Genomic DNA, 144179 nt, shown 5'->3' with positions numbered 1-144179 from the left:
CATACTGAAAAACATCAGGGGTTAGAGAGAAACACTGAGCAGGGTGTGGTGACAGGCCCCTGGAACCTCAGTCAGGGGAGGTGGACACAGGAGGTCAGCCTGGGCTGCATGAGACCCTGTCTGGAAAGAGAGGTGGAGGAAGAGAGAGGTGGGAGTGAGTTCCTGAGTCCCATGATTCCCTGTGGATTCCCTGGTGGTACTATCAGCCCTAGACAGGTACATCAGACATTCTGTATACTTGGGAATTGTTCATCATCTGAGGCTATGATATGCAATTTCATGAGCAAATTCTTTGTTTAATAATTGGTATGATTCCTATGGAAAAACTCAGATAAGGAAACATTTAATTTTCTCTAATGAGGCAAAAAGAGGAACATTTCATAGCAGAAGGTTTTGTTCCTTCCGAAGCTGAACGTAACACTGGTTAGGATGAACAAGCATTTCCAGCCTACTGGAGTAATTAGCTGGCACTTGGTAATAAAGTGTACAGATTTTATAGTGCTAGTTTCGGCTTTTTCTCCAGTTAATGTCCACAGGAAGATTTTAATTCCCAAAGAAATGAGTTTCTAGCAGTATGTTAACACATTGCTTAACATATAAAACTATGCAAAAGGCAAAGATTTAACTGTAGCCATATAAAGGCAGCCCTGGCTTGTGTGTAGCACATTTGTCAACATGTCCCTTGGGGAGGCTAAGAATGCCAATCTACTGCCATGGGCTTCTTGCTCCCAGGTCTGTGGAGCTTACTTCACTCAGGTGATAGAGATGAAAAGAAAAGCTGTGTGGGTCTTGTATCTAATACAGAAAAGCCAAAATCCCTGTGGAAATAAATTAAAAGGCATTACAATTCCAGGCCCTGCCATTGCCAGGAAAATGAAATCAAGATTTTTTCTTCCAAGCTGGCCTGCTAAATACAATAATAAACTCAGCCAGGCTGACCTTTCACATTGCAGCACTACACTGAGTTACAAAAGCAAATAAATTACACACACACACACACACACACACACACACACACACACACACACGCACACACATGAATCTCGTGATGTTTTAGGTAAGTTTACAAATTTGTGTTGGGCGACATTTGTAACTATCTTGAGCCACAGACTGGACACACCTGTAGACACTATACCTAGAAAAAACCTCAAGAGACCCAGAAAGGGAGAAAACAACAGACAATTTAGGGGACTTGAGATTCCAGGAGTGACACACTGGGATGTTTGGTTTGTGGTTATTGGCATGTATCTCCTCTGTGTGGGTTTTTCACCAAGGAAACCAATAATGCTGAAACACTAATGGGTGTCAATAAAAGTCTCCCCCAAATTTTGCTCTTGCCGATGGGCAACAAAATGGGAGGCTAGCACAATGTAAGACTTGTGGAAAAGAAGTATTCAGTTTCAACCACAAAACACAGATAAAGCTGTGGCCCCTTCCCGGTCTTCGGCCATGGTCCTAGCTCACCTTCCCAAGCTTTAACAAAGCTGGTACTGCTGGTGGTGGAAGATATAAAGGGTACCTGGGACTTGGCTCGGTACAGAATGGGAATAGGAGCCCCCCCCCCAATGAAAGACTAAAGGAAAATGGAAAAGCCTACCGTGTCCAGGCATATGAAGGGAGGCTGACTCAAATAAAGGTTAAGTGAAATTCAGAGTCTTCTCTGAACCCCAAAGGTTTAGCTCTCTATCAAAAATCATCATACTAAAAATCTGAGGATATTTCAATTTGATTATTCTAAAAAAGTTAAAAATGTCAGCACTATATTTGATATAGGTATCAGAAGTATCTGACAAAAGAGAACCCATGATTATGTTTCAATTATCAATTATTCTCTCTCTCTCTCTCTCTCTCTCTCTCTCTCTCTCTCTCTCTCTCTCTCTGTGTGTGTGTGTGTGTGTGTGTGTGTGTGTGTGTGAGAGAGAGAGAGAGAGAGAGAGAGAGAGAGAGAGAGAGAGAGAGAGAGAGAGAGAGAGAGAGAGAGAGAGAGAGAGAGAGAGAGAGAGAGAGAAAGAGAAGAGAGAGCCTCTATCTTTTTTTGAAAAGACAGTTAGATAGTGGTGATTTTAGCATAACTTCACAAGCTTCCTAAATCTACTGAATTCTGTTCTATAAAGGGAAATTTTATGGTATGTGACTTGTAACTCAAAGTTTAACACAAGGACACAAGAGTCATCATATTATATCAGCATGCTAGTTAGTGCTCTCATCAGAGACAGAATGCCTGACATAAGCAGTTTAGAAGAGTAAATATTTATGTAGCTGCTGATAGAAGGGTCCTGTCCATCATCCTTGGCCCTGGATTCTTGGCCAATGCTAAGGAAAAGAACATCATGGCAGCAGGGGCATATGGAAGAGGCTACTCGCTTTCCAACAGATGGGAAAGAGGAAAAGCAAGATACAGTAAGGGACAAGTGCAAGGCATAGCCCACAAGAGCTTACCCTTGTTGATCTACTTCCACCAACGAGGCCTCATATCCAGCTTTTACTACCTCACAATGACGTATTACAAATCCAACAAGAAATAAGTCATTGATAAACTTAGGATCCAATCATATCACCACACCCCAACCCAGCCTTAGTATGTGAGCTTATAGGGGACACTACAGATTCAGAACATCACCATGAGAGAACACAAACCAGCACAAGGGAGTTGGCAGACAGAGAGGTATGTGGCACAAGTCAATCTACCAAACTCTAGCACCCCTGAGCTGCCAAATGTGGGAAGCAAACACTGACAGAAATGAAAAGGGAAAAAGAGCAAATCCATAATCATTACTGAAGGTATCAAGAGCCTTACCAAAAAGCAGTGGAACTAGTTAGAAAATTAACCAGCATGTGGAAGAACACATGTGACAACACCCTCAGCAAACAGAATCTGATAAACATTTACAGGACATTCCACTCAACAACAGCAGAATATATCATCTTTCAAGAGCTCACAAAACATATATAAAATGGACCATGTCTTAGCCTCAGAATGAGCCCTTTGCTGATCAGGATATCAGACTATGTAACACACTCCAAACAAATTTAACATAATATAAGTTAAACAGAGCATGTTTTCAAGTCAGAAGGGAATCAGATAAAAAGTCAAGAACCAGAAAGGTGATGGGAAAATCATCAACACTTGGCTCTCTCTCTCTCTCTCTCTCTCTCTCTCTCTCTCTCTCTCTCTCTCTCTCTCCCTCTCTCTCCCTCCTTCTCTCCCTCTCTCCCTCCCTCCCTCTCTCTCTCCCTCTCTTATGGTTGAGGGTAAGGTCTTCATTGTAGACATGAAGGAGTGTATAGCCAGTGGTATCTGGAAGGGTCCAAAGCAGAGATAGAAAGTAGTGGACTAAAAAACATGGCCAGCAGAATGAAGCAGACCATGAGAGGAGAGAGAGAGGGAGAGAGGCAAAAGGGACCAGAAAACTAAGAGAGAGAGAACCAAGAGGGTAAAGAGAACCAAGGAAGAGCCAGAGTCTATTTCTTTTATTTTTAGTTTGTCATGATCTAACCCATGACTTTGCTTGTGCTAGGCAAACACCCCACATCAGAGTGGCACCCACCCATCTTTTTTTTTTCCAAAAAAAAATTACCAGATGATTTCATCTTGCAGCCCATTGAGAGTTTTTGCACTATCATCTGACTGCCTCATTAAAACTCTAGCTGCCCAGGTGCCTTTCATTAGCAACTTTCCTACAAAAAGATCCACCCTCTCCTCATCCAAGGCTCTGAGTAGATTCTGTTTCCTTGAGATTTTTTGTTTGAAATGGCTTTCTTTGCATTGGATAGAATCTCTGGACTGACTGACAGCCTGCAGATTAGGCTCAGCAACTTTCCCTTCAAGTGTCATAATCAGAATGAGCCCTTGATGCTACACGAGTCAGATACAGATTGTTGCAAACACAAAACTACCTGAAATTATTTGGGTTGTAGTCTTATAGTTGGGAGATTCAAGGTAGGGCTCTCTGACTATACCACAGTATGGCAGCCATGTGCAGAAGTGTGAGTGGACTTTTCTTTCTTGCCCACCTGTTCTCAAATAACTGACACAGAAACTCAATATTAATTATAAATGCTTGGCCAATAGCTCAGGCTTATTACTGACTAGCTCTTATAACTTAAATTAATCCATTTCTACGAATGTATGTGCTGCCCTAAGGCTCATGGCTTTTACCTTTCCTGCAAGTCCTGCTTTTCTTCTCCCTCTGACTATACTCTTCTTCTTCCATGTCCTTAGTCTTGTTCTCCTACCTAATCTTATTTTGTCCAACTATTGGCCAGTCAGTTTCATTATTAAACCAATCACAGTGACATATATTCACACAGTGTAAAGGAATATTCCACACAAGGGCCTTGTATATGAGGCACCTTGCCTTGAAATAGCCTCCTCTCAGAACCCACTGTGTGAGACCAGCATTAATCCCTTTCCATGGGTGTCCCAGTGATGTAATCCTCTTCACTGGAGCACATGTCTTAAAGTTCCTGTCACCTCTCCATATAAGCATACTAGAGACCAAGCCTCAGAACATGAACTTTGGTGGGAAAGAAATATCCAAACTACAGCAGACTCCTCAACCAACGAACCTATGGGAGATGTTGAGTTAGGGGGTCCTAGACTCTTTCCTGAAGTCAGCTTACTTCAGCAACAACTTACTCCAGTCATGAGTTTGTTGATGAGTAAGGAATTTAGAGATCAGAAAAGGAAAGAAAGATTTGTGTTTATTGAGATGACTTGGGAAGCTTTTCAGCTGGAATTGTTAATCAACTGAGCTCTTTAAGTCAGCAGAAGAAACTACAGAGCAGGGCACAAAGCATACAAAAGACAATTTTGCACAGCTCCTAAGGGGTGACTCAGATCGTTTTGTCTGGGAGGCCACGGCTGTTGTGACACATGGGCTAGTGCACCCATCAGAAACACTGTTGCACAGTGCTCTATGTGCATATCCCAGTGGGGCCTCCTCACCAAGCCTCCACTGTCCATTAGCTATTCATCAGCTCCTTAACTTCACATCATCTATGAACAGTGTGGACAAGGAAAACCTAGGGATTTGGAGGTAAATTATGCCAGACAAGCTACTGACTGTGACTGGTATTGCCATCTTTACATGCTATCTCGAAGCAACCTTTGATTAGCTTAGAGCCACCTGCTTAGAAGCTGCCAAGCATAGGCATCACACTGACACCCAATATACTGTTTCAACATTTTGGTAAGTAATTCTTAGAGAATGCTTCACTACATAAACAGCACTAAGAGCAAAAAAGAGTAACTATCAACCTTGTTCATGAAGGATAAGAGCATAAACTAAGACCAAGGACTCACCAAAAGATGCTTCAAGAACTGAATGGCACAGGACTGTGGCCCCCAGTACATAGTCTCAGGTCACAGTTTCCAACTAGACACAACCGGTGTTCTACCTGGTTAGACTTGCCTTCAAATTGCTCCACCCACACTCTCAAAAACCAGGAATAGTCTCACCAAATCCTACCTTCTCATGAGGGCTCATAATTGGTCAAGGTGTGTTCTCCTCTATTGCAGTAGCTGTAACTAATGAAATTAGCTGTCACAACCTAAAGACTACTCTGGGGACCTTCTAAGAGGTCAGTAGTTGATAATATCAATGTCAACATGGTTATCTCAGTTTTCTATTGCCAGTCAGATCTTGACCCACTGTCAATACAGAATAGCAAATTATCTTATTCAAACTCTCCTGGCAATAAAAATAAAATAGCATGAAATTAAAATCAAACTACTTAAGAAATTGTTAATTAAACCACCTCAATTAAAAATATACACTTTCTTTAAAAATAGATACTGAACTTGATTCACAGGTAGTGAAATGTCCAGAGTAGTCTCTGACCTTCTGTTTGGTTTTGGTTTGGGATATTTGTTTCCTATTTGAGTGTTTTTGTTTTTGTCTTTTAGACAGACTTGATGGAAACTCCTGTCTGCTTCTTGGTTGCTAGGGTTACAGGCAATACTACCACATCAATCAATATTTTGCTATTTCTTCTCTTTGGTTATGGGACCCTCACTGTCCTTCCTTACCATTCCATGGAAAGTAAGGTTGTCCAATTTATAAATCTTCTTCTTATACTGCCAAAAGTGTTTATGGATCCATCATTGTGAAGACAACATTGATTCTTATCTCAAAATGTTACACTGGCATGTCAAAGTTTAGAAGCTGTTCCAGTGTGCTTAGAATTAGTTTATGGAAAAGAAAACCAAGCCTCTGATCTCTGGCAAGTGTCAAAAGCAAATGCCACAGTGACCCCAGTCACTTACTTTATGTTGCTTAATTATAATAGCAAGGCCTGTGGGTGGGCTTCCCTGTTGTCATTGTTAGCTTATGAAAATTATTAGTGTATCAAAGCCTGACTCAGATACAGCCCCAGCATTTGGGAATGTGAAGTAGGGAAACTGACTTCTGGGTCAACATGGGCTATATAGTATGTACATTCTGTAAGAAACAGATGAAGGGAGGGATGGAGAGGGAGGGAGGGAGGGGAGAAAGAGGGAAAGTTGAAAGGATGGAGGGAGGAGGGAGAGAGGGAAGAAGATGAAACTATCGGTGTTTGTGTTACTCATGTCAAAATTTTAGTTAATGGTTGGGGTTTCCCACTTCAAAGATAACCATGCTTCTTTCAGACAGATGCCAGTTTATTCCTGAACTCTGACTTATCACCCCACCCCAGTTTTTTTCCTAACCTTATCTCTATCCTCAAGCCAAGTTGCAGCATTCAGGGGTAATGATGGAGAAAATATCTCTAATATGTAGGAAAACTATCCTTACATGCACTGTTTGTCTTCTAATGATGATTAATACCCGACTCTGAGTTTCAGTTGTATATATGAATTCTGAACTTTGGTTTTTACTTTAGCAGCCACATTGCCCACTACCATAGAAGCATTCCCGTGCAGTTATCATGGTGAAGAGGAGGGGAAGCCTTTACTTGTAGGTGACTACAAATCACCTGTAAATAAATAAATAATTTTAAATCTTAAAATGTATATAGGCAAATGGGAGCACGGCTATTTATCTCAAAGTGACTAATCTTGATTAAACAAGGATCTCACTCTTAGTACCATGTTTGACACTCCTAACACAATTTCCTCATCTTTTTAGTTAAAAATCACATCCTATGGCTCCTAATATAAACCCATCCAAGACCTTGGGACCCAGCCAAACTCTCTTAATAAAAATCAATCTATTCTATTCTCATATCTTAAGGCATTTTAGACCTTGCATTCTGATGAGTAATTAGTACCAGTGCCAACCTATTAATCACACATATGGCTGCCTTAATAAGTCACTTTTCTGTGGATATAGCTTAAAGATTATAATTGAAGCAAAATCACCCCTGCTTTATCAGCTTATTGGTATTCTTGATGAATTAATTCAGTTCTGTGTTTTCACATATTTGGGATCGGTTTCACAAAATAGATCATTCCATTTTTCATAAGTGTTCATATTCTGTATAGTATTGAATCAGTGTAGTCAAGCATGACTGTGTAAGATCTAGTGAAAATCTGATGTTGGTGCATAACAAAGTGAAGTATTTTAAACACATTAATCTTGATTTTCACATGTAAAAAAACAATCACTTGTCAATTTGCAAATATGCCACTAGATAGTTGTAACTTGAATTAATAAATGGTCTTTTAATAAAAACCTAGAGCCAGAAATTGGAGTGAATGCTGAAAGATCAGAGAGACAAAGGAACAAGCCACCTCGTACCTCTAGGACTCCTCAGCCTGAAAAACTTTCCTCAGCTGAGAGACTTTTCCTCACGTCTTATATACCTTTCTCTGCCCACCCATATAATTTCATGTCTCAACTTTCCTTGTGCTGGGATTAAAGGCATGTGACTCCCAAGTACTGGGATTAAAGGTGAGAGCCACCACTCTCTGGCTCTGTTTCTCTCCTACGCTGAGTCAATCTCATATAGTCCAAGGTGGCTTTGAACTCACAAAGGTCGGGGGGGGGGAGTGCTAGGATTAAAAATATGTGCCACCACTGCCTGGCTTCTGTGTTTAATCTAGTGGTTTGTTCTGTTCTCTGATCTTCAGGCAAACTTATTAGGGTCCACACTATATCACCACAGATAGTGTGTAACATAGACATTAACTGTGTATAGCTCCCTCCTCTATAGGAACTCCTGCCTGCCAACCTTTAGTATTCCTGGCTTCCCACTGAGAACCTTGACAGATAAGAAGAGAACCAAGTCCCAGCCTTGTTTCTTCCCATATCAGGAGGTTACATGTGAACATTCTCCTTTATTTTCTTCTCCATAAGCTATCAGTTTTCTGAAAACAAGTACACATCACAAGGCTTCTGAGTTGATTTCATATCTTGGTTATTGTGAATAGAGCTGCAATCAACATGGGACTGCAGATGTCTCTTATACAACAATAGAGAGCAATAGAGAGAGAGGCCAATAGATAGTACAGAAGTTCTTTATGTATTATTCTTTGGACATAACTCTGGCTGGGACTGAACTCACTCTACAGCCCAGGCTGACATTGGCCTCACAGTGACCTCACCTCTGCCTCAGGTGTTATGAGATGAAAGGCATAAGCCATCCATCCAGCTAGTATGTATTTTTTTCTTTAAGCAAACTCCATACTGTTTTCCAAAATGCCTATCCTAATTTATGATGTTTAATTCATTCTTTTTATAATTCAAAGTAGCAAATCTTAAGGAAAAAGATTAAAAATTAAACAGTATGTGAAATATACAAGAGCATCCTCCTTGGCACCAACCCTTTCCTCTCATCCACTACACAGAGGTCGCCCTCACTTACAGTCAAAGCTTTTAGAATATGGCTTTGAATTTATGTGTCTGTCTACATGTGCTTTGATTGCTGCAAAGAGTTGAGGAATGTACATCCATGACCTCCATACTCAGGGGGATGAGACAGGAGAACCCCATAAGTTCAAAGCCAGCCTGGGCTGCTCAGATAGAAAACATCTCCCCCAAAAAGTGGGATGAGAAAAATCTTAATATCTATTTTTAGGCTGTTAGTAAAGAGTGTTCCCAAACAATAAATTTCTCCATTGCTTTAAGACACAAATTGGGAAATCCTCATCCACAAACAAGGCACACTTTGGGAGTCACACTGAATGAATGAATTATGACGAAGAACCCATGTGCCGTTTTCACTTTAAAAATGCATGAAGAATCTCCACAAAGGTTCTTTTAACAAAAATATTTTTAAAAAATAATGGAAATAGTAAATAGCTCATCATGGAAAGCTCTCCTGAATGTTTTGTGTTTAAATTTACTTATTTAAAAACTAAAAGGGCAAAAGAGAAGGCACAGGGTAAAGGCACTTGCCACCCAGCCTGATGACCTGTATTTGATCTACACATGGTAGAAGGAGAGAATCAACTCTGTGTTCTCGGACCCTGATATGTACACTGTAACACCTGTGCCATGCAGATGTACACATGTATATGCACAGATAGATAGACGAATAAATGTAATTAAAGATTTAAATGTAACAAAATACTTCAAAAATAAGAAAACTTATTTTAATTTTAAAAACACTAGGGTATACTATATCTCTCTTCTTTCAGTGAGGTTTTACTTAGTAGATTGTTCTATTTGTTACTTCTGAATCAAATAACTATTTGCCTTATAACGTTTTCCTTTCTGTAAATAGGAAGCCAGTGGGTTCTTTTCCAAGACTGAATAGTATCCCAAAATAAATTAACAATTTAAAATTTAAAATCTGCTGTGAATGTACTAAGTCATGGGATTTAGAGGCATTAGAGTAAAATTTCATGACCTAATTTTATTAAGAGCTCTCTATTAACTATTAATTCCTCATATGATATACAAGTAGGCAACAAATACAAAATAATTAAAAAGGTTAACCATAGTAGTTATAAAACAGATGACAAGTAGAACAGGGAGAAAAATGCATTATTACAAAATAATAATGATTTTAATGGTGAGTGAGGAGACCAGTGCTCATCAGTAATGGTGTAGAAACAGGCTTAGGGTTGTTAGCGATGGTCAAAAACGTGAATCGGTGTATATTTTTCTTCCATAAACTTGGTGCCTGTGAATTACCCTTTACTAAGCAATTGAGCAAAGTGCAGTTTTCACTGTAGCATTTTTATGAAAGTAAAACATGGAAGAGAATTGAAATATCTAGCAGTATCCACTAGAGAAAGGTGATTGGTTAATTACTTGTTAAGGTGCATATGTATAATAAAGCACTAGGAACCATTCAAAACAAGGCATGGTTAGTTAGAATTATTTAAAGAAGAGGCTGGAGAGATAGCTGGGTGGTTAAGAGGGTTGACTGCTATTGCAAACAACTGGAGTTGTATTGCCAGAACCCAAATTGGGCAGCTCATAGCCACCTGTAATTCCCGATCTAGGGGATCCAGCAAGCCCTTCTGGCCCCTAAAGCACCCTGCACTTATATGCACATACCTCCACACAGGCACACACACACACACACACACATACACATAATTTAAAATAAAATAAAAAAAATTTAAAAGAATCATTAAAAGAAAGGATCAGGTTAAAAGGAACAGTGTAAATCGCGCTCTCACTTGGGAATAGTCCCTTGCTACACAAGCTGTCACTGGGATTTCACAGGGCAATGTCAACAAGAAAGTCTATGCTATCCAGGCTCCACCTGCATTTGACTTCAGATCAAATAGTAGCAGTGTGGAGAGTGAAAGGGATTGCCAGAAAATGGATGCGGCTCCATTCATCTCCTAACTTCAAATAGAAAATTCAAAATCTAATTAAACAGTGAATGTTACATCTTAACACTCGAGATGAAAGTTTACAAGATTAAGTGATTTTTCTGCTTTATTCCCTCTGTGTTCCAGAAAATTTTCTAAATCAAATTTTGGTGTTTTGTTTCACTTTAACAAAACAACTGATTTGAGTTGTGGTTCCCGCTTTGACATATTTTCAGGAAATAAAAATCTAAATCAAGATCAGCATGAATTATCTGACCATCATCAGACCCTTGCTAATTCAACAGAAAAGCATCAGAGAAAGAGAGGCACCCTTTTGCCCAGAATAAGCTTTGCAGGAACTGGGGATATAACTTGGTCAGCAAAGGGCTTGCCACCATGTAAAAGCCAGGCAGAGTGGTACATGCCTGCAAGCCTAGTACTCTGGAAAGATGGAAACAATAGAATCCTGAGAACTCACTACCATCCAGTCTGACCAAATTCCAGTGAGGCCCACACTAAGGGAGAGACCCTGTCTCAAAAAGTAAGGGGGGTGGGGGGGAAGACTGAGAAAAATACCAGAGAATGGCCTGTGGCCTACACACACACACACACACACACACACACACACACACACACACACACACACGATTGACAATCATTTGAATAATAAAGAAACATTCTAAGAAAGTGTTTTCTAACTGCCCTCAAACCATCTCACACAGCAATAAACAAAATTCATGGCATTCTTTATTTACTATATTAAAACAATAAATTCATGTGGGGGAAATCTGTAATAAAATAGGAAGTAAGATTATTTTTCTCATAACAACTATGTTTTTTAATCAGGTCACTGTGAATTCGATAAAAAACAATCTATTCTTGCTATGTCTGCCTTGTTCAGATCAATTCTTCAATGGTAAAGGCAATAAACAAAACAGATTTAAATGTCTGAATTAGAATCAATAGAATTTATTCCAGAATCTTCTTCCATTTCCTTGAAATGGTGTGCCTAAAGTCTTTAGAGAATCCCTGCATGTCCAGTGATGTGTCTGAGAACAGTTCTCGTAAGAGAAAGTGCGTGTGTGTGTGTGTGTGTGTGTGTGTGTGTGTGTGTGTAGGGGGGCGATATAAACCATGTGGCGTTTATTGAGTATCTGTAGTACGCAAAGTATGTTAAGAAGCAGCAGAAATACAAACAGCTGATGTGATTGTATAAGACATGAAATCTGTAACCCCCAAATCTGACACACCTAGTCTGTTGGATTGTTTGAAGAAGAGAAAAAACAACTATCATTTGGGGTCCTGGGGCAGATCAGTGTAATAATGACACCAAATAATCCTGTCCCTTGGGACTGTCTTCCACTATCATGGTTTTCATCATGAGTCATGAGGCCAAATCAATATAGTGTGAGGTGTGTGTGTGTGTGTGTGTGTGTGTGTGTGTGTGTGTGTGTGTGAAAAGACAACTGCAGCTGTCATTTTTTTCAGGTGTCCCTCAGTTTGTTCTTTTGAGACAGGGTCTCTTCCTGTCCTGGAACTTGGCAACTTCCAGTTCCAGTGCTATCTAGTTTAAAAGTTATTTGAGAAAATGCTTTAACATCAGGGGCAAGTAGGGATGTAGCTCAATGCTTGCCTAGCATGCATGAAGACCTAAGTTGTTCCCCAATACTGGATAACCAGATACTATAGCGCCCTCTTATCATCAATCACTTGAGTTGTGATGGCAGGAGATTCTCAAGTCTGGGGCCAGCCTGAGCTAAATGAGACCTTGTCAAAAAAAGAAAGGAAAGAAGGAAGGAAGGAAGGAAGGAAGGAAGGAAGGAAGGAAGGAAGGAAGGAAGGAGAGAGAGGAAAGAAAGAAAGAAAGAAAGAAAGAAAGAAAGAAAGAAAGAAAGAAAGAAAGAAAGAAAGAAAGAAGCCAGAGTCAGAGAGGAAACTGGGAAAAAAGGGACTATCAGGTCTGGAGATGAGGGATGCTAACAAGGAAGGAGGGAAACAGGATCCAAGCTAGTGATGTACATGCCTAAGTGTAACAGAGAGATTCCTCATTCTACCGATCAATGACAAGGAAGACAAACTTTAAAAATAAAAACAAATGAAAGTGAAACCTGCATCAGAGCAAGCTGTGGAAGGAATCTGCAGCCTGGAGCCACAACTGATGAGTAGGTGAACTGCTGAGAATGACTGCTTTCAGAGCCGCTCATGTTTTCCCTGGGTAACCCCTGATAATAGGGGGCGAGAACTTGAACTTGGGTTCTCTGTTTGGGAAATTAGAAAGCAGGCACTACAGGGGCTGTCAGTCCATTGAAGAAGCTGTCCCTGGTCAGAAGAAACAAAGCTTAGCCTCACAGTAGAAGCCTTTGCATAATGATTTCCTCAGGCTGGACAGCTGAGCCCTGGTTGATTTTTACAGCTCCTGGGGCGTTAAAACTAAACTCTTAAACTTCTCAGATTGAAAGTAATTGTAAATTGAATTTACTAAAACAGTGCCTTAAAGAGGCGCGGCTTGAGTGTTGTTGGCACAAATCAAATGATAAAGCAGAATTGAAAGAGCTACAGAGACAAGTGTCTTCCAGCACCTTTATCGATCTGCTCGAAGCAGCTACAGTGGACCCCTCTTGGCCCAGTGAGTGGAATTACACACTTCCAGATCATTGATTACTGTCGGAGAGCCAGACTGTAAGGCCTGGCTTCAGGTGGGTTGGTCATTCCTAAATCAATACTTGGACACATACTAAAGATAAGTAACCCTGTGGGAGGAGCGGAGAGAATGCCATCCACAGGGATTCCCAGCTGGGGCTGGCCCATCTTCATGAGAGGAAATGGGAGGAAGGCAACCAAAAAATGTCTGAATGAACTGTCAAGGATGCTGATGGCATTTGTGTGTGAGGGCCATGACTGCTGAGTTGTGCTGCCTAGTGGGCATCTTCAGTGGTATGTGCCTCACTCTTCTGGAGGCTGCAGTCCCCAGAAGGTGCAGACAGAGTGGATACCATCTGAGAGATTCAAGGAAAATTCCCCCCAACAGTGGCTCACTTAGTTCTTTGCCGTACCTGGCTTGGAGAAATAGCACTCTGGTGTCTTCCTTCATATCCATATTTATGTCTTCCTGTGTGTAGAGTTCCTTATTATAAACCATAGATCTCACAGCCCTCAGGCAGGAAGATTGGCACAATTTTAAAGCCAGCTGATGATACTAGGGAAATCAGGGTTATCTCCTGGGGTTCTTAGTGCCAATAATAGAAAAACATTTAAATGGACTCAAATGGAAGCTTAAGGACAGTTTTATTAGAGTTTAAAGAGAAAACTCCCCAGAAGAGGCGATCTGTATTACTGAGCAGCTAGCTCCCCAGAGGAGGACAATAGAGAAGGGGGGAAGCCATCCATTTTAGCTGGCAGGAGGTCAGCCACCTGGCAGCCAAGCAGCCACATGGCAGGGAGGAGAACTTTGGGGGAAAGGAACCCCAAAATGGTGGGAAAGCCCAATGTGTTAGGGAAAGCATGTTTAGAAAAGAAGTAGAAAGAAGGAAACAGAACATTGTACTTGTCTCACCCATTTAGACTCACAAAATTGCATGTCTGAGGCCCAGTGCTGCTGTGGGAATTCAAAGGAGTACAGTACCTCACTAAAGGGAAGGTCATCGGCTCCTTGTAGCTGAAGTTTTACTGTGTCCCATCCAGTCTGGAGACACTCAAACCCAAGTAAACACACAGAGGCTTATATTAATTGAAACTGCTCAGCCATTAGCTCTTGCCTACCACTGACTAGCTCTTACACTTAAACTAACCCATTTCTATTACTCTATATGTTGCCACATGTTCTGTGGCTTTACCTGTGTGCTATTACATGCTGCTCCCTGGACGGCAGGCTGCCATCTCCTCACTCAGCCCTCCTCTTCCCAGAATTTTTCTTGTCTGCTTATCCCACCTGTACTTCCTGCCTGGCTACTGGCCAAACACCATTTTATTACATCAATGCACAAAAGCATTATCCCATAGCAGCCTCTCTCTAGCATGGCTTAAGAGTAGCCTGCCTCCTAAAGGTGGCCTCTGGGCCAGGTTATTGACACTGCCCAATTGGAATGTTAGGTCTCCAATGAGGGCAAAGGGTCTATTCTTGGGATCAGATTTTCTTAATCGTACTTTATTGATAATTGATCTACATAGGGGTGGGGGTGGGAATTCATTGTAGTGATCAATTTTGTATGAAGAAGGGAAGTATGTGCATGTGGAGGCAAAAGGATGGCTTCATCTGTCGTTCCTCAAGTGTTAGCCTCTTCCATTTTTTTTTAAGATAAAGCCTCTCATTGGCCTGGAACTTGCTAAGTAAGCTAGACTGGCTAATCAGTAAGCCCCAAAGTTCTCTCCATCTCTACCTCCCCAAAACTGAAATCACAATTACAGGCCACCACACCTGGCTTTTAAAAAAAAAAATGAGTTCTGGGAGAATAACAAGGCAGGTACTTGGCTAACTGAACTGTTACCCTAACACTCTAATGACCTAATTATTAATTGTGTCAGTAAGGACTCTATTCTGACTCAAATAACATACTGAGACACTGTAGGATAAGACCTCAAGGTATGAGTGTAGATGGAAAAGAGTGGCGTACCTGGAGTGTGGGGAGTTGGTCAGGAAACTTTCAGTCTAGGACTTTGTATCACGTATCTTGGAGGGTTTCTTAAGGTATTTTTGACTGTGTTTCACCTCTGCAGGTTTTAATTTAATTGGTCTGGAGGTTGGGCCCAGAAGTGAGTGTTTTTAAGTAGCAGCTGAGGTGATTCTAAAAGTCAAGCCAGGATTGAGACTCATTACACAGTTCATTCACTAGAAAGTTTAACAATTGGGTCTGCTACCATTCAGAGGCAAACTCTAAAATACATCAGCTATTTTAAGGACCAGGGGGACATAGGATGGATCCACACTGGTCACCATTGCTAGGAGGACTAAACACAGTGTCTGGCCTGAACAGGTTGCCCCATAAATATTGATGAATCCACGAAAGAATGCATACATGAATAATTCAAGCCAACATGTATTCTTTGAATACAGAGTATGTGCTTAGCATTACATTGGGCATTAGAGAAGTGATTTTAGTAAATGAATAAGTGAGTAGATGTATGAATGAACTCATCCCCAGAATTCCCTTCCTACCTGCTAACACTAACTAGTAAAAGTTACAGTCAGATGTAACATTTTTGTCCCTTGACTTTGTCTTTGTTTTTAATCTTTGTTTTTGATTTTTGAAGCAAAATTTTACTGCATAGACTTAGCTTACCCAGAACTCTCTTTATTAAAATATATATATATATATATATATATATATATATATATATATATATATATATTATAGGGCTAGAGAGATGGCTCAGAAGTTAAGAGCACTAGCTGCTCTTTCAGAAGACTGGGTTCAGTTCCCCGCACCCACATATCAGTGCACCTCTGTCTGTATCTCCAGTTCCAGGGGATCTGACACCCTCACACAGACATACATGCAGGCAAAACACCAATGCACATAAAATAAAAATAATAAATAATTTTTAAAAATACTTCATTATTAGTGTGTGTTTGTGTGTAGGGGAGGCGCTTACTTACATGCTTGCCATTGTGCTTGTGTGAGGGCCAGAGAACAACTTTTGTGGAGTCAGGTCTTTCTCCCTGCCTTCACATTGGTTCCTGCATGGCACTCAGGTGACCATCATCACCACACATTGGCTTCTGTAGCCAATCCTGACCCCAGGTGACCCATCTTATCATAGGTGTTGATGCTCTACCTCTTCATCAGCTCTCAGGCTCTGCATCTCTGGACTCCTCAGCCTCTGCTGCGGCCTCTTTTACCCTTCGAAAGCCGTTCTGTAACCCACAAATACTCATACATAATTACTGTGAGATGTGTCATATGTGATTGAGAGTAAAGTAACTAAAACATCAGAATAAAAGAACTAGTGTTGAGCAATGCCCAGCCGCCAAGGGAAGTCAGGACACTTGGCAAATTGCAACCACCAAAACCAACATAGCTTATGAGTTTATTATTATGTAACAAATTCTTCTGTTGTGGAAATACACAAACAGGTGTCTGTTCTCTGGCATAGCATGCTCATGACTTATAGAAATCTAAGCACCTGAAGTGTGATTCTTTTCTCCAGGCTGTGGGGACCTACAGAAAGGTTGTGGCAGTTATGCTCAACATCAACAGAACAAGCCATGTCTAGGTCTAAGGTGATGGGGATGAGAATGTCAGCCATTCTGTCTTAGAAGTATGTGGGATGCCATCAGACCCTCACCTGAGATTCTAATCGCTTTGCTCCCCATGTGATCTTCTGGGTAGGAGTACTAAAATATATTGAAGGTAGAAGGTTAATTGGGGTTTAGGACTTTTTCCCATGTTGCATCTGCTCTTGAATCTACCATATCAGGGATGGTATAACTTCCTGCCAGCTAGGAAAGAGGACTTTTTAAAAAGACACGTGTATCCCTCCCTTTGGCCATTAGAATACTGAGACATTACATCCCCTAAAATTGGAATTTCCCTAAGATATTGCTCGGTAGGAAAATCCTGAAGCCTGAGGCTAGCCAGGAGAGGGGGCACTTGTCTCTCAGAAAGGCCACCTTGCTGGAATGCCTGGTGCTCAAACAATGGTGGATTGGCAATGGCCTGCACCACACCTTTACCAGGGCTACTTCGCTACTTGGACTTGGATCTTCCTGTCCTTCTCCCCAAGGCAGCCTCATTCAATAAATCCCCACTTCTACTTTTCACTGTGAATCCATCTCTTGTTAGAAGCAGGTGACTGCCCATTAGGGTTGTCAGGAGAATCTCAGACCCTGATAATCCAGGTAACAGTGGGACTGAAGTTTTAATTCTTTGGAGTCCACTGTTTCCAGAGTCTTACAGCAGAGGACATATGTGTCTCTCTAGAATGCATCTTCTCTCACCTGGGCTTCAGCACAGTTGCAGGAGTGAGAGCACAGAGCAAGCACAAGCCAAAGAGAGACAGTTAACATAAAAGCATCATCATAGTAATGCGATCAAGAAGTCCTTGACCACCAGAAGGAAGAAAGAGTGGAAGGGGGCAGCCAGAAACAGCCTGAAAGGCACTAACATTGGACAGTTCTGACTGGGGGTCAGAACCATGCTACTTTGTAAAGCTCACCATTTTTGTTAAACTCACACGACAACTTTTAAAACTAAAGTCTTTTGTTCTCAGAATTAAAGGAATCTGTTCTTCTAGACTCTTGCCCTCTCTGCCCTATTAATTGCTAGGAACACTAGCCAGGAGAGTTGGGAGATGTTTGTCCATCACCTAACATTCTTTCACCCATGAACAAACCCTAGCACAGAAAACTGCAGCCCAAACAGGACATTTGTCTGTTCCCATCTGCCCTCCCACTTCCCTGTCCAGTAAGAATGCCCACCTGCAAGTGAACCACAGGCTCTTTGGTTCTTGGACTAGAGATGCCCCCTCTTCAGGTCTGTTCCCAGATAAAGTCCATGCCACCATTGAGTGGCTCATCCCTTTATCTGTCTTTCCTTCCCACTGCCTTTAGACAGGTTAGCTAGATATGGATTTTTCAAAATATACTGATTCATTTAAAGCAAGGAAAAGAGTTGGGTAATGTTATGCAAAGTGGCCCTGGGGAAAGAGCCTCTGATTGTTGACTGTGGAGAACAGGAGAATTCCAGAATCATGAGCTTCCGTTTTCTACCACATTAATTTCATGGATCTTTGTATAAATTACCTTATTAGCTTATTAGATGGAATGCTTTTCAAAGTTCTCTTGTGCAGTCTTATAATGACATTTTGGGTAATGGTGAACCAGGCACACAGTGGTAGTCTCATAGGACTACAATGGAACTGGAATTTCCTATTGCCTGTGTCTCCATAGCCATGTAGCATCATGGCAGAATGCATCATTCTCATATTCAGGGTGATGCTGGTGTAAACAACTGTACTGTGCTGACGGTCTTATGAAGTACAGCAATGTAATTATGCACAATGCATAATGCTGGATAATGGTGACAAATGACTATGTTAGTGGTTTATGTGTTTCCTATACTATTCATTTGATAATTGTACTCTACTTATAAAAAGATCCTTACTGTAAAATAGTCTTTTTGCTACATTAGCAATGCCTCACACTCCTTGTGTTTACTGCTTTTATGATTATGTAGCGAAACAGCAGAGTTGGGGCAGAGGACATCAATATTAACATGTGAGGCACATGCCTTTAACACCAGCAATCAGAATAGACCTATGTGAGTTCAAGGCCAGCCTGGTCTACAGAACTAGTTCCAGGACATATAAGGCTACACAAAGAAACCCTGTGTGTAGCAAGGAGGCGGGGGGGGGGGGGGCTGTGCTAATATATGAAAAAAACAGATGATTGAGGAAAAGGACTAGACATGTCCTACCACCAAGGGCTATCTGGAAAAGAATGAATGTGTACCTTAAAAGCCCTGCATCTACAATGCAAAAGAAAGTGGGCCAGAGCTATGAAAATGACACAAAGCATCTTGACTGCCATGACCTATGGTTAGGTTCTCTCGCCCACTTTCATCCCTCAGAAAAGCTTTCTTAATATACTGTCTCTGTTTCTACAGCTATCCAAGTGTCCCTGATCCAATTCTGTGTTCTAGGACACAAAAACGTAGAAATCTCAAAAGGTACCCTGGGGACTCAAATCCATACCTACAACAATGCACCATTTTCTCTTGAGCTTGACCCTATCTTGTGTTATTTTGTTCATGGTGACCCAAAGAGCAATGGGCCAGTGTGTGTGTGTGTGTGTGTGTGTGTGTGTGTGTGTGTGTGTGTGTGTGTGTTATAGCCTGGATCATAGTATGATACACCATTTTGGTTTGCATTCCATGATGATCTAATGATGAAACTATTAAGTGATGCTAGGTGAAATATGATTGTGTTTCATTTAAAATGTGTTCACTGAAAAAAAAAATCCACCCAAACTAAGACATCAACCCATATTGGTCAAGCCATTTGATTTTTGATTTTTTTTTTTTACTTCTTTTATATTTGAGATTATAATACAATTATGAAATTTCTCTTCTTCCTTTCCTCCCTCTAAACCCTCACACATATCACCCCTCCTTGCTTTCTTTCAACTTCTTGGCCTCCTTTTTCATTCATTGTTATCTGATGTATATACATCATATACAAATGTAGGTTTATATCTACATATGTAAATACAGATGTATTTTTAAATATAAGATTATATTTATAAAGATATATATATATAATGTTACTTATTACAGTTTATATAATGTTAATTGTATATATGTTTCCAGGGCTGACCATTTGGTATTGGATAACTGTCTGGTGTGATCAATTAATCCAAAGTATAGTTTTCCAGTAAGGTCCTTTTATAAATAAATAAAGATTATGGAGCTTTACCAACTAGCATTGACATTGATTAACATGAAGCCACCCACAGGATTTGTGCATGACTTTGCCCTAAAAACAGCAAATACTTTTCAGTAAAGCTAACATGTAACCTTGAATCTCTGTTTCTGACCATTTTCTTTTTTGAGTGCCTTGAGGCTCTGTAAGTTCCAACTCAGATGAAATAACATTGCATCTAATTTAAAGAATCCAGTGGAATTTAGCCATAAATTATTCTGTTATATTCAAAGGCCAGGGGGTCTTTAAATTATCACACCAGCAGCACTTGCCTCTAATGGCATTATGTTTCTTGGTAAGATGTTCTAACATCGAATTTGGTAGATCATTGTTTCAAAGATAATTCCTTGGAATAAATCAAGCATCTGACATGGGACTTGAAAGGAACTGTCATATTTGAAATCAGTTACTAATGAATGTGTGACCAAATGAAATACCTCCTAGAATGTGTGACTGACAAATGTCACTGCAACTACGTGAATTTGAAAACTCTTAACTTAGGTTTTATTCTGTTTTTTTTTTTTTCAATAATATTGATGGGCTATCTGAAAATATTTTTATCATATTTTGGAAACTCCTTGGAACTAAATTAAATAGGATCTAACACATGTTCACATCTCCAGTACTTAGCCTATGTCCTGCATGACCAGTACATAGCAAGAACTCAAAAACTATTGACTGAAAATATAAATATCATTAATGACTTTTTCCTAGATATAAAAACCTATGCAAAATGTTTTGTGTGAGACAAGTGTGGTTATAGAATCCCAGCATTTGGGCAGTGTTGGCAGGAGGGTTAAGAGCTCAGAGTCATCTTTAGCTATATAGTAAATCAGCCTAAGTAATATGAGACCCAATCATAGAAAGAAAAATAAAGTTCGATGTGCATTTTCCCATTTGTTGCTCATAATAATGCTGTAAGTCACTGTGGTTGCTAATTTTGATGATCAGAAATGGAATCTAAGGAAGTTCCCCCAGCTGATAAAACCCTAGGTGAATGCATACAGACATTCTAAGTAACTAGTGAGGACACAACTTGTATAGTGTAACTGCAGTGTCAACACAACAGTGGGACACACACAGTCCTCAACCCCAAGGCTAGGGTGAGATGCTCTTAGCAGGTGAAGCATAACTGCATGAGAAGAAGTTTGGGGGAGGGGCAAGATGGCTCAGAGGAGAGAGGTGCCTGTTACTCTGCCTGATCACCTGAGTTTGATCCCAGAACCCATGTTGTTAGAGAAATCAACAGCTTTGGAGGCCACTGAGGAACCTACCCTGTTATAGTCACTTTGGACCCCAGTCCCCATTTCTGTGGGACAGAAAAGTAGATATCAGCTTTGCCACACACAAAATAAATATGGGAGGGGGGAGTTGCAGGGGAATCTGGGGGTGGCAGAAAAGAGGAAAGGGGTTGGTGCATAAAACAAACGGAAAATTTCTCAGTAATAATTTAAAAAGAAGTACAAATGGAAAAAATTTAAAGAATACATTTTTAAAATCTTTGGCCTGGAAATCCCAGCACTCGGGTGGCAGAGGCAGGTGGACCTCTGTGAGTTCAAGGCCAGCCAAGTGAGTTCCAGGAAAGGTGCAAAGCTACACAGAGAAACCCTGTCTTGAAAAACAAAACAAAAAACAAAAAACAAAAACAAAAACTCTTTGGGCTGGAATCATGGAATCATGGCTAGCTGGTTACCATGGTTATAAAGGTTTCAGGAAATTCTGGTTCTAAACTATCACAACTGCAGGAGACATTCATCTACTACTCAGACAGGTAACAATCAGGTGAAACTATTTTTTTTCCAATACACCTTCATATACAATAAGCAAGAACTTGGTAAAAACCTTGAGTCATATTTTCTTAGACAGCTGGCAGGGAACTTAAAAAGATATAAATAAGATTACCAGCATATAACTCACTCAATTATTTTTTCCAAGGATTCAAAACCCTAAAGGATAAGAATTTTTTTGATCTCCATAAAAACAACCTTCACAAATCACATACAGAGAGAGAGAGAGAGAGAGAGAGAGAGAGAGAGAGAGAGAGAGAATAGATATAGATGGATTGGTAGATAGATAGATAGATAGATAGATAGATGATAGATAGACAGATTGATTGATAGATTGATAGATACAGCCATATATGTATGTATGTATGTGTATATGTATTTCTGAACTGAAATCCTGCCCCAACCACTCCATGCTTCAGTCCTCCCAAAAACCGCACTATAAACTTCAAAAACTGATTACTTCAATTTACAAAAATTAATTACTTTAATGTTTAAAAAACATTAATGATATTATTCAAGACCACAGCTGTACTCAAAGAGTATAAAACATAATAATAACTAAGATTATATAAAATAATTTGATTGCTTTCTATTAGCCAGAGACAGATGCTGGGCAGATCTCTGAGTTTGAGGCAGCCTCTTCTATAGATCCAGTTTCAGGACAGCCAAGTTTAGGTAGCGAAGGAACCCATCAAAACCAGAAAGTTGGTGAAGATGTAATTGAATGAAGATGTAATTGAATGAACATATCCCAGAACAATCAGGAGGTGGAGACAGGAATATAAGGTGAATGGAGACAAGATCTTGACCCCCTTTTGGTCTGAGGATTCAGAGAGGTAAAAAGTGACTATGGCTGCTCCTTTGTTCTCTGATCTTTCAGTGTTTACCTTGATATCTGATTCCAGGTTTTTACTGATAAGACTAATTAAGATCATGCTTCGCACTCCTTTATAAGAGTTGCTGTGGTCATGGTGTCTCTTCACAGCAGTAGAAACCTTAACTAAGACAATCCTCACAAAGCATTTTTACTTTGCAATAATTAATAGCTTCTTTATATAACTAACCCCTCACTCAAGTAACCCTGCTTAAACTCACTGGTTCACCAAAATAAGTACATATCTAAATAAAAATACATTGTATAATTAAGAATAGTAGGAAAGGGGAGAACAGAGGAGAGAGGGAAAGGAAAGATAAGGGATGGTGGAGGAGGGAACGGAAAGAGGATGGAAGGAAGAAAAGAGAATGTATAAAGAAAGGGTAGGAGAAAAGGAAGAAAGATGGAAAGAGTTTCAAACGCAAATCAAGAGGAAAGAAAACAAAGCAGGCGTGGGAATATCACAAGGATATCCACACTGAGGGCTGCACGAGATGCTGTAAAGTAAAGCAATGTGAGGTGATAACATGAAACAGTAATGGTATATACCAGGAAGTCTTGGGGTTCAAATGTCAAGGTCAATGGAGGAAATGCCTGTAAGTAAAGCATTACAAAGCAAAGATCATTAATAAGAATTGCTTGACTGATTATTTGCTGAAATTATAAGTGAATTGCACTCTGCTGAGCCCATTAGCCACCCAGCAATGAAACATTCTCATCTATTGACAACAGAAGATGCTAAAAAAAAGAGGCAACCCCAGGATGCAGGCAGCTAGCTGGGTACCCAGGAATCTAAGTAAAGTCCTAAAGCGATGCTGGAATTGTGGCCAGATTCACCCAGGTACCTCAAGTGTCTTGGAAGAAAGGATTTGAGAAATCCATTTCATCCTTCAAATCATGAGTCAAAAGCCATTATCTCAGAGAAGTCTCTCCTGATAGTCTGTCAGAGCCTGGTCCCTCGCAGACATTCTCAGTACACTTTGTTCCTCTGCATCATGGGCTTTGAGATGATTTCTGTCTTTCCAACTGTTTATGAATTTAAACATATTCAACCATATTCTCCCACACAATCCACAGTGCGACTGGCCTTTTCTCCCTTCTATGCACCTGCTCCTTTTTTCCTCTGCCCCTTTTGATGTTGGTTAAATATGTAAAGAAAAGCTCTAGCACCATAACATCTCATGCCTAATGATTTCAATGTGTTCATGTTTAAAATAATCAACTTATTTTCTAGTCACTGTCTCCATTTGACTTTCCCACCAAAGTAAAGCCTGTAACAAAGATTTACCTATCAAGGATTATCTGGGGGAAGTGAGCCCAAAGGATGTAGTTCTGAGATGAGAGAATGCAGAAGGGTTAGGGAGATGGCTCAGTGGCCAAGTACTTGATGTACAAGGCTGAGGACCCGAGTTTGATCTTCAGCACCCATGGAAAAGCCTGGCCCAGTAGCTTGCTCTAGAACTCCAGCCTGGGGAAAAAGGATGGAGACAGGCGGATTATGGGGGCTTGCTGTCCAACTGCTGAGCCTCAAACTCAAGTTCAGTGAGAGATCTTATCTCAAAAAGTAAGATGGTGGGGCTGGAAAGACGGCTTGGTGGTTACCCACATGCAGTTCACAATCATCTGTTACTCCAGTACCAGAGGATCTGATGCCCTCCTCTGGATTCTGGGGACACCTGCATACATGTGGTGAACAAATGTATACTCAAGGTGCATAGCTATACACATAAAGTAAACAAACTTTTAGCCCCCCAAAATGAGGAGAGCAATAGAGAAAGATATCCAATGTAAACTTCTGGCTACTACAAGCACACGCATTCATATGACACACACATAATAAAAATGTGAATAAATAAATAAATATATACATACATACATAAGAAAGATGATAAAAAGTGATCCAAGGACATATGATCAAAGCATCAGCCCCATGAATACATAGGAGTACATTCTGCAGAGGACCTGCCAAGGGCCCAGAATGCAATTTCAATTCTTTTTATTAAGTGACCACAATGGGAAGAGTTGCCCACTGTTTTCCATAGTCCATAATGAAGATTGGATCTATCAGATGTTTGCACTTTTACGCAAAGATTAGCAATAATATCTCTCAGAATGAAACAGAATGACCAAAAGAAATCTCACAGTGGTCCCACAAATGACAAGATAGACCTGGAGCAGAAACAGAGAGATGTGTGGTGCAGTTGGCAGAAAGGGGGCATTCTTTCATTAAGTTCCTCCTATGCCTGATGTTCAATAAACATATGCTTAAAGAGCCAAGCATAGTAGCAGGGCAGTGGTGGTGCACACCAGCACTTGAGAGGCAGAGGCAGGTGAATCTCTGTGAGGTGAGCCTGGTCTACAAAGCAAGTTCCAGGACAGCCAGGGCTACACAGAGAAACTCTGTCTCTGGAGAAAGGGAAAAAAAAAAAAAAACATGGTTAGCACATGACCTAATTCCAGCATTCAAGCTTCAGAGGCAAGAGGATCATGAAACCGAGGCCTGGGCTACATAATGAAACTCGATCAAAATGCAAACAGCTGAGGATGTAGCTCAATGGTAGAGCTTAACATACACCCAGCCCTTCACAGCAAGAATAAAAATTAAGCATTAAAAATCTGATGAATATATGATTAAATATCTACATGAAAAGAAGTTAATGGAATACCTGTCTTGGGATCAGCTTTTGTCCCATCACTCACCCACCAGGCAGGAACATGGAGAGGAGTGTGCTAATGAATTCTAAACTGAAATCACTGTTTCAATATTCCCCTCCACACTACACTCCATTGGATGTTTCCTTGTTCTACACATACACACTCTGTCTCATAATCTCCTATATAGACACAAATGATATGCATGTAAGCTCAGTTCAGCTACTGGGCTATGTGTCTAACCCTTTGGAGGATGTCAAATGATGGTTCTACTCTCCAGCTCCTCTCACTCATCTCCAGGTCTGCATTGTCTACAGCTTCAACACCTGCCCTCCTACAAGGCTTCCTGCTGCCCTACCAGGTTGTCTGAAGGCACTTCTGCACATTCTCCTTCATTTTAGAGTGATCTGTGCTCTAGCCAATAGCTCTCTAAAGGCCATGCCTAGCTTTTTGAAAATTTCTTCTTACACATATTAAATTCTGCTGACTTCCCCTTTGGGCTATCCCCTGGGAAGAAGTTCAAAAAGATTGTGTAATGTTGCCAGGTTATTTCGGAGTAGAAAATGCTTCCAGCAGTGTGTCTCTGTCCTGCATATAGTTTCTCTCTGCTATTGACCCTTTAGAACATCTATTATGAACTGTCAACAAACAATTGTGTAAAGACTGATGTGTGATAAAAAAGAATAAGGGCACAAAAGAGCTTGTCGAGTAAAGGGCAGGATGTATAGCATCATAGAGGGTGTGCTTGGCAAGAGATAAATAACAATGTAAAGAATGTCTTTTATATTACTTTTTAATGTATTTGATTTTTGAAGCAGGATCTCACTTTGTAGCCCTGGCTGGCCTGAAACCTGCTATGTGAGTCAAGTTGGCTTTGAACTCATGGTAATTCTTCTATCTCTGCCTTCTAAATGCTATGATATAAGCATGTACCACAGGTATGTCCACTGTGCCAGCAAGGAATGGTTATTATTGGCATTCTATGTAACATATAGCATATGCTAACAAGAATAAGGTTTATTCCTTTGCACTCTGGAAGAGTGTTTTTGTTTACATAGTCATTACAGGACTGTCTATCCAAGGCATTCAATCTTCTGACATTGTGACATGGTACTGCCATCTGCAGATGTGTTAGGCCACATTCACAGCTGTTCTGAGATGTGTGCCACTTATCAGACAAGTGTGAATGTTGGCTAAGTGATAATGCTGCTGTATTTTATTCTATTACTTCCAAAATCCAACGAAGTTCAGGTTTCCTACCAATGAGTAATGTGCTTGTTGAACGGCTCAAAGAACCACACAGTGTGTGGCATACTATTACCCCATAAAATGTTTAGACCCTCATCTTCAGAACCTGTGAGGAAGCTGAACTACAAGAGGCAAGAGTGGTTGAAGTAGGAACTTTGAAGTGGGTAGAAGATTGCATTGTGGGAAACTGTGTAAGTCAGAATTCAATTGTGCTTCTTTAACAAATAAATCAGCATAGGGAAAACAGAATGAAACAAAAAAACCTACAGCTTCAAAGAGAACTGAAAGATGCTAATTGCCTGTAATTTATGGACTTCACTTGAGTCCTGAAGCAAGCAAACTGTAAATCAATCAATTAATTAACTAATTAATTAATGATAGTTATACAGAGATATATATACTCACTGGGAAATTGGAAAGTTGACTGCTGAACAGATTGGATACTAATGAATTGTTGGAAATTTAGTTTGGGTGTGATAATGGAAGCAGGTTTTTAAAAAAAAAACTCTTTTGTCTCTTAGAGATACATGTGGACATACTTATGGAAAAAAATCAATGTATGGATCCATATCAGTGCTATGGTGTGCCTCCCAGAGACACCATCTATCTTCCAGGACTTAAGTACCCATTCCTCCAGCCTCTGAGATCCCTGACAGCTCACAGTTCAGGGTCACTCTAGAAACTGTCCTCTAACCAATTCTTCCCTTCCTTACAGACATTAAACTCAAGAGCAGTTGTCAATAAACTCCCTGCCTGATAATTTCCGTCAGTGAGTCTGCTTACCTGGGACCACTCAGTAGCAATTCAGTAATGACAAGAATAATGATGCCAAATTCATGGTGTGTGTTTGGGGGCATCCCACAAGGATACTCATGGGTGTTTGCTTTTCCTATTCTTTTTGTTGTGCTGGCTAGCCAACCAATTTACCCCTGGGCTACATACCCAGCCCCCTTGTAGATTTTCTCGAGTTTCAAGGTATTTTTTTACAGCAACAGACACAAGACAACCTTCAAGCCAAGCTTCTCACCCACCAGGTTGGCAGGAGAACTGATGAATGCAGGCAATGTGTTGAGAATAGAGTAAAGACAGGATAGATGCAGTGATAAAGACTGGATGCGTTTAAATGAAGACTTACATAGGCCTTTGCAGAGGTGCAATGTATCTAGATGGACCCAGTACTCAAAGGTGCTCCAAACAACAACAGCAATGAGCTCCCCAGAAACTAGTAAGATACAAATTTTCAGACCCTGAAATGGAGTCTTTTGTCTGAATCAAACCATCAATGTCCTTATCAAATCCCCAGGTAGTTTTGATACATGTTCAATTTTGAGACCTTTGAGCTAAGTCAAAAGGGTCTGTATAGGTTAGAAATTTTAGAAGCACATTTTATAAATATGATTGGCTCTTTACAATGCCTATGTTAACAGAAATTTAGGCAACCTTCCTTTCCCATATAATCATTTGTTTTTATTGAAGTTATAGGAAATCAATAGTAAAGGCCTATTCTACAATAGGATGCTTATATTGTTTACATGTGCATAACATGGAGTCGGGCTCTGAAGTGAGGTTTAAGGAAATGCTTGGTGCCTTGCTGCTTTCCCAGTGACAATGAACATGAGCCTGGAGTATCAGCATCTCCCAGAGACTGATAAAGGACCAGATTATAAGTACTCTAGACTTTGTGGGCTACCCTTGATCTGTCACAACTGTTCAGCTCTAGCCTTGTGGCATAAGTGACACATGTATAGACACTATGTAAATGGGTATAACTGTGCCCACATAAACTGTCACTCATAAAAACAGGCAGTGAGCTCATGAACTATAATATTCTGGCCTCATCATTTACCATTCCATATGATACCATGTGGTCCTCTATGATCTGTTAATATAGTTCATCTTGTTTGAACTTTTAGTACTTCATGCAGAAAATATTTTGAGCCATGAGTTTCCATGTCTAGTCTCATCCTAATGAGTAAATACATCCTATTTATTGCTGCAGTAGTAGCTACTGTACCAATACAGCAACAATAAAACCCATAATACTGAAGCTAACACTACTGCTTTAGAAATTAGAAACTAATACTTAGGTTGAGAAATTACTAAAGTTCATATAAAAATAAGTCTAGAGTACTTATTGAGCCAAGACTCAAACTCTAGCTGATTTGGCACGGATTCTTAGCTATTTCCAGGTATTGAAAGATACTCTGTTCTTACTCTCTAACTGGAAATTGAACATAGCATACAATATTTATAATTAATTGGTTATTTCTCTTCTGGACTCTGTTCTGTTACCAATCTCAGTTTCAGAGCAATTAATTTTTTTAAGTGCCATGGTAATAACACTTATGTTACAGATGAGATATGACACAAAACCCTAAGCATAATAGCTAACTAACTGTAGACTGGGAAACATTTATCAACAGCTCATTTGCCAATATTATCTTTCACAATGTAGTGTTACAGTCATCTCTCCAGAGTGTAGTTCTCAAGGTAACTATTAGCTGGCTGTCCCCCATCATGGATATTTTTTTTCCAGGCAAAATCTAGACTTTTGTTCTATATATTAGCAAGCATGATTATCTTTGAATTCAGAATTATAATTCTATAACAGCATAACACATGTTTTCCAACACTTTTTTGACACAGGGTCTCATTCTATTGTTCCTATGCCAGCCTTGAACTTGTTAGTCCAGGTCAGCTTCAAACTTGCTAGGATCCTCCTGCCTCAGCATTCCACATGCTGGAGTTATAGTTGTACACCATCACACTCAGCTCTCAAGTTTTACATTCTTGCACAAACAATCCTTTGTATTTCCCATGGTTACAAAACACACATGTCTGCTGTTAATACATATGTTGAGCCAAATGCCCAACCCTGTAGAATTATTAATGATCTTAAAAACTAGTGAAAGATTCATGACAAATGATAAAGAAGTGAGTATCTGTGGCCATGCAATCCTAAATAAAGTCAAAGATGATAAACATTTTCAAGGAGTTCATCTGTCATATTTAGCAGATGGGAAAGAGAAAATGAAAGTTGATACAATGAGGCTTGTTAAATCTGAGAGTATCACAGATCTGCACAGATGGGAACACCAGTGAACAAGCACACGTGTGTGTTCTCAGGTCATAGAAAGAATCACTGAAAATAGATCATAAAACAGCAGAGCTCTGGTTTGAAAAGCAGAGTTTAGCTCAGCCTCAATGGAGAAAGAAGATTCATCATCATCCCATTACCTAATGAAATGTGGCTCTGCTATCACAGTCATTCAGAACACAAGAGGAATACAGCCAATAGAAGGTAACATGACTCTGGATGAACACATTTTACCAGCTCAGCCAATGCCTGCTTTGAATGAATCCTTTACCATTCACTGAGATTAAAAAACTGAGGGCTTTATTCATGGATCTACATCTGTTCAATTTAAAGAAGTGTAGAGTCTTTCCTTTATTCTTCCTTCCTTCCTGCCCCTTTTCCTTTTGTGGTATTGTTGCTAATGAAAATAATTCATTTTATAAGACTGTTGAGAGTAATAAGTGGTTTGCTTTCTTCTTTATTTTCTTCAGTTAACAAAATAAAGGTAAATTCTACAAGACATGGATTGCCATTCATATTTTACCAAGGAGGAGATTGAATTTTACAGAAATTAAGGAGTAAGCTCAAGGTCAATATCTATTTAAGTGGCATCCCCAAAGACCGCCCTTTCACACACATAATGCTGAACCTGATGCCTGACCACACATCGAGAGGGAACTCAGGGCCTGACTGCTGAAGATGCAATGCTGTGGACTATGAGAATGGATGGCTCAGTGGGAAAAGAGCTTTGCTGCATAAGCATGAAGACCTGAGTTCAGATCCCACCACTCATGTAAACGTTAGGCCTGATTGTGCAGGTCTGAAACCACATTGGTGGGGAGCCAGAGACAGGCAGACCCTGGATGACTTGCTGGCAAGCCAGACTATCCAATTCCGGTGAGCTCAATGAAAGACTGTGTCAAACACTAAGGTGAAAGGAGATAGAAGACACCCAGAATCAACCTCGGGCCTCCAATATGTGCACACACAGGAAAGCGCACACATATGCACGTGTGCATACACACAAACCCACCCACCCACCCACACACACCCTACAAAAACTGGAATTTAAGAAAATAATAATATAACTTAAAACAAAATGGAAAAACTGCCTTGACTTCAAAGGGACATAAATGGCAGTCAACAGCCATATGCTCATCCTGACTGACAACCCCTATGACTTAAGTGTCAACATTTCCCCAAAACAGCAAGAAAAAAGTTGCAAGTGATTTTAAATGTTTATGTGTCTTAATGTGATTCGATCCATCTGAAAGCTCCCATCATTTTGGATCGTCTCCATTTTGGAAGAGTTAGAAAAACAGTTGGCAGTACTTTGTGCATTTTGTTTTAATTGAGGGGAGGGCATTTGAGATCTGCAACTAAAAGAGAGGTTTGGTTTGGCTGTGATGAACTCGCATCATTCACAATCTGAACTCATTTTGAGGAAAACAACAACTGTCCCACTAGTTACTCTTGCCAGGATGAATAATACAGGGGCGGGTACAGGAAAGAGCTTATTGATAGTACTACAGGACCACAGATCAGTCATCAAAAGAGCAGAGAAAATTCTATGAGCCATTTTTTTTAAAAGAACAGACTTTCATCAAGGTACTTTTGAAAGGATTGATAATACTCAGCCTTTGATAATTGATAACATCCCTGTGCCTGTGGATGAGTTACATATTCAATTTCGCACATTGAAGAATGACATCGGGTATATAATCTGAGGCCCTCAGTGGCAGGATGTAAGTAAAACAATCTCTGTAGGGATCCTCTCTTTGCTTTTGCTTTTGCTTTTGCTTTCTTATTTTTGTCACAAAAGGAAAAGCTCAGAAATCCCACTGCTTAGCTCTAAGATCCTGGAAAAATCATAAATGGCTCTGTTTACCCGAGGACTCATTCTGTACCTGTAAACCTAATATTTACTCATGGAGTAATGTTCAAGAAAGCTTATGTCCTTGTGAGGCTTACTACAACATCCTCTCTCTAAATAATCCGCAAGCTGTGAAAGTGGAGGAGACGGTAATAAAGCATGATGTTCTTCTATGATGCTGGACCACAGAAAGTGGAATACAGTTGAGTGTTATTTCCCGTGAGATGAACTCCAGCTATAGCTCAATGTTTTGGGTTTCTCATTCAATCAATAAACAAATCTGGAGGGGATGGAAGCATGAAATACCCAACTGCATTTTCCTCCTTGGGAGGAAGTTGCTTCTCTCCATTTGCAGCCCTTCTGCCACGCAGATCAGGCCAAGAGGCTGAAGCCAACTAACTGCTCCAGAAGAGAAAGAAGTGATGCAAAACCAGATCTTCCCAAAAGAGAAACTGGGAATCCCTGCTGCCAAAGGAGACCTCGGGGAAGAGCAGAAGAGGGGAGCAAGGATGTGCCCCTCAGCCATCTCCAGGTCACATCATCTTCAGATATGAAGGTACAAGGTAAATGAAGCTGAATGCACAGACAGTGTTCAGGACTTCCACTGCAAATATCAGAATAAAGGAGGAATTCCTCCAAAGGACTGTCCTGAGATGAAGGGCCAAAGGAAAGGAAGGCCAAAATGGAGACTAGCAGAGCCCAGCAGGAATATAAGGTAAGACATTTGTGCAAATAAAAATGCTCGAGTTAGGGCTGGGAGAGGGCTCGGTCATAAAGTACTTGTCATACAAGGCTAAGGACCAGGGTTTGATATCCAGTACCCACACTTTTAGAAAGCCAGGTATGCAGCACACACCTATAATCCCAGCACATGGGAGACAGAGATAGGCAGGTCATCTGGGGCTTGCAGACCACCCCATCTAGTGAATTGAGAGGCTCCAGCTTCAGTGAGAGACTGTCTCAGACTATAAGATGAAAAACTTAGAGGAAGACACTGAACACCACTCTCTGCATACACACGTGCACATGCACACGCATAGTGTTTCAGTAGCCTCATTTTGCAAAATCAAAAGAAGCTGGCTGCAGTGGTTAGTTCCTGTAATCCATGAATTTGAGAAACAGAGGCAAGAGGATTTCCATGTGAAGGCCAGCCTGGGCTACTTAAAAAGACTCTACCTTACAATCCTTCCCCCAAGTAGAAATAAACAGTTAAAATTAATTTTGAATATTGAACCCAATATAATGGAAACATTAGTATGTAAGTAATGTGGTATTAACCAGATATTTTAACTTTCATATTTTTATTTATTGGATCTCCTTTACCATACCTCAATTCAGTCAAGTCACTGGATCTAGTGATTTTTCTTTCTCTTTGATTTTTTTGGGGGGATGGAAGGGATGTGGTCTCATGTAATCCAGACTGGCCTTGAATTCACTCTATAGACAAAGATGACTTTGGATTTCTGATGCTCCAGCCATCTCCTCCTGAGTGCTAGAATTGCAGGTATTTGCCACCGTTCCCTGTTTCTGTCCCCTTCCAGATGCTCAATAGCCATTTGTATTCAGTACCACACATGCAGAAAGTACTGGAATGTTCTAAACTGGAGAAACTAGATGAGCTTCAACAGCCAAGCTGCTTATCTTTCTCGTATGAGCAAAAGTTAAGGCAAAACCTGGAGAGACACGGTTTGGGGTTGTTGTTGATTTTTTTTAATAAAAATAGATTTGTTCCTGGTAGCACATGTCAGTAATCCCAGTGCTCCAGAGGCTGAAGGGGGATTGCGAATTTAGTCAGCTTTGCCACAGAGCAAGAATCAGTGCAATTTTTAAAACTAAGCCAAAAAATAAAACAGAGCCATGGGTTATTACTTTATTTAGTGGACTCTCCTAAGATGTCACAGAAAACCCCAGGTGGCCATGCACACATGGACTAAGGTCTTCCTTGTCCCAGGCTTTGGAATGGACCCTTCGAATCCAAAGGTAAGTAAGATACTGGGATACTCACAATTTTTTTTCCTGCTGAGGAAGAAAAAAAATATAGAAACAACATGAAGAGATACAAATTTCTACAGTGTGAGATTCCAGGTAAGGTATTATTATATGGCAAATGGAAGCAAAATGTGCTGTCTTTTCTATGAAAGAAGGGTTGACTAAGACAAAACTCTGTTTTTAAACATTGTAAAGAAGCCACTTGACAGAAATTCCAGTTCCCTCAGGGTCAGCACTTCTTGAAATCAAAATATGTGCTCAAGGTTGTGGCTTCCTAAAACTTTCAAGTTGCTTATCAGCTATGCTGCTCTCAGAGCCTGGCACAGAAGCCCTGCATAAGAGGCCAATGGAAACCCCACTGTGTGCTTACCTGCTTGATTCCACCTGGCTGTTCATCCTCCTGCAGAAGTAAAACTTCCAACCTTGCCAAATACTTTGAATTATGTGATAATTATCTTGTGAACTCCCACACCCATTTCTAAGAGGCATAAATTTCTCTAGACTCTCCTTAACTGCAGGCTCCATGAAAGCTGGAATTATATTTGCCAGCACCTAACATGGGGCTCAGTATACACTGGCTCACTGTGTGGGTGAGTCACTGAGCAAATGCAACGATGCACGAGCATGCCCACGGACTGGAGAGGGCCACCTGGGAAAGCCCGAGGAACTCCTCGGTGCTTCCAGCACTAACTGGTTTTCACCTGGGAGAGTGGAACAGTTTGTGCGGAGTTATGACCATCACAAAAGTCACTCTTCTGGCACACTCAGCCAATGACTAGGACTGTAGTTGGGGACAAGAGCTGGGGGAATGGTAAGCTAGGGCCAGATGGCAGAAAGTGCAACAAGGGTTTTATGAATTCTTTGCAAGATCTGACCATCCTATACACCTGTTGGTAGCACTATAGTGAGACAAACGTCCCCACAACGCTAAAGCAGACTCCTCTATGGTGGTATTGTGTTCCCTGAAATATCGTGCATGCTAATAAACTTATCTGGCATAAGATAACAGGATGGCCACAATATTAAATATAGAGGTTAGGCAGTGGTAGCACACGCCTTCAATCCCAGCACTCGGGAGGCAGAGCCAGGCGGATCTCTGTGAGTTCAAGGTCACATTGGAAATAGCCAGGCATGGTGACTCACACCTTTAATCCCAGAAAGTGAGCCTTTAATCCCAGGGAGTGATGGCAGAAACTAGAAAGATATATAAGGCATGATGACCAGAAATTAGAAGCATTTTGGCTGGTTAAGCTTTCAGGCTTTGGAGCAGCAGTTCAGCTGAGATTCATTCAGGATGAAGACTCAGAGGCTTCCAGTCTGAGGAAACAGGATCAGCTGAGGAACTGTCGAGTTGAGGTGGCTGTGGCTTGTTCTGCTTCTCTGATCTTCCAGCATTCACCCCAATAACTGGCCTCAGGTTTGATTTTATTAATAAGACCCTCTAAGATTCATGCTACACTCCATCATTTTGGCTTGGAATTTTAGAGTTTTCAGAAAGCAATCAACTATCAGTCATGCAAATGAGGGTGAATGACCGCATACACTCTTTCAGAGCTTCCTGTTGTTGCTATTGAGGTTTCTCCATCTTGCTCAACATTTTTTCCTCCCAACTAAAGCTACTTTGTGAGCAATATAATTAGTGAATAAAATAAGAGAGTGTCCCGGCTTATATTTCCCCAAAAAATAATAGAGTGAGATTTCTTTTTAATGAGGAGTGGCAAACATCCTTTTGTTCAAACATCCTTCAGGAGTTCCCTATCTGGGGAAATAGCATCAAGCACACCTTCCAACTGGTGATATCTATGTATAAAACCTAAGAACACATTGCTGAATATCTTGCTATTAAGAAGTGGAATGCTGTGGCCTAATGTGGTACTTTATAAATTCTATGTTCGTATAGCAATAGCAAGCCTGGAGAGTGGCCATAAACAAAATATAAATTAATTAATAAGAAGAGGGAGGATAGTTTATGAAGCTCATAAAAGCTTATTTCAGCATTTGAGTAATTGGAAATTTGATTATGGCCAAAACAATTTAAGTTCCTTTGAAAACAGAGGAGGTTTTGATAATAAAATGAGTATTGGTGTCAGATAAGCAAGGGTTTCCACACCAGCTGCTTTTCTTCCTAGAGAGTGACTTAAGTGCCTGGTTCTCCTAGATTCATCTGGAAAACAAGATGCAGATTGCAGCCCTAACTCTGAGAGTTGTGTGATCATTAATTGGTATAGGGAGAGCTCAACAAATGACGGCCTTTGCTTTACCATTTGTTCCTAAAATAGTTATCAACTATCTGTTACATGATTTATTCTAGAAACTGTGTAACTGAACAGATATCTCCCATCAGAGCCTCTGTACTAGTGCAGTCTTTGAACACATGAGGAAGATGTTAACTCTTTGTTGTTGGGGGCTGTGATAGCTAATCTTGGTTGTCAGCTTAACACGTTTGGGAAGAGGGGACACGCTTTGATGAATTTCCTTAATCAGATTAGCCAGTGAGCTTGTCTGTGAAGTATTTTCTTGATTGCTGATTAATGTTGGATGGCCCAGCCCACAGTGACAGTACCATCCCTAGGCAAATAGACCTAGGTGACATCAGAAAGGTAACTGAATATGAGCCTGGGAGAAGGCCAGAAAGCAGAGTTCCTCCTTGCTCTGTGCTTCAATTCCTGCCTCCAAGTTCCTGCCCTTAGCTCCGGTTCTTGCTTCCCTGATGGTGGACTGTAATCAGAAATACACTGTTACCTTCTAAGCTGCTTTTAGTCATGCTGTTTATCACAGCAACAAAAAAGCAAGCATGAACAGCGGCTCTCTATGAATTGCATGGGATTTAACCATATGTCTGGCCTCTGCACAAGATATCAATAGCATATCCCAGTTGCAACCAATGTCTCCAGATTTCGCTTAAATGTTTTTGAGAGGCCGGTTGTCTCTGGTTAGGAACCTCTGGCAGAGCCTGATGGCAGAGGTACACCAGTCTTCAATAAGTTGTAAATAGATACCTCTAATTCATGTCCTCTGGGCCTGGCTATACAGCCTTGAATTGCTGACATCATCTGCATCTTAGCTCCTCTGTGTTCCAACCACTTTTATTCTTTTCTTTAAAAAATTATTACAATTTATTCTCTTTTTCTTTCTCTCTCCCTCCCTCCCTCCCTTTCTCCCTCCCTCCCTCCTTCTCTCCCTCTTGTTGAAAGACCCCCCTGGAGATCTTCCCTCAGGAGAGACCCAGAACCCAAGGAACACGCCCGAAACCACGAATCAGATGCAAACAGCAAGAGGGTTTATTCAAATGCACAGGTACCTGGGGCGACAAGTCTCTCGGAGGACTTGTGCGCCTTCCCAGGGTAAAGGGGACTTTTTATAGGATCCCAGGGGCAGAAGCGCGGTTACAGAAGCGAGAAGCATAGTTACAGGGTTCCCATTGGTTGATTCAAATAAGGCCAGGGTGAACTTGGGGACATATGCTTAATTCTCGGAAATTTGGTGTGTGCGGCTGACTTGGCCTTGTCTAGGGCACAGTGGTGTTTTCCTAGCCCAACTGTCTATTCCCCAAGGCCAGGTGGCCCACCATAGATATCCTGTTTTGACTCAACGGTTTCTCTCCCAAGGCCGGGTGGCCGACCATAGTTATGAACTCCCGAGTGCTGGGATTAAAGATGTGTGCCACCACTGCCCAGCAAGGATAAACATTTATTTTGTCTCCTGGTTTCCATGTTCCAAGTCCACAGTTCTGCCTATGGTAGAACGACACAGTAGTGGGAGTGTATAACAGAGGAGAATCATGGGAAACAGGAAGCAAAGAGAGAGAACAGGAGTAGAGCCAATTATAAATCTAGAATGTATGACCCTAGTAAACCTATATCTGCCAGTCAGGTTCACCTCTGTGGTGATATATTGTATAACCTAATAAACCTATCTAGGGATCAGAGGACAGAGCCAGTCATTAGATTAGACATAGAGGCCAGACAGTGATGGCACACACTTTTAATCCTAGCACTTGAGTGAGATCCCATGCCTTTGCTTGGAAAGCACACATGCTATTAATCCCAGGAAGTAGCATGGCTTGGTGGAGAGTGGTATATAAGGTGTGAGGAGACAAGAACAAAGCAGAAGTTCAACTGAGAACTTCAGGGGTGAGGACTCAGAGGTTTTCAATCTGAGGATTCCTGGAAACAGGATCAGCTGAGAAGTTGGTGAGGTGAAGTTGACTGTGGCTTGTTCTGTTTCTCTCATCTTTGAGCATTCACCCCAATATCTGTCTCTGGATTTTTTTTTTATTAATAAGACCTTTTAAGATTTGTGTACAGTTTCCTCCACTTTCTAAAATAGCACCAATACATGAGCTCTGGCAGACATTTCCACTCAAATGATACCTGTAATTGTGCTGGCATTGACAGAGTGGCCATTTCACATACTCTTGAAAACCATTTGCATAGCCTGGTGGTGGAGGCACCTCAGTCTTCATAAATAAATTGGTATAAAGTGGCCCCTCTGAGTCCACATCCTCTGGTTTGGTGGACACAGTGCCTCCCTGCTGTGATGTCCTCCACATCTCACCACCTCCAATCCTAGCAGCTTCCATTCCAACTCAGGCACCTGCTGACACTCAGCAGAGTACAACTTACATTTCAGGCCTGAAAGTCTTGGGGAGCCCAGGTGAGCCAGGGTGAGTGGTCACCCTTAAAAAGGAAGCCCAGTTGATTTTTAGACACCTCTTCTGTGGAACTACAGAAAGTAGATTCTCAGATATGAATCTTGGAACTCAGTGAGAGCAAATAGAAGACACAGATACAAGGCCACACAACTAAAGCCACCTGAATTTTGGCAAAGATACCCAAAATATATACACATTGATTAAAAAACAAACAAAAAAAAAAAAAAAAAAAAAACCAGCATTTGCAACAAATGGTGCTTGGGCAACTAGATATCCATATGTAGAAGAATAAAATTAGCTTCTTTTTTTTTTCTAACTCTGCACAAAAATAGACGCAAAATGGATCAAAGGCCTCAGCAAAGAGCCTGAAGATGCTAGAGGAAACACAGGGGTACACTTTGAGTCCTAGACACAGGGAAGGCTGTGCTAAAGTAGGACTCAATTGAGCAGGACATAAGCCCACAAACCAAACTGTCAGTCAAATGAAGAGATATCCTGCATAAGGGAAGAAACTCTTGGCAGCTGCACATTCAACAGAGAAGCAGTATCTATCATACACAAAGAACTGAAGAAACAATATCAAGAAAAAAAATCATTGTTTGAAAAGTTGGCTGTGTGAGGAGGAGGAGGAGTGGGTCGGGGCTAGAACTGGGAGCTGAAGAGGGAGGGAGAACTTTGGTTGGGATGTAGAAACCAAAAGGGAAACAAACAAACAAAAACAAAGAAAATGGGCTGTGTACTCAAGCTGAGAATTCTCAGAAGAAGAAATTTAAATGACTGATATAACAGTGTTCAACGTCATTACAAAACACAGAAATGCAAATTAAAACTGCTTTGAAATTTTATATTCCTTCGGTAAGAAGAGCTATCATCAAGAACACAAGTAAGGCCAGGAGAGCCCGCTGCAGTGAGGGGCAGCCTGACCAACTCAGCTGTCATCTGGTCCCTGATCCAGTGCTTCCAGTATGTCAGTCCCCAACACCTACTCCATTCATGAGCTGTGAACTGAGAGGAAAAGCCGGTGCTGCAGAACCAGATCCAGGAGCACATATCACCAACAAAGATGAAAACCTGAAGTATGGCTGTGATCAAAGAAGACTCGGTGATGGTCTGGTATTTATGACGGTTCAGAGACCAGAAAGGCCTTGAGCCAGACCTGTAACCATGACAATGAGTATTTGTATGTAGAGTATGTGGACAAAAAATATATATATATACTGAATGGTGTGCTGTAGTTTCCAATCCCACTACATCAAACAATGTACCCTGAAAGTGTAAGGCAGATGAAAAAGCTGAGCAGTAAGTAAGCTGTGGAAAGAGACTGAACCTGAACTACCATTGGATGTACCCTACCTGTACCATCACCTGAGGCAGTGTTGATATCTGTAGTCCATGCTGCCTCTGGGGGCCATGTCTGGGTCTGTGGTCCTGCTATAACCAGAAGTTATGTTGATGTCCACAGACCATATCACCACAAAAGCTGTCTGTGCTACTTCCTAAAGCCATGCTGATGGGCTTGGGCCATGATACAGGGAGGAAGGGCATTCAGATATGTGTAGCCTGTGCACCACCCAAGGCTATGTTGAACATGTTGCTTTCCATGGTCCATGCTGCCACAGTGGGTCATGTCTGGGTCCATGGTCCTGCTGCTGCCTGGGGCCAAGTTGATATCTGTGACCCTTGTTATTAACAGAAGCCATATAGATATCTTTTGTCTTTGCTGCAGCTGAGGTCTGTGGCATGTGCTGATGCTAGAGGCCAGATGGATGTCTCAGGTCAGTACTATTGCCAGATACCATGTGGAAGTCCATTCACTGTGCTCCTGCTGACTTAAAGGACAAGGAAGCTTCTTCTGCAGGGGTATGGATGACTGCAGACTCACAGTTAAGAAAGAGAGACATAAAAGGCTTCTGTGACAACCTCTACCTCCACCCCCACCCTCTAAAAATGTAACAACTTGGACAGGAAGCCGTCAAAGAGAACTCTTCAAAACTGTGATAAGAATGCTGACGTGTAGCTCTCTGCAATAGACAGCTACTTGTGTGGGGGGGGTGCACTTTTCTTTAAGGGGCTGGCCACTGGGAGTTGGACCAGGCTCCAGTGACTATATGAACAACACAAATTGGACTTACTTCCTTTTCAACCATTTTTTTTGGGGGGGAGACAGGCTGCAAGGGTGAGGGTAGACATGGGAGAAGTGGGAAGTAAGGGTGATTGGGGTGTATTATGTGAAATTCCCAAATAATCAAAAAGAGAAAGAAGAACGGGGGGAGGGAGGGAGGGAGGGAGGGAGGGAGGGAGGGAGGGAGGGGAGGAGGGAGGGAGGGAGGGAGAGGGAGAAAGAAATACAGACAGACATACAAACAAGTGACAATAATGTAAGGAAAGGGGAACCCCAGTATCTGCTATTGGCAGGAGTGTAAACTAGTGCAGCCACTGCTTAAATCAGTATCAAAGTTTCTCAAAAGTTAAAATAAAACTACCATATGAGCCAGCTCTACTACCCTGGCCACATACCCAAAAGAATCATAGCCTACTATAAAGATGCATGCTCACTCATGTTCATCACTGCTCTATTTACTATAGCTAAATGGAATCATACATGGAATCAGCCTAGATGTCCATCAATTGATGTGTGGATAATAAAATTATGGTACATATCACACAGTTGGATTTTATTCTCACACGGTTGGATTTTATTCAGCAGCAAAGAAAAAACTGAAATTTGCAAGAATGATGGAATTGGAAAATATTATACTGAGATAACCCAGACCCAGAAAGACAAATGCCACACATCTTCTGTCCCTTGTGGATCATCCTACCTTTGAACTTTTAGATTCATGTTTGACTTGGTGCATCTGTGGAGATCAGGAAGTTAGAAAGTGTCCATAACACAAGAAAGAGGAAAAGGCCTTAACTTAATGGAGGAAAGGCCTTAATGGGGTAGAGTATAGTAGAACTCATATGATAAGAAAGAGGAAAAGGCCTTAATGGGGTAGAGTATAGTAGAACTCATATGATAAGAAAGAGGGTGTGGGCAATACTGAGACTTGAAGGTTTAAGTAGAAATAGGAGAAAGGATGGGGTAGGGGTGGATTAGCGAAAACAAGGATATATGACAAATCTTTGGAAACCCACTACTTTGTAAGTTAAGCAAAGAATATACTTTTTTCTAAAATGAATTTTTGTTAGAGTAGATTTTTCTGGAACCAGAACCTGGATTAATATGGTTGAATTCCCAATGACAGAGTGTGGGACCCTGGAATAATGGGTGAGTACTCAAACAGTTCTTCATGTGGTGACATTTACCCTGGGAAATCATTAAACTATCATTACAGTATTGTTATAGTCCAACTAAGTCTCCTCTCAGACAGATTGATTCTATTCAAACTGTCAATACCTCATAGTCAATGAATGCCACTTTATAAAAACTGTAGAAGGCTGGGGATGTAGCTCAATTGGTCCAGTGTCTGCCTACCAGGCACAAAGCCCTGGATTTGATCATCAGCGCTGCATAAACCAGAGAGGTGATATTATACCCATGTAATCTCAGCACTTAGGAGGTAGAGGCTGGAGAACTGGGAGTTCAAAGTCATCCTTCAACTACAGAGTTGAGGCCAGTTGAGGCTACCTGAGACCCAGCCTCAAAGAACAAAATACAAAACAAAAAACTGTGAAGGAAACCAAAATGCCAACAAATTACAGAAGCTCAAAAGTCAAATGAACAAGGTTCTTAAGAGGAATTGCTTAGGCCACTCCTTTTATAAAAAGCCTAATTATGATGCTCTATATGAAAAAATTTTTTAAAGGCAGAATATCCATACAGCCACTGTGTGTCTGACTTGTTACTAGGATGAATGATTGGCAGTGCTATCCTGTGAAAATGACTCCACTGTAGCCAAGCAGGATCATCAGTTAAGTCATGTTTAACTTGGCATATCTTTGAGATACTTGGAAAGGTGTTGTCAAAAAAAAATAAATAAAGCTGTTAAATATATGGTTCTTACATGGCTAGACACAGACAGTTGTGATTTGTCTGCATAAAAATTGTGCCTGAACCTATGGTCATCAATGAGATTATCTAGAAGAGGGTGGGAAGGAGAGAGGGATGCCTTTTGTTAGTGGCTGGTTGAGAAGGAGATGCCTGAAGTGACAAGAACCTTTTGTAAATGCATAGGAAGATAAAGTTTGAGGTGCTACTTGAAGGATAATTAGGCTGCTGATGGCAGAAATCAGTAGGAAGGGCGTGGAGAGGAGGGAAGATAATGAGCTAAATCATTCTGGACAAAGTGAGCATGGCAGATGAAGATAAAGCAAAATGCCAGGGACTGAGAGGGAGATAAAGCTGAGAAGCCTGTCGCACAATGAACAGCCTAGAATGTCACTGTGAAGATCTGCTGTTTTCAAGGATGAGAGCCTAGATGATAGGGCTCTGGGCCACCTGTCAGTTATCACCTCTAGGAACCTTAGTTTCTTATCTTTTCATGGGTGGCCAACAAAATATTTTTTAATATGATGTATGCTACCTTTAGCTATTTAGAGATGAAATTAGGCTATCTTTTCTGTTTTCCATACACACTAACGTGTGTTTTCTCAGAACCTGCCTTGATTTTCCATGATTGACAGAGGTTAGAAACTCAAGTTACCTTGAAAGATCATACAGAGAATGTGAATAGGCCAGGTGGATGGGGTACAAGAGAAGCAGGGAATGTCAGTATGTGTGACATGCTTCTCTTTTAATAATTCAAATTTAACTTCAAAGATAAAATGTAGACCTGTGGAAGCCTCACAAAAGTCATCTGTACAGTAGTCAACCCAAGGACCCCTGATAATGATCTCTGGACTAGATTTTGAAGGATTGGGTGAAGAATGTAGTTGAAAATTGAAAGGTGTGTCATTACAGGCATGCCAAAAATGCTCAGGGAGGAGTACATTTCCCCCCCTCGCCCTCAAGGTCAGGAAAGGCTCCACCCACTGGAGAGGGGGAAAAGGGAAGGGCCACAGGAAGAGCAGAGCGGTGGCTAGGATTGCTCGTTATGGCTGCCTACTTGGTAACTAGACCTCAGCACATTGGCTGTTTGGGACAGAACGGAAGCACCAGAGATGACAGACAACTCCTGGTCCACACTAGGAAAATGAGAGCCAGTTAGGAATTAGACTGTTCTCTTTTCTTATTCTTGATGAACACGTTAACAAAGCTGTATTTTGAAGAAAAAAAAGACAAGGAATTGATCCTTTATTACGCAGATGATCGACAGTGCCAGTCTCGAGAGAAGAGGTTGATCTGAGCACCTCTCCCGAACGCAGGTCAATTGGCAAGAGAGAGACAACTGGACAGATCTTTCTTGTGGAATAAATGAGAGACAGGGTGTATTACTGGACCATGATCAAGTTCTTTGGGGATGCAGCAGGCCCTCATAGTATGGAGCACAATGTTAAGCACAGGTTAAATAATCAATGCGTAGCATCAGGTGATCATATGGAACTTTTTGGATGTTCCCTTATGTTTCCTCAGAAAGATTAGAAAATGGTCATATTAGAAATGTACTTTTCACTAGTGGCCGTGGTGGCGCACGCCTTTAGACTCAGCATTCTGGAGGCAGAGCCAGGCGGATCTCTGTGAGTTCAAGGCCAGCCTGGGCTACAGAGTGAGTTCCAGGACAGGCTCCAAAACTACACAGAGAAATCCTGACTCAAAAAGAAAGGAAAGGAAAGGAAAGAGAAAGGGAGGGAGGGAGGGAGGGAGGGAGGGAGGAAGGAAGGGAGGGAGGAAGGAAGAAAGAAAGAAAGAAAAATGTGCTTTTCTAAAGAGAGGAGCTTAGTCCTCAATTTAATGGGCCATGCTTTGTTGACACCCATGGGAGGCCTGCCCTCTTCTGAACAGAAACAGAGGAGGAGTAGATGGAGGGGAAGCAGAGGAAACGCAGGGAAAGGGGGAAACAGGAGGAGAGGAAGGACTGAAGAAACTGTAATCTGGATGTAAAATAAATGAAAATTTTTAATTAAAGAAAAAGAAATGTACTTTTCATTGGGTGACCTATATTGGAGACCCTCTCCATCTTTTAAAAAAATTATTTTATTTATGTATTTAATAACTCATTGAGTATAATTAATGCTGCCTGTATTGCACAAGTGTAGAATTATTAATTGCAACATAGGCAACCCGTTGGTAGACACACCCTCCCCAAAATGACTACCTATCCTCAAGTAACCATCAACTGCCCGTAATTCTTTAGCTATGTGTGGGGTATTGTGAGCCCCTCCCCATCCTTATTGGGGGCAAGTAACCACAGCTGTTTGTGCATTTGTGTGGGCAAAGGCCATGCCATGTCTAGAAGACAGATGTTTTGTTTTGTTTTGTTTTGTTTTGTTTTTCAAGACAGGATTTCTCTGTGTAGCTTTGCGCCTTTCCTGGAACTCACTCTGTAGCCCATGTGGGCCTCAGACTCACAGAGATCCGCCTGCCTCTGCCTCCCGAGTGCTGAGATGAAAGGTAGCCACCACCGCCCGGCTAGAAGACAGATTTTTATAGCACTCTTCTTCATCCACCAGCTCTTACATTCTTTCCTCCCCTCCTTTCACAATGTTCCCTGCCTTAAGGGGATAGAAGGGATGGAGAGGATAGAGGGGATGAAAGGTGTTAATAAAGATGTCTGTTAAACACACACAATTATTCTCAGTGCTTTGGTTAGTTATGAGTGTCTTCATTAACCACTGCCCACTGCAAAAAGATGCTTTTCCAACCGAGGTTGTGGGCAACACAAATGCATGAGTATAAATATAAATATAAACATTTAGAAGGTAATTTTACATATTCACAATTATGCATGAAGAAACATATATACACACAGATTTACTATAAGAAACTGTCTGGGGGCTGAGGCTATTCTGTTGGTGGAGTATTTGCCTTGCATGCATGAGGCCCTGATGCTAAGCCCCATACAAACCAGGCATCGGGGTTCATGTGTAATTCTAACCTTCTCAGGGTAGAGATGGGATTATTAGAAATCCAAGGTCACCCTCAGCCACACAGGGAATTTGAGACACATCTGAGATGGATGAGACTCTATTTCAATAAGAAAAGAAAAGAATGAAAAGCAAAGCAAAGGAAAACAAAAAAGAAGAAAAGGAAGTTAACTGTCTCATGTGGAGGCTGAGAAGTGCACAATATGTGGTCAGCAAGTTGAAGACATAGGAAAGCCAATGTTACTGTTCCAGCCCAGGCCCAAGTCCAAAAGAAAACAGATTTCCTGCATTAAAACCAGTCATAAAGAAAGAGAAAATAGGGCTGGAGAGATGGCTCAAAGGTTAAGAGTACTGACTGGTCTTTCAGAGGTCCTGAGTTCAATTCCCAGCAACCACATGGTGGCTCACAACCATCTATAATGAGATCTGGTGTCCTCTTCTGGCCTGCAGGCAAAAATGCAGGCAGAACACTGTATACATAATAAATAAATAAATAAATAAATAAATAAATAAATAAATAAATAAATAATCTTTTAAAAAAAAGAAAGAGAAAATATAAATCGCTTCTTCCCTCCCCCTTACTCTTTTTGTGTAAAGGTGTGTCTGAGGAGCCCAAGCCATCTAGAAACTGCATTGTATGCTCCCCACAACACCCAGCCTCTTGAGTCTACTATTATAATCATACACCAGCATCTGGATATCAGCTCAATGGTACACAGCTAGCCGCTGGGCTCTGGGTTTCACAGTGGTGAAACATTGGTGCTACCTAACATCTGTTCTCTGGATCTCAGGGTCCTCTTTCAAGCTTACACATTTGCTGACTGAATACAGGTCCTCACAGATAGTTAACTGAGGTCTCTCTTGACTAATGCAGTGAACAGACTGGAGAACCATCACTTTTTCTCCCCTGTAACCATTGCCACCAAGTATTGAAGTCTGTCTTTTCATATTATTTCCTAAGAAGTTACAAGGTTTTGCATCTTAAAGGCTCCCTGAAATTCCTAATGCTGTGCTATAATGTTAATTCTGATTTTGTTCTAATACTAATGTATATGATACACATTTGGGTAGATTTCATAAGCTGTTAGTTATTTGGCTTAATAATCAAATGGACAAAAATCTCCAGAAGTGACATTATGCCCATTTCATAGATTCCATCCTTCCTCCCTCAAAGGGAAGAAAAAAATTTAAGACAGTTTTATAGACAGCTGGAGAGATAGCCCAGTGGCTAAGAGCACTTACTACTCTTGCTGAGGGCCTGAGTTTAGTTCCTAGCACCCACATGGCAGCTCACAACAGTCTGTAACTCAGTTCAGGGGGATCAACACTCTTCTGACCACCCTGGACATCAGGTACACACATGTACACACAGGAAAAGCAGCCACACAAATGAAATAAAATGAATAAACATAAAAGTATGTTTTGGGGGTTGGGGATTTAGCTCAGTGGTAGAGCACTAGCCTAGCAAGTGCAAGGCCCTGGGTTCAATCCTCAGCTCCAAAAAAGAAAAAGGATGTTTTTAAAGGCCAGTGTTCTAGTTTCCTTTCTTGCAGTGAGAAAACCAAAACAGCTTAAGGAACAAAAGGACTTGCTTGGTTTACACTTGAGATCACTGTCCATCACTGGCTCCCCAACTCATGCTTCAAAAACTTCCTTACACAGCCCAGGACTACCCGGTATGGACTGTAAAGCTCACAACCATCTAGGCCCTCTTTTATTAATTAACTACTAAAATAATCCCTCAGAGACATGTCCACAGACCAACATGATAAATATAGTTACTCAATTGAAACTTGATTCCAGATGATTCTATGTTGTGTCAAGTTGACAATGTTAACTAGATCAGACCGGATCTCACTGTGCAGCTCAGGCTAGCTTCAAACTTGCAACAATCTTCCTGCCTAGGCCTCCCAAGTGCTAAGATTAACTGGTGTGTATCATCAAGGCTAGTGATTTTTGTCTGGTGTGTGTTTCCAGGTTCTTGGGTATCTTGTCCAAAGAACAAAAAACAGCTCAACAAACGATTTTACTCAGAATCAAAATGAAGTAACAAATGGATACACCATGAGTCAGCTGCAGACTCTGAGCACCTGGTTACTATTTGGGACTTTCTTGCTGGGTACAAGAGGAGGGACAGTTGGTTGCTAGAGGGCAAGGCATGAGTGGTTTCCTGTTTGACTAGCAAGCATTTGTAGGCATTTCTTCACTGCATGTGCTCTTCCCCTACATTGCATTTGAACATTTGTTCAATCATGTGTAGTTATCAGATGCCAATTAGGGATTCACTCGGAGAACATAGATTACCTTGCTGTATATACACCCCAAACCAGTTCAGACTGGATCCACCCATTGCCCCCCAACACTCTGATATGTTTTAAGATGTGTTTGGTCACAAAAGGGGAGTTACTAAGGATTGCTAGGGAGCTCTAGGTCAGAACAATTAACTGTGTGGAGAGGGATGTGAATAGTCAAAGGGTTCTGATTGGATAGTTTAAACAAGGCGCGAATGGTTCTGATTGGACAATTCAAGTGAGGCGCGAATATATAAGCATAAATCAAATGGGGCGTGGATTCAGGCTCAGGGCGGTTTGTGGGTTTCCTTGGTAACCAGATATGTGTGTCGACTCAACCCCTATCTAGAATTCCAGCTGCTCTGGTTGCCTTCTAGCTGAATTCCTTTGTTCCCCTACGTGCCTCACAAGCTAGGGGGTTTGCACAACAGGGCAATGCTTATCGGCTATCTGGGCTGCGGTGGGGCCATTCTATTTCCTGGAACTGTCTTTTGTTCCCTTATAAGCCTTGCAAACATAGCATTCCTATAGGGGTGCCGGGGGGTCTTTCAGCAGGAGCCGGGTTACTAAGTGTTACTAAGTCCTTTCTGCTGGGAAAGGGCTGTATGAATAGCTCAAGACACATGCAGTTCCAGTACTAAATATCCCTCGTACCACCACGCAAGGCAAGGAGAGGACGTTTTACAGGAAGAGTGCAATAGGGTTTGAGTCTTGCAGTTTGTGAGTTAACATGTACCGGCACCAAGAAATCCTATAATAAAGAAACTAGATTGGGTTTGTTCTGCTTAATGTTAGCCAATAATTTGGTATTCCTGAAATGCCTTGTTTGCACACAGTGTGCATCTTTAAGTTACTGTGTTTGTATCTGAAAGTGGAAAAGCTTGCAAAGTTTAGACAGTCTAAAATTTGAATCTGCAACTTCTCCCATCCTGGCTACTTCAGCTTCTGTAGGGCTTTGGTTAAAAAAAAAAAAAAAAGTGTGGAATATACTTACCTGCTTTTCAATGTTGTATCAAACCACTGTCAAAGCCTCACTTTAGAATATGATTGCTACAGGCTAAACATCCAACAAGGGATCTAACACATACTGGCTCTTTTCTGTCCCTTCTTGTGAAATTTTATGAATAATTACAAACATGGTACACTAATTTCTATAGCACACACAGGCATCACCTGACTTTTCCTGGGGCGATGTGAATAAATGGCTGCTCACCCTAGATGGGGCACTTACAACAGGCCAAATAAATGTTCTCAGCCAAGTCTGACAGAGTGTTCCAGTAAGTTTATTGGGGTGCTTACAGGAGCATGGGTAATTCAGAGGCAGCCACATCACTGAATAGTTCACCCTAACATCAAGGACTTCTCAGAAAAACTGCATCCCTGGACCTCCATGCCCAATTTACAGGGGGCACCACCAAGATTCCCCACTCCCTTGGTGTAGGGCTCTGTGAATCTTGTTTTTTTTTTTCCTCTGACTCCCTGAGTCCTATGAGCAACTCTCTTCCCTCCACCAGAAATGTCTCTATTTGAGGAAAACGCTATATGATATGCTTTCTGGATGTCATCCTTTCATAACATCTTAAACTGAAAAAGTTTCAATTATAATTTAAGGGAAAGAATGCTTATTTCTGCTTCCTACAATAATTAATTCATGTTTCATGCATCTTTCATCCACGATATCAGAGCACAATAAATCCAGAAGTGAGCGTCAGCATATACATTACAAAGCCCTTGTAAACCACCGAGACAAAAGCATGGACATTGGAAGTCACTGAGCTGGTTACTGCTGATTGAGACATCACCACTAACTTGTGTTCCTGTTACTTCAAGGGAAGGGCAGATGGAAAATCTTCAAATACTTAATGTAAAGTACAAAGTGCTCACCGCCTTTGGGTCAAGTGCCTTAGAGATTATCTGGCAGGGCAAATGGAAATAGGAATGCCTGAAAAAGCATAAAAAGTCAAATCTTGTGGATACCATTTAAACACGGCAAAGGTTTTTTGACCCTTGGGAAAGCACTGGCCATTTCCAAGCCCCAGTTTACTTATCAACACAATGGGCACAGTGTTAACAACTATGTAAGTCAAAGCTGTAGTGTGACCTCATGCTAAGTGTGCTTTTCCACCCCCACCTACTAAGTCGATGCTGAATTTTGAAAAGCTCTGAAAACTTTAGACTGCGGTTCACACTGGGCATCATTTTTTTTTTTTTTAAAGGCGAAGAGAAACAGCACGATTGTATTATTTAATGTCATCAAGTATTAACAGAGAGGAGAAAAGTGCAGAGAATACATTACTCATAAACAAAATTCTCTCTAAACGGATGCATTGCGATGTATCCCACAAGGCATCTGCAGGTCTTCAGGGACACAAAACAATTTATTGAAACTTCTGTGCAAATTGAAACTCGTTTCTGGAGCAATGTGTTAAGAAGGTTCAGATCGTTTATTCATGCTGCACGCTGATGGAGTCCCACAGATCACTTTTATTATACAAATGGTCCTTCAGTGATTAAGACTCCACTCTGGCATATGGATGGAAAAGAAATAAAAGTGGGAGAATAAGAAATGTAACCTACTCTGCTAGACAGATTGCATATATTCAATAACAAAGAAAATGGTGTGTGTGTGTGTGTGTGTGTGTGTGTGTGTTATCATATTAAAAAATAAAACATTGGGAACCACTTGAATTTTCTTCCTCAATAATGAGAGGTACAGATGAGAATGTTCGCTCCTAGTAATTTCATCAGCATATCATCAATGAGGCTGTAGCAAATGGTAGATATTACTCCTTCTCAAGCACAAATAGGACATTATTTTGCTATTATTTCTGCAAACACAGCTAGTACAACTAATGCCAATTCTAAACTGTGTGTCAGATCTTCATGAGTGTGATAACCCATAAAGAAAAAGCCCTGCCAATTTTGCTAGTTTTTGGTGGTAGCTACAATACACCCATCTCTCTCCTAGACATTGTTAAAGAGCTAAGAAAAGAATACAGACAGACTGGAGATAGCTGAGTTGATAGAGTACTTGTCTGAAATACACAGAGGCCTGAGTTTTCTCCTCGGCACCTCATGAACTGAGTATGATATAGTTCAGGTCAGTAATTTCAGCATTCCTCTGGGAAGTAGAAGCAAGAGGACCAGAAATCTATGGTCATCTTTGACTACAGAGTGAGTTCAAGTTCTATCTGGGCTGTAAGAAAAGACCTTAAAATAGGCAGTAGCCTAGTGAACATATATTACTTTTGCACACCCACAGACCTAAGCAGGTTTATGTAAGAACTTTGAGAATGTATAAAGTGTAAGTTTGATGTTCATTCAGATCTACTGCCAACCTGAACTTAAATAAATGTCTTGCCTTTTAATGACTTCAATTTCTTCTTGAGTCAAATGAGAAGAAACATATCTACTCCTATGTGTATTATGAGACTTAAGTTAATGTATATGAATTATCAAATCCAATATGCTGTACACAAACAGCAATGCTTGCTGGTTACTACTTATCAAATTAGTATCTTCATTGGGATCTCCCTAGAAGCAGCCTATGAGACAAGGCTTTTGATGCAATGTGATCATTGAGACAGGATTTCAGAAAACACTCCAGACGGAGAAGTGAAACAGAGAAAGGAAGGATGGCCATGGATGGTCACTCATCAATCTCTCCACTGGGCATGTAATAGCACTAGGGTTAAGTCCCACTGGGCGAGTGCTGAGACATTACATGAAATAGCTTCAGAATTATTCCTCCCAGGGGCTGGGGATGTAGATCTAGGTTTGAACCCCACCATTGCATGACTGGACCTGGTGGTGCAATCCTATAATCCTAGCACTCAGGAAGTGCATTTGGGACAATTAGAATTCAAAGTCATCCTCAGCTGCATAGTGAATGTGAAGACAGCCTAGGATGAGAGAGCTGATTGGAGTGGGGGTTATTCCATCCAAGGGCCAAATGAGTTGGCGTATAATCCACCCACTTTCTGCTACTGCTTCTGAGAACACTGACTTCCCAATGATTTCATCCTGTTCTGTATATTGACCAAACCTGCTCCAACATGCAGGCAGTCTTAGGTAGACAGGATCCAAGAGACTCCAGGAAGGTGTCTGACAGGATCTTAGGAGAAATAGGCAAAGTCAAACAGTATCCACACAAGTAAGGCTGGGCAGAGCTCCCCCTGGCCCCTGGCCTCTGCCTCCTCAGGCCTCACTACTCCATGAGTCTTTTGTAATATAGATAAAACCTTTCAGACTATTTTCTTAGGGATCTTTCCACGTGACTATATACTGACAAGATTAGGATAAACACCATCATGGTCTCGATTGGCTTTAGACCTTGGAGCTTGGAATTCAGATTTGATACAAGATTGGCTGAGGTAGGTGAGACACATTGTTTTTATGTATAAATTGAATTGAGTTTAGAAATGTAAGGTTCCAAAGTGAGTACAATGGAGCTTCCTAAGCAGTCAGATAGAAGGTCTGCACCTTAAAAGCTCCTGGAATTCCTAATGCTTTGATCTAATGTTCATTCTGATTTTGTTCTGATACAAATGAATATGGTGCAAATTTGAGTTAATTTTTTAAGCTGTTGGTTATTTGCTGTGGAATAATGCTTTTGTACACTGGTTTAATAAAATGCTGATTAGCCGGTAGCCAGGAAGGAAGTATAGGTGGGATAAGCAGAGAAGAAGAATTATGGGAAGAAGAAGACTGAGTCAGGGGACACCCTCCCACTGTCCAGGGAACAGCATGTAATGGCACAGAGGTAAAGCCACAGAACACGTGGCAATATATAGATTAACAGAAATGGGCTGAGTTTAAGTGTAAGAGCTAGTGAGTAGTAAGCCTTAGCTAGTGACTGAGCCGTCTTAATTAATATAAGCCTCTATGTGTTTACTTGGGTCTGAGAGGCGGCAGACCAGGCGAGACACAGGAAAACTTCCAGCTACAGTTATTTGTGTCACTAATGAAATGGACAAGTGATTTACTACAGTAGGGTAAAAGTGACTGAAAGCAGGAAATTTACTAGAAAACATCTATTGAATTATTTTGTCTCAATTATTTTAAAGAAGAAAGTAAGAAGTCAGTAGACAATTACCCAGTTGTGGCATGAAGGAAGTACCAAGACTGAAATTAAAAAAGGCTTTTAACTTAAAGGGGGGGCGGATTTTTCTGAGTATGTAAACTATACTCAGTAGAGTAGATATCAATCAATTAATAAGGGCCTGCTTTGTGGTAAGACTCACAATAAGGAAGGTCTTGAGATTAGAAAATCGTGTAGGCTGTGTTAAGGAGAAGACCTGCAACCTAAGCCCCTAACCTAGCTGAGAGTTATCTAATTTAATTCATCTCTTTGAACCTAAATCCCTCTTTTTTACAATAGGCATAATAAGACCTACTTAATGGCATTGTGTAAAGAATTCAACTTATTTGTGGGAACCCATAGACGCTTCCTAGTGAGAAATTTCTCAGGGTCAGAGAATCTGAGCTTGCTTTACCCAGCAGGGCTGCATAATGAGATGATTTAACCATGGGCGTGGTTACCAGATGTTTGGAAGGTCTACACTTGGCTATATGGTATGCTTTGATCTTGCAAGAGGAGAGATCTTTTGCCTCTCCCCTTGGCATAGTTATAAAAAGCCTTTTTGAATAAATGAAGTAGCTGTTGAGTATTGACCCAGGCCTTCCCAAAGCTATCCTGTGTTTCTGTCTTTCTTCTCAATGTCTGGGTCTCTCTTTCTATCTGTCATTTTTTAATTCCTCTCTCCTCCACCTAAGAACCTTCAAAAGGTGGGAGCAGGTCAGAGCTGGACTCCCACAGAAGTGACCACTTCCTCATTAAAGGTCCACTTCCCACAGGTTGAACAGCCTCCCAGATCAGCTGCCAGCTGGGAAGCAAGTGTTCAAACATGACCTTCTAAGGTGCATTCTACATTTAAATGATGATATTCTACCTCTCACCCCACAAGTTCATGGCCATCTCATTAGGCAAAATACATTTAGTCCAATTGCAAAACTCCCTATAATCTTAACAGTTTCAATACTGTGTAAAACAAGCAAACAAGTCCAGACTCGAGGTAATTTCTCAACTGTGAGCACTGCACTTTGTGGGTGGGAACAGGCTCTAGTATACCTCTCCATTCCCAAAGGGGACAATCTGAACCCAGTAAGTCAAGATGAAATCAAAACAAGACTGAAACCCAGCAGGGAAAACATAACCCCTTAGCTTGGTGATGACAACCCCAAGCCATCTGGAGCTTGTGATGACATCTTCACAGTGGGCTTGGGTAGACCCACTTTTCTTCCTTTGTTGTCTGCAGCCCACATGGCCTCTCTCCTTCATGGCCTCCAATTTTCCTTGGAAAAAGTCCTATGTATTTGACATCTCCAATATCCTGAGGTCTCCACTGAGACTTAGGCTTCACCTTCACACCTTTATGCACAGCCCACCCAGGAGTTCCATAAAAAGAATCCAACTCTGACACGTGTTGCCTACCCTCTGCTGCCTTCTAGAACCCTGCCATGAGCCTCCCTGAGTCCTTCACTCTCGTATCCTGCATGCCTGCAAACCAGCACCATGTGGACAACACCAAGTCTTGCTGTCAGCTGGAGAGGAAGCCTGGGCCTCCTGGATCATAGCTGCAGTGACCTCTGTGTGCTCACCCCGGTTTCCTTAGGCATCAAATTCTAGCATCCTGAAGGCAATATCTTTTAAGGCATTCTTCTTTAAAATGAATCTGCATTGTTATATGTGGAAGCATTTAGTGGGTGAGCTCTTACTTTCAAGACACTATTCCTATTCTCTATAAGCCTATGGAAACAGATTGCATAAAACAAACAAGAAACAAACAAACAAACAAAAACCCAGCTGCTGAGTAATAGAAAGTTTGCAGACCAACATAGATTAATCTCAAAGTAATTATTTCAGGCAGAAAAAGAATACACATATTTATACAAAATTCTAGAAAATAAAAAATATTCTACAAATATTCTACAAGGACTGAAATGTGTATGTGTGGGCTTACTTGAAAATGGATTTCAAAGACACATGGGAAATTATTGGGGTGGTGGATATATATATTACCTTGAGGTAGGGACATGGCTCCATGGATATGTAAGTATATGTGAATTTGACAAATTGTATGTAACTTGGTGTCATTTATAGTTTGGCTTTTAGCACAAATAGTGTCCATAGCAAATTCTCAGTAAACACAAGCTTCCCTCTTTTTGTGCTTTTGTCTTAATGTGCTTGAGATCAAATGAAGCCACATAGAATTGGCATCATTTGGTCTGTTCATTATCTATCTTCTCCACATAACAGGATCTTCCCTCTGTAAAGAAACCCTTTCCCTAGATTGAAAACATGGCTCTTGTTGAAACTGCTAATGACAGAAATCCAGCACCTAGCCCACTCAGGGGTGAGCACTGCAGTGTGCTCCTTCAGCATGCCTCCTCTACCAGCACTGTGTAACTAGCTCCCTACTTCCTTTCGCTGCAAACAGCTGGGCCTGCGACCCTCTCCAGAGAATTGCCCTTGCTATAGTTCCTAGAGCTGGCTGGCCTATGGCAAGTCAAATCAAAGGTGCCTAGGAGATTATGTCTCCTCCTGGAAAGTCAAAGCCAAAGACTGTGCTAACATGCAAAGCCAGGTTCCCTGACCGAGTGACAGATGTACCAATGAGCATGCTCCTAGATCCCCAGGGGTCATAGAAATGTTCACACTTAATCTGTGCTTGCAGCTTGGGTCTCATTAGGTTTGGTTCTGGAAGGTGTTCTGCAGGGACATACACATTAAGAGATTGGACTCCAGCCTGTGGCATGATAGGAAAGTGTGACAGCTTTAGAATACCCACCTAGTGAGGAAGATTTGGGGCACACCCTTGTAGGGGATCATGGAAACCTAGTCTCTCCTGCTTTCTCTTTCACATCCCAGCCATGAGGTGAACAAGCTCCCTCTGTCACACACCCCTATTGTAATATTCTGCCTTGTCCTAGATCCTAACACATCATGCCAATCACCCATAGACTATAAAACCTTTGGTGCTGTGGGCTAAAATAAACATTACTTCTTAAATTGGTTAGCTCGGGTATTTTGTAATAGAGACGGAACGCTGACTAATACATTGTGCCTATCCTGTTATCTTACCATTTTCCCCTAGGATAACTTCCTTAGTAAAACTGCTTGAACTTCAATCTGACTTACAACATCACTGATCACTGGTGATCGTATAAAAATGACTGAAATGGAAAGTGTAGCTCATGATGATTGTGAACTGTAAAACAGATGGCTGCTACCACTCTGGTGGTGCAGATTTATTTTGTCCAGGAGTTGTGATCCTGGCTGGCCTCATGAGGGTGCCATGGATATTTTTCAAGCTTGAGTGAGAACTGTCTTTCTTCTGTGACCAAGAGGAGGTGAAGATGTAGCAACAAAACTCCAAGTTCCCGGTCTCTCATCTTGTGAGAAGACTAATCTGAAAGAATACTAAATGGGAAGGCTCAGGGGCAGCCCACATGATTGTGGATCTTTGACTTTAGGACTCTCCATTTTGAGGATATGTTAGCCAACAAACACCCCACTGGACCATTAGGGATTTGGCTTCAGTTTCTGTCACTTACAATACAGCCAATACTGAATAACACATGTAGTGTCCAGGACAACTAAGGCGTTCTGTCCCTGCCTCAAGAGTCAGCCATGTAGGCAGTTTACAATGGATCAAACTGCTCTTATCATGGAGACTACACGAAAGAACCAACACTCAAATTTCCAAATTTTGCCTTTCAGACTCAGAGACCAGCTTTCATGTCAGCTCCTTTTATTTTGGATTGGAAATAAAATGTGTATGTTGAGTTATAATCAAATACATAAAAAATGAATTCCCACATACTTGTGTTACTTGGTAATCATTTACATTGATTTCCCTCTGATTAGCAAACTCTGCCCTTGAACAGGCTGCCTGTACATAATCACACAGGGGGAAATGCTGAGCTAATCTTAGGTTGCCTCCCTTAAAAGCTATGCTTTTCCCTCAGACAAGGTACAATCACATAAAAACTAATTTTATCAAGGGAAAAAAATCGATCTTAATGGCAGTATAGAAGTGACTTCCTGTGGAAGTTGAGCTTACAAAAGTCCTGAACCCTCACTAAATCAAATGGATAGAAGGACCATTAACTACTTGGAAACATTTCAAATTGATATTTGCCATTTCATGTGAAATGCTAGGATAGTACTTCCTTGGCTTGGCTAAAATCAAACTAATGACATGAAAATTACTATTTTAATTCACTTAGTGATTGCTTGATAATTAAAATTCTTTGCTTCCCTTCCATATGAGTTTTATTAGCCCACAAAAAGATGAGATAGATAAAAACACAACATGAAAAAATTGGTTATATGCAATAATACCTAGTGTTTTAAGATGGAAATGTGACAGAGAGAACAGTTATGTCCGGTAATGTTAAACTTCAAAATAGTAGGAGTTGGGGGAGAAAGATGGCTCAGTTGGTAAAGACATTTGCCGCTAACCCTGGTGACCTCCTGAGTTTGACCCCTGGGCCCCAAGTGGTAGAAGGAGAGAACTAATTCCCATACATTGTCCTCTGACCTCCACAAGTAGCATGGCACATCTGTGCCCACATACATGCACTGAAAGTGCACAATCACATGAAATAAATAAAGAAATGTAAAGTGGTAGTGAAAATATTAAGTGTTACAGGACTTCTACTCTAATAACAAATATTTATCAGCACTCCTCCATTAAAGGGTAATTTTTCTCTTCTTCTCTGCCCCATGCATATAAAATAGTGGGCAATGTCTGGAAACAGATAATGGTCGGGAGAGGAAGGGACATTTGCTGGTGCACATGGGTAGGCAGAGGCCAGCCACACTGGTAAGCATCCAGGAACATATAGGGTGACAAATAATGACCCAGAGACAAAAGACAACAGTGCTAAGGCAAAATAAAAATGGTGATGTAGGATGCCGCTATCAAATGCTCCCCCTTTTCCATCACTTTGTGGCTATACTACACAGGAGGTATGAGGACAAGCTCTGGACTGGACTTCCATTCTCACAGGTAGCTATGAGGTATTATATTGACTTTCTATATAGTTTTCTTCTGATCTTGTAACAGAACAATAGCACTCACCTTAGGGTCTCTTTTGAGAAATGCAGGAGCTATATACTTCTGGGGAAAGTGCCTCACAATATTTGCACACAACACAGACAACCAACACAATCCAATGATGGTCATGTTTATTGCTACACGTAGAATCTTTGGTATGTTGCTCAGCCTTGATACAATGGAGAGGAGCTAGGCTCTCCTTCAACTTGGCATGCCAGACTTTGTTGACTACCATGGGAGGCCTTACCCACTCTGAGGAGTGGATGGGGTAGAGTGGGAGGGAGGTGAGGAGGTGGGAGAAGGGGAGGGAGGGGGAACTGGGGTTGGTATGTAAAATGAAAAAATTTTTAATAAATATATTTAAAAGAAAAAAAAAGAATCTTTGGTATTGGTATGAAAATGATGCAACATACTTTGGGGGCTATTTTGATTTCTTTTGGACTGTGTGAATTAAGCCATTTTAACAATGGGGTTATTTTGATATAGGTTAAAGGATATTAGACTTTTCTGAGCTGTGTTTATAGATCAGTTTAGGGAACTCACCTATCATGAATTTTAATGCCTTAGATTTGATCCTGAATAAACTTCATATGGTGTATGGTGGCACTTACTTGTAATCCTAGCACTTGAGAAGTATTAACAGGAGGATCAGAAGTTCAAGGCCATCCTTGGTTACACTGTGAGTTCAAGGCTAGCCTAAACTAAAAAAGGAGATAGAATATGCTAAAAATCACTATACAACTGTTACCACAGACATTCTTCCTTCATTCTTAAGCTCTACTTTTTGCTGCCTTCTCAAATTCCTGTTTACCCCCAATTCTTGATTTACCACCATCCTACTCTAATGTAGGTGATGTGTGTATGTGGGTGTGTGTGCATGTGTGAGTTTGTGTGTATGCTAGAATGTGCAAGCACATGTGTGGAGGAGATGAGAACACAGCCTCTCCAGGTATCTTCCACTTTTTTGTTGGAAACAGGGTCTCTCCTTGGCCTTAAATTGCACCAAGTAGGATAGGCTAACTGACCATTGAACTTCCAAGGATCTGTGTGTCTCTGCTTCCCATGTCCCCATCACTAGGATTATGCAAGCCACCGTATTCAGCATTTTACATGAGATTTGGGGATCAAACTTGGGTCCCCGTGCTTGCCAGGCAACTATTTTACCAACTGAGCTGTCTCCAAGATCCTCCATCCTAGCCTTGAACTTCAGTTAACACTTATCTTCTCCTATCCATCTCTGCATCTTTGACTCCTGTGAGCTACAAGGAAAGTTGTAAGTGGTTGACATGACCAGACACAATGAACTGGAATGGCTGGAGGGCAGATTTTGTCAATGACCTTCCCTTTGTCCGGTTTACCTTTTTTTCCCCTTTGACACTATTTTTTTTCTTTCTTTTCTATCTATTTTTTCTTTCTCATTTTCTGTAGATGGAACAAGTCTCACTGCCCCAGTCCCCAAGACTCCTTCTTGGGCAGTGCTCTTTTTTCATTTCCATTGCTGTGACAAGTACCCTGGAAATAAGCCACTTAAGGGAGGACAGGGGTTTATCTGGTTTACAATTCTGGGTTACAATCCATCCTTGCAAGGAAATCACAGAGGCTCAAGTTTTCAAACAATTGATCTCACCACTTCCATGATCATGAACAGAAACAAATGCACCTATGCTGCCTGCTTACTCTCTTAGCATTCGACTATTTTTCTCTACCCCTGCGTAGGGAATAGTGTCACTCACAGTGGGCTGGGTCAATTAACAGCCAAGACAACACTCTACCACATAACTACAACCCAATCTGGGCTAGGAAATTCCTCAATTGATATTCAAGTGATTCCAGACTGTGTCGGGTTGACAGCTGAAGCTAACCAGCCCTGCCTGCTTACCCTGCTTATTTTACTCACATCATTTTTCTTGCTTTTGTCTTGGAAAGGCAGACTGTGTAGATGCTGAAAGAGGACTGAAGCAGATGGTGTGGCTGTGAGGGGGACTTAGTACAGCATTGCTGTGGTGGCTCTGAAAGACAGAACCAAAGTCATGCAGAAGCTTGCAGAGGTGGGATTTATATGGCCTGTCCTAAGAATAAGGGGTCCCACAGTCCAGGGGAGGCAGATCATCCATGCGACAAAGCTGGGAAAAGAAGGAGGGCTTCAAAGGTACCTTTAAAGAGCAGGTGCAAAGGAGAAAGAATTCACTGAGACTTACAGTAGTGGGAAGCATGGAGCTCTTTAAAGTGGGGCTTGCAGGTGACAAGATAAAAAGGGTCTTCTGAGTTCTTAAAAACCATTTGTAAGGAATGGACGATGGCTTAGAAGTTGTGAGTGCTTGCTGCTCTCACAGAGGACCAGAGTTCAGTTCTCTGAACCCATGTCAGGTCCTTTCTTAGCACCTGTAACTCCAGTTCCAGAGGATCTAGCACCATCTTCTGGCCTCCATAGGTATCTACACACACACACACACACACACACACACACACACACACACACACAACTCTTTTAAAAACGCAGATTGGCTTGAGACTCACTATGTAGAATTTTTAAAGAGAAATTTAAAAGTCTTTAACTTATAGTTCTTAATACACATGGGGGCTGGAGAGATAGCTCAGTGGTTAAGAACACTAGCTGCTTGTCCACAAGACTAGGATTCAATTCCCAACACCCACACAACAGCTAACAACTGTCTGTAACCCCAGTTCCAGGAGATCTGACACCCTCGCATAGACATGCATGCAGGGAAAACACCAATGCACATAATATAAAAATAAGTCATTAAAAACAATACACACGCTTTTATTTTGCTTTGCTTTAGCTTGTTTGTTTGTTTTTGAGGCATGGTCTCATGTAGTCCAGGCTGACCTCAAACTTGCTGTGTAGCTGAAATAGCCTGTAACTCCTGAATCTCCTGGTTCTGCACTCCAAGAGCTAGGATGACTGGTGTGCCTCACCACACCTGGTGTGACAGTCAATTTCAGTTGTCAACTTGAGGAAACCAAGAGTCACCTGGGAAGAGGGAACCACAACTGAAGAACTATCCAGATCTGACTAGCCTGTGGCCATGTTTGTGAGGCATTTTCTTAATTGGTAATTGATGTAGGAAGGTCCAGCTCATTGTGAGTGGTACCATTCCTAGGCAATTGGGCCTGAGCAATATAAGAAAGATAACTGAACAACCAAGAGAGTGAGCCAGAAACAGTGTTCCTCCATGGTTTCTGGTATGGTTCGTGTTGAAGTTCCTGCCCTGGCTTCACTAAATGAACTATGATCTGGAAATGTAAGGTAAACCAATCCCTTTCTCCTGCAAGTTGCTTTTGATCATGGTGTTTATCACAGTCACAGAAAGCAGGCTAGGACGCTTGGCTTCACGCATACTTTTTAAAACCAAATTTAAGTCTTCTGTGAAATCTTTGGCTTGTCTTTAAAGTTTGATAAGCCATCTGTATTTCCCTACCTTGTTAGGTTTTAGCTTAAGTTTGAGTTATTATACTTGATAAAAGTGCAAAAGAAAACAGTATCTATTCTCACTGAAGCATTATTTTTTACATTTGAAAGAAATAACTAAGACACCAGCTAAATGTGATTGTGCATGGCTAAAGCCCCGCACTTGGGAAGAGAAAGCAAGAAAACAGCTGGTCTGAGGCCAGCTTGTTCTACACACTGAAACCCTGTTTCAAGCAAGCAAAAAAAAAAAAAAAAATCTCAAACTATTCAAAATCTCACTAAACATGAAAAAATATTCTTGACTTCATAAATATCCATTGGGCTTGTACAGCATGCCATACACTGCTCTCTATGCAGTGGGACTCTAGTAACAAAGCAGACACCAATATTTATGTTCAGTGAGTTTACTCTGGAGAATTTATATTCTGGTACAGATGTTACACATTTTTCATTGTATGGTCCTTGTCACAGTGACTCATCCCTACCTGATAAACAGCCATAGACAACACAGGAACAAATAGCCAAGACAGAGCTCCAATAAAACTTTATTTACAAAGACTACACACACACACACACACACACACACACACACACATACATGTAGTTAGACAGGGGCTGGAATGTATCTTGGTTGTGGGGTGCATGCTTAGCACACATGAAGTCTAGGTTCAGTTCCCCAAGTACAAGGTAGGAAAATAGATAAATGGTAAATTGATAAGTTTCTTGAGCTGTTAGCAGTGACTAATCATTTTCAGAGAGCTAAAAATCTTACCAATGATAGATTATATGCTTTGGTGCCACTCAAAGTTCTAATGTATTTTTCATTAGTTATTCACTAGCTATATCATGCTACAATTAATGTCTTTGAATGAATATCTTTTGGCGTGTGTGTGTGTGTGTGTTTGTGCACACATGTCTAAGCAGATACATTTGCCTATGCTGTGCATGTGGAAGCCAGAGATGAACATTAGGTATTCATTATTGTTCTCCCTCTCGTTTGTTGAGACGCAACTTCTCATTAACCCTCAACCTTGCCATTTCAGCTAGACTAGCTAACCAGCAAGCCTCAGATCTGCCTATAGCTGTCCTGTCTGGCACTGGGGTTCAGATGTGAGCTGTGGCACCTGGCTCTTATGTGGGTGCTGAGGATCTAAACTTCTGCATGCACAGCAAACACTTTATATCATATTTGAGTTATTCCCCCAGCTCCTCAATGAATTTCATTTACTTTGAATTTAAATATATTTTTTAAAACTTCTTAGAAATGAAATTATTGGACTGGAAGATTTAAAATTTCCAAGGCCACACACACACACACACACACACTCCCCTGTAGCTGAAAGTTTTACTGTGTCCCACTTGGCCTGTGATTGGGACACATCTCTCACCTACAGTCCCACAGCCTTTATAAAATAATCACACAGAGGCTTAATATTATTCATAACTGCTTGGCCATTAGCTCAGGCTTATTACTGACTAGCTCTTACACTTATATTAACCCATAATTCTTATCTATGTTTAGCCACGTGGTTGGTACCTTTTCTTAGATCTGCTTTGTCATCTTGCTTACTCTGTGTCTGGCTGGTGACTCCTGACTCGGCCTTCCTCTTCCCAGAATTCTCCTCGTCTGCTCGCCCACCTATACTTCCTTCCTGGCTACTGGCCAATCAGTGTTTTATTTTTCAACCAAATCAGAGCAACACATTCACAGCATACAGAGTAATATCCACAGCAGGAAGCAATTTCATGAAGTTTTACAGTTTTACATAACAAAGGAAGTCATAAATCAAGATGAGTTTAAAATACATCAATGGGTACATAAGAGAGGTAGGTACAGCAAGATGGGGAAACTTTTCTGTAGTCCTCTAATGCTATCTGATAACATTCTTAGCTTTTGAGTTGTTGGAAGCTAGTAGTTTGCTATGTTAATAAATTTCAAAAAGGTTTTGTATATTAGTTGTAGGACATTAGTTCTAACATAGATGTAGATAAGGAATTACAGTGATATTGTGGCCCCAATATATTGTGCACTCTAATAAACTTATCTGGGGTCAGAGAACAGAACAGCCACTAGATATAGCGGCCAGAAAGTGGTGGCACACACACCTTTAATCCTAGCATTCCAAAGGCAGAAATCCATCTGGAACTCTGATTTCAAAGCTACACTGGAAACCACCAGGCATGGTGACTCATGCCTTTAATCCCAGGAAGTGATGGCAGGAAGCAGAAATGTATATAAGGTGTGAGGACCAGGAACTAGAGCCTGGTTAAGCTTTTAGGCTTTTGAGCAGCAGGTCAGCTGAGATCCATTCGGATGAGGACACAGAGGCTTCCAGGTTGAGGCAACAAAACTAGCTGAGGAATTGGCAAGGTAAGGTTAGCTGTGGCTGGTTCTGTTTCTCTGATCTTTCAGCATTCACCCCAATACCTGGCTCCAGGTTTGTTTTTATTAATAAAAACTTTTAAGATTCGTGTTACAAGGAATGGCTAAATGAGAGGCTAATGCTAGCCCCAAACCTGCAAAATTCCAACCTCTCCACACCATTTCAGTTTTAACCAGTGAGTCAGTCTTTGCAGATGCAGCTTCTTTTTAGGTTTCTTTCTTTTCTTTCTTTTTTTTTTTTTTCAATTCCCTCTCATGACCAAAGATCACATTTTGTGCACATAGGGGTCACATTTTATTAATTAATTATTATAAGGTGGCTATGATGCTCATTGTTAGGATCTGATGTTGAAGAGTAGGCAGGGCAATAGTCTTTCAGAGAGAGGCTGGTAAAGGCCTTTAAGAAAGAAATGACTGCCAGGTGGTGGGTGGTAGTAGCCACACATGTCTTCACTCCCAGTACAGGGGTGGCAGAGGTACTGAGGGATAATCTTTTTGTACCCTGTGAGGATGTGTCTCTGCTAAGACACTTTCTGATAGGTTTAATGAAGAGCTGAATGGCCAATAGCAAGGAAGAAGGGGATAGGTGGGGCTTCAGGGGAAAGAAAGGAACTGGAAGAATCTGAGATCTGAGAGGTGGGGAATTATCCAGTGGAGGAGGGGGGAGTTGGATGTACAGTAGGTAACAAGCCACATGGCAAAACATAGATTAATATAAATGGGTGAATTTAAGTTTTACATAGTAACTAGTCTAAGCTAAAGCCAAGCTTTCATACTTAATAAGAAGTCTCCACGTTGTTATTTGAGAGCTAGTGGTCCAGAGAATGACCAGCTATACAGAAGCAGGCAGATCTCTGTGATTCCAAGTCCAGCCTGGTCTACAGAGTTAGTTCCAGGATGACCAAGGCTACACCGAGAAACCATGTCTTTAAAAACAAAAAAGGAAAGAGAGAGAGGGGAAGCAAGGGAGAGGGAGAGAGAGAGAGAGAGAGAGAGAGAGAGAGAGAGAGAGAGAGAGATCTGGATTTAACTTTCCTTCCTTACCTGGTTTGTATCTGACATAACATTTACATGCGGCATATATATAGATCACTATACTTAATATTAAGTAATCAAGAACACAGTTTGGCCTAATGAAGTGAAAGTACTAGATAAAAGAAGCAGGTATTTAAAATAATCAAAATTTACAGATTTTAACTAGATTTACTATATGTTTCCCGTGTTTTCATAGTTATTCATATTCTATGAACTACCTTACTTATATTTAGATGGTTAGAAATGGGACTTTGGAAGAGGTCACCATAGTATTGCCCTGTTTTATTAGTGAACTAAAAACATTGTTCACTTAATATTTTAATATCAGCTAATCATGCTATAGACATTTTAGATATTAACTAAATCAAGAAACATTTAAAGTATTGTCTTAGAGTTTCTATTGCTGTGAAGAGACACCATGACTATGGTAATCTTTTAATACTGGCTTACAGTTTCAGAGATTTAGTCTATTCTAAATATGGATATGGGATATGGTGGTGTGCAGGCAAACATGGTGCTGGAGAAAGAGCTGAGAGTTCTACATCTTGATCCATAGGCAATAGGAAGTGAACTATCCCAAATTGTGCATAGTTTGAGCACATATGAGACCTCAAAGCTGCCCCCACAGTGACACACTTCCTTCAACAAGTCCACACCTTCTAACCATGCCACTTCATATAGACCAAGCATTCAAACACATGAGTCCATGGGGACCATTCCTATTCAAACCACTACAGGTATAAAACATCATAAATGTTATTGTTATTAGAGATTGATATATTTTGTGTATTTTGATAAGAGTCAATCCAATTTGTTTTTGTTTTGTTTAATTTAGATTAGATTATATTAGCAGGCCTAATAGTTTTAAAAGGTAATTCAGCTAAAGGGCAATTTACTTTTTGTACTTCAGACTTATATTGATTGTCAAGTTGTACAAATTGTAATTTAAACATTTATACTGCCACATGATTGTAAATTTTAGTGGGAGTGGTGAAAAGCTGTTTATGCTGGATTTGGGTCAAAATGCATTGATTATTTGCAAAATAAATAAATAAAAATAATAATGGAAAGAAAGGGCTGCATGATAAGATACTGCAAGACTCAGATCTTGGTTGAAAATTCCTCAGATCCCTTCAGATGAACCCCCATGCTCCTTTGTTTTCAGTTTCTCAGAACAAATGAAGTGAAATATAGCAGAATGTTAACCCATATAAAAATAAAGTGTAGCCAAATATTGTAATACTTTTAAAAAGCCAACCCAAATCTTTGGGTAAGATAAGTGGAGTTGAAGTTTAATTGTAAAACTAGATTTTTTTTTATTCAAATGACACTGAATTGGCCAGTATTTTGTAGTCAGCTGTACTACAACATCTTCCTTTTCTCTAGTTTCTGCTAGTGTTTCCTCTTCTAGCCTTATGGGAGGAATCCCTACTACTCTGAAAATTTATCCTAATTTGATCTGATATGATCACAACCGTTTTTAGGGAAATTTTAGGGAAGGGAAAATTACAGAGGTTTTGTGGCTTGGCAACAACTTCCCCAAGCAGGTTCTTGGTGATGACAGCTACACTCTCCTTAGCCTCTGGCCACCCAGTCTCTGATGACCTCTGATCTCACTGTTCAGCCTACAACAGCATCCAGTGTTTCCCTACTGTTTCAGCCCACTGTTGCAGACATCGGCTGAAGAAGCCAGGACAATGCCTTGCTTTCTCTAGAGGAGCAAGTACATCTCCAGAAGCTGGTCCACCTCTTGGATTTGGCTATCAGTAGACTGCTGTTACAATCCCATTTGATTTGCTGGCAGCTCAACAAAGCTCAGTGTCAGAGGAGGAGGAGTCATCTACACATCCATCCACTTCTGATGTAATTCTTGTCTATTTAAAAAAACATATGTAGCTTTTTCTGATGCCTTTGTATGGCTGCTTCTAATCTTTTTATACCTATCAAATAAAAAGCAACCAAATAAGCACTCTCTGCCATATCTGAGTCTCATTATGTCTCCATTGAGAATGTCCTGGGTCAGCTATTTTATGGCTCCATGGAGGGTCCCGGACTGTGGGGATGTTCAGAGCATCCATGCTGTGCTGGAAAGGACACAGAAAGCATCCAATTCAGCAATGAAGGCAAACAGGCAGAAGCATAGTTTGGGGCTCCAATTTTGAAAGCTTTGCTTGCTTTGTTTTTTGGTCATTTGGTTTTGGCATTTTTGTTTGTTGCTTGTTTGTTTGAAGCAGCATGTAACAGATTCAAACAACTCTCCTCACAACTCTAATGTGAGCTGACTTGATTGGGTTAGATGAGAGGCAATATAGTTCACACAGAGCCTGTATTCCTTGTGCCCACACTGCTACCTGTTTGGGAGGACAATTCCAGCATGGGGTACCTGCAGTGCTCTGCTCCTTGGCTTTATTTAGGTACAAGGGTATAACGGCCCCATACAAGAGGCAGGATTCCAGTACCTCCAACAACAACTCTTCCACGACTGAGCGCCTCTGTGGAGCAATTGTGGAGTGTATTCTAATAATCCAATGAACCCCACTACCCTACAATGGCTTACCCATGCCGCCTTATGTGCTTCCCACCTTTCTTAGGTAGGTTTCCATTCCTTTACCAGCTACTGGGGATTGGCTTCCTGAGCTCTCAGCATTCCAAGCCTTGTCTTACTACAGAAACCTGATGAAGAAAACGATGGAATATTGTAGAATTGTTTGTCCAAGTTAGACAGCCCCAGGCTTCCACTGGCTGACAAGGTAGTCACTAGCCAGAAGTGGCTGTTCAAAATGTAGTGCAAGCCAGGCCTACAATCTCAGTTCCTTGGGAACCTGAGGCAGGAAGATACCAACCAAGCTCAAGGCCTGCTTGGGCAATTTAGTAAGACTCCCATTTCAAAATAAGAGTCAAAGGGTGACTGGGGATATAGGTAGGCGGTAGAGCATATGCCTACCATGCCTGAGGACTTAGGTGCAATATCTAGTTCCAGGAACAGGGCCTTTGGGAGACATGAAACTTAGTGAAAACTACATTCATTTGCCCAAATGCTTGGCTACATTGCGAGTGCCCAGTGCCTACATGTGGCTATTAACTTCAATGGGAGAGTGCTAAGATTGGCCCTTGAGCAAACATCTAATTTCAAACTTAGTTTGACTATCTGTATACTAGGCCATTTGGAAGACATGTATGTTGAGTAATGTAAAGACGGAGACAGGGATCTAATGGTGAAGAAAATACACCCTTTGTTGCTGATGATAAAATCCGAAAGGCAGAAGCATACAGAAAGCAAAGGTAGCCAGTGTCACCTACAAGGAGCAAAGGTCAGCCTTGCCCTCAATCAAGGCTCCCTCTCCCTGAAGGGGCTGATTGGAACACAAAGGACAAGAGATCCTCAGCCCAGCAAAGAGCAGGGAAAGGACAGAGGAGACTTTGCTTTGAGTCTTGCTGTACACACCTTCCTCTTACGAAATATAACTGGAGTTTAGAGGGCCTGGGGTAAGTTAGGGAGGATAGCAGAGGTATGGTAATTATGCAATGAGAAAGGAGAACCAGGTGGCTGCTGCCATTTTCTTCTATCCACATGGATGTCCCATTTCTATGACCCACCACCTACAACAAAAAAGGACGGGGAAAGTTGCTTTATCAAATTCAAATTCTGGCCGGGCAGTGGTGCCACACGCCTTTAATCCCAGCACTCAGGAGGCAGAGCCAGGAGGATCTCTGTGAGTTCGAGGCCAGCTACCAAAGTGAGTTCCAGAAAAGGCACCAAAACTACACAGAGAAACCCTGTCTCGAAAAACCAAAAAAAAAAAAAAAAAAAAAAAAAAGGTTGGGGATTTAGCTCAATGGTAGAGCACTTGCCTGGCAAGCGCAAGGCCCCAGGTTCGATCCTCAGCTCCAAAAAAAAAGAAAGGAAAAAAAAAATTCCTCGGGCCTCAAACAGAAGCTTTGGAGAATGGTCCAAAATGATGATGCATAGCTATGTCTAAGAGTCCCTGCTGAGGTGTCTTATCAGGAGACACAAATGATTCTGTTGTGGCTTCTGTGGCCCTATGACCTGCTAGTGCTATGGTGGAGATTCATGGAGAGAGGACCTCAGGATGCCACAGAAGGCAGGAAAATCTGAGATCTCCATAACAATAGGCATCCAGCAGCCTACTGAAGGACTTGGTACCACGTAGGGAAGGATCAGAGATGTTTCTGCTAACAGCCAGCCCTCAAAACCTCAGCCTCTCTGTCAGGCACCAGCTAAACACACACACACACACACACACACACACACACACACACACACACACACACACCTGAACAAGTCTAGCCGAGCCCAGCATAGACTGCTGACCATCTACATTATAAGCTAAAATGTTCGGGGGTGGCTGATGATCCCAAGACATATCCATTATTGGCGGGATGCCCAGATTTAATGACCTGTTGACTGCAAGTTAACTAGTGACAGTGGCTGCCCTATAAACCCTGATTTCATTTTCCTCTAAAGTTGCATTTGCTGTTATATGCTGAGTAGAAATTCATATCCATCACTGCTGTTTAAACTCACATGGTACCCATGGTACCCCACACACCACAGGAGAAATGGGTTTCTACAGCCTGACCATTAGAACTGGGGCCAAATTGAAAGCATGAAAATTAGCCTTTCATCTGAAAGTCAAAGGCTTCAGTAAAACCTGAAGAGATGGGCTCCTACTTTCTTCTCTGGAAGAGAGGTTGACCTCTGCCAGCAGCAGGTGGGACACAGTGGTCTGCCTTAGGACAAGTCCTACATGGAGCTCCCTGGTGTCTCTCAGAGTACTCACTCTCCATCTCCTTGTGTCTGAGAATTACAGGTTATAATGGTATGCTCCTATGACTAGAATAAAAAGAGGTGTTTGGATTTTACCGTCTTGAGTTCAGGGGAGGCAGAAGACCTGAGTTCAAGGCAGTCATAGCTCTTAAATATGGAATGAGTCTGCTCCAAACTGAACTATGTAGGAAGATCAAAATAGAGAGTGGGTTTGCGAGATATAGTCTCCAAATACATATAAACATATATTATTAATAATTTTATATTGAGTATATAATATGATCATTATTGAGTTATAGTTTTTTCTTACAATAACCAATTCCTCTGTTTCTCTTAGTTTTTCAGTATGTCATGACTAAATAATTTGCTAAAAATCATGGCTAGTTCACAAAACCCTGGATTCAACTCAGCACCAAAACCTTCTGACCTTGTGGGGTAAAGAGCGGCCACCTCAGTGGTACAGTCCATCCACTGCATCTGCCGCTGAAGGGTGTGGCATCTGAAGTGGAATGCTTCTTTAATTCTTCCTCATACCAGCTATTGTGCCAACTGTCTATACTCTGGCTGGATTTCTTTTTTTTTTTTAATTTTAAGATTTATGTACTTATTATATATTCAGTGTTCTGCCTACATGTGTCCCTGCAGGCCAGAAGAGGGCACCAGATCTCATTACGATGGTTGTGAGCCACCATGTGGTTGCTGAGAATTGAACTCAGGACCTCTGGAAAAACAGCCAGTGCTCCTAACCTCTGAGCCATCTCTCTAGCCTGCTTCTTTAATTCTTAGTTTAGCAACTTAAACAGTACGCTTTAGTCAACATGAAGGTGCTGAGTTCAGAGGGCTCCAACTACAGTGGGAATGAATGTGTGCCTTGTTTCTGAAGGGAGCTCCTTCCCCACATTCCATTGGGTGCCACTTACCTCTTTCTGTCCCTGTCCCCACACAGCCCTTTGTGGAAACATTCCATGCCAAATTCCACCATCTTCTTCACTGATCTCTATGCCCCCTGCCAGGACACCACTGCCCTTGCCTGCCTCATCCCGCACGTCCAGACTTTGCTATCCTTGTCTTCAGCTGTACCTCCTGTTAGGAAATGATGCTCCTTGTTGCTTTTTCCCTACTTTGCACCTTGTGTCCTCTGAGTTTTCTCCAGGACATAGTAAGAATTTCTCTTGAGCTCAGGGCAATTTGAAAGAGGGAGAGGAGGGACACTTTTAGTTTTAGATCTCTTCTATGCACCTTCTTACTTAAATACACTGCTGGGTAATGCCATCAAAATTGATTTCCTTTTTCTCCCTCTTTCAAAGCCAGGGGTCAAATCTGGAATCCCATTCATTCTAAGTGAATGATCTACCACTGAGCGACACCCTCTACCACCCCCAAATTAATCACTTTAAGATACTGTTTAAGAGACAAGATTACCACAAAGGAGGCTTTTTTGTGTGTCATTGGCAAATGACACAAGCGAAGCTTTGGTTAAAGTGGATGTCACAAATCGCAACAGCGGCATTGCCTGCCTGTGAATTCAAGAACTCTGCTACCCATTAAAAAAGAAATAACCAGATGAAGCTCACGAACACCCTTCCTTTCTTCATTGAACCAGTAATCTTCATCCCTGACAGGCAGCAGCATGGACTCAAATATGTAATTTCTGAAAAATTAGGGCTGTTTCTTTAAAAAAAATTGTATTCAGCTCTGCTGGTTATAATGAGTTTGTATTTGTCAAATGGCTTTTATGCTTAAATAAAAAGGTAATGATAAACAACCACGGCCACTGCTGGGTGCAGTTTCCCTTTGCAATGCTTCATGACATGTGTCTTTAGCAAAGTGGGGCCCCTGGAGTAATCAGTGTGACTATGAAAATGAGCACATTATTTCACTGCTAGCATAGGTGGCTGAAATGAAAGGGAAGGCTGTGGGCCTACTGGTGTTTTTATTTTCCTTCTTGAAATGGTTAAGTGAATAAGAAAGTGTAGGCAGGCTGTTCTAACTGCAAAATTGTTGGTAGGGTTTTGGAACTTAATAATTCGGAAGCGTGCAAAGTTTATGAGAAGTGCTCCAGTGTGAACTCCCAGCTCTGGGAAGCTGTTTCCATAACACTAACGGGGAAACTAAGGCTCTTGGATATTAAAAACTAAAGAGACACACAAAGAAGACTTCTTAGTCGAATAAGGAAGCCTGGTAAACATCAGCCTCTGGGACCTCAAGCACTTGACAGAGATTCATCAGCCAACTGTCCCTAATCCCTTCCACAAAGAATGGACTCACTCATGGTCACAGAGGCTTTGAGTCACAGTGAAGATGTTAATGGCTTGCCTGATGCATATGTCTACACTTCAGTCTGATGTCACCCAAAAGAGGTCCCTCTTTGTTCTCCTTTACATAGCCCTTATCCTGGTGGAGAACCATGAAGGCTCATACAGAACACATTTTCAACTAGCTGTAGAATGGTACTGTAGTTAAACTTCCATTCCTTGGTCAAACTTTTCCATCACGCAGTTCATTTTGAGGTATGGGAGAGGTCAGAGCTACTGGGTTGCAAGGTTATGAGAAGAGGCTTGCCTGTATGAATGGCTATGTCTCTCTCTCTCTCTCTCTCTTCCTTTCAGATTGCTAATTAAAGTTAAAAGAGTAAATAGACATTTCCCCCCTTTGGATTTGGTGCTCAAGGAAATGTCATACCACACAGGAGACCAAATCTATGCCCTCAAGGATAAGCCTGTGTATGTCAAATGAATGGGTGGTGGTGGTGTTGAGAACAGTTTGGATATGACAAAATGGAAGTCAAGGATATTGCTAAACTGAGACAGTGGGAGGGAGGATCAGAGTCTACTTAACTAGGAGTGCTGAAAAGGCAATACTCCACCCCCTTAAGACTGACCCTCAGTCCCTAGCATCAAGCCCAGTGACTGAGCCATAGAACACCGTTTGTCCTGCCTCTCATCCAGAGACATGCTGTCACTCACAACTTGATCTTTGGGCTTTGGAACCACTGCCACAGGCCCAGACTCCAAACCCTGTTCCCTTGTCCTAAGGCACTGACAGGAACCCCAAGGGCCCATGGAAGGACTGATCTCAAAATCATGGTAGAGGGACACTGGGGCACTGTGGGTGACAGCGGTTTTCATGGTGTCCTGACATGCCCCCCCCCCCCCCCCCGAGTCAGACTGAGTCTGAGGTGAGTATTGATCTCTAAGGAATCATCCAGAGTGTAGGACAGCCATCCTGGCAGGCCTAGGGGAAGGTAAAAGGAGAGATGAAGGAAGGATGGAAAAGAGGTGAGATGGCCATGTAGGAAAGCCTGGGGAAGAAGCAGTGATGTTCAGGGGACTGGACAGGCTGTGGATCCCATGCTGTCACATGGGCCTCAGTATCTTTGTAATGATCCTCAGAGCCGCTCTCATGTGTGTACTGCCATCTCAACTGTTTGTGTGGCTGGGGTCATCTGGTGCCTGTCACCTTTTTCGGCTGGTCCAACTGCTGTCTGTAGCTTGGCCTGCAGTTGGAGTATGGATCAAGGTGTCCAGCAGCACGTTTCCAAGATGTGTTGGAGGGGTATAACTTCACTTATCACTGGGATGTAGGGGACTGGCCATAGTACCTTGTGTGTCTTGCTGCTGAGGTGCCTGCCATCTGCCTGGGTAAATTGGTACACAGACAGTATAGTGTGGTGGGCTTTGTTGCCCTGGAATGAGCCTGGCCAACATCAAGGCAAGGAAAGGATGCACCCTTGGTTCCCTTTATCCTTTTGGCAATGTGGCATGATAGCAAAGATGGTTGGATCTGATGCCCTAGGCTAAGGTTGGGGCTCCCACTGAGCCAGCTCCTTTCCCTCACCCACAATTTCCAAACCTGGGCTGGGTCTCAGCACTCTGGGGAAATTAAAGAAGCTGGAGGAAGGGAGGAAAAAGGGAGGGATGGAGGAGAGAGGAAGAGAGGGAAAGGAGGAAAGGAGGGAGGAAGGAAGGAAGAAAGGAAGCTGGGGAAAGGAAAGAGGAAGGAAATTTCCTGGGCTCCTTTGAGTTCAAATTCTTATGAGAAACACACATTTCACCTCCTGACTGACAGCTGGCTGAAGGCAGCTGCGGAGACTTACAGGTTCTGTGTCCCAGAACAAGAACTTGCACCCGGGCACATGGACAGTGGTAGAAGCAGAGCTAGTTTATTGAGAGACTACATCACCCCTGAGAACGGAAGTAGGTCAGGGCTGGAAAAGGTCGAAGGCTTGGCAGTGCTGTGTGGGAGGTTGGAACATTTTCTTACAGCATGCACTTCCTCTACACATGCTCATGTTGGCCTTGTTGGGGAGGGCTTTCCCATCTTCCTGCCAACTGGCTTCCTTCATGCCCATCTTGATGTCTTCTTCTTTACCCTACTCTTTTGTCACATTACTTGGTTTCCCAGGTCACAAGTTTTGTATTCAGGAACTACAAGTGGCCATGGGCTAAACTCAACTTGATGGAAAGGTCAGTGATTGTCCAAGTAAAAGAGTAGGTGTGTACAGAGTTCTGTGGTAGAATCCAGGTTCCTAATCTCAAAGAGCTTCCTACTTAGAAAAAAAAACCCTGAAAGGTAAAAACATAAGAGAAGCCTCTAGAAGACGCTCAGTGAGCACGGTTCATTACACACCACACATTTGTTGATACCAGAAGAATGGTGAGTTTCTTCTTCCTCTGCCACCCCTTGCTTGCGGCATAGAAGGTGATCTGGGAGAAAGTAGGTAAAGACATGGAGAGAGTGCTGATAAATGACTGAGTTCCACAGATTCAGGTCAGTCTTCCAACTGAAAGAGAACTCACGTAAGACCATCATCCTGCCTAGAAAGCCCCCATCTATGCACCAGTGGATGGTGAATTAGTCCCAAGTTCCAAGGGCAGAAAAACACCAATTAGAAGCCTCCCCAGCCCCTGCCAAGAATTTCCTTCTGAGAGAGCACTGCTTTAGTTGTATTTGTTGTTTTCTTAGAGAAGTACTTTCTGTCACTGACTGTCCTGAGGGTCTCTTCTTTATCTTTACAAAGCACTCAGTGGAAAAGTGGCCTAGAATGCACTAGGTCCTGGCTCAGTCCTGCTATCCATCCCCACTGACCCAAAAACAAACACGCAGAAATATAGTCTTATTTATTTTTTTATTGTGGTGTTATGGATTGAACACAGGGCACTGAAGTATGATAGGCAAGTACCCTGTGGTGTTTTGAAGAAGATGTGCCCCCCCACAGACTCATGCATTTGGACACTTGGTCCCCTGTTGGTGGTGCGGTTTGGAGAATTATGGAATCTTTAGGAGGTGTTTCATTGCTGGAGGAATTAACTTCACTGGGGGAGGGCTTTGAGGTTTTATGCCTCCCTCTACTTCATGGGCAGTCCCGCCCCACCCAGCCTGCTTCCTGCGTGGATGAAATGTAATCAGACAGCCTCCTGCTCATGCATCATAATTCATGCCCTCCCCACAATGATGGACTCTAAGCCCCTGAAGGCATAAACCAAAATAAATCCTTTGTCTTAGGGAAAGGGTTTATTTGGCTTATACTTCAGCATTGCTGTTTATCACTGAAGGAAGTTAGGAACTCAAAACAGGGCAGGATCCCAGATGCAGGAGCTGACGCAGAAGCCATGGAGGAGTGCTGCTTACTGGCTTGCTCCTCCTGGCTTGTTTAGCCTGCTTTGTTAAAGAACCCAGGACCACCAGCCCAGGGAAAGCACCACTCACCATGGGCTGGACCCTTCCCTATTGATCACTAATTGAGAAAATGCCTCACAGCTGGATCTCGTAGAGCCATTTCCTCAACTGAGGCTCCTTCCTCTCTAATGACTCCAGCTTGTTTCAAGTTGGCATAAAGCCAGCCAGTACACCCTTCCTTCCTTAAGTTGCCTTTGATTGTGGTATTTTTATCACAGCAACAGAAAAGGAACTGATACACACTCGGACACTCAGCTATATCCCCTGTACCTTTTCTCCCCAGTTTCCTAGCTTATTAATGTCTGATTCGATTGGCTGTTGGTAATTCTGGCAGCATGTTCAAAATTCTCACAAAGTTTAAGCATTCATTTTGCAAATTAATGAAGATACTTTTATTGATTTGTTTTTGGAGACTGATGGTCTCTTCTATCCTAGGCTAGCCCTGAACTTTCTACTGGCAATGAATGACCCTGAACTTCTGATTCTTCTGCCTTCAGCTCCCAGGCTCTTGGATCACAAGTGTGTGCCACCATGGTTGGTTTTATGAAGTACTGAGTATCAAGCCCAGAGCTTCAATGCACACTAGACAAGCACTCTACCCACAAAGACACATCCTTATACTCCACTAAAAAGCATCTTTGATTCATCTTCACTGAGATAATGGACCAGTAAGGGTAATGATAGCTATCAGAAGCAAGGGAAACCCTATTCTATAGGGTTACATGCCCCCAACAACAATGTTATAAATCCTGGTGGGACTAATAGTCAGCTCTGAAAGTATTGATGTTTCACAGTGAACTTTACATAATCAATGAACAAAAACAGCAAAAATCCAGAAAGTTCTGACTTATCTAGGGTTCCTCCAGCTTGGGGCTTTTTGATTTTGATGACCACCCCCCACCCCCTGCTTTCAGGCTTTTTTCAAAGCTGTGCCCTTGTATCCAATCCCTTGGCCTTATCTCATTAATTACTCTTCCCATCTCTTTATCATTTCTTCAGCATGCATCAGCTTTCCAGAGTGGGGGTAGTCTGCTGCCCATGTGATTGACAAACCCATCTGGATAAACTCTTAAGGAAATTTTGGACAGTTTCAGGAGTCATTTCTCCACCCTAGGCCAGAAGTACAACTCAGATTCTATTCTCTGTCAATGTGAAATTATATCAAGTGAAAGTTCAAAGAAAGGTGACAGAAGGCGCTATTGTGAGGGCACTATTGCCATAGTGTCACCCCCCCCCATCTGTCTGTCTGACTGTCTCATGATCATATATTCAAGAGTGAGTAAGGTTTGAATGCCCCAACTAAAAAATATCTCCCAGTAGTGCTGGGGGGTGGACCGTGAATTTGAATCTCATATGTACTTCTCATTGCCTGGCTTCTGCCAAATTTCTTATCCATTGTGTGCCTCCATTTCCTCTCCTGCAAAATGAGTATAGAAACTGAACCTACTTAAAAGATTGCCACGAAGCTTAAATGGGTTCATAATTGTTCAATGCTTGGCACACAGAGGTTGTTATTGTGGTTTTTATTTTATGTAAGTCATAGCAGCCTGTACATTCTAAACAAACACTTTTCTCAGAGCTGATTAGAAAATCTGGTAATAGCTTTTTATTTAAGTTAGTTAAGGAGCAAGAAAACACATGTCTCTAAGCCAGCCCTAAAAACCTTCATCACTTCCACAAGAGAGACAGGGTACTATCTCCCCATGGTCACCACATTTAGGAAGTAGAGTCAGGCTCAGGAGTTCTACATGAATTTCTGGCCAATAGAAGGTATTTGAAACCCCATGTCAAAAACCAAAGCCAAACAAACCACTACCACCTAAAACAACAAATTACCAAACTTCATCGGCTTTACCTGCCCCGCATGGCCTGTGGGCAGCATTGGTCCTAATTCCTTCCCTTGGAACATGATTTTCTCCAAGAGGTGGCCTTTTATAATGGTTATCAGTTCCTACGGCCAGACCTAGCAGCCCTCGGTACAGTCAATCTCGAATCTGTCATTCCCGGGGCTAGTTTAAGTCAGTTTCTCTGGGTCTGAGATCAGTTTTGGCCTGGAAGCCAGGGAAGGGGTTGGTGGTAAGCTCTGGTAAGCCCCATGGCCTCCGAGTGGGGTGGTGGTGGGAGTGAGTGGGTGGGTTCCCCTACCCTCCTGCCCCTCCCATTCCCTGCCTTTCCCAACTCCCTCACCCTGCTCCCTTGGGCCACTCCTTTCCTCCTCCCCGCCCCGCCCCTCTCCGCCCCGCCCCCTCTCCCTCCCCTCCCCGCCCCGCCCCTCTACGCCCCGCCCCCTCTCCTCCTCGGGCCGCCCCGCCCCGCCCCCTCCTGTGGCTTGGGCCAAGGCCCGCTCCCACCCGCCCCGCCCCCTCTCCCCCCCGCCCCGCCCCCTCTCCCACCCGCCCCGCCCCCTCTCCCACCCGCCCCGCCTCCTCTCCCTCCCCTCCCCGCCCCGCCCCCTCTCCCGCCCCCGCCCCGCCCCCTCCCTCCCCGTCGCGGCCTCCCCGCAGGTTCCTGGTTAAGATGGCGTCCCCGGTGGCCATCGCGGCGCAGGCCGGGAAGCTTCTGCGAGAGCAAGCCCTGCGGCCGCGTCTCCTGGCGGTCAGGTCCCAGGTGAGCGCGGCTGGGACGACGCGAGCCACCCGCTGCGGCACCCCTGCTCGGCGGCCTCTTCGCCCCGGGCGACCCCTCGCGACCCCGTGCTCCCCGCGGCGCGGCTGGCTGGTTGAGCGGCGTCCGTGGTGCAGCAGGACTCGGCCGGCCCACCTCCCACGGGAGGTCGCGGGGTCCGCGGGGGTCAGAGTGCGCACCCCACGGCCCGGGTCGTTCTAACGTTCCCCTCACCCGGGCCGGACGGGGCACTGGAACGCGGCGCTGGCATCGGTGCGGGGTGCGAGAGTCGCTCGCACTGCCGGAATCCAGAGGTTTCCCAGTGGTTTCCTGGCTCTGCCTTGGGGGCGTCTCGAAGCCGGAGCTCGCCCGGCCGGCCACGTGCTCCAGAAAGCCAGCGGCTCCCGGGGCTGCTCACCTGCCCGAGTGTGAACTCTGCAGGTTGTTGCTTGTGCAGCCTCTCTGAGCTTCTCTGTAGGGAAATGCAAGGGACCAGGAGGAAAGTGGGAGTCGATGCCTCTTCTCCTATGAGCGGCCTGTGTCAAAACTCCTCAGACCCTGTCCACTTTGTCCATGCCTCATGGGGACTGACTTCTTAGTGCTGGACTCTGAACAGCGAGCGCCACGTGGCTCTCTTGTTTACCTTCCTCAGATGGCAAGCTTCGCCATAGCCAGGGGCTTTTGCGGGGAAACTGTAGGTCTTGACGCTTGGAGAAGTCATGCAGCTACTGGTCTACTTTCTCTAGATTACTCACTCCCCCAGAAGGAAAAGCTTTACAGTACCAAGGCAGGCATAGGGCACTAAGAAAACTGAAAGAAAAAGTTATGATTGTTTTAGTTACTCTAAGCTTTGGTAATTATGACTTCCGTGAAGTTTGGTTTTTTTCCCTTTCTTTTCATTACTTGACATTCCATTTCTCTGTTACTGTTAATGGGAATTTAAGAGGTGTTAATACTTGATACTGTAATATCCTTAATAGGCACTTGACAGGATGGTGGGTAAAGGACTGGGATGGCGGTTTGTCTAATTAAAATCACGGGGATACCTGCTATAATAGAGTAAGGAGATATCTCCGGGTGTTCTAAGTCCTATTCATTATTTAAGTGTTAGAAAAAACAAGAACGGTGGTGCTGTTCACGTCGGTTTGAATTGATGAGAAACATGGAGCCCAGGGCAGTGAAAAACGAAGACAAGGAAATGATTGTTCAGAGAAATCTAAAACAGAACATTTAGCTCCAGTATGTTGTCATCTTCCCTGTCCCAGTACTGGAAACCTTGGAGGTGAGACTGGCTGGGAAGCAGACGGGGGTCAGAAGTACACTGACTGGGTGATTCACTTTGGCTTCCGTACTTACTTGTTATTCTGGGAACACCAGGCTTAGAAGATCCAGACAGTAGGGCTGGGAGATGGCTCAGGTGGTAAGGACACATGCTCCACAAGCATGAGAGTCTTGAGTTCACATCCCCAGCCCCCATGTAAAAAGACAGGCATGGCAGTGTGAACTTGTGACCCCGGATCTGGGGGGAAGAGACACGTGGATCCCAAGAGCTTGTTGTCCAGCCAGCCCAGCTGAAATGGGGAGGTTCCACTTCAGCAAGAAACGAGGTGGTATGGCGAGAGTGTTAGAGCAAGACAGCTCTGGCTTCTGAGCCCAACACACACACACACACACACACACACACACACACACACACACACACACACACACGATTAGATTTTGTTGTTTGGGTTTCACTATCTAGCCCTGGGTGGCCTGGAACATATTAAGGAGACCAAGCAACCTTGAACTCAAAAATTGCCTGCCCTGCCACAGTAGCAACAACAACAACAAAGTTTTGTTTTGTTTTTTAATGTCTGTGCGTTTGGCCTGCATGAATTTATGTGCACCATGAACCTGTGGAACCCACGAAGGTCAGAAGAGGGTGTCTGATGTCTTCTGGAACTGGAATTACTGATGGTTTTGAACTATTCCATCAATTAGGACTGAACCTGGGTTCTCTGCAAGAGCAAAAGTGCTTTTAACTGCTGAGCCAGCTCACTCTTCCAGCCCATTGTTTTTCTTTGGTGGTACCAATTATATACAGTGACCAAGATCTGGAAATGAGCACTGACGAGTGGTCCTGTGTAGAAGAGTCCAGTCCTGAGTTCAAGGAGCGACCTGTTCAAGGTTACGGAGAGTTTGAGGCAGAGCTGAGGTCTGAGTAAAGGTTTCCTTCATGTTCCTGTTATACCAGGGGAGAGCTGGGGAGTGCCATGTAAAATTAACCTGCACCGGTAGGAACTGCAAGTCCCTGGTGCTAAGGACACATTTCTTAAAGGAACATTTTGGAATTGGTAATGGAGGTAGGTGCACATAGCCCGTGACTTAAGGATCTATTTTCTTAGTGCCTGCTCCGTACCATTCTAATTTGATACACACCTACCCACTTCCTGTGTCATAGCAGATACTACAATTAAGGATGGTTCATTTTTTTTTTCCCCACCAAACTTAGGAATCTTTACCAAGTGTTCTCAGAAATCTGTTGGCACCCTTGGCCCAGACCTACTTTGTACCAGGCCTTGTGAAAAAAAATAGGTGGATGGGCCAAGATAAAAGATGCACTTTCTGCTTTTAGAAGCAAAACTAACCGGTTTCCCAAAAATACCCATAGAATAATGCCCCTTCCTGGGGTTAATGTTAGACACATGTTTTTGGTGCTTAATGTCATTGAAGTTGCTTTTTTTTTTTTTTTTTTTAACTTCTGCTTTCAACCTCACTGTTTTGACCTTGGATATATGTTATATCCTTTGTGGGGCTGTCTTTGGCCATCTCTACGCTATCAGAGAGGTCTGCTCCAGGCCCTGGACTTGGGGTTATGAGTAAAGTAGGCAGAGCCCTTGACCACATAGGGGCAGGAAGGAGAGAGATGTTACATAGTAAGACTGATGTTTTCCAGGACTGACGAAGCCATAATGAAATCAAACAGGGCCACGTGATGAGGAATAAACAGCTTTGCAGGCTGGCACACAAAAGCCCAGAAAACCTGTTCGATAAGTGGTTTGTTTTTTTTGTTTTTTTCCTTAGGTTTAATTTTTTCTTCTCTTTTGAGCCTGGGTCTCACTATGTAGCTCTGGCTGGCTTATGTTGACTAGGCTGTCCCAGAACTTGCAGCGATCTGCTTGCATCTGACTTCCAAGTACTGAGATTAAAGGTGTGTGCTGCCATTGCTGGTCTATGTTTAATTTTTTTAATTGAAAACACAATCATAATGCATACTCTTCTCATTGCTATAGCAACACACCTGCAAAGGCAGCTTAAGGAAGGCAGGCAGGCATCATTCTGGCTCACAGTTTGAATAGTCTGTCCTGGTGGGGCAGAGAAGGCCACAGTTGCTTGTGGTAACTGGTCACATGTATCCACAGGAAGCAGAGGGGGATGAATGCTGTGCTCCTATGTGCTCTGGGAACACATCAACCCTTGGAAGGGTGCCTCCTGCATTTAGAGTGGGTCTTCCCACCCCACGCAATCTAGCAGTGCCCTCACAGGTATGCCCAGAGCTTGGTCTCCTAGGTGATTCTAGGTCTTGTCAAGGTGACAATATTGACTGCCACTGAACAGTTTGGTTAGTGTAAATGAAATTATACAGTATGCATGCACATATTTGGTACCTCCCTATTGTAAGATCCTAAGTTTTTGACATTTGACCACTATAATGAAAAGGACTAGCCAGATGAGATGGGGTTGTTATCAGGCAGACATCAAGTGCTAAGGTCCTGAGGTAGTGTACTAGTTTTCTTTCTTTTTTTTAAGGCCACCAACCAGCTCTCAAATCATGACATGGAAACATTATTGGTTTTGAATGTTCGGCCTACCTTAGGCTTATTTCTGGCTAGCTCTTTTAACTTAAATTAACCTGTTTCTATTCACCCTTTGCCTTAGGGTTAGTATCATTCTTTATGTATATCTTACTTTCCTGCTGTCTGTCTGAGTGGCTGGCTGCTGCCTTCTGGCCCTGGGCATGTCCCTCTTTCTCTTCATTCTCTTCTTCCTTCTCTCCTCCATTTATTCTCTCTGCCTGACAGCCCCACCTTACCTCTCCGGCTTAACTATTGGCCATTCACCTTTTTATTAGACCAATCAGTACCTTAGGGCAAGGTGAAACAGCAACACATCTTTACATAATTAAACAAGTGCAGCAAAAACAAATGTAACATTCTTACATTGTTAAGAAAGGCAGCAGAAACAAATGTAACACACCTTTACACAATTAAATATGCCACAGCATAAACAAATGTAACACAACTTTGCCCAATTAAAATAATATTCCACAACAGGTGGGAATAAGGTGTGACAAGTTATCAAAGACCAAATCACATGAGTCTCACGTGGAGTTTTTAAGGGCTTAGTGGTGACGTGACTTGCACAAAATTACCCAGGTATTAACAGGAAACTGCTGGGTCTAAAACCCAGGCCTGGCTGCCAAGGCTCAGGCCTTTAAATTCTGTGCTGAACATACTGTTGAGAAGTCAGAATTCAGGTTAGCCTCAAAGTTTGAGGATACAGTTAGCACTTCAATAAAAGTCAAACTGCTGTTACTGCATGCCTCCCCTTTTTGCTTAGTTTGATGAGATAGGGTGGTCTTGTATAGCTCAGGTTGTCTTTGACCTTGAAGCAGGAGTGTTGTGGAATCTTTCTGTACACTGTGAAGAAGTGTCTTTGTCAAGACCCCTTCTGATCGGTTTAATAAAGAGCTCAATGGACAGTAGCTAGGCAGGAAGAGGTTAGGCGGGACTTCTGGGCAGAGAGAGAGGAAGAGAGGAATCTAGAGAGAGACACCTAGAAGACCGGCGAGGTAACCAAACCACACGATAGATGACAGATTAATAGAAGCAGGTTAATTTGAGTTATAAGAGCCAGTTGGGAAAAAGCCTAAGCTAAGGTCAAGCTTTCATAATTAATAAGTCTCCGTGTTGTTATTTAGGGGGCTGGTGATCCAAAGATAGTTGGACAAGAGTGCTGTGGGATGTTCTGTATGTCAAATGTGTTAAATAAATAAAACACTGATTGGCCAGTAGCCAGGCAGGAAGTATAGGCGGGACAAGTAGAGAAGAGAATTCTGGGAAGTGAGGAGAGAGACACTGCCAGCTGCCACCATGACAAGTGAGATGTAAGCCACAAGGCGAAGTATAGTTTAATAAAAATGGGTTAATTTAAGATAGAAGAAGTAGATAACAAGAAGCCTGTCACGGCCATACAGTTTGTAAGCAATAGAAGTCTCTGTTGAGTTACTTGGTTGGGTCTGAGCAGCTGTGGGACTGGTGAGTAAGAGAGATTTGTCCTGACTGTGAGCCAGGCAGGACCAGAAAAACTCCAGCTGCACAAGAGAGCTTGCTACATAGGATTGCTTCTGAGTGTTGGGATTATAGGCATAAACTGCCATATCCAGCTACTTCTTTTCAAAATCCCAAATCCTGGTAGAAAGCTCCTAGGTAGCCTTCCAAGTGCACAGATGCCATGAAACTTGGTAGCATGATATAGTACAGAATGTCCATGATGAATATCCAGGGGCCGATTTGTCTTGTTTGGTGCTGCTGAATTTAAGATAGTAATGTCTTTTTTTCCTTCCTTTCTTTCATTTTTTTTTTTTTTTCCTTTAGAAGACAGGGTTTCATGTAGCTCAGGCTGGCCTTGAACTCTTGTTCACCCTCACTTTACCTCCTGAGATTACAGGTATGATGCACCACTTCTTGCTTTATGTGATGTTGAGGGTCACACCCAGCCCATTGTGCATGCTACAGTAAACACTGCCAAGAGCTATAACCTCAGTCCAGTAGTAATGACACTTAGTATAGTATAGTTGCCTTTTGGGCCAGTCTTGTCTCATGATGACTACATGAAGTTCAGGGAAGCTTGTGTTTTAAGGGATGCACAGATGTACGAGACACTGCCTTTCAGGTTCTAACTTTGAGGTTACTGCTGTGTCGTTCTTTATGAAGCCCAGAGGACTGTGTACTGTCAAAGGAAACTGCTCACACCCATGCCTCTGTTATTGGTCACTTCAGGAAAAAGGGTTGCAGCTCAGTGCTCTGCTCCTTCTTGCAATGGAAACAGATGGGTGCATTGTTTTTGTTTGTTTGAAACAGGGTCTCACTATGCAGCCCTGGCTGTCCAGAAACTCATTATGTTGACCAGGCTGGCCTTGAACTCACAGAGATCCGCCTCTGCCTCCAAGTGCTGGGATCAAAGATATGAGTCACCTTGCCCAGCTGTACGTGGGTTTTAGAAGTGAAGGACTAAAGGATCTATACACGTGTTTATACCAGCTAAGCGAAGCCATGAGACTGCTGCAAGCTTTGGCTTCCCCGTGTCTGCCTGGTGCCCTTGGCCTTTTCTTTTCCTAGTTTTAAGAACAGCAAACAAGCCTCTCCCCCCCCCCCAAAAAAAAAAAACCACCCCCCCCCCCCAAGGACAGCTACAATGCTTGCTACTAAAGAAGATGCTGGATTTCACATAATTCAGATGCTAAACTTTTGACCTGCATGGGGAAGCCCTGTGAGTGATGGCTCCTGCCCCGGATTGGCTTTGTTTACTAGGAAGGAAGCACTGCTTTTATGGGAACATGATTGAGTACACAGGCCCATGGCAGCCAGAACTTTGTCACCCTTGTCTGGCTAAGTTCTGCAGGCACCAAGCCTAGAAAGTCCTTCAAATATGTCCACTGGGAGGATGAAAAGAAAGGACACTGGAGTTTTGTCCTTCTCTCCTCCTTACTCCTCAGTAGGAATCCTCCCTTGATGTGGCACTTTCTGTCACTTGTTGGCAAAGTTTTGCCTGATGTATATACATTTACATAAATGAGAGCATTGCACTAATTTGGAAATTAATACAGGAAGTTCACTTACTGATGGTGGGGTGATAGGGCTGGTATTTCAGTAGGGAATGGATTGCATACCTGTCACTGCAAATGTTCTAGTGCACAGAAGGGAGCACAGGGAAGGATAATGCTGATCCTTTAGGCAGATACCTAGTGTGTGTGCCCAATGCTAAGTTCCATAAAGGCAAAACCCTCAGTATTTTATCATAAACCCAGTGTTTAGGATAATTAGTGTAGTTGAGTAGGTTAGTATACCTAATAGATATGATGGAGTGGAGTGGAGAAAGAGAGAGAGAACAAGAGAACGAGAGAACTATCTTTACCCTCAAAAGGTTTGTGGTCTAATTGCAAAATTGTTGTGTAGCCCAGTGGTTACACTGCCATGGTGATGCTTTAGTTGAGCTGTGGTCCGAGACACTTGTTGAGCCTGTCCTACATTGGGCCACATGCTGATGTCTTCTGGAAGCAGGGTTCCCTCTGACCCCTGTCTGTGCTCTGCCTTCATTAACTCTCTGATTCAGTGTTAATTCTTTGGAAAGACCCTTCCCTGATCATTTGACTGCTTCCTTCTCCATCCAGTGATTGCTCTCTCTATCTTTACTGCAGTTAATAACACATGACTCCACCTCATCTTATTTGTCTCTCTTCCTATTCCCTTTCACAAAAAGCAGAATGTGAGCTTCATGGGAGCAGACTTCCTTACACATTGCTGTTTCCCCAGCTGCCTAGCTAGGTGTTCTGTAAGCACTTGTGGACTAATGAATTAGTGGAGGACACAGACAAGGGAGAGGCAGGTAAAAAGCTGAGGGCTGATATAGATTAGAGAAGAAGGGATGAGCTGATAATTGGGACTAACTGTTGAGCATTTCCTATGTGGCAGGCTGTGCAAAGAGTTTATTGACAATTTTTAATTTAAGCCTTACAATATCATGGCAAGGGTTAGTGGTGCCATCTCCTGTAAATGTAAAGGATCCCAGGCACAGAGAGGTCACATAATAACTAGCTGCAAATCTTAGTGCCAGGAAGTCACTTGCCTCATGCCAGTAAATACCTTACGCTGTTAAATCATTAAGCCATATCACGAGAAGGTCCAGTTAGGGCTGAACCCTCCAGTTGAACACAGAGCTTACCTGCTCTGCACCTCTGCCTTTGCTTATTTGGATTTGGGTTGACTCACACTCCTGCTGGAACTGCACACTCCTCTGGACTCTGATTCCTCCCACCCCGCCCCTTTCTTGCTCTGGGATCTAGGAAACAGTAGCAGAAGGCATGAGTTCTGCATTTAATTCAGCTGAGTTCAGATACTAGATCCCCAATGCTCCTGCTGAGCAACCTGGAACAAATGATTATTTTTAAAAATTAATTTTATTAGTGCATATTAATTACACAGAAATTTTACATGATAATATGTTCTCAGAGTTGCTACGAGTATATGGCATACATTCTGTGGTCGTATCTAGAACAGATGGTTGAACTTGACTCTTGTATAAAAAGAAGTTAGTTCTCATAGGTGGCTATAATGATTCAGTGTGATTTATTAAACATTTGGCATTATGATTAGATCATGGGCATACAATGATTATTTCTGTTGCAACAAATTTGAAGCTAAATTGACTTGCCTTTTTAAAAAGGATTTACTAATCTGTAATAATGATTTTTTTCCTAGGTTTCATAACATTTATCACGTACTGTCACCTCAGAATCAGGCACTGATTTCATGTTTCCTTAGGCTTGATTTCATGTAAGACAAGAATGATTTTGCCAGCTTCATATGTGGAGAACTTGAGGCTGAGGAGGTGCATGGATGTTTGCCTCCAAGGCCTTAGGAATCTTCAGTATCCCAGAGATGGGATTCGGAAGCTCAGCTACACCATCCTAGCCATTGATCTTCTCTGAAATGTTTGCATAACTTGGGTGGGGTTAGTAGCAAAGGCATCTGGACTTGGATGAGTTGAATGTTGGAGGTGGGAGACACCTAAGAAGAGACCGGAGACCCAGTGGGTACCACTGGCTACCTAGCACGATGTGCTGGCTTAGGAGTTCAGAAAAAATGAATTGGCTTTTCAGGGTGGGCGTTTTCTGAGTTGAGGCTTTGGTCCATGTCCTGAGTTTATGGCAAGCTTAGTTATAGATGATTATGAAGGAATAGCACTTAGGCACAAGCTGTGAAGGTGTCGGGCTCCAGCCCTGACCTGTTGAATAGTCTTTGAAGCGGGGAGTGAGGAATTGAGAAAAGCTAGATAGGAAAAAATATAGATGTAGATGGAGAAAAAGAGACACAGGATAGCTTTAGGAGGGTCCTGGGTCAATATCCAGTTACCTCAAGTTTATTCCTAATGTGCTTTTATATACTAGCAAGGGGAGAGGCAAAAGACCTCCCCCTTTCAGGATCAAAGTACAAACAAGTGTAGACCCTTTCTTAATTCTCTAAACACCTGGTAACCTCGCATTATGGCAAAGCATCTTATGATTTATTGTAAAATGAAGAGACTTGATGTGGTATGTAATTGGATTGGCGACCCTGCAGAGAGCACAGAAGTAGATCTGTGTAGGTAGGGATCCATGAGTGGGTAGAGGGCCAGGTGTCTGTCTCTCCAGCCCAACCCACTGCCAGCTTTTGTGCTGTGGATATCCCCTGTGTGCAGCGTGAAGGCACCAAAGACAGCAGGGCTGCCTTGTAGAGTTTGGGGTGGTGGGGCAATGAGATGAGGCCAGAGAAATAGGCTCAAATTCAGTGGATCCATTCGAGTGTGGTGATGGTGGGCAATGGTGAGCCACTGAAGGTTTGTAGACAGACAGGTGGCACAGGCCATTTTCTGCTTTAGAGTATGTTCCAGGCAGTGTGGAGAGGGTGAGAGGCTGCAGGAAAGCAGGTCATCTGAGAGACTTTTGTACCAGTATGTTGCTGTGAGTCATTATACCAGGATCATAGGCATAATCCAGGACTGGAACCAGATTACCAGGTTAAAACCTTGTCCCCAGAGCATCATTGTGTGATCTTTTATCTTTCTTTTAGCATCTCTTTTTCTTTTTCACTCTGCAATGTCTCTGAAAGCTGAATGTTTCATTATTTGTGTGTCATAAATTGAATGACAAGTCCCTTCTATCTACAAAATACATGAAACGGGAGATGAAGGGGTGGGCCAGCGGTTCCTATTCAGCCTGGGACACTGGAGAGCACTGTGAGTAATTACTGTGTGACATAGGCAGAACCTAGGATGTCTCTGGAAAACTGGATTACAGATGCTGGTAATTAATGTGGGCTAGCTGGGGCCATGGGGATAGGAGAGACAGACTGACTGTACTAAAGGAAGAGCTAGGTGGTGGTGAGATGGTGCCGTGGGTAAAGGTGCTTGGTGCCAAGCCTCCTGACCTGAGTTAGAGCTCTAAGACCCACTGGTGGAAGGAGTGAGAGAACCAACTTTGGCAAGTTGTCCTTGGCCGGCATAAACAGAGAAGTGAGTATTAAAAAAAGTAAGTACGGGGACCTAACTCAGTTGGCAAAGTACTTGGCTAATGCACAAGTTCCTGATTTCATTCCCAGCCCCTTGTAAACTAGGCGTGATGGCACACTCTTAATTTCAGCAGTTGAGAGCTGGAGGCAGGGGATCAAAAGTTCAAGGTCATTCTTGGCTACAATGTGAGTTCAGAGCAAGCCTGAGATATGTGAGACCCTTCTCGGAGGGAGGGAGGGAGGAAGGAAGAGAGGGAGGAAGAGAAGGAAGGAGGGAGGGAGAGAAGGAAGGAGGAAGAGAAGGAAGGAGGGAGAGAAGGAGAGAGGGAGAGAAGGAAGGAGGGAAGGAGGGAGAGAAGGAAAGAGGGAGAGAGGGAAGGAAAGAGGGAGGGGGAAAGGAAAGAGGGAGGGAGGGAGAAGAGCTAGAGACTAGATAGGACCCATGGTTTCCCTGACAGGTTTCCATTGCTAGCCCCTCTTCCAGACCTGAGTCATCTGATAAAAAACTGGCAAAGGACTGCTTGCTGTTCCTGGGCAGAGAAGGTGTGTACTTTATACTCTGTGTATAAAGTAGCCTCGATATGCCTGCCCAGGGAACTGTGTACCCTGTCCCTGGGTGTTTGCTGTGTGTGTTAGGACCTCAGTAAAGAAAGAGGCCCAGAAAAGAAGAGAAATGGCAAAAAAGAGAAGTGTGCTAGCGAACAAAGCATAGTCCAGGATGCACACAGCTCCCCCCAAACCTTCCTGGGCTCACATGGTGAAGGGAGAACCAGTGCCCACAAGTTGTCCACGTATAGGATGGCCACGTGCCCTGGCCCACACACATACCTGCAAACAGGATAGATTTTAAAAGTGTAAAAAACAAAACAAAAATCCCCAAGTGAAACAGTGCAGCCCTCCCCAGGGGGCATGTCTGTCTTACCTGTTTCCAGCAGCAGCCCAGGCCTTTGGAATGGGGCAGCCTGGTGTTCCTTTCTCTGCTCTCATTCTCGGGTATAGGTTGTAGGTCCTCCTAAGGTTCCTTTGGTTGTATATAAGAAAGAAGAGACTTTATTGGACTTGTCTGGGGAAAAATAAATGGCTTATAGTGCCTGGCCTCAGCCTTATTGGTCACTTGCAGAGCATTTCTCTGTAAAGTCATCCATCCATATGGTCAAATGAGCTTGTCCACATGTGAGACAAGACTCTTCACACTGGGCAGGAGTGCATCCCTGGCTTCCCCTGAGCTCACTGTACCCGGGGCCTCTTGGTTTTCCACTTCCTGCTCTTAGGGAAGAGGATTCTTGTGAGGTCTTAGTAAAGGGCTCCCCATTGGGCTGAGCTTTCTTTAGGCTACCATAGCAGCAGGTGGTTGTCCCTTCAGCCCTGTATCTGCTCCAAGGTAAGGTGGAGGGTTCCTTCTACTCAAACCATTAGTAAAAAGCTTTACATTTTATTCCTAAGACTGGGATATGTTTGAGAACACACAGGACCCCTGTTTATAAGGTAATCATGCCAAAATTTTAGGATAGCCCAGAACTGGAGTCACCCTGCCTGGGCTCAAATCTTGTTTTCAAGGCTTAGTATATTTATGATTTTGGAGATTTATATTTTATTGTAGGACTGACGTTTTTGCCTTACAATGCCTCTAAAATGCAAATGTCTTTTGCACATTGTGTCCTGGTGATTTTTTCCCCCCAAATGGTACATTAAAAGATAACATTGTGTAACTGTTGGCTTAGTAGTCTAATTGTTGATACAGTGTTGGGAATTGAAGCCAGGGCCATGTGCACTCTAGGCAAGCATTGCATCACCCAGCTACATCCCAGTCTTGATTTGGTTGTGCTTTCTTTTGTCTTTGTTGTTCTTCTTGGTTTTAGACAGGATCTCATTGTGTAGCCCAGGCTGCCCTGCAGCTCACAGTGCTCCTGCTGCCTTCTTGCCAGTGATGAGCTGCACACATTTGCCCTGTACCTGGCCTTGGTGCCTTTAGATCTGGTGGAGTTAGTTCAGTTCTTAGGGCCCCTGCTTCCTTATCTGCAAACTGGGCAGAGTTACTACCATAACTTCCTGGAGTTGAACTAAGCTAGTGCATTCGAGTCCTAGCCCTGAACCCTAAGTCATCACTAAATGTTGACTATTGGTTTAGATATAATTGTCAGCAAACAGGTTATCTATCCAGGTCACTTTATTTCTGTGGGAGAGCTGCTTTGATGCAATCCTGGCTTTCCTCCCTAGTCCTTTAGACTCCATGACGTGGATGGAACATTAATAGGAAGTAGGGGACTGGAAGAATCAGGTGGGAAAGTGACTTTAAGGGGCAGAGGCTCTCTGTGAGGTCTGGCCCTGTGATCTGTGGCAGAATCCTGGACCCCAACCATTGCTTGAACTGGAGATCATCATTTCAACAAGCGCGTGTTAATAGTTTCTCCTTACGGATGGAGCTCTCTTCATGTTTTCTTAAGAAACCCCTCCTGCCTTCTCTCAGCATCATCTGCTGCATTTGCTTGGATACAGCCTTAGATTTTGAAGGACTTATTTGGGTTAACTTCTTTTGCAAGGAAGCAGATAAACCACATTTAATATACATTCTCTTTCCAGCCTGAAGGTATCTTCAGGCCTTTAATAAGTAATACAAAGAAAGTTGGGACTTATTATTTTTGATTAAGGGAATAAACTATTAATGATGGGTGCTTCTTTGTTGAGATTTAGAGCGCCTTTAAAGTGAAGTATCATTAAAATTGAAAGCCAGCAACACAAGGACAACAAAATGAATTTTTTACTGACTTTTTAAAATAATGAACAGGAAAAAAAAAGGTGCTCTTTGGTTAATTAGATAAGCCAAGGGTGTAGAGATGGTGGAGTTGAAGACAGCTAGTCTCCATGATGCAAAGCTGGTGTTGAGGGATGAACAGCTGGCCTTAGGCTTCACAGAGTGTATGGAACTGAGGCAGGAGGAGGCTTGTGGCTGCCCCCTGGGGAGTTGGGTCCAAATGGGCTGCAGGATCAGTGTTAGACCTCAGCCTCACTAGAGCAGGGCCTGAGTGTCCTCCATCTGATCCTTTTCTATTTGTTTGATGCTGGTTTATGTGGAGGTGTTTATGGGTGTTGTAAAGTGGATTTTATGACTATATTTTATATAAATGTAATTTAATATGGAGGAAAATTTACTGAGTTAAACTTTATATAAAGATGAGAAAACTACTAAATCTCCTTTTTAATTAACGGTCCCCAGTTAGGAATGAATATTCAGTGGTGACATTCCCTTATGTTCATGATGACATATATTTGCTCACGGTAACCATGAGTATAGTGATACTTTCTTGTATATTAAATAGAGTCTCGTGGCCTCAAACTCAGCATGAACCAAGGATGACCTTGAAATTTTAATCCTCCAGCCACTCCCCAGTGCTGGGATTATAGTGGTGAGTCACTGTGCTCTGTTGACATGGTGCTGGGGATGGAACCCAGCCTTTGTGTGCTAGCCAAGCACTCTCCCACTGAGTAAATGTGCAGCTGCACAGTGTTCCTTTCTTGAAGGTGTTTTGTACTTGAAGAATTCTGGCTCAGAGAATCTCTTCCCTAGAACTCTGAAATTTAAAATAGGCATCACATTTATTGTTTAAGATTAATTATTAACACAAAAGAGCACTTGGGTATTCAAACTTTGGTACATTTGTGGAGATAACGAAGGACCTGTGGTGAGACTGGAACCCAGGGCCTACGCATGCTAGGCAGGTGCTGCACACCGACCCTCATCTGAAACCCTGGATCTGCTCTTTTGATAGAATGTTGGACTAGCAAATGTTTTAGTGGCTCTAATATCTTATTATATTCCTCAAAGACTTAAAAATATGAATGCTTATTTTTTATTTTGCTGCTTTTATTGTGGCAAATTGTATGTAATGTAAAGCTGACTATCTTAAGCTTTGAGCTGTTGTGTGGCATTATACACACTCATTCACTTGCTCTCTTATACACCCATTGCCAATGTTTACTGAACATACTCATCTTCCCAACTCAAACTCTATGCCCATTAAACACACCTCACCTGAGCAAGACCACACAGTACTCCATTCAGCTTCCATGTTGTGACATGCTAAGTGGAATCATAACTAGTCTTTTTTAGCTGGATTATTTCATTTAGCGTGTCTTCAGAATACATCCATGTTGTAGTATGTGTCACAAAACCCTTCTTAAGGTGCCATAATATTTTATGGGGGGCATATTTGTATATAAATTTTATATATAATTTTTCCTTTATCTTTCAGGGAATACTTGTGGCTGTTCTGAACATTGATGTAAATACATGAAAGTCTATGTTAATATTCATCTTTCTAGACATGTTCAACATACAGTTTGAGCTATATTTTTTGCTTCCCATGTGTAATTAAAATGTCTACTAGAAATGCTTTTCTTCATGATAGTCTATAAAATATATTCATATTTGCTTCCAGCATATTGGCTCAGTGTGACAAAGGTGTACTCTTAGGTTCAAGAGGTGGTGTCCTGGAAGGAAACTTGGGGACAGACAGTTGCTGCCTGTAAAGAATGTGAGTCTAGTTCATTGTAGATGTACACACAGTGATGTGTTTGTTGCCTAGGAGGCTTCCTGTCCCTGGGCTTAAAGCTGCTCTGTCTCTCTTGGCCTCACCTACACAGTGGCAATTAATAGTGCCAGGAGAGCTGAAGCCAAGCTTATATGGACACAGACACTTAACATTTGTCAAGGTCACCAGCAGTGTGCCTTTCGAGGGAAGTGGCTGGATCCTCCTAGGTTGTAGGTATTTTATTGTCACTGTCTAAGCCCAATTTGAAAAGGAATACTGTGGCTCCAGGACATGCAACAACTTCCTTATTGTCACTGCTGTTGTCCCTAAGGCTGTCACTCACCATGGCATATTGAATTGTGCCCTGGATGGATTGAGTTATGTTCATGGAATCCTTACTGTCTTCCCTTTGTGAAAATAGGGACTTCACAGAGGAACTCTAGTTAAAACGAGGTTATAGACCCAAGCTTGGTGGCACATGACTTTAATTCCAGCATTCGGGAGGCAGAGGCAGAGTCAGGTGGATCTCTGAGTTTGAGGCCAGCCTGGTCTACAGAGCTAGTTCAGGACCTTGTCTCTCTCTCTCTTTTTTTTTTTTTTGAGCTGAGGATCGAACACAGGGCCTTGTGCTTGCTAGGAGGACCCTGTCTCACCAAACAAACAGAGGTCCTTAACATGGACCCTAATCCAGTATGCCTGATGTCCTTATAAAACCAGGAACTGCAGTCTCAGCTGCACATACACAGTGAGAAGTGTGAGGCAATGGTCTGGAAAAATCAGCTGGCCTACAGTGACCCGAGCTAGGAGGGAGGTATGGAATAGAGTCTGTGCCCCCCCCCCCCCCCCCCAAAAAAAAAAGAGTCTGGCTGTATAGTCTAGGCTGGCTTGGAACTTGAGACAGTTCTCTTGCCTTAGTTTCCCCGTAAGTGATGGGATTATAGATAAGACCATCACATACACATTTCTTCCTCCTCCTCTTTCTCCTCTTCTTCACCCTCCCTTCTCTCTAAGCCACATGGTATGTGGTGCACTGCTGTCATTCCTGATGTCAGTGAACAATTTATCTTCTGTGCTTTATGAAGAATGAGGAGTTCAGGTGCCACCCTGGCATTATTGTACAGCTAGTTTTGTTCACTAGGACCTGCTGTAATACTATGTATGCTGAAGAAGCAGCCATGGATGGTGTTCTGGCCACGTGTTCCCGCAGCGAGGTGACAGGATGAGCTGATCTCTTTACACATTGCTTTAGTCTCTGGTTGGCCCTAGCACCTGCAGAGAGTTAGCTCAGGGACCAAGACCTACATTTAAAAGCTTTCTTTGTTTTTGAACCAAAATAGTTCTCTGTTCACTTACGTCCTAGCGCTAGATTGAGGAAACTCCGCTTAGGAAAGAAGAGTTATAATGGAGGAGGATATTGGCAGGCACAGGAGCAAGCTTTGGTGCTGCCTTCCCAAGAGGAGCCCAGAAATGTTTTAAATAGCAGTGAGGCTGGGAGACACATGGACCTCTATTCTGATTGTGTTAGCTCTGTGTTTTCACTTTGCCCTGAAGTAAGAAAACAGCAAACCTCATTATTATCATTTATTAAAACCATTCTCTTTGTTCAGGCATCTCACCCAAGGTTAAACAAAACCCCAGCACTTTAACGCCTGTGATAGGCCTTCTCAGAAACACTTGCATAACTTAATCCAGCTGATTTTTTTTGTAATCAGGAGCATTACACCAGGCACTGGGTTCTTTAGTACTATAAAGTTGAAATTTAAGGATAATCAGCTTGCAATCAAAAGCTGATTATACAAGAACAATAATGAACGTAAGAGTGAGACCTCTATAATGAAAGGAAGAGAAGGGTGCAGTAGCAGTCCGTGAAGAAGAAAAGTGCTGAGAAGATGGCATGGTGTCCTGATAGGTGACAGTGGGTGAAGACCAGCAGGCAGCAATGCGCACAGAACTGCAGAGTCTGGGGGACAGCGAGGAGAAAGGGCATGGAGGAGAGTTAAACTTTTATAACTGTGACACTCGGCACTGTAGATGAAGTCATGAAGAAAAGCCACTGGAGTTAGGTCTCTGTTCTGGTGTTGATGGAAGGTACTGAGAACAGGCTTGTGTCTTTCTACCCTGTTGATTCATGAAAGGTTTCCTTACCCAGATACTAAATCTCTCCACCAATGTAGTAAGCCAAATCAAGCTGAATTAAAAATAAAAGACCAGGTTTATTGGACAAAAATACCTTGGTGACCTTTCTGGCTCCAGAGCTGAGATGAGACTGGGAAAGGATGCCAGAAAAACCATGTGGCCGCTCTCTAGAAGGCAGTTTTAAATACCCTGAAGGCTTGATCTTGAACAGCTCCAGGGGAGGAGCTGCTCTTGGCTGGCTTTCTAAGAGGGGCAGGGTTTGGAATGGGCGAGGAGTGGGACCTAAGAGGAGCTTCCAAATGAACAATTCGTTGTGTGGCTTTCAGCCTCTCTGAGCCTCTGTCCCCTTCCTAAACTGTTTACTATTTACTGTTATTTGTCCAGACTCTTTCTCATTGCTGGATCCATGTGTAACTTTGCACAGTGGCTGCTAAAGCAACTGGTACACAAGATGAATTTAGGAAATCCAAGAAGTACCATCAAATCCCAGCCACTCATATAGTCAGATGATGCACACTGTTCACTGCCCTAGAGGTGGTAGGATCTGGGAGAGTGGAGCAATAAATGTGGCTGACTGAAGTCTTATAGAATAACCAACTTTATTCAGAGCATATGACAGTTTATATTCTGAAGGTTAAGAAACTTTTTTTTTTTTTTTTTTTTTTTTCTTAGCTAAGCCCCACACGCTGTTACCTAGGCCAGTCCTCAGCTTTTGGTCCCTCAAGTGATCTTCTTGTCTCATAGTAGCTAGGCCTGCAGCTGCATACCACCACTGCCTCACATGGCTTGATGTATGCTATTCTGAAAAACGGATTAGGAAGGGTGGTGCCTACCCTTAGGGTTGTTGAGGAAGTAGCCATCAGAAGGTTAAAGCTGAGCAATTCCCTGAAGGAACTGAGGGCTGAGAACTGTGGAGTGATCTGGGTGAAGAGTATTGCAGACAGAGGAAAACCAAGTGCAGAGACCTTGATGTGGGGTCAGTGTGTTTAACAATCAGCAGATGGCAGGCAATCCTGGGTATTAGGAGAAGGCAGTGAATACATCCAAGTTATATTCCTGGAGCACACACTACAGTATAATAGACAATATAATATGAAAGTGTATATGTTTTCTGGTTTAACCCAGTCTGTAGGTGGTACAGATGATATAGTTTAAGTGTGCACCTGTTAAGAGACAGTTTGCTTGTTTTCAGTTTTTGCCCATCACAAATAATCATCTATAAATAGACCTGTTTCAGTTTTTATTTGAACATATTTGTGTCTCTCAGGGCACATTTCCAGGATAAAGTATCTTGGTCACATTTTAAGTTTTTAAAGGAAATGCTAAACTGGGCTGTGGGGATGGCTGAGTGATCTAGCTGTGTTCACTAACTGTTGATCTGATGTTTCCAGTTCAGTTTTCATTTGCAGTAGCATAGTGTAAGGTAACTGGCTTCTACATCTTTGTCAGCCTTTAGACATCCCAGCTGTCCTAGCGAGTAGATAGTTTTATTCTATTCTGTTTTGTATTTGTGTTTCACTAATGCTGAATATCTTATTTTATTTGCTGTTGCTACCTGCATATCTTCATTGAAATGTCTCTCAGTGTCTTCTGTCCATTTTCTGTTTTGATTTTTCTTTTCCTGAGACAAGATTTCTCTGTATAGCCTTGGCTGTCCTGGAACTTGCTCTGTAGACCAGGCTGGCCTTGAACTCACAGAGATTCACCTGCCTCTACCTCCTGAGTGCTGAAATTAAAGGTGAATGCCACCACCACCTGGCTGTTTTGATTTTCAAAATGTTGAATTTTGAAAGTTCTCTATTCTGCATAGTAGTCATTTGGCAGATACATGGAGTGCAGATACCCCAGGCTGTAGTCTGCCAGAAAGAAAACACTTTGAACCTTAATCAGCTCCAATTTACCTGCTCTTTTCTGATGGATCATGATTTTAAAAGTCATGACTAAAAACTATTTATCAAGTTCTAGAGATGAAAGATACCTGCCATGTTATCTTCTGAATCATTTTGATTGATTGATTGATTGATTGATTTATAGACAGTCTATGTAACTCAAGTTAGCCTTGAACTCATGTTGTATCTTAAGGGCCTGGCCTAAAACTCCAAGTGATCCTCACCCTTCAGCCTCCAGAGTCCTGGGAGTGTGTGAGCCACCACCCCCTGCTACAAGTTGGTTTTTCTCTGTCTTAACTAAGCTAGTTTGCTTCCCTCCCTCCCTCCTTCCCTCCCTCCCTTCTTTAAAAAATAGTTTTACATCTACAGCTCGGATGCACTGTGAGTGAATATTTATGCATGCTGTAGGATTAAGGTAATGTCTGTTTATTTATATGTATATATATTTAGCTGCACATCTTGTTACTTCAGCACTGTCTTTTGAAGGATAGACACCGCCATGAATGGACACTGCTGGAAGGACCATCATCCTTCTGGCGGATTCTAGTATTCTAAACCATTAGGCAACCCTGGCATCATCTCTTATGATGGAATGTCTAAATTTTGGAGACACTAAGCTTGGGGGCCAGCTCTGCCCTTCTTCCTCTGCCACCTACTTCTAGAATGCATCAGGGTCTTCTGATATATTCTGTTTTGGATATGAACTCTTTCTCTGTGTGACATTGCCTGGTTTTTCTTTTTCTTTCTTTTTTTTTTTTTAATTATTGTTTATTTTTTCCTAGAGACAGGGTTTCTCTGTGTAGTTTTGAGCCTCTTCTGGGACTTACTCTGTAGACCAGGTTGGCCTTGAACTCACAGAGATCCATCCACCTGGCTCAGCCTTCCAAGTGCTGGGATTAAAGGTGTGGCCACCACCACTAGGGTGCTTGTATTCTCAGATTCATTTATGTATTTTGAGTCAAGGACCAGTTGAGATTCTGGAAAGGCATCTTTGACATTTGCTTTAATGTTCCTATGGACTCTGGGCTGTTAATGTCAGACAAAGCTCTTGTATACGTCTACATTCAAACAGATACTGCTTTTAAAACTTGATATTTTCGTGAAATCAATTTATATTGTCTCTCCTTAGAAGCTTTCTTTTGATTATTTTGATGTGTAATGGGCCACAGGAATACAGATACAAAACCATCAGTGATAGCTCAGTCACATTATAACATGTTGATCAAATAAAAAGAGTTCTGAAATGGATTCCAGTGGTTGATGGGCTTGTTTCTCTTAGCTTCCTTTCACTCTGTCTCCTAGGAAGGAGACAGACAGAAGCTCCAGTGTCCCTTAAGAATCACACACGTGCATTGGAATTACACTTCTGTGGGGCGGGTTCTGGCATTTTAGGATTGTAAGGAACTTTGGAAATGATTCAGGCCCAACGCAGAAGCCAACACTGTTTTATATGGGCAGTGAAGACATTGTGCCTACAGGGACTAGAAGCCTGCTTCATGTTTCATGAAAGTCTGCCTGCTACACAGACTCACATTGCTGTGCCAGAGACCCTCTTCTCATTCTGTTGTATAAGCAGTTACTGTAATCACAGGCTGTCAAGGCAGACTCCTGGCCCTAGTCCCTGTCCTGACCCTGCTGGAGCTGTTCTTAGTCAGATTATATCACTACCTGCTTAGAGAATCCAACAAAACACAAGGGACCAGGATGACTTCCAGAGCTGAAGATCATGTGGGGAGATAGGAAGGCTCGCCAGTGATGGTGACGGCACTGTTAGTGCTGTTTGTTAGTGATGAACAGTTTTGTTTTTTCTGTGTAGTAAATTAAATCTGAATATTTTTCTTTCATTCCCCCCACCCCCCACCCCCCGGATTTTTGGTAAAATTCTTTTCTCTTGCTTGGTTACCTGCTCACTTCTATTAAAAAATTTTAAGACATACATAAATAAGTATTTTTTTCCCCCAGGCAGTCAAGACAGGGTTTCACTTTGTACCTCTGGTCTAGAACTCATACTGCAGTCTATACAGACCTGGCATTCCTGGTGGTCATTCCTGGTGGGCATTCCTGGTGGGCATACCTGGTGGTCCTTCTGCCTCAGTTTTCCAAGTACTTGGAGTATAGGCATGACCTACCACACCCTACTGGTGAAATTATTAAGGCCGCTCCACGTAGTTCAAAGGAGGTTTATTTTGTGGGCTAACTTACAAATGAAGGGATAGGTTGCAGGGTCTGGCAAAGGTATGGCACAGTCTGGCGGTGTTCTCTGGAGAACTCTGCTTGGTCTACCTCCAGCGTCCAGGGTCCCAGAACCAAGAGAGACCTCTCCTCTCGATCCTGGGTCTTCTGCTTCCTCCTCCGTCCCGCCTTGAGGGCGTGACCATTATTGAAGCCTCAGTGGAGGTTGGAACTTCCAGGCCAAGGCTGGGATGGCTGCCCACTACAACACCCAGCTTAATATATTGTTTAATCCATGGGCAGTCTATAATGTTATATGATATGTATATGTGTTGAAGGTGTTGGGTTATATTTGTGGGGGTGCCTGTGGAAGCCTTGGAGCTGGAGTTGCAGGAGGTTGTGAACTGTCTGATATAGGTGCTAAGAACTGAGCTCTGGCCCCTGAGATGAGCCAGAAGCACTCTTAATCACTGAGTATCTCTAGCAATGGTATGCTTTCTTAAAATAGGAGCCTGAGTTGCTTCGGTTAAGTTCTACATAAACTGCAACAATAGGAATCCAAAATATTTCTCTTTTCACAGTGTTCTTTGATGATAGTCCCCTCTGGGGGAGCAGAAGGGGGTTGTTTGTTTTCTTATTTCAGTGCTGCTAATCAAATCTGGGTCCTCCTGTGTACCAGGTGTACACTCTACCATTGAGTCCTGTCCCCATCAAAAGGGTGCTTAGAGTGCTTTTGGTACCCAGTGGACATGTAGACCTTTTCCAGTCTTCCTCCAACCTGCTGACCCTCTTTTCTTCTTTTCTTCCTGCTGCCTGGAGATGTACATGCAGAGCCCACCCACACGCTGTTGTCACACTGAGCTGTGAAGTTCCATCTATATCTGTCCAGATGTCCTTGTGTGTTTCTACATTGTTTGCCATACTGGAAATGCCTTTTCTTGACTTCTCTTTGTCATCTTTAGGATTTCTCCAAAATGTTATTCCATGAAATGTATTCTGTTTCTCACTGTCTTCTGGCTCAGTCTTCTGTGGACACTTGTTGAGTACCCTTCATCATTGTGTCATTGATGTCTTGAATATGACAATTATATAGAATTAAGATTTCTGCTTGATGGTTAACAGGCATGCAGTTAAGTCTGCTGTTGATGAATAAACATCTTTGGATGATCCAGAAGAAAGTATGGGCATCTGGATGACATCACCACAACTTGCAAAGCAGAGAGAATAATTTTATTTCTCATTTAATGAAAAACTGCCTGTGAATAAGTGATAAAAATTTAATTGAGAAGATAATCGGATATTGCTTCTAGCCTTACACCCCTCCCCCATGTGAAAACCAATTACTCTACCCTTTTTCTTGAGAAACTCTTTAATCATGGAGTTTGGAATAGATGGGGGGGGGGTAAGTTCCGACTTGATGGCGCTAGATTCTCAGGCGGGGAATGCTTGTGCTGTAACATTCAGCACTATTTGTGTACTGTTTACAGTGTGTTGTTGGCATAGTTTGCAGTGCAGGAAAAGTTAGTAACTAAATGGCAATGTTGAAAATAAACATGGGCATAGTTGGGGAAGCTTTTGGTTCCAATGTGTGATACAAGGTTAGCTATCAAAATATTTGTTCCCCCCAATCCCCTTCTTGAGTGCTGGTATTGAACACAGGCCTTCACGTGTGCTGGACAAAATCTCTTCTACCAAGGAACAATCTAGGGCCTAACTCCCCCACCTCTACCCCCCATACAGCCCATTCCCCATGTTGTTAACTGTAGTTACTTTCCAGATTTTACTTGGTGGCCAAGTGTTAATTATCTCATGATATGAAATGAAGGAATGAGTAAGTCGATAATATGAGAAATGAGATAGTCTGGTTTACAATATTTCATTTGTGTGTGAAATAGAATTATTTAAAGGCAACCTCTTTGGTTAAAAAATACCCTTATTTTGCCATTAGCTGGGTATTTTTTGTCCATTTGGCTTCTCCCCTCTTACTAGCCCCAGTTTTCAGTAATCATCTGAAAATAGTATCTATCTTCTAGTTTGACAGGTAGCAGTAGGAGCCAGAGAAGTGCTTTTGTGTAGATGGGCCCTTGAGAGAATAGGCTACCACTGTGAACAACTCACTGGCACAGGACAGCCTTGGGGAAGTCTTAGTCTTACTGCTAGACATAGCTAATCTAAAAAAGGTAATATCATTTTTCTTATTTCAATTTGATTTGGAAAATTTAGCTGATGATCATTGCAAAGAACTCAGAAAATACAGAAAACCATTAAGAGACTGTAATGGTTACTTTACTCATCTGTGCCCTAGAGAATGCTGTTGTGAGGATGCTGTGCTGTGCACAGACACACTATGTATTTGTAACTTCTTGTAATCAGGCTTACAACCATGCTAATTAGATAACTCTTCTTCTTCTACTTGCTATTCAGGAGTACTTGCCTACTCAATGAGAATTTATGGAAATATTAATTTTTATGCCAGAGAATTCAGAGGGGTGAAGACTGTTCCCACATAACTGTAACCATTCTTTTTTATATTTGTTTTACTTTATTTCTTACTTTATTTTTATTTGTATATGTTAATTGTACATGATCATGGGTTTCATTATGACATTTTCATGCCGTATATAATTATCATCTTCACCTTATTGCCCTCTGGTTCTCTTCCCACTCCTGCAGATCTCCTTCTTGTTCCCAGCTCAGTTCTTTTCAATTTTCATGTGTGTGTAAGATTTTAAATTATTTTAAATTTTTTGAGATTATTACATGATTACTTAATGTACCCCTTACCTTTTTTCCCCTCCAAACCTTCCCATATAACTCTCCTTGTTTTCTTTATAACTCATGGCCTCTTTTGTATTTAAATGTTGTTACGTGTATGTGTGTGTATGTATGTGTATGTGTATTCCTAAATATATAAGTACAACCTGTCCCATCTCTATGTTACTTGTGTGTATGTTTTCAGGGCTGACCATTTGTTATTGGATAGTCAATTGATGTGCTCTTTCTTGGGGAACACTATTTCTCCCCTGCCAGCTTCCTTTATTTGCTTATAGGTCTGTGTGTAGAGCCGAGGCCTCATGAGCTCCTTCTCTCATCTATGATAGCATGTTTATTGTTGTTGTCGTCCTTGTTCATCTTCTGTTCAGGGAGTCATGTTTGTGATCCTTTATGGGCATAGTGTCTGACATTCCAAGGAGACAACAGTTTCACTGTCTGGCTCTTAACAGTCTTTCTGACCCCCTGTTCTGCAATGACCCCTGAGCCTTAGTTGCTAGAGCTGTGTTGTAGATGTATCTGATGAGACTGGGCTCCACACCTGCCTTTTGAGTGGTTGTGGCTTTGTGTAATGGTCTCCTGTTGCAAAGAGAAATTTCTTTGATGAGGGGTGAGGACTGTATTTTCTTGTTATTTACTTGTGTATGTAAGGGCAAATATGTAGAATGTAGTTAGGGATTCTGAATGTTCAGTGAAATGGGGGTTATATGTTCTCCTCTAAGATCTATGACTTCACTAGCCCTGGGTGGTTGTCTAGGTTTTCAGTACCAGACATGATTTCCCTTTTGTTGAGTGTTTTAAGTCTAATTAGAGGTGTGTGTGCCCCTGCTGCTCCCTTAATTTTGTGTGTGTGTGTGTGTGTGTGTGTGTGTGTGTGTGTGTGTGTATGAGAGAGAGAGAGAGAGAGAGAGTGTCTTCCTCCCCCAGTGCTCATTAACTATAGATCTTGAGAGAAGGGTGGGGCCTCATGAGCTACCCTTATTAGTCTGTTAAATCCTTGGAGAGAGACAGGATTTGATGGTTTCTTCCCTCACTCGTGGCTGGATGGTGAGAGGCTCAGTCTTGTGTAAGTCTTGTGTTGGTAGCGTAGTAAATACAATAGCTTTGGTGCCAAGAGGGCAGTATTGTCATTCTCTAAAGGCAGAAGACAGTACACTGCCTCCCTCCTTTCTGTCCTCTGGCTCTTGCATGCTTTCCGCCTCTTATTCAGAGATGTTCCTTCCGTCTTTGAGGGTGAGATATAGATGTTCCATTTACACCATGGCTGAGTGTTCTCATCACTTTGATCAGTTATGTGTTTCTGGGGAGATTTTTCTGGGGTTATTTATAATTTGTCATTAATTTCTTAGTGGGCATTAATGCTGTTTTTAAATGTCCTCCTGTTTAATGCTTACTCATCAAATGAATTCTGTCAAATTTTCCTCTGGAAAATCTGTACAATAATCATGATAATGGCTACTACTTATTAACAATGCTGATGCTAAGCATTTGTGTAGATTAACTCATTTATTCTCACAAAACATTAGCTTTTTCTTTTAGAGATTAGGAAATTGATGTGCTGTGTGAGTGTTTTCTAGTACCCTGACCAGCATCAAATGTAGTAATTAAAAGTGATTCCAGTTCATTTTGTGTGAAATAGCCTCTCATTATTTCAGATCGTATCGCTCTGGTACTGCAACGATTGTACTTTCTTCATTGGCCAGACAGCAGACATCATTATCCTTTTCTACTTTAGACAGAAATATTCTGCAAAGTTCACTGGGGCAAATTCTGAAATCTTATAAGTAAAAAATATAGTAGTTAATTTCAGCAGGATACCTTTGAATGCCTGGCTGAACTCCAGCACTAATATCAGTTACTCTGGACACTGTGGCATGCTGATAAAATGGACAGAGTAACAAGATGCAGTCCTTCCATTATTGGCTCTGTGGTAATGCTTGCTCTCCCTCTTCTTTCACCTTTTCTTTCTCTGGCTTTATACATACTGCACTTAGTATTCTACTTACCAATAATTTGTTTGATGTTCAGTGTTTGTTAATTGAAACTTTAATACAAGCCTCATTTAAGAAAAGCACAGTGTAGAGGAGAAATCAGTGAAAACAATGCAATTGATATGTGGAATAATCTGTCACCAGCTGGCAGACCACGGGCACGCTTACGTTGTGTGCACACTTAGGTTGTGTGCACATGTGTCAAGTCAGTGTAGGGTGCTTCATCCCCCAGCTTTCAGCTGCTCACAAGGCATGAGGTACCTAAGGCATTTATCCTTGTAAATGCAAATAAGTGCCATGTAAGGCCAGCACGGTTTGTTAAATGAAATTCCTCATTAACTTGCATTCTTATAACCTGATGGGTGTATCTCAGGGCATTACTCTATTATAAATAATTGGAATTGGGGAGAGGAGTTGAAGTTTATTTCACGTGATGTTGCTCAGTTAAGCATTTTAATTGAATGGTGCCAGCAGAAGGATTGAAGCAGAGATGGTACTCATAGATTTCAGAGTCATGAGATGAGCGGATTATTGTAAGAGGAGCAAAATGCAGACACCTAGGGTACCTTAGATGTGAACTGTAGTTGGAGCCCTGAACTCTGAATTCTTCTAACAAGCCCCCAGAGAAGCCTTCACTATTTACGCTCCCAAGTGGTGATAACCATGGCCCATTTCCACTTAGTTTATGTGGGGGGGGGAATGGGGGAACACTCAAACATTTTGGTAATTTTTTCCAAGACAGGGTTTCTCTGTATAGCCCTGGCTATCCTGTAACCTGTTTGAATTTTTCAATAAGAGAATTATTTTATTATATTTTAGAGAGTGTAGTTTGGGAGTATGTTTTGGGGGAAAAAAAAAGCACAGATTTTTATTTCTTAGAAACACAATAGATACCAAACATCTAAATTTTTTGCTTAACTTTCTCCTGGAGAAGTTCTTCATGACCCTCGGATCAGGCTTTGTCTCCAGGGACACAGTGAAGATTAGGTCACATTCTCTTTGCTGGACCAGTCACTGGAAGAGAGGTGAACATGTCCATCACTGCCGGAGCTGAGTGACTAGAGAGGATAATGGCTCTCACTCACAGTGTCCCGTACAAGTTCATTACTATTGAGTGGCAGAGCTAGGCTTGTGTTCCCTACCTGTCAGATGACATCACCTGTGTGGTTTCTGGTTTCTTAATGGATTTAGACTTTGATGTTCAGATTATGTTCAGCTGCTATTTGCAAGCTGCCTTGATGAACCATGCCTACCTGGCTTTCTGGTTGGAATGCATCATTGGTCCATGGAGTCTCCAGTGGAAGCAGCATGACTGCTTTGCCTGCAGCTGTGTGCTGCCCTTCAGCAGTGTGAACAGCGGCAGACTCTCTGCAGAGGTGAAACTGCAAGTTTGACATCAGTGGGCTTTTCCTGCAGCTATGTGCTGCCCTTCAGCAGTGTGAACAGTGGCAGACTCTCTGCAGAGGTGAAACCGCAGTGTGATGTCAGGTGGGCGATGTGTGCATGTGCCTCAGCTTGGCTGGATACTGTACACTTGTTCTTGTGTTTTGTTCTCCATCTACTTCCCTCTGCAGAGTGGTAAAGTGGAGCCTGGAGAGGTTAAGCAGTTTGCCTAGACTTCCCAGATTGTGAATGATAGAGCCTAGATCTGACATCAGGGTTATGGGAACTGAAGCTTGCAGTTTTATTGGAAGTTTCCTAAAATTGTGCAGAATACCATAAAATACTAAATCCCAGCATAATGCAAATCCGTAGTTTAACTTGTACTGTGAACTGACAGTCCTGCCTCAGCCTCCTCAGTGCTGAGATTACATACAGGCTTGAACCAGAACACTAAGCTCTGCTGTGTAATTAATTAACTTGTCCTGTTTACTTTTGTAGTGACGGGTAGATTGGTGGTACGGTTGCAGTGAGCAATGTCCCCCTGTGTTTGAACATGTGGTCTCCAGCTAGGATATTATTTGGGAAAGTTAGAGAACTTTTGTATGGTGGAGCCATGATGGAAGGAAGGGGTTCTGGGGGCTGGCTTTGAGGCTTTACAGCCAGGCCCCACTTTCTGTTCACTGCCTGCTTTCCGAGTAGATGCAATGTGATCATCTAGCCTCCCCGCCTTCCCCGACTCCACGCCTCCCACCATGATAGAAAATGTGCTTCAGACTATAAGACAGGAAACCCCTTCCTCATTTGCTTTGCCTTTGTCGGAGTTTTAGCACAGCAACAGGAAAATGAAAACAATTGGTATAGGTAAAAACTGAGGGGCAGAACCCAGAGGTGTGGATGCACTCCCACTAAACTGAATTTACGTGGGCATATCACCTTTCTTTCAAACAGAAAAGAGTTAGGCAGAATCACTTATGCAAACGGTGCCCACATCATGGAGAGAGTGTCAGTTATGGAGCATGCGGAGCAGGGGGAAGGCTACCTTGCTTGATTTTTGTTGCTGATTTGGTGCTGGGCTTATAGAAACCTTTACTGATTTCACTGCAGACTTCACTCATTTCTAGTAGCAAGTGTTTTGTTCATTTATGTAAGTCAGTAAGTTGCCCTTACACCTTATTGATTAAAATGTCTTAGCTTTTGAAGGACTCACAGGTATAATTTCTCCAAAATAGATTGTACTTTCATTTTTTAAAATCCATGGTTGAGTTCTGTGCATGATAAAGTGGAAGCAAGTGCTTATCAATTTTTTATTGAAGTCTTCTGAATAAGTGTTTTCTCTTGGTTGGTTTCAAACGGAGTCATATTCCTGAATCTAATTAGAGGCAGTTCATGTACTGTGAGCTTATTAAGATTCAAGACACTTTTTTATTTTAGCCTGTCTGATATCCCTTTTTAATTTCACTTAAATTTGAATTACTCTAAACATCATCTGGGCATATTGAAGATACTCAGTAATATTAATAACGATGATGTTGACGAGTCTGTCTTGTCTCATTTTCCCGAGTCACATAACTTTATTTTGATTCTGGCCTGTGAATATTTTTGACTCTTATGTTTTCCTGTGGCAACATCAATAATCAATCATGATTTTATTTTGGTGAGTCTAGACAAAGCCACCTGGACTGAGCCACCATTCCCATTTGGTCAGAGTTAGCATACATTTGCCATCTCTAGTCCTGATGATTGTCTCAGATACGTTACATGTGTGTCATCACCTTATTATTTTTAGATTTTCTTTTTGTTTTTTGAGACAGGGTCTGTCTGTCTGTCTGTCTGTTTCTCTCTCTCTCTCTCTCTCTCTCTCTCTCTCTCTGTGTGTGTGTGTGTGTGTGTGTGTGTGTGTGTGTGTGTGTGTAGCCCTAACTGTCCTAGAAGTCTCTCGCCGATCAGGCTGGCCCCGAACTCACAGAGATCTGCCTGCATCTGACTCCCAAGGGCTGAGATTAAAGGTGTGGGCCACTTTGCCCAGCTGTGTTTTTACATTTTATCTTGGACTCTTTCTGTCTTTGGATAAAGAGCTTCTACCTTTATAGAACCATGTATTACTCTCACAGATGTTTCTGATTCTCTCAGTCTACATGATATGTGCATCTCAGAATAAACTCCAGGTTCATCTGTTGGCCAGCCTTCCCTGTCTGTATAGAGTTTCTACTTACAAATGACTTCCCTTCAAGTGAGGACTTTGTTCATTCAATTTGATGAACTCTTAAGACACTCTTTTTGTTGGTGAGTTTGTGTTCCCTGGGTGTCTGGATAGAAGAGAACATTTCTCAGTTCCTCTGGGTCATATTTCACAGGCTGACTTTCAATAAGCACTGTTCTGAAAAAAAACACATAAAACCATGACTTGCTGGCCCCAGAAAAGGAACAAAAGCAAGAGGTGAAGGAGGGGAGTTGAATTAGATGACACAGATGTGTTCTGAAGTTCCAGTTTTTACTTTAAGATTTGTTCTTAGTGACGAGCCCCTTAGTAGATGAACTGATCAAAAAATAAACTGGTTGGGTGTGGTGGTGCTTACCTTTAATCCAAGTCCTCTGGAGGCCGAGGCAGGAATATCTCTCCAAGTTCAAGGCCAGACAGGGCTACCACAGTGAGAGCCTATCTCTCAAACAAAATAAGAAACAAACAAACAAACAAACAAACAAAAAAAAAACAAAGGAAAACAGCCAGTGATCATATCCTTATGAACTCCAGGACAGAGTGGGAGGTACTCAGGAAGGAGGAAGTTGGAAGGGTGGGGTCCTTCATTCTGTGCACACGTCTTCCCGATGGGAAGGTGTGCCCTGAACTGTGCTTGCATGAGGCTGACTGCAAGTGGCCTAGCTAACGTGAAAACACAGATTTGAGCTGCTGACTAAAAGCCAGAGTTTGCAGTTGGAGTCTGTGTGTGTCACTTGTGAGTCACTCTTCATTAAGATGTCAGCTATTTCCACTTGTTTCTGATAGCACAATGTAAACACCCTTTCCCACTGTTCAGTTGCCTGTCTCACTTTCCTATGTTCAGTTCACAGTTGTGGCCTTAGAAAAGTAGGCAGGAGGGCTGAAAAAAAGTGTTAATGCCTCAGTCTGGACAGGATCTGAGAGCAACGCTTGATGGTTCTTCTCCAATTCTCCTTTGGCTGGCATGAGTGTACTATGAAGATGTGCCTCATGCATTTGAATACTGTAGTAGGCTGTACACCATGGGCTATCTCATGTTGACTTTGAAAGCATTGTTGAGAATTGCAAGACTCATACTAAAAATTGATAATAGCCGATATATCCAATGCTGCATGTAAATACTATTTAAGGCACTTCATATATAGTATTATCCTTATAATAATCCTAATTTTCATCTCTTTTGCAGTTGAGGAAATAAAGAGATTGCTGTATACCTGCTTAGTGATGGAACCAGGAACCAATAGTCTAAGGGAGGTGGTTAGTATGACATGTACCCATGAGAGTGTCTCAAACACAAGGTATAACACAGATATTATTTGGGTTTAGTTCTGTTAGATTCCCGAGAAAGGAACATTTGGAAAACACCATTTTTCTTCTGTGTTATCAAATTTGCTAGCAAGGATTTGGCAAAAGAAAAGTTAAGAAACAGTAGTTAAGGCTGTCAAGATGGCTCGGTGGGTAAAGGCACTTGCTGCCAACTGTGAGAACCTGCATTTGATCCCCAGGACCTACATGGTAGAAGGAGAGAAATGGCTCCCACAAGTTGTCTTCTGGCTTTCACTTGTACACCTGTGCTTTCATCCCCACAGACATGTGTCCCCAAACAAAATAGATACATAGACCAAGAGAAACACCAGTGAGAGACTGGAGGCCTTTGGTTGAAGGGATAAGTAATGAGGGATTGATTATTTCATCTTCTAAGAGCTAGTTGCTGTGTAGTCAGTCAGTTGTTGGCTCTTCTGGCTAAAATGCTCCTAAAAGTGTTATTCACTTTTTGTTAAGATCAAATCATTGGGTATAGTTAGGATGAAAAGATGAAAATGAGGCATGGCCTTTTTGTTTGGTTGTCTTTGTTCTTTCAAGACAGAGTTTCTCTGGAACTCTCTCTGTAGAACAGGCTGGCCTTGAACTCAGATCCACGTGCCTCTTTGAGTGCTGACATTAAAGGCCTGTGCCACCACTGTCAGGCCTTCCCCCTGCATCCCCATGAGAGAATAGTTTACTTTGTTTGTATCGGAAATCTAGAAGTTTGCTCAACAATTCTTTGGACTTGGATGGTGTGTGATCATGGTAGTCTTAGGCCGGACTTGGTGAGGAGGAGAAAACTGCCTGTTATGGCACCAAGGAACTCTAGTGGTACCGTGGTCCTTGCAAAGTGCTGTTTGTGAAGAAGGGTCTGCAGGATCTGTGTGGGTTCAGAGAGGGGCTTAGCTGCTAGGTGTCTAGCAAGGAGACAGGTTTACAGACTGCATCTGCAAATGTGCCTCTTCTGAACACCATGACTATAAACCAAGTACTGTGGCTATCTGTGAAGTAGCTTGTAGAAGTTACTTGTACCAAGTAACAGGGTAACATAATGGTAGCTTCTCGATAAAATAGAAAATACAGGAAATAGTTTAAAAATATTAAAATATTTGAAAGTCTTGAAGCATAAACCTTATGAGGCACAAACTGGATTCCACCCTTGAAGGGAGCTGAAGGGAAGCAGGCTGGGTTCACAGTTCTTTTACTTTTGGGTCTTCCCAGCCTCCAGGGTGCATCAAACAGCTTCCATTTCAGTGTTGTCTCCATTTATTTAATTGCTTTTTTTCTTGAGAGATTGTTTTCCAAGTAGCCCAGGATGGCTCTTACCTCCTGACCCTCCTGACCCTCCTGACTCTACCCTTTAGTGCTAGGATTACAGGCATGTAGTACCAACTAGTGTTTCTTTCCTTTGTTACTCAAAAAAAAAAAAAAAAAAAAAAAAGTGCTTCATTAACACGGGCATACTCACTGCGCACAGACAGTATAGGAAGTGCTACTCTTTAACTGATATTTGCCGTATTATAGCAGGTATTTCCCTGGAATTTCATTATGGGATGGAGATTTAACTTTATGCCATCTTGGGAACAAATATTGGACCTGTTTCATTATTTTATGGGTTCTAGGACACATGGGAATCAAGAATGGAATGCAGGAGTCAGCTATTGAGTGAGTGAGTATGTTTGTGTGTGTATGTGAGAGAGAGTGTGTGTGTTTTAGGGTTTAGAATTTTGATTTTTAAATATAGAGGATTTGATCTTCTTTTTCTGTTTTTGAAAGCTTGACCTCTGTAAGTGACTTAGATACAGAAACCAACTGTAGTACTACATTGTTTATGAATATTGATATGATAAATATTTAACAGTTTCTGGTAAATACTCCCGTCTGACATGAAATTAGAGAAATTTTACTTGAAATCATTGATGAAAGAGCCAGAAAACATAACCATGTCCTTCTGATGATCCTCAAAACATTTTTGCTTTTCTGTTTACTTGTTTTGCTTTGGGTTTATGGTTAAAGCATATTCATTTAAAACATGCAGTTGCCAGACATTCATCCCCATACATTTGTGGACCTAGCTTTGCGTGGGGTGAAAAGCAAAACAGGAGAGGCTCAAGTTTCTATTTCAGTATAAAGGATCATGGCATTTTTCTTGGCACACATTAGTGGAATCTGTGAAATCAGATAAATTCCCTCCTTGACAGCCTTGATGATTATGGTGCAGTAATAGTTATAGAAATGGAAGCATTGTTGAGCATGTGCTTTGTATCAGGTACAGTGAAGTGTGCTCAAAAGACAGAACTGCACTGATTGCAAATGGTAACTGACAGAGGGCTGACCAAGGTGTAATGGGACAGAACGTCAGTTTGAATCTTTGTGATCTTGGAAAAATGTCATTAACAGCTTTGTGCCTCAGTTTCTCATTTGCACCTGGAGATCATCTTGTATCTACCCCACTTCATTCAAAGTTAGGCCCTAGTGGGGCTGGAGAGATAGCTGAGCAGTTAAGAGCACTGGCTGTCCCTCCAGAGGAAGAGTTCAATTCCCAGCCCTTGCTTGTTATGGACAGCCATCTGTAACTCTTTTGGGGGGATCTGATGCCCTCTTCTGGCCTCCATGGGCACTGTACTGCATACATGTGGTACATGTGGTCAAAGCACCCACACATATACAATTTTTAAAAATGCACCATCACAGTGCCACTGTCTCAAGTCATATCATGTTACAGGGTTGCAGCCTGTTTTGTGAGGCCAAGTCTCAATGGCAGGTTTCTATTGCCACTGTTCATGATCTTAACCATTTTATTGCATGTTCCAGCCACTGCCTGACCCATACATAGTGAGGTACTCAGCTAGAGTCCTTAGGTGCATCTTTTTTGTGGATTTGTATGTTAACTTGCTTGTTTGGCCATTGGTATGTGATGCAGAGTTGAATGCAGTGGGGGAGCATCTCACTTTTGAAGTCTTTGAGATATGAAATGGTTGTATCAACTGAAAACTGTGTTGTTCTTGAAATGGGATGATTGAACTGTTAGTTGGGAATCATCTGGCCTTGTTTTATGTAATTTAGGAGCCTTTGTTATTTGCCTTTCTGAAGTCAGGCTAGTTTCTCTATTTTTTAGATTGAAGATCCTTTTATCAGTAATCTTCGAATTGAATTATCATTCACTGTCTACCTAATGACAATCGTAGGCATAGAGAATACATTTGGAATGAATTAGACATGGCTTGTGCCTTTGGGAGTATTCATAGACTCATGCAACACACCACATGTATTGATAGATCGCTTGCAGGCTCTGATAGGAAGGTTTTTCTGGTGAAAATTATTTATTTGGAGAAATGGTTTATATCCTTGAATTCAAATGATAATGTAGAATTTTAGTTAAAAGTGAATGTCCTCACACCCACATGTTCTTCCTTACAGTGGAGCATGCTTGTGATGTGGGTTACTCTCCACCGTGAAGGGTTTATTTTGTAAGCAGTACCTAGAAGTTTCAATACACATTTTCTTAACCTCTTAGTGCTATGATTAAAGGAATGTACTACCTTGCTTGCCTGTTGAATGGCTCCTTAAAATGACCATTTTATTCAGTAAATGGAGCTTGCTCAGTTTTGTGTGGGGAGAAAAGCCGAGGCTTTGTTTCTGTCCAGTGACATGAGGAGGCTGGGAAAACCACAAGTGTTTAGTGTTCATTTTCAATCAGCAGATGATATAGACTTGTCCTTGTCACACTTAGTAAGGGTTTGTGTTGGTTAGTATGTACTCCAGAGACATTCTGATGATAAAAAATGTTAACATAGCAAAAAGGGAACTCCTCTGGAGCTACCATGAAGTGGCTCAGAAAAGTGCAATGTGCGTTTGGACCCTTTGTTGCTGATGTCCCTTTTGTAATTTAGGGAAGGCACTGTGGTAAAGTTTCTGATTCCCTAGCTCAGTGTGTTTTGCGCAAAGCTGAGATTTGCTTAGGTGGGCTACTCAGTCTGTCTTTCCTGTTGGAGTCTCATGATGATTTAGTCTATGAATGCTGTGCATTTGGTGAGTTGGGAAACAATGTAGCAAAAATGAGTCTTCTGACCTACCTACCATCCTTTGTGCCTGTGCTCCTGGAAGTAGTCCATCCTTTCCTCACCTGGGTCATAGAGGAAGGGTGTTGCTTACGGGTGTTCTAGTTTTCTCTTTCTGTTGCATGATAAAATAGTGAGTAAAAGAAGCTTAGGGGAAGAAAGAGTTTATTTGGCTTACATTTTCAGGTTATGGTCCACCATTGAGGGGACAAGGGAAGGAGCTTAAGCTTGAAGTAGAAACTATGGAGGAACTCTGCTTGCTGCCTCACATTCTGACTCATCCTTAGATAGCTTTCTCACACAGCCCATGATCATACCTGCCTAGGAACGGTGACACTGTAGGTGGATTTTTCTGTCTTGCCATCTAGCTCCCAAATAACCACAAGGAGATTTATTATTATGAAAGCTTGGCTGATAGCTTAAGCTTCCTAACTAGCTCTTATAACTTAAATTAACCCACATTTTTATTAATCTGTATTCTATCACTTGGATTTTATCTTTATACCATTTTGTGTGTCTGACCCATTCTGCTTTGTCTGGCTTCTCTGCCCTTATTCCCAGCATTCTGTGTGCCCTGAAAATCCTGCCTAGCTATTGACCATTTAGCTTTTTATTAAACCAATCACAGTGACACACCTTCATATGGTATAAAGGAATATTTTACAACATTTCCCCCTTTTTGTCTAAATGAAAAAGGAGAGGTTTTAACTAATATAATGCAATTATAAACAATAAGAACATTTATCAGATAAGAATGACATTTACAATGTCTAGTCTAATTTTATTTTGTAATTTTGGAGAAAATACTCCATTATTTATCCTCTCTTGTTGAGTCCAACATTCTGTACCTAATTTATGTTCTAACCAAGGAAAACTACAACTTTAACTATCTCGTTTTCAACTCTTATCAAAGACCCCAGAAGGATATAATATTACCTGAGTAAACAGGAAGTACAGTGCAAGCTACTTCCAAACTTACAGAGATGACAGACATCTGGCTGCCTAGACAGTCACCTAAAGTTGCTCTGCAACATTTGGGCATCTATCTTTGGCCTACAGGCCTAAACTATCTGACAGACTTTTCTGTGAATCAGGAAATTTTCGAGGGACTGCCCTACCTTGTCTTGGCAAAGTTTGGCAGTTGCTTTTTTGTGTCTTACTTGCCCAATTAGGACAGCGTATATATTGTCAGCAGTTGAAGCAAGGACAGTTTCTTGCCCAAATGGCTAGTTTTTGGCACAAAGAAAGCAAACTTTCTATGGAGGTCTTTGATGCCCATTATTTTTTTATGAAGTAGATTGGTGCTTCCAGGAACAGATGTGTCTTACTGTCATGAAAAGCCCTATATTGGTAAAACATTTTAAATGCTATATTCTGTCGGTTTTGAAGTGCTTGAAGATCACCTATCTATCTAAAATATATCTGTTTGACCTTAAAAACATACCTAACATGAGTGTAAGTTTGGTTGTTTATAGGTGACTGATTACTAACCTGCATTTCTTTATTATCCTAAATAGTTTGTAATAATAACTTTCAAGGTCTAGAAATTTACCTTACATTGTTTAAAGAGCTGCATAAGTACAAAACCTTAAACAAGAGAAGAAATGTATGTAAAGTGTATTCTAATAAAAATAATCTGAAATTTGTATCAATATGCAAAAATACCGTAAACAAGAATAGAAACATGTACAGTATAACAAAAAGAGCCTTAAATTTGTATTAATATACAAAAGCACATATGAATGTAAAATATTTGAGGTAAGTGGTTGTTCAGAAGTAGACTCAACAATTTACCTTTTTATCCCATCATTTCTATATTATATCACCCCTTTTCCATTTAGAAAGCGATCCTTGGATCCAATCTCCTTTGTTCAGTTTTTTTTTTTTTTTTTACCATGACCAATAACAACTTGTAACCCCCCTAAATGATGACAAATATACATAAACCACTAAATGACCCAAACCACCCACCCCATCTCTAGGGAATGTGGTTGTTGTGTTCTCTGTAGATTGCTTCCTGTTGTCTGGAGGTGCTAGAATCTTTGAGGGGACCATGAGAAAAATAGGATAATGATCAAGTCCTGGGAGAACCAGCTGTTGTCTAGTCTCAGTGTGATAGGAAAATATATGGCTTATCTGAAGTCTGGCTGGAGTATTCTGTGAGGTTGGACCACCTGGGCCGTGCGTTTTCATTGGTGTCTGATCTTGCCCTGATAACACAAACTTTCAAAGGTAACATACATATCTGCATTAATGGATTAATTAATTAATTAATTGTACTGTGAGGTAGAGAATGCCTGTACTGTGAAGTAGGAAGTACTTGTACTGTGAGGAAGAGAATGCTTATGCTGTGAGGTAGGAAGTGCTTGTACTGTGAGGTAGGAATGCCCCCTGGAACACCCCTGTTCCATGCTCCTGAGCACTAGCAGGTGTTTGCTCCCCTGAACTCTGTGGAGTTTCCATTGATCACTTTATATATAGTGTATCCTGTGGAGATCTGCAAGCTTAAAGGACCCGTTAGTAGAGACTTTTTGCTTGTGACACACACCTCTGCTGAGATCACTCAGCTCTACAGTAGTGAGGAGAGAATAGCCACATACAGTGTGTGAGGGGCAGATTGTGTCCTAACAAACACTCATTGAGACAGGGCTCAGAAGAATTGATTAAGAGTTAGTGTGTTAGGCAAGTAGGTTTGCCTGAATCCCAACTCTTGTTCATGGAGCACTGTGTGATGAAGATGCTGAGGCTGCCACCATTCAGGAAAAAGGAGGTGACTGATTAGTAATGTCAGTCAGGGTCAGCTGTTGGGAGCATCAGCGTATATGCTGGCTTTTTTTTTTTTTAATCTTTGCTATTAGGGTTAGGAGAATCTTGCGAGCAGTGATTAGGCCATTTGTTAGTTAGCTATTTAAAAAAATAGTTAATTCAAGAAAGGTTTATCAGGAGCTGGAGTGATTTGCTGAGCAGGAGATTACAAGCTACTCTTGAAGAGGACCCAAGTTCAATTCCTAGCACTACCCCACATATAAATGAAAAATGGGTAAGATTTACAATTGAATGGACATTTAGCTTGATGATGTTCTACAGAACCACCTTTAATCTATTTATACTACACCGTGAATGTTTGCTAAATGCTTGTAGCATTAACATAAATATTTATTTATTTCAATGGTTTTTCTAAGGGAAAGAAATTTGTTGCTTTCTCTGTTTAATATTTCATCATCAATATTTTACCTTTCTGTGTAATAGAACCACTATAGTCAAGGTTTAAATTATTTTCTTTCATTCTGTCCTTCAGGTATTTGTGATTAAGAACTTCACACGTCTTACAAATAATATAAACAATAACATGCAATTAGAATTTTACATTTCTTTTGAAGTATATAAAATGCTTAATCCACAAGTGTTTTTTTTTTTCATTCCTGCTTATAAAATCAGTTTCATGCCTTCACAGTAAACAGAACATGGTACTTATATACTTAAAATGTATGCCCTTGAATCCTTTTTGTATAAGCACTGTGTAGACACTTCATGGCTTATTCATCTGTCTATCTATATCGTGTGTGTGTGTGTGTGTGTGTGTGTGTGTGTGTGTGTGTTATAGGTTCCTAGCCAGACCTTTCATAGCCCTAAGAATTTTCTTCAATAGGATCACCTTTGTTGTTTGTAATTCCCCCTTTCAGACTTACTTGAGTTTGTGTTGATGAGGCAGGCAACCCTTGGAGGATATTGAGATGGTTCAAAGGAGGTGGGGATCTGCCGTGCCTATAAGTTTGGTTGGAACCCTCAGTGTCTAGTTCAGTCACAGTTGACATATCAGAATGTGAGACTAGTGGTTGGGATAAGAGAGTTTGAAAATTGTTGGCAAACAACATGGGTTTAGTGTCAGAAAACACTACACTCCATGTCTCTTGCTGATGTTTAACTCAGTGTGGGTCCTGACAGTTATTTATCCCAAAGAACATTCCCCTACAGCAGCAGTTTTCAACCTATGGGTTGTGACCCTTTGGGGGGTTGTATATCAGATGTCCTGCATATCAGATGTCTACATTATGATTCATAACAGTAGCAAAATTATAGTTATGAAGCAATTTTACAGTAATGAATATAATTTTATTAAAGCATTGCAGTATTAGGAAGATGGAGAACCTACAGAATGACAATAAGCAGGCAGTGCAGAAGGTTTCCAGGGGAATGTGAAGGTGTAGCAAATCCTCAGTAGCAAATCCCAGGGCTGCTCAGTGGTTGTGGCTCCTCACCCAGCCCCGCTGGGTTTTCTTTATGTGGCAAGATACCCTCCCTCCATGTTTATATAGCTACGTACAAAAAAGTCCTGTCAGCTAGGCTCCTTTCTCTCTGGTGGGAGTGTGGTGGCTTTCTGTGCCTGTTTAACATGCCAAGTCCTTCTGGTCCTTACCCCACTTAAGTTATCAGTATATACTGTAAGGGTTATCCTGATCCTCAATTTGAGTGGATTTGGAAGAACCCAGGAGATTATGCAGCACATCTGTGCATGTGTCTGTGAGAGCTGTCCCAAAGAGTTTAATTAGCTAAGGGGACAAAACTGTGAATGTGGGAAGCCCTATCCCATGGCTCCAGGATGGAATGTGGTGGGATGTGGGGAGAGCCAGGCAGCAGTAAGTGAATTCTTCTCCTTTCAAACCCATGGCTCTATGGTCTCTCTGCTTCCTGATTGATGATGTGATTGGCCAAGTATGCTGTTTCACACCCTCCCTTTCATGATAGACTGAAGCCTCAGAAACAGCAGAATGGACCCTTCCTCCTTTTGTTTGCCAGACGTTTCATTGTCAGAGGAAATTTGGGTGCTATTCCACCTTTACCTATTTATTTCTTCATACATGCCTTCACTGGGCAAAATTGAGCACTGCTGTGTGTGTGGTCACTGTTGCAACAGCTGCTGAGTCCTGGGCAACAAAAAAAACAAGTATATTTGCCCCAAACAGCTGGTATTCTAAACTCCATAAATACTAAAGTGTAGTTACAAGTAAAAAATGTATGAAATGGAAAGAATCTGTAGATTTAACTATGACTGTGCTTTCCTCCCCATTCCTATTTTCATCATTTGAGCCCAGTTAGAAATACAGAAGCCATATGAATTATTGCCCCGGGGAAAACTTACCATGAAGAATAGATCAAAGAAGTAGGTAGGTGAAGGATAACCAAAGTGATAGGCCGTGACTTCAGAAAGCAGCTGCTGCTCCTGGAGTGAGGGAAGCAGGTGAGCTTCTTCAAGAACTCAGGGACTTGAAATGGGGTCCTTCAGAGCTGAGGCTCCACAGATGCTGTCTCCGTCACCAGCTTCTTGGCATCTATGTGGTGCCCCATGTTGGCAGGCACTAATGTGAAGTCAAGTGACAGAGGAGAAAGTAATTTCCCACTGGACAGTGAGCACCTAGAATTGAGATGCCCTTTCATTGGTATCACTAGCAAGGCCTGAGTATGGGCCATCTTCAGTCTTCTGTGCTCTAGTGTACCATATCCCAGATAGCATGATCAGATGAGAAGAAAACCATGAGACATGGATACACAAAAGCCCTTTTATTCAAGAGTTCAGCACCAGTTCCCTCTGTGTGTGTACTTGCATTTTTGCAGAGAATGGCATTTCCCAAAGGAGGGTCTAGTTCCATATTGTTCAGAGTAGATGCCAAGTAAGAATTAGACTGGAGATAACTGAATATCATCAGATGGGTATAGGCACAGTTTTTCTGTGTCCTAGCAGCTGCTCCCAAGTAACCACCCAGAGACTTACTATTATAAATGTTCTGCCAATAGCTCAGGCTTATTATTAACTAGCTCTTACAACTTAAATTAACCCATTTCTATTTATGTGCTGCCCTGAGACTTGTGGCTTTTACCTCTCTTGCATGTCCTGCTTCCTTCTGTCTGATGACTCCTCTGGTTCCACCCTTTTCCTTCCCAGCATTCTCTCTGCCCCAGAAATCCTACCTAGTCATTGGCCAGTCAGCTTTTTATTAGCAGTGAGAACAAAGATTGTTCCACAGAAGATGGGCCTTTTCTTTCCGTGTGTGTGTGTGTGTGTGTGTGTGTGTGTGTGTGTATGTTGGATACATGTGGGTGCATGTGCCTCGGAGGGCACAGGTGGAGACCACAGCAGCATGTAGGATGTCTTCTCTGTGATGTATCTTACTGCCACGAGACAGGGTTTCTGATGTAGCTTGAAGCTCACAGTTTCTGGTAGGCTGGTTGACCTGGAGCTCTGGAGATCCACAGCTCTCCCTTCCAAATGCTGGGGTTACAGGAACATGTAACCATGCTTGATTTTTTTATGTGGGTGCTGAGGACTTAAACTCAGGTTCTCATGCATGCAGTGTGAGCACATTTCTCCACCGAGTCATCTTTGCAGCCACCACATTTTCTTTTTCTTTTTTTAATGATTGGACCCCTTAGAATCTTTAATAAGACAGTATATTGAGAATCTCTGAGTGAGGAGAGTAAAACTGTACTTTGCAAAACTACATTGTTTTCCAAATATTTGTCCACAATCTTTCTTTTCCATTTTATATATAACTCACTAATTGTTTTTTTTTTTTTTTTTAATTTTTTGGGGGTCATATCCATGTCTCCATGGTCTTTTTCCAATAGTCAATTAAATATTTCAGACTTCTTGTTAATTTTTTTGGTTGTGTTTGCAAGTCTTTCACATCTCTGACATGTTGTACTTCCATAGAAGAGATCAGTGCTTTATCTGATTTTGAGGTGGTTTCTGTCTGTTTTCTTTTGTATAGTGCTGGGTCCAGTGGTTACCACACTGTCAAGTTGACTACACTTAAAGTCACCTAAAAGGCACCTGTATGTATGTCTTTGAGGACATTTTTAGAGAGGTTTAGCTGAGGAGGGAAGACTATCTGAGTGTAGGTGGAGCCATAAGCAAGGGGCTTGGCTTGAATAAAAAGGGAGAATGGAGAATGAATACCTGAATACCTGTGTCCCCTCGTCTGCGTTCTGGCCCCAGCCACATGCTTCCACTTCCAGGAACTCTGCCATGATGGCCAATAACCTTTCAACCTGTGAGCCACATAAGCTGTTCTTACGTTGTCTTTTCAGATATTTGGCTGTGTCAATGAGGAAAGTAACTAATACATGAGTTCTCTCTTGTTCACTGACCTTTCTCTTGGGAAGGTGCAGAGTGAGTAGAGACACAGTGTATACCAGCCACTGTGATGGGTGGCTGATTGTAGCAAGTGTACTTCTCGGACTATATTTCGACCACCAGCCCGCAAATAATGACCTGAAGACTAAGACTAATTATTAATTATGAAAGCTTGGCCTTAGCTTAGGCTTTTTCTCAACTAGCTCTTTTAGCTCTTATAACTTAATCTTTATTTTTTAGTCTACGTTTTGCCACAGGGCTCAGTTACTTCTTCTTAGTATAGAACATCTGACTTGCTCCAGTCTGTTGGCACAATCTTGTGTCTGGATTCTTCCACTCAGATTCTTTGTCTCCTACTGAAAGTCCTGCCTATTCCCTCCTGTCTAGCTATTGGCCATTTAGCTCTTTAATAAACCAATCAGAAGGTGCCTTAGGCAGAGATACATCTTTACAGTGTAAACAAATATTTCTTAACATTTTCTCTTTTTTGTCTAATTGAAAAGGAAAGGTGTAACTCTAACATAGTAAAACTATATACAATAAGAACAATTATCAAGTCAAAATTACTTTACAATGTCCAGTCCATTTGTATTTGGCCTATTCTATTATCCTATCTTGATGATCTAAAATTTTATGCCCAAACCACTTTTTAATCATAACTTGTATTACCATCTTAATATTTTTTAGGTCTTAAAACATCTCCTTAGATAAGCAATTAAACTTTTATGTTTTTCAATCTTTTTATCTTTTATGTAAGTTTTTTTTTTTTTTTTTTAATTTGGTTGCAAGGAAAACTGTATAACTGTCTAGTCTTCAGTTCCCTTCAGAGCCCCCCAAAGGATAAAATCTTACATGAGTAAACAGGAAGTGCAGAGCAAACAACTTCCAAAATTATAGAAATGGCAAGACATTTGCCTGCCTGGACAGTCACCCAAGGTTCCTCTGCAATGTTGAGGCATCCATTTTCGGCCTTTCAGATGAAGGGCATTATCTCTTCCCACAGTTCCCTGGAGGACAGTTCGTGGCATGCATTCTGCATTGCAGAACACATTTCCCAGTTTTCTGAAAGCTTCCTTTGAATTTAATTTTTGTGCTTACAGGTTCAGATAAAGGCAAGGAAGTTCCAGGGACATGGCTCAGTGAGGGAGAATGCTTCTGCACAGACTTGAGTTTGATTCCCTGTACCCATGTAAAAAGTCACAGCCAGTGCTGTGTGTGTGGAGGGGTGCTGGAGTTTCCTGGCCTCTGGCCTAGCTGAAATAGCTAGCCCAGGTTCAGTGAGAGAACACAGCTGCAAGAGAATAAGGTGGTGTAGAGTACACCACACATGTGTGCAACATGCACACACACATACACACACACACACACACACACACACACACACACACAACTCTACAATTCTTTCCCCTTTTTCAGCTAAGGAAACCAAAGTAGTTCACAAGAAGAGATGGTTTATGGGGATTGTCAGTCTTAGCATGTGGTTTTCTTGTGTAGCTAAGACATTTTCTGTGGAGTGTATTGGGGAATGAATGCAATCAATCCTACAGATTGTAATTTTGCTTAAGGAAAAAATCTTAATCTCGAAAGCTAGTTTTCTATTGCATTAGTGTTGTGTTCATCAACAACAGCAAAATGTCTTCACAAAAAATGTCTTTCTCAACACAAAGAGTGGACTGCAGTCTTCCCTGACACCGATTAGTATTCTCCAGAGAGAATGTTCAAAATGTCAGAAAGACGATCTCAGGAATTTCTCCAGCAAAGGTCACTCACTTACTCCCCTCCAAGTCATTGCTTCCGCTTCCAGTGTGACAGTGAGCTAGTGAGATTGAGTTAGCAGGCTGCTCAAAACTGGGGCTATAAAGAAGCCATGAGAAGTCTATTGCAACCAGGTAAATCCCATTAAACTCAAATGTCCCCTAAACTGTTAAGCACTATTAGATTATTGGAAGGAGCAGGAGTGAGTTGATTGAAATAAAGTCTGCACCTTGTAAGTTTCTAACAGACTTTATTGGAGTGGATGATGGGGTGTGGGTGTCACTTAGGGAAGATTAAAAATTGGCAACTGAGGGTGATGGAATACAGGAGCTGGACTCTGAAGGACCTGTCTGATCTGGAGATCACAGTCTCGACCAATGACGTGGTGCTGTGGTGCTACAGATGTGTGAATTCTTCCCTCTCAGTGGCAGCCTGAGAGTGGTTTTGAACTAGCACATCTGCTTTACTTAGTGTCAGAGCGGATGTGTTTGGGCAGGGCAGTTGGAATAAAATGTTACAATATTTTTTCCTTTCTGAATATTAGATCTGATCTACTCTGATGTCATGTGTACATGTATAAAACTGGTGTGGTTAGCTGAGAAATCAATGGGCCAAGAATAAAAATGTACTCCTCCTCTTGGGAGCTTGGGAGGAAGTCACCCATGGTTATTGTGTTACTACAATATGCTGACTTTGCTTCCAGTGACCACTGCACATGGTTATGACTGTTGAAAGCCAGGGAGTGCCAGAAGTAATGTGAACGGGCACACAGACACCCACTCACACCCACTTACATACACACACTTTATAAAAACTGATGAAGCCAGGTCCTGATTTTCAGGAAATTACTTCTAGAGTTATTCATTCATACCCTACGTAAGCAGAAACTCAAATTTTAAGCAACATGTCATAGCATGTCTCATTGTGACAGAATACCTGGGGCCTTGAGAAAGAAGAGATCTTTTTTGACTCCCATGGTGAGGGATGTAGTCAGTCCATCCTGGTGGAGAGGGCATGGTGGGAGAAAGGCGAAGTGGCTGCTTACCCTGCATCCTCAGTTATGAGGCAGCTGTGAAGCTTGCTTTCTCATTTTTATGAGTCTGGGACTCTAGGTCGTAGGATAGTGTGGCCTGTGTTTAGGATGTGTCTTCCCCTTCAGTTAACTCAAGCTAGGAATCCTGTCCCAGAAAAGCCAGAGGTTTGTTTCCCTGATGGGCTAAGTTCCATCAAGTTAATAGTCAAGATGATGTAGCTGCCGTGACCCATCCCTCTGTGTCATCTTACGTGTCCCGTAAAGATGTGCATCTATGCAAGCGCAGTGCCCGGGCCCAGGGCTGGATGCTTACGTTGGCTTGATGAGGAGGTATCAGCTTGAAGGAGGTGTGTGCCACCTTTACTTCTCGGTTCCTCATTTATAACATGAACTGTTGGCATACTGTGATCTGAGGTTTTTTCCAGATTTTGTTCGTCTTTCAAAAGTAATTAAAAACTAAAAAAAGAAAAGAAAAAATATCAATGGGAAATATAATTGGAAAAATTATTAGTCTTATTAGAGGTAATTAGAAAAATTACCTTTTCTTAGCTTGCTTTCTCTTTGATTAATGAATCAAGTCTTCTTGGAATCAAATGTGGTTATTACATTAAGCAGATATTTTTATTTAGAAAGATGGAGAAAATAGAGATTAATACCATAGTCACCTGTATGTGCAGTAGTTTACATTTGGATCGCTGTACAATTAAGAGCATAAAGTATAACATAATGGTGAAGTGTCTGGGTGACTTGTCTCAGAACCCATTCAGTCTCTCCTGGTCGCCATCACTGTCCTAAACCTTCCCCTTCTGGAATCCTTTGATACACCAGCATAGATGTTTCCATAAGAAGCTTTCCTATATCTTTCATGTTCAAGTGTGTGTAAGTGTTGTATATGGCTTTCACTCTCCTGGTTGCTTGTTTTTTTTGCTTTGCTTTGGAAAAATACCTGCCTGCATCAATGTATTTCAAGAGCTGTTTCATTAACTTGAAACATTTTCAGTATTCCTTTGCATATACTATCTTATATTTAGCTTTCTATTTATCTATCTATCTATCTATCTATCTATCTATTTATTTATTTATTTTGGATAAGGCCTCCTGTAATATCAGCTATCCTCCAACGTGCTATGCAGCAGAAGGTGGCCTTGAACTTCAGATCTCTTCCCACACGCCCCAAGTGCTGGACTACAAGCTTGTGTCACCACCTGACTTCGATCCTTACTCACTTCTTTTCACTTATTTTTACAAATTGTCACCAGGGCCATACTTTCTCCCTGGGGAGAAGTTCAGGCCATCTATTGTAGCAGGCTGGGGCCACATCAGGTAGTTCGCCATCACCCACAAGGATTAATATTAAATAATGGAAGAATGTTGCAAGATCAAAGACCAGGCAGCTCTGATGTGGAATGCTGTACAAGGATGTCAATAATTAAGTGGATTACAAAGGCCAGTTTGAGCAAAACTCCAGGTTTTGTTTCTAAAGAAATCTTTTTAAAATGGCTGGAAAATTCTTAAATTCACCACATTCCTTTGCAGTAACATTACAAGGTGCATGTCTCATTCTAGGTTTCCTTCCTCTTCATCATCTGTTTGTCTGTCCATCAGTCCTTCTGATCACTTTGCAAGCGTTTGTTTCTCCAGCACACTCCATCTCGGTCTCTGTCTTCACCATATTTTGCAGTGTAGCTGAGAGGGTGACAACCCCTGCTTTTTGTAAATAAAGCTTTATCAGAACAGTCCATTCATCTGTAACCTGTGGCTACTTTGGCCTGCAGAGGCAGCGTTGGATTGTTACTGCAGATAACATCTACTCTTTTTATGCTTTGGCCCTTGGTTGTAAGTTTGCTGACCCTGGTTTGTGTATTGCAGCACTCAACTTAACTGGCTTTATTTTCTTTGTAGAAGACAGAGTAACTTTTCCAAACTCTGGTTTTGATTGTTTATTATTTATTTTTTTGAGACAGGGTCTTACTGAGTGCTGAACTTGTCTCTTAAAGATCCACATGCCTCTTCCTCTGCCTCTGAAGTGCCCCTGTGCTGAGATTAAAGGTGTGGGCTACCATGCCCAGCCTATGGCTTTGATCTTATTACCTTATTACCTCTTGGCTTAAATTAAACGTAAGCTACAGCAGCAGCCTAGATTCACTTGCATGGTCTGGCTCATTCTCACCTTACCCATTTCTCATCATCCTTAGCTAGTTTCTCTCCTAGTCTTTTCTCTCCTCAGAGCCTTGGAACACTGAGGCCTGCCAGCCTCCCATGCTTCTTGGAGTTTCTTCACATATCTACCCCTTCCTTAGCCTCAGGTCTCTGCATAGATGTCATTTCCTTGGATGCAGTGACACTCAGTCTATATTGGCACATAGAGCCTATCATGCATGCTTTATTTCTTCCATAGCACTTTCCACTCTAGCTGATTACATTTGCCATTTGTGTGTCCCCTCCTCTCCCTTGTCTCCACTCCTGGGACAGTGACTGTGATAGCAGAGAACTTGTCTGTTTACTGACACAACCACAACATTCTAGGTGCTTGGTGGAAACTTCTGTACATGAACACCTACAGCTTCTGGAGGTTTCCTTGGAACGGTTTTGTCTTCTGTTGCTATAATGGGATATCATATCATAGGTAATTTATGAAGACAGCACATTTATTTCCTACTGTTTGAGAGGCTAGAAAGTTCAAGGTCAGGGCCTGCATCTTCTTGTTGAGAGCCTTCTTGCTGGGTTCCATGTGGTGAGAGGAGTACATCCAAGAGACAGGGCCAAACTGGCTTTATAGCAGGCCTTCTCGAGATAAGCTTTTCGTCTACTAATCTACAAACAGGCTAATCCATTTAGTAATTAATCACTTCTTAAAGGTCCTGCCTCTTAATACTTCACAACAAGGATTAAGCTTCAACATGAGTTTTGCTGTGGACATTGAAAGCCCAGCAGAGTTCAGTGCCAGGATATGTTTATGCTGCTTTCATTTGTTTATCTACAAATCAGCCTTGCCTGCTTCTGCTCACAATGCAAAATGAAGGTGATTTTCTTCTGCGGCAGGATCAGCTGGCACGTTCCCTGGCCGGGGACAGGCAGGCATTTGGAAAGGATGCTGCCGCTCAGGATGTTTAGAGCCTTTTACACATTTGTTTCTGCTGTTGTGCTAATGTGCTAATGCTTATAAGGTTGCGTTTTTCCCTCCATCTTTGCTGCTGGCAGAGGAGCTGCTGTGCAGGTAGGGAGGGAACTCTCCTTTGGGCATTTGTCCTTACTGCAAAGAGTTGCACAATTCTCTGCTGCTTAAAAAATCATGCTGCTTTCTGCTGAACCCAAGATAAAAAGAAAGAGGCAGTATCTTTGAGAATCTTAATTCTTTTGACTTGTTGACACCCATCCAGCAAACTCTTCACCCGAGGCTGCAGGTTTTCCCTCTGCACCATGTGTTCATCACAGACCTTGCCTCCTGCAGTCAACGTGTCCACCTCACGTCAGCCTCTCCTCCCCTTGCCCCAGTTGGCTTCTGGCTCAGGGACCACTTGTGTTGTCACCCGTGACGTCTCATCTGACGGTCAGAGGCTCGACAGTCAGCCACTTGGGTTTGAAGTATGTCCATCTAATCAGCGTCCTCATCCTGCTTGAGCTTTTAGACTCTTCAAGCCTTCCTTTGCTCTCCTGTGGAATGGATTTCTGACAGTCTTTGCTAGGTGAATTAAATGAAGTAACGTTGAAGTGGATGTAGAAGCTTCTAGAACTTCATGGTAATCAGATGTCCACAAACATTCCATTTTGTTTGAAGATGTAACACTGGCCAGAGATGAGGCTCAGTTAGTGGAGTGCTGTAGACAGAAATCATCTATATACAGAAAGCTCCAGGTGATGTGGTTATGTAGTCCTCTAATCTGGGTACTTCTTTGAAGTTGTAGGTCAGCCTTGGCTACCTAGGGAATTCCAGGAATGCATTTGACTTTGTCTCAAAAAATGAAACAAACAACAAAGCAAGCAAACAAACAAACCAAACCAAAAACCCACAAAGAAAGAAAACAAAGTAAGACTTCGTTAAGGAACCTCAAGAAAAATGAGTTAGAGATAGGAATCTGCTGTCACCAAGCTTCTGAGTGGCCTAAAAGTTCAACTCTCACTCCCTTTTTGTTAGGACAGATTATAGATGCTGTCCGCCTTACTGCTGGGCCTTGGGCCTATAGGCTTGATGCGTATGCATATGCATAGTAAGTGGAGCAAGGCTGGTCTGAGGCTCTGAGTCTCACCCTTGGCTACTTTTCTGTGAAGAAAAGCTCACGTGCGTGTTCTCTGGGTCAGGGAATTGTGAAGTGCATCTGTTCTAATTAAGTTTCCTGTCCCATCAGTGCTGGTTTCTCAGGTCCCACAGCACCATGGGTATTGTTTCTGACCTTCCAGCATCTCCATAGTCCATACTCTAAGATGGAAAACAATACTGTTAGGTCTTTCTAGTGTAAATTACTATTCTCTCTGTTCTTTCTGTAACTATTGAGGGATAGAGTGGTAATGCTATCTTTTAAGAATTTATTATTTTCTCATAGTTTATGTGTATGTATGCCTGTGTGAACTTATTTTGGGTACCACGTGCATCAGATGCCTAAAGAAGGCAAAGAGGCTTGAGTCCAACTAGAGTTATAGGTTGTTGTGAGCTATGATGTAGACACTGGAGCCAAACCTAGGTTCTCTGCAAGAGCAGTAAGCGGTCTTTGGTGCTGAGCATCTCTCCAGCCCCAATGCTGGCTCTTTTTTTATTGCCATGGAATTCACAGACATTTCTCTAGTGTTATTGGTATTGACTAGTTGATTTATGTATATTACACACACACACACACACACACACACACACACACACACACACACAAACACATGCATGTGGGCATATGCTCGCACACATATTATACATACTAATATGCATACTTTTTTTCTGTATGTTTATTCACTGTTATAATAAAAGGCCAAAGGATTTTTAGGTAGGGGCTTAGGTTGAAATCTTGACTATTAACCATCGGAGTGACCCTGATAGGTCACTTTAGCCTCTGACGTTCAGTGTTCTTTGTCTGTGAGATGAGGAAGTCCTTGGTCACGTGGAGTGCACCATGAGTTTCCTCACTTCCTTGAAATATGCTTACCAAAAGAGACTTTCAGTTCTTCTCGTTACAAATTCCTGCTCTTTTTCTGCGAGTCAGGCACAAGGATTCCACAATTAGAGTTTAAAAATACCTCCCCAAATGTCTTTAAAGTAAGCAACAGTACACGGTGGGCACTTTCCTGTCCTTTATGTGATCACCTACGATGTTTTTCCAGTGACTGCCAGGGTGTCTCTGTGTTACACTTCTCCTCTATTATGTTTTGCTTTAAATAATGACAGCTAACATTTCTGAGCACTTATCTTGAGCATTGTTCTGATTGACTTGCATATTTTAACCCATTTAATCAGCAACAGGCCATGAGTTTGTGCTTGTTAATCTCTTTCATCTTATATATAAATGAGGAATGATGGCTCAGCTGCCATCTTCTCATTGGTAAGGTCCAGGAAGATCCCTCAACTCTGTTTAGAGTTTAAGAACTTAGCCACAGGGAGCTAATTAACTGGCTAATTAATTTCCTTAAAGCATGCAAAGTAGGGCCAGCCTAACTGGAGACTGGCCAGAGGCTGATTTATTTTCAAAAGTCACTGCAAATGAAGACTGGGAACTTCCCACTGTCATCTCTATCCCACTCTGCTCCTTTCCACCTGCTTGTCCTGCTCATTGTCAGCACTGCTTTTCTACTGATCCGACATGTTCTCAGGCTGCAGGAAGTGGCCCGTCTCCATTGTCACGTCAAGCCCACTTGGAAAGGTCTGCTTCTTACTCCTCTTACAGTTAGGATTCCACTCAATCTCTTTATGAGATGGTGCAGTTAAAGAGGCTGTTTCATCAGAGCCTGTTTGAAGCAAGCCAGCCTTTTATTTTACGACACTCATATTGAGACACATTGCGTTATATCTGTCTTTTCATTGACAGCAACACATTTATTTGAGCTCAGTATGTCCAAGGTAATGTGACCAAGGTAGATTTATGAGGACTCATTTGCATCCAGAACAACATTGGCACAACTAAAATATCACAGACACTAACTTTTGGCCTGCCACAGCCCACTAAGCTTCTGTCTCCCTCACTGCGCCTGTAACAAGAGGGAAATATAGTTTCCTGGAGTTTACAGATAATTCCTTGTTGCCATTCCACTGCTGTTGATGCTGTTGAGAGCTGGAAATGAGGTTTAAGAGCCTCTTCATATCTAACAGCAGGAGCTTATGTGCGGGGAACAGAGAAATGCAGCTTCCCACCTCCATTTCATCCTGAGTGTAAAGAATTCTGTTAGAGTTAAAGGACTCAAGCTCTTTATTTTCCCAGCAAGTTAGACCCAATTTAGTTGAGTCAATGCCTGGATTTGATTGCCCCCTCCCATGCTTCTTGTTAAAGTAGATTGATTTTCATTGCCCCAAAAGTAAATGAATGCATTCCTTAAAACACTTAAAGTGTAGATGATCTCAAAACTTTGTCGCTACCAGTTTCCTAGTTTTCCCTCCCTCAGTTTCCTGGTGTTATTAGCTTGGACCCAACCCTTCCTAGGTGACTGGGCCAAGCATTAAGTACTGTTGAGCACTATCAAGTGTTGAGTCCCTTTCTGCAAGTGCCCTTTGATGTTTTTCTGTGAATGAAACTGTTGGGAATGGGCCGTTTGACACTCTTCCCTTATGCCTGGTGACCTGGAGCAAGGAGCTACCCAGAGACAGCCACACTCCAGCTACAAGGGACATTGTAACCGTGGCTACTGAAGACATGAGCAAGAGACCATGTTCTAGTCACAGCCTGCAGCAGTTCAGGAAACCCCCATTCTAGGCCAAAACAGCCTTGGTGAATTTGAGGTGACCCCCATGGGAAGCTACTGTAGAGAGCCATGCCTATGGTTGCACTACACAGTTAGGTTGAAAGGAGACTAGACATTCTCTCTAGAGCAGTGTTTCTCATCCTCCCTAACACTGAGACCATTTAATACAGCTCCTCATGTTGTGGTGACCCCCAACCTTAAAATTATTTTCATTGCTATTTCATAATTGTAATTTTGCTACTGTTATTAGTTGTAATGTAAATATCTGATATATGTGACCTTTGTGAAAGGGTCATCAAACCCCTTAGGGGTCATGACCTACATGTTGACAACTGTTGTTCCAAGTACTCAGTGGAAAAGCTTGTGATTGAGAGGTGGAAGAGTTGTACCTGTCCTTGGCTGTGATTGGTCTTGATGAATTAGAAGTTGTGCTGTGATTGATTTACTACAGTTACTACATTTGCATACCCCTACTCTGGTAGTTTGAATGAGAATGACCCCATAGGCTCATATATTTGAATACTTGGTCCCCATTTGGTGGAACTTTTTGGGAAGGATTAGCAGGTGAGGCCTTGTAGAAAGAAGTATGTCAAGCATGGGGTGGGGGGAGGAGGTGTGTGTGTGTGTGGGGTGAGTGGGTGTTGGGGGATAGGTTTCAAAAGACTACTGCCATGCTCAGTGTGCTGTCTCTGCCTCTTGTATGTGGATTGAGATGTGAGCTCTCAGCTGTTCCTGCTGCCATGCCTTTGCTCTGCTATGTGATCATGGACTCTAACCCTCTGAAACTGTAAGCTCAATTAAACATGCTCTTTTCCAGGGTGCCTTGATCATGGTATTTTGTTACAGCAATAGAAAAGAACCTAATAAACCCCCTTTGCCATCTCCTAGTTGACTAAACCAGGCTGCCCCTCACGCTTTTGGATTCAGCTCAACACTGCTTCCTGACATTGCAGCATCAGGGCTAATAAAAAGCTTCCTTTTTTTTTTTTTTTTTTTTTTTTTTTTTTTTTTTTGCCTACTTGTGAACTTTTTATGGGGGGAATAGGCTGAGTTGGTGATAGGAAAGCTATGTATGCATAGTAGACAACTGGGTTCCAGTAAGCAACCAGGAGCAGGAGCTGTGAGGAGCAGAGGGAGCTGAGACCACAAAGGACACTTGAGAAGGTGGGAGGCAGTAGAGCCAAGACTGTAGAAGGAAGTGTCTCAGGAGATGAGAGAGTGAGTGTCCTGGTCACTGGAAGAGTCCCAGGGACCTGCCAAGCCTTAAGAGCTGTGGATCCTTATACTCAAGATTGGAGATCTTAATACAAGCTGGTGTTAGGTGCTGAGGGTCTAAGCATCCAGGCCTCGAGAGCTGTAATGCTGGCCATTGTCTGCATCTGGTGATGCCAGATGCTGATGTGCGCTCTGCCTTTCTGGTAGCTGGATGAAGGGTCACGTAGAGTCAAGGCCCAGAGCAATAAGCCTCTGACCCCAACACCTGGAGCTGTTAGTTTCTCTGGAATCTAAAGCTTGGAGCCTTACACCTCTAGTTCTCAAGACCCAGAGATATATGCATCTGAGTTTGTCCCAGCTCATGAATGGGCCATGGCATTTAGCAACCTGGATCAATACTGAGGAAGCCTATTTGTGGTTTCCTATTTATGATTTCCATCTGGATAGAACAAAGAACCCCAGCCAGATGATCGGCAATAGGCCTTTTCTTGTATATTTATTTATATATACAGAGCACTGCTTCATGTATGTACATGTCTGGAATCAAAATGATGTCCTAGTGCCGTTATTGTTCTGGTCATACCACCTAGAGTCTGCCTGGCTAGTCAGAATTTGTTTTTCTGTATTGCTGGTTTTCTTTAGTTATGGTGTTTTTTCTTTGCAATGTGCCATGGAGAATAATCTGTGTTAGTATGTTCAGATATAATAGGCTAGGAGTACCTATAATGATTATTCCCAAATGCTCAGTAGCTACTATATCAAAGATTTATTTCTCATTTATGTGACTTTAAGTAACAGTAACCCAAGGGCAGACTCTTCCATGGAGAAACTCAGTCCAAATAGCTTTTAGTCTTTCTTTTTCTGACCTCCCTTTGTGGCTTCTAGGTCACTGTAACCAACAAAAAGAGTTCTGGAGTGTCGTGCATGTTCTTTGAAAGTGTTGGCACACTTGTTATAAGCCTAGGAACATATGGATACTGGGACTTCTATGTGGTCACAGATATCTCACATGCTTCTGGAACAGGTGTGTCTTCTCTTGTAGTGGCATTTCATACCAGTAAACCTATGATAAATTGAAAATCAGGGCTGGGAAGACAGCTCAGCTGGTAAGGCTCTTACCACACTAGCCTGAGGACCCGAGTCTGATCTTTTGAACCCATGTAGAAACCATGGGTGTGGCAGTGCACACTTGTGAGTCTAGTGCTGGGGAGGCAGTGATAGCAGACCCCCTGTCAGCTAACCTAGAGCTCTGGGCAAGCTTTAGGCCAGTGGAGTGCCTGATGAGATGGACTACTCCTGAACAATGTCACTGAGATCTCTGCATGCACACATGTGTGCCCATATGGACACATGTGAGCCAAGATCCCTAGCCTAGGGAAGCTCACCCTGAGCACTGTTATAATGCTTACCATCTTAGAGTTGGGCAGATCTGCCTGTAGCAAAGCCCATTGCATAACAGTGTATTGAGTAGCTCATTCAGTTTGTTGAATACTATACAGAAAGGGGAAACTAGAATAGTTTTGGGGGTCATACTCCCACCATTACACATTTGATGGAGTGCTAGGTGAAGCCATTGCAAGTTGGGACCAGCTGCCTTTTGACCATAGTTATAACTTCTGTAGCCACTCTCCTGTTGGGTGGCCCCCCTTTTATTATGAAGAACAATACACAGAAGTATCTTGTGTGTATCTCAGGTGTATGTTATATCAGTATAGACATAAAAAATAGACTTGCCAGGGAGAGACTATAGGTGTTTTAGTTTTCACAAATGTAATTAAATGATTCAGGAATATAATTAAATGTGTTTTTGAGACACACCTCATTGTGTAGCCAAACTTGACTTTAGATCTGAGGCCCTCCTGCCTTGACCTCTTGGGTGCTAGGATTCCAGGGATGTACCACTAGTTCAGCTGTCCTTGAAGGTTTTTGCACCATGCTTTGTGTGGATGGGCAGAGTCCAAAAAAGCACATCTCACTATGACTTAAGCGATGACAAATCAACCTGTGCCTCTTCTCCATTAACATCTTCGTTCCTCTTGGCAGAGAGGCTTTTCCTGTATGTTGAATGTCTAGTTTTCTAGCTTTGTAATATGGTGTAGGCTCTTTCTAATATTCTCTTATGCTGTATTCCAGAGTGGTGCAGACTTCTGGGCAAAACCAAGCTGATGATGCCACATTCAGTGAGGAGTTGTAGCTCACAGATTCTGCCTCTGGGGGTCGTCTGGCTCACTGACCTGCTCCCCCCCTTGCTCATCCCCGCCCCGTGGTGCTATTTCAGCAGTCTCCACACTTCTAATTTTGAAACCACAGGGCAGTCATTATTTTCTGTGTTGCTGTCTAGTTTTGTGCTTTGAGTTGTCCTGTGAAGTTTTGCTTGCGTAGTCATTGTCTTTTCGTTGTCCCTCCTCTGCTTTATGTTCCCACGGGCCCTGAGGTCTTTATGTGTTACTTTTCTTTATGTTGTATTTCCTCTTTCCCTCTGGGCTTAGGCATGCTCTGTTGAAGGAAGGCAGGAGGAGATGGAGAAATGCGAAGGCCCTTGTGAAGGGCCCAAAGGAGCTGCACCTAGGTGTCTGCTCACCCCGGCTGCTTGGGGAATGGGGCAGAAAGTAGGAATTAGCCCAGATTTTAGCCTACCCCTGGTTCTATATATGATCCTGGGCAAGTCACTTCCTTTCCTTCTCCAGGTTTCTGATTATAGTCGAGAAAGATGGATCCCAGAGGATCCTTTGTACCTTGGAACCTGTGAGGCATAGTGCTGCACAGTTCCTCAGCACAGGGGCCGATGCTTCTCTGTAGTGGCCAGTTCCACACTTTTCTCCTTTTCTTTGGAAGCTCCATGTCAGGCAGTGCCTCACAGGAGAATGCAGAAGCCATCTAATCATTTACTGGATGTTCACAAGGGGCTAACTCAGTTCTAAAGGTTGTTAAAACTGTAGGAAGGCAGAGGGGCTGGGGAGGCTGAGCAGACTGAGTTCTTAGAGAGGAAAGAGTCCAGACCTGCATGAGTCATGGCAGGGGCAGATGGGGAGGATGGTGGATGGAAGGGTAGCCAGAGGATCCTAGAGCTTCTGAGGAGAGTCAGTTCTGCTGGAGACACTGCCCCACTTGGAAAGCTGTTTCTCTTCATTTGTGTTTTGCCTCAGTGCTTTTTACCTTCCTTTCCTTCTGTATGTCCTACTCTTCGGCTTCCTCCATGTCTGTCTGGCTGGTAGGGCCCCCTGGCTGGCTGGCCCTGGCTGGCTGGCTGGCCCTGGGCGTCTCCCTCTTTTTTATCCTCATTCTCTTCTCTCTTGAGCCCACATTCCTCCTCCTACTTAATTCTCTCAGCCCCGCCTATGGCTCTGTTGCCTAATTCTTGGCCATTCACCTTTTTATTAGACCATTCAGGTGCCTTAGGCAGGCAAGGTGAAGCAAGTGTAGCACATCTTTACATAATTAAACAAATGCACCATAAACAAATGTAACACACCTTTACATAGTTAAAAGTAATATTTCACAACAGTCTGCGATAGTAATAATCCCAGAACCACTTTCCAACTAGGCTAGACTGGATGACTAGCAACCTTGGGTTTCCACCCATCTCCACCTCCCTAGCTCTAGGATTATGAGCACATGCTACCATGCCTAGCTTTATGTAAGCTCTGGAATTGAACTCCGTTTTGCCAACTGAACCATCTCCTTAACCCAGCATGAATTCTTAAGAAGCAGAGATGACCTAATGAAGTTTGGACCTAGTCAGGAACCTGCTCTTTCTTCTAAGGTTTTGGTTGAGCACAGTTAGCTGCTTCTGTAAGTGGATTACTTTGTGAAGTGATAAGACTGGGCATGAGCACAGACCTTGCGAGTCTGCTCCCTGTCTTGGTTTTCAATTTAAGAGTGAGTGACTCTAAGCTGGCATTCATTTGGGTCAATGTAGAGGCAGTCAATATGTATTATATGTCTTTGATGCTGGTTGCTGGATCAATTGCAATTAGTTTGCAGCAGATTGCATTAACATATCTGAAATTAATACGCCCAGTGGTCTAATGAAAAGGAATTGACCATGACTACACTGTGGCTGTTTCTAGTTTCTTTCAAATGTGCTTTTCAAACTATACTTTTTTCTTCTTTGGTTAATGGCTTTAAATTGGTATGTCAACATAGGCCTAATCTATTGATTTTTCCCATTTGCCTTTTAAAAGCAGTCCCTGATAATGATATGTGTGTAACATTTGATGTTTTCTTTCATTAGGTGGCTTTTACTAAATACCTTAAACTTGTGTTTTTTTCTTGGAATCTTATGTGGAATACAACAGACTATTAAGCCTTTGAATGTGTTCATTTATCACATTTTTTTTTCTTTCAAGTCACTAATATTTCATTAAGACTTAGAAAGTCAGAAGTAAGATTAAGAAGTACTAAAAACGTTGATGAGGGGAGCATTGTTTGTCCCGCTGTTGTTTTTATCCAAGTATTATTAATTTTTAAAGAGCAATTATAGTCAATTTCAATATTAACATTGTAATATATAATACATATAGATAGATGGGAGGAGCGATCTTTAGGCGTGATCATGTCAAAGCTTAAATATTTCACATGAGTACATGAATTATGTTTATTTCAAGTCCTAAGGGATGACTTTTTTTTGTCTAGTTTAGAGGTAGTCACTTTCTGAGAGTGGAACATTTTTTGTATTGGGGCAAATGGCAGGATTTATGCGCTTGGTCACCTCATTGATTTATTTTGGTATTTTCCATCTGCCAAGTAAGATATTCTCCTAAGAATGCCAAAAAGTTTAGAACACAGTGCCTTAGAGCAGAAGCTCATCTGTCTGTAAAGGTCTAGCAGGGGTGTCCAACCTTTTGACACTGGTGTGACAGACACTGTGGTCCACAGATGTGTTGGAACATAGTCATAGCTGTCCTGGGGTACATGTGGTCAGAGAAGGTCTCAGGTTGGACATATCTGTGAGCCTTGTTGGATCCCCTGTTCGAAAGAGCTCTTGAGTACATCCTAGTTTGGAGGTTATAGGAGAAGACATGTTAAGGACATGTCAGAGCTTCTGAAAGTGACCAAAGCTGTGCACAGCCCCTAGGCCCACAGCAATGTGGTTAGTCTGACGTTGCCTTGGACATTCATGGAGACCATGGTAGGAGCTGATAGGGGTCAGATATCAGGTTATTTTTCACACTCTGCCAGCTTTGAAATCCAGCTATGATCAAACGTTTAACTGGCATTAATGGACAGTCATCTCTTATAAGTTCCTTTACATTATGACTCATGGGTGTAAACATAACTAAATATATTCCTTTTTTCATTGAAAATGAGATTTATAGTTTTGGTAGGATATTCTGTTAATATTATTGGATAAAATACAAAAGTAATTTACCTGCATGTCATCTTGTTCTTTATATTCTTTTGATATAGTTTAAAAATTGATGGTGTATTTTGGAAAAAAAAACCTTACTTCTACTGAATCATAAAGCAAGATTATATAATATCCAGCTGCAGCTGAGCAGTAGTCTAATAATAAAGACTTTGAGGTAACTGTACTCAGTGATGCTGCATGAGTGAGATCTTATTTAAAATACCTATCTAGGCTCCATTAAAAACTAAAACAAAGAAGTGATTTAGGGAGCTGAGAAGACTGCTCAGCCATTTAGAGCATATACTACTCTAGCTGATGACCTGAGTTTAGTTCCCAATCCACATCAGGTGACCTGTAACTTCAGTTCCAGCGTTATCTGATGTCCTTTGGCTCCCACATGCACCTGCATGCATGTGGTGCACAGAAACTCTTACTGGCACACATACATACACATTTAGAAAAAAAAAATCTTTAAAAAGAAAATCAAAGAAATGAATTAGTCTGTGGCTCCATGATCTCATAGAGTTAAAAATATTTTGCCTAAAATTTTCCTGAGTGTGATTAGTAGTATATATTAGCTATTAAGATAACATTGTGGGCTTTCCAAAAGGGTTTGAGCCAGGTGAGTGAGGGTAGACATAGCTGTGTGGGTGAACCTTTAATGTTTTTCTAAAATAACTTCTGATCTGAAAATAATTACTAGTTCACAGTATGCTACAGTAAGACAAAACACCCAGTAACAGTCCCATGCAGCCTTTGCCTGCCTACTTCCTCTAATGTTGACATCTGATGCAAGTCTAGAACAACACTAAAACCAGAAATTTGCACAGATGTCTTTCTATACCTAAGCTTTAGAACTTAAAAAAAAAAAAAAAAAACATTTTGAAGTTTTTTTCTTTTTCATTTTTTTTAAAAATAGCATTGGTTAAGAGTTTCACCATGACAGTCAAATTATATATATATATATATATATATATATATATATATATATATATATATATATATATATATTGAGATTGTAATATAATTATGTCATTCTCTCCCTACCCCCCATTCACTCCCTATAAAGTCTCCCATAAAACCTCCTTGCTCTCTTTCTAATTCATGGCTGATTCTTGCATTAATTGTTGTTATATACATATATGCATATATAGTCCTAAACACATCCTGCTTTATTGGTTGAAGTATTAAGGCAACTCCATGTAGTTAAAAGGGAGGTTTATTAGGGGGTTTTACTTACTACAAGTAAAGGGATAGATTACAGGGTTTGGGAGAGGTGAAGTACAGTCCAGTGGTGTTTTCTGGCTAACTCTGCTTGGTCTACCATCCAACATCTAGGCTTACCAGGAACCAAGAGAGCAGGCACCCTGGATCTTGGGTTTTAAGGGCTCCCGTCTTGGCCCTGCCTCAGGAGCAGGCCATAGGTAGGCGTGACAGTTACCAGAAACCTCACTGGGGGTAATACTTCCAGGTCAAAGCTGGAACAGCCACCCACTACACTGCTTAGTCTGTATAATGTTACTTTTATATATATCTTCAGGGCTGACCATTTGGGAAGACTATTTCTCCAGTGCTCAGCATTCCTTAATTGCCAGTAGTTCTTTGGAAAGCATTGAGGCCTCTTGGGCTTTCTCCTGTCCACATTTGCATATCTGTTGTTGTTATCCTTGTTCACTTCTTGTTTAGGCAGTCATATTAATGAGACTTTATGGGCCCAAGTTCTGACATTGCAGGAGACACAATGTTATAGCCAACTCTTTGATCCTCTGGCTCTTACTGTCTCTGCAATGATCCTTAAGCCTTAGGTGAGGGAGTTGTTTTGTAAATGTATCCATTGGGACTGGGCTCTGGAACTCACTTTGGTTTGTTGTGGTTTTCTGAAGCGGTCCCCTTGCAAAAAGAAGTTTCTCTACACTTCTCTCTGGGTGTAAAGGTAAGGGATTGTGCTGGTTTAGTAAAGTGGTGGTTGTAGATTGTCCTCTAAGAGCTGTGGTTTCACTAGCCCTGGATAGCTGGTGATTTCCCTCTTGTTGAGTGAGTCTTAATTCTAATTAGAGGAGTGTTGGCAACTAACAAAGTATGCAGGCCACTATTGCAACCTTCGGGTTCCCCTATCCTGTTGGTTGCTATTGTGGTTCATAGGCATGGCATCATAGCCAGGGAGGACTTTTGGTTCCTTGCTTTGGAACCTTGCATTGTACCTTGTGGTATCATGAAAGCTAGTCCTCCAGGAGCAAGCATTCAGGTTAGTTGCAGCTCTGAGGCTGCAGGTCCCTGTATCTGAAATCCATGGTATCTTCAGCAATACAGACCTACCTTCCACTTCTGGGGCCAACCAAGGGCATTAGCAATAGCCTGTAATGTTTGGGAATCTCTTGGTCAACCTTGACTAATAACACAAAAGAGGCCTTCTTATGCCTGCTGTAGGGGTTTTGTTAGATGGTCTTTAGCTTTTAGAGGAAACATTATCAGCCCAAATGAGAAAGATTCATTTAAACTATATGGTTGTATTGATATAGATGTACGTGTATTACAATTTTTTTTTTTAGGTTGATAATGGTATGAAAATTTCCTAAGGGATCACATTATGATAATTTTTATTCATGTGTATAATGTATTTTGATCTTTTACCCCTTGTTACCCTCCCTTCCTCCCTATCCCTTCCAGAGATCCTCCCCTTCAACTTCCCAGCCAGTCCCTCTTCTACTTTCTCTCCTTTCCTCTCCACTACACACACACACACACACACACACACACACACACACACAGACAGACAGACAGACAGACACTATGACCCAATGAATTTAATCAGGGTTATTTAGAGGAGCATGGCCAACTTACCCAGTGACTATCACCTATGAAAATGTCTCTCTGTCCCCAAACAACTATTAAATGCCTAGTTCTCAGGGCTAGATGAGGCCTGATGAGCCCCTCCCTCACATGACAGAAAGGTGATTTGCTCAATCTTGGGCAGGTAATAACAATTATACTTTTACCATTCTTTTTACTACATTTTTATTTGTGTGTATATAACTGGTTTTTGATATTTTCGATTAAAAAGCATTGTGGAGGATTTACTTAGATTTATATCTTTAAGCTGAGTGTTGCTCATTGCTCGTTGATAGTATCTGTAAGACTGGCCGCTTAGACCAAGTGTTCTTTTTCCTGTTCTTATTACCTATCCTCCCCTGTCTCCATAGGCAGGTCATTTAACCTCCAGAAGATGGCTGAACCTGCAGGAGTACCAGAGCAAGAAGCTCATGTCAGAGCATGGAGTGCGTGTTCAGAGGTTCTTTGTTGCCAGCACTGCTAAGGAGGCTCTGGAGGCAGCGAAGAGACTGAGTAAGCTGGTCCAGGGGATGAGCGTTGGCCGTCAGTGGAACTGGCTTCCCACTCGTGTGCCTTTGCTCCGGGTTACACTACCTGGGTGGCAACTTTGAATTGCAAAAGCAAAAGAACACTTGAATCGGGAAAACTTAATTCTTTTTCTTGAGGTAGCAGGACATAGGGGTTGCGTTGTGGGAATCTCTTAGGTTTTCCTTTACGCCCCCTTCTATCAGTTGTGGCTTCGTGGTGGGAAGAAACAAGGCTGTAGATGAGGCATGAGAGTGACATCCTTCTAGGAGCCTCTTAAAAGCTGGGATGAGTGATTGGAGGAGAGCAAGGGGAAGGCAGGCAGCAATTTCAGTTGTTTTTGTTTTTTTATGTCATTCACATTGGCCTTGAACTTGTGATCCTAGTGAGAGCAAGGTGCTGACGTCATAGCTGTGTGCCGGCAGACCCTGGCTGAGGGCATAGTTTCAAACTCCAACTATTTTGACCTCCCATTACCAGTTCTGACTGCTTATGAGGTCCTTCTCCTTTCTGTGCCTTTAGTTCCTTAGCTGTAGAGCAGAGCTGTGCTTCCATTCCATCGCTGCTGTCTTCTGGGCCCTGTTCATTTTAGTGATGGAAAGTCTCATCCGTGTCTCTAGCTGTGGATGGAGAAGAATCAGGTCCTGCTATCTTCTTTCCAGTGACGATTCTATGTGGTGGCGTAAGGATTCCCTTATTGTAATTTGGATTATAGTATCCAGTATTAATAAAGTGGGAGCCACATAGAATATTTAAAATTTCTAATAGTCTTTAAAAAGAAAAAAGTGATAGATGAAATTAACTTTGATAATAAATTATATTTAATATAGCCAGCTAGCAGCATTTTATTATGACTAATATTAATGAGTATCAGGATCTTTTCTTTCCTTTTCTTTTTTCTTTTCTCTTCTCCTTTTCTGAGATAGAGTTTCAAGTAGCCCAGGCTATCCTTAAAGTAATCCTATTGCTAAAGATGACCTTGAACTTCTCTCCTGCCTCTGCCTCCAGACTGGTAAGATGATAGGCGTGCATCATTGTGCCTGGCTCATATGGTCTAGAACTCAAACCCCAATGGGCCTTGTATATTGTGCTAGGTGAGTATTCTAACAGCTGATATATCCATAGGGTCGTAGTCATTACAAATCTTGTTTCTAGTTTACACGATAGCACATCCTATTTCACATGAGTCTCATGTCAGAGGGTCAGACACTGTGACAACTATATAAGACAGTGTAGTTCTGGACACTAGGAGGATTTGAATGTGCCTATAACCTTGAGGAACAGTTTTTTTTTTTTTTTCCTGCTAGGCCTGGAGGAGATCCCTAGCCCCCTCAGTGACCTTGAGGACAGACTGGGTAAAGGATGATTTCCTAGAGTTTTTTCCAGGAAGGGATGATTTTTGTTTTAGGGTTTGAAAAAAAAAATGAGAAACAAAAACTGTACAGTTAAGTTGGTCTTTGCTTTTCATTTCCCCTGTATTTCTTCAATGCAGGGGCCACTCTGGGCACCACTGATGGCTTCCATGTCCCTAACCAGCTTAGACATAGCATGGCTGAATGACAGCATGTCCTTCAGATCTTCATGGAGTTAGGAACTTACTGAACAACCTAGCCTCCTACTTTTGGGTTTATATTTTAGAAAATACTTATTTGGTCATCATTTCACAGTCAGAGATTCTAAACTATGCTTTTAAGGTAATTCTTGTTATTGGGAAGTTAACCATGTGTTCTGTACTTGGTTTACAAGAAGGGAGAAAATGGACAATAGAACAAGTTTAAAAGAAAATAAAAATTAAATAATGAAAATAAACTTTCTTTAAACCTGAATTTTATTTTTGATGGTTTTTAAGAAATTCATACTAGATGAAGGGATTGAAAATGGGAAAGGGATTAAGAAAGCCAGATCTGATGAAGGAAATGAGCACAATACTGCTGTGTACGTGTGCATTATTTCCCTGTGAGTGCCTGCGATGTTCTTCAGTGGTCAGACCAGTGGAGGTTCTGTGTGTGGACCCGCTTCTACCTAAATAAGAATTCAGAGAACTAATCCAGAGGCTCCTGTGGGGCTGGGGAGACAGCTCCGTCAGTAAAGTATTTACTGAGTTCGATTCCCTGGAAGCTGCATATGACAGAGGGACGAGGGCTGCAGCAGCTCATCCCGGGAGTGCGTGACAGACTCACGCTCAGGGAGTTGTTGCCTTATAAGCAAGGTCTCCTCTAGTTTCTGATATTGAGTTTTGTTGATCTGAGAGGAGATTGTTGACTTTGTAAAAGGAGCTGCTACCAGTTCTTAGAAGGTTTCAAGTCAAACAAGTTGATAGTAGACTAGAAAAGAAATATGTGCATCACTGCTAACTGTGACTGCCTGTAGAGAGCCAGGCAAAAGAATCGGGTGGAACTCCATCGTGCTCATGTTCCTGCTACTACCAGATTGACAAGGAACCACAGGCACACTTTCACCAAATAGATTTGAAGTTAAGATTAAAGATGGATTACACATATGTCTTCCTGATTGTCCTGGGATCTCCTATATACACACACACACACACACACATATATATAAATACGCTAATGTACAAAGTATGATATAAACTTGCATTTTGCATCATCATCAGGAACATTTGATTTCAGGAGGCTTATTTCAGTCATAATCAACTTTGTGGGCAGGTGAGATGTATATAAGTAGTATCCTGTCAATCTTGTGTTAGGAGAACTCATTTTAATGTCTAATGTGTATAAATGATTAAAAAGTCTTTTTACTTTTCTTATATTCAGATATTGTGTTAGTCACCTTTCTCAATGCTGTGACCAAATACCTGTCCAGAAGCAACTTGAGGGAAAAAGTTTTTGTTTATTTATTTAAGCTCATAGTTTGAGAGAATACAGTCTGTTGTTGGGGGAGGCATGGCAGCAGGTAGCTTATGGGGAAGGAGTTTAATTTTCACAGAATAGGCTGAGGAGAGCAGATGAGAAGTGAGGTCAGGCTATAAAACCTCAAGAGGTCTACTTCCTGTTCCAAGCCTCTGCCTCCTTAAGATTGACAAATTTCCAAAATGACCCTATCAATTGGGGGCTTAGGATATGAGCCTGTGGGTGGTATTTTATGATTTAGCTTACAATAGATATTTTGAAATAAAATGCTATATTATGAAAGTTTTTGAAAATGCTCCTTGACAATATGTGTACTTGTGTTTGAATGTAGCCCCCACCCCCATCTGTTTCTTTCTGAACAGATTGGTTACCTGAACCTGTAAATGGACGTTTCTGTCTCACCAGCAAGTCCCTCACACCCAGCAGCTGCTCCCCAAATTAGCACACTGAGTCTTATAGTAATTATAAATGCTTGGCTAGAAGCTCAGGCTTATTACTAACTAGCTCTTACACTTAAATTGACCCATAATTCTTATCTATGTTTAGCCATGTGACTTGGTACCTTTTCTCAGTGTGGCATTCTCATCTTGCTTCTTCTGCATCTGGCTGGCGACTCCCAACTCCATCCTTCCTCTTCCCAGCATTCTTAGTTTGGTCACCCCACCTATACTTCCTGCCTGGCTACTGGCCAATCAGTGTTTTATTAAACTAATTAGAGTTTACATCTTTACAGTGTATAAGAGGATTATTGCACAGCAAGACCCCTAGTCCTGGTCATCTATAGATCAGATCAGCTGTGTTTATAACTCTCCTAGACTTAACAGAATATGTTGCCTCTCAGGTGCCCCAAGCTTTCTTACTGTTCCATGTCCTCAGTAATCCCTCTCCTATCTTTTGTATTTAGTCAGTTACCAAAGCTTGTTAATATTAAATGCAGCATTTTTACTTTATTGATAAGAAAACAGGCAAGATTATGTTAAAAAACCAATCAACGTTGTCGAGTTAATAATCAGCAGAGATATGATTCACACCCAGCTCTAACAGATTTAATAGTGTCCCCATGCATTTCTCTCTTTGCTGTCTTTATGACAGGTCTAGGGAGATGGTTTGTGTGGGTCAGCATGTTTAAAATTGAAAGTGAATCTTAGTAAAATTAGAAGGTTGTATTAACTTGATATGGCAGGTTCTTAGGTGCAGTTTATAAAACCTGTAATTTGTAGATACTTTCTTAATGACTCATTTTGTTGTATCTCTGGACAACAGAACATTTTGCTGTATAGTTGTGGAAAGCTTGTTAACTTGAATATTTGTTAGAATGGGCAATGCAAAGCTATTATTTCTGAAATGCAATTTATAATGATAAGATATTGATTGAATGAGATCCTCATTTTCTTGCACTGAAAACAGGTTTATATCTGATTGAGAGAATAAATTTGGTTTGGTAAATGAAAATTTTAATATGTGGATCATTCTCACTTATGCAGCAGTTTATTATAGTGTCTAAGCATGCTTTAAAGAAGGAAGATTGGCCTGAGCCATGGCTCAGTGGCTATGCATACATTGAAGCCTGATGAGCTGAGCACCTTAGGACCCACTTGTTAGAAGTAGAGAACCACTCACGTTGCCTTCTGGCCTCTGCATGTACACCCTCCCCTACCACAAGTACACACACACATACGCAATAAACATCTTTAGGTGCTCTAATGAGGCATGTTACTGCATGCTTTCTTTTCATATGAACTAAACTTCATGAATGCAATCCACACATTACGAGAGAACACCTATTCTGTACAGGACTCATCTGTACTTTGCTTTTCAGTTCTTTAAGGTACACCTAGTACTGTCAGCTGTACTCTGAAGTATTTGAATATAAACGCCAATGAAACATCTTGGACTACTACCTTTTAATTTTTGGATTCTCTACAGTTTGTCAATTATTCCTATCACATGGCCAGAAACTCTCAATATTTCATTAAACAGGAAAAAGTATAGTTATAAAACTCCAGTTTTTTAAATCAGGGAAGAGAATTGAAATATAAATGGAAAGATTAACCTTCTGTGAGGTAATGACATCCATCCTAAGATGGAATTGGCCAGCTTGGGTTGCTTTCAGCTATAGCATGTTTCCATTCATCAATATGAGAACTTAACTCTTTGTTTTATATAATTACATCCCGAAGCCTGGCAGATTACTTCCACCATTATGGAATTTTCTTCTCGCTACCCATTGACACTGATTGACTGTTAGTCCTGTAGACAGTTAAATACAG

General features: G+C 41.9%; 1 protein-coding gene across 1 annotated transcript; it reads left to right on the top strand.

Moving 5' to 3' along the window:
* The first annotated feature begins 77431 nt into the window (after positions 1–77431).
* On the top strand, positions 77432–139125 carry LOC118580080 (succinate--CoA ligase [GDP-forming] subunit beta, mitochondrial-like). The gene is made up of 2 exons (XM_036181886.1): positions 77432–77564; positions 138886–139125. The coding sequence occupies exons 1-2, from the start codon at positions 77475–77477 to the stop codon at positions 139123–139125; spliced, it is 330 nt and encodes a 109-aa protein (XP_036037779.1). The 5' UTR covers positions 77432–77474.
* Positions 139126–144179: the final 5054 nt, after the last annotated feature.

This window comes from Onychomys torridus, chromosome 3, assembly GCF_903995425.1.
Source record: "Onychomys torridus chromosome 3, mOncTor1.1, whole genome shotgun sequence".
Classification (NCBI taxonomy): Eukaryota; Metazoa; Chordata; class Mammalia; order Rodentia; family Cricetidae; genus Onychomys; species Onychomys torridus.
Note: the sequence above shows the minus strand (reverse complement) of the source record. Positions and strands in the feature narration are given on the sequence as shown.

Bases quoted from the DNA above. Each gene is read 5' to 3' on its own strand.
- LOC118580080 (XM_036181886.1), top strand. From the start codon at position 77,475: ATGGCGTCCCCGGTGGCCATCGCGGCGCAGGCCGGGAAGCTTCTGCGA. The intron at 77,565-138,885 runs GTGAGCGCGGCT...CTGTCTCCATAG, and splicing joins TCCTGGCGGTCAGGTCCCAG to GCAGGTCATTTAACCTCCAG.